Raw genomic sequence first — 142,858 nt, 5'->3', positions numbered from 1 at the left:
CTCACCATGCCCCTCAGCGAATACCTTGGGGTGTCTTCTTTCTAAAATGGGGTCACTTGTGGGGGTCTGTCCTGGCATTTTAGCGTCTCCACAATCATTACATGTATGGCCAGTATTAGGAGTTTCTGCTATACTCCTTATATTGGGCATACGGGTGATGCACTTTTTTCTCCATAAAAGGAAAAATGAACGGCAAAGATTCTCACATTCGCATTGATCAATGTGGATGAAAAAATATCTGCTGAAATATGTGAAAAAAGGGGGGGCATGGCGTTTGCCAGGACATAGGAGCACCGCCCACAAAATTTTCCAAACCCACTTTGCTCCTATGCCCTGGCAAACCAGATTAATCCATTCACATCGATCGATGTGGATGAAAAAAACCTTTGCCAGTTTTGATACAAAGTGCTTGCCAAAGCATAGGAGCTCCAACACCACCCCTCAGCTCATATGCCTTGACAAACGTATCTTACTGCGGAGGAGAAATCTCGTCCTGCAGCGCTGCATGCACCGACTTGTGTGTAATCTGACAGACGCGCAATGCTTCTGTCAGGATGCACCATCAGTGCTGCAGCTGGTTGGTCGATCAGTCGTTCGCTCGGTCCACCTGGAAGGGTAAAGGATGGAAAAAGAGAGAGAAAAAAACATACAAAAAAAAAAACAAGCAAGCAGCAATGCAAGAAATTCATTAACATTAACATTCGTAAACTTTATTAAACCTTTTTAACCAAACAATAACATTTGGAACTTTTGCTTGCCTGTTTTTTTTTTGTTTGTTTTTAACTTACCTTCCGAGGACAAACTTCTCCTTCCCCATGGGACAGTGTGCAAAGCGCAAAGCGCACAGAGATGTAGCGAAGTACACTATGCACTTTGTCCCAAGTGAAAGGAGAGGTTTCTGGCAGCCCTGTGTATTTGGGTCTCTCAAAAGCAGATGTCTGGTTTCACACACAGGAGTCGCGCAGTAGCGTAGGTATGCACTAGCTTTAAGTCAACCACTTCCGGCGTAAGGGGGGACCGCAAAGTGGGACTTTCGCTAGGCAATATACTGCAACACATCGCTCCAGTGTGAAAGAGCCTTGAGAGACTACTACTGTGTCTCATGTTCTCTACTCCAATAGCGAATCTGTTCGTGGAACTTTTCAAAACACTCCCCTATGCATAGGGCAGGCTGGTCAGGACAGTAGGGACAATAAAAAGTGGTGTCACGCCTCATTCCATTCCTCTTACAGACACGACAATGTTTTCTTGGGGTGCGTTGACCTGGGGTACTCGGAAAGACATAAGCATAGTGTCTTTCATGTAGCCGGCTAACTACATCAGGGGGATTGGCCACGGCCCCTACTGGATACAGGAGTTCCGAAATGATCTCTTCCTGAAATTTAAGGAAGGATCCTGTTCTCTCAGCCTTACTGTAGAGAACAAAGCTGTTGTACATTGCCAATTGAATCAAGTAAATAGCCACTTTCTTATACCAGCGGCTAGTCCTTCGGGAAACTAAATAGGGAGCCAACATCTGGTCATTGAAGTCCACCCCTCCCATGTTTAAATTATAGTCGTGGACGGCGAGGGGTTTCTCAACAACCTCAGTTGCTCGCTGAATTTGGACTGTCGTGTCTCCGTGAATGGTCGACAGAAGGTAAACGTCCCTCTTGTCCTTCCATTTCACTGCAAGAAGGTCGTCATTACACAAGGCAGCCCTCTCCCCCCCGTGCAAGTCGGGTAGCAGTGAGATATTGGGGGAAGCCCCGGCGACTAGGCCGCACGGTGCCACAGCAAGGAATTCCGAGTATCTTCAAATGCTGATAGAGGGCCACACTTGTGTAGTAGTTGTCCACATAGAGATGGTACCCCTTGTGGAATAAGGGTGACACCAAGTCCCACACAATCTTGCCACTGCACCCCAGGTAGTCAGGGCATCCGACCGGCTCCAATTTTGTGTCTTTGCCCTCATAGACCCTAAAGCGATATGTATAGCCTGTGGCCCTTTCACAGAGCTTATACAGCTTGACCCCATACCGGGCGCGCTTGGTTGGGATGTACTGCTTAATGCCAAGGCGCCCGGTAAAATGTACGAGGGACTCGTCTATACAGATGTTCTGTTCAGGGGTGTAAGCATCTGCAAATTTGGATGACAGGTGGTCTATGAGGGGCCGAAATTTGTGGAGCCGGTCATAGTCAGCGTGGCCTCTTTCATGACAGGTTGTATCATCATTAAAGTGCAGGAAGCGCAGGATGTCCTCAAAACGTGACCTGGACATGGCAGCAGAGTACATGGGCATGTGATGTATTGGGTGCGTAGACCAATAGGACCGCAATACATTTTTTTTAGTTAGACCCATGTTAAGGAGAAGGCCCAAAAAGATTTTAAATTCGAAAACTGTGACCTGTTTCCACCGAAAAGGCTGGGCATGGGAGCTGTTCGGATTGGCGGTGATAAATTGTGTGGCCTTACGGTTGGTCTCTGCCACGACTAAGTCGTAGAGATCCTCGGTGAAGATCAGATGAAAAGCGTCTAGGGCCGATCCTAGATGATCTGTCTCCACCTGGACTCCAGACTGGGCGGTGAAAGGGGGCACTACGGGTGCGGCGGAATTAGGGAACTTCCAATGAGGGTTTGCCAGCACCTCTGGGAGCCTAGGGGTACTACGGGCCCGTGTTTCTGGTGGCTGCGACTGGGGTCTTACTGCACGTACCACCGAACCAGTTTCAACTGCCATGCTGGTGCTCGCCACTTCACCAGGGTCTACGGCAGTACTGGTTGTGCTGCGCTGTTGGTGCATGCCTCACCATCAAAATCTGGATCAGTGCTAGCACCACTCTGCTGGCCTTGAGGTTGATCCTGCGCAACCTGTGGTCCACTGACATGGGGTCGGGAACGCCTGGCACTAGCAGGGACCACAACCTCGTCATCAGAACTATCGGTCAGAGAGTCACTGTTCTCTACAGGTTCACATTCTGAGCCGGATTCATCGGATGAGAAGTCCCAATCACTCTCACCCGACTCGGCCATAATACTGTAGGCCTCTTGCAGGGAATACATCTTTTTTGCCATTTTGGGCTGCTAAATTTAGGGGGTATTCCTCTGAGACCACCCAGGAAAAAATGCACCTGTCTAGCAAATGGGAGTATTTGTTAAGTAAAGAGCTGCGATCGCTCAGTTTTGATTTAAAAAAAAAAATCAAAACTGATCTTTATAGCGTCGCAGCTATTGTGTTTTTTTGCAGTGATCAGAAAACAAAAATTTCTTTCACTTGGTGGGGAGGGCTGAACGCAAGTGCGGCAGAACGATCAGGCCTGATCGGGCAAACACTGCGTTTTTAGTGGAGCCTACTCTAAGGTGACCCTAACGTACTTATATAGATCTGACTGTGATCAGTACTGATCACTTACAGATACTATATAGTACCAATGCAGATTAGCGACAGTGATGACGCTAATCAGCGACTTATAGTGATTGCGGTGTAGTGGGCTGGGCGCTAACTACCTAACAAAAGGGGCCTAGCTAACTCACTGGCCAAAAAAACAGTGCACAGGCAATAGATGTCACTCAGACCTCGATCAGAGCTGTGACAGGCGACCAGATATCAATCACAGTGCCGCTGTCAGATTCCAACAAATGTAAACAGCAATTGGAATCACAGGGAAATCACAGATGATCAAAAACCAATCACTAATCAATCAATCAGATGTCAAAAATCAGTACACAGACAATAGATGTCACTCAGATCTCACTCAGACCTCGATCAGAGCTGTGACAGGCGACCAGATATCAATCACAGTGCCACTGTCAGATGCCAACCAATGTAAACGGCAATTGAAATCTCAGGCAATCAGATGATCAAATACCAATCACTAATCAATCAATCAATCATCAAAAATCAGTGCACAGACAATAGATGTCACTCAGACCTCGATCAGAGCTGTGACAGGCGACCAGATATCAATCACAGCGCCGCTGTCAGATGCCAACCAATGTAAACAACAATTGAAATCTCAGGCAATCACAGATGATCAAATACCAATCACTAATCAATCAATCAATCAGATGTCAAAAATCAGTGCACAGACAATAGATCTCACTCAGACCTCGATCAGAGCTGTGACAGGCGACCAGATATCGATCACAGTGCCGCTGTCAGATGCCAACCAATGTATACAGCAATTGAAAACACAGGGCAATCACAGATGATCAATAATCACAACGCAATCAATCAATCAATCAGAAGTCAAAAAACTGTGCACAGGCAATGATGTCACTCACATGCCACTCACATGTCACACAGACCTCGATCAGAGCTGTGACAGGCGACCAGATGACACTCAGACCTCAGTCAGACGCCTTGGCAGGGCCAGTGAGGCGGGTAGTGGGGGTGATCAGCGGCGATCGGGTGGGGGATCGAGCGGGGAAACGTGTGTGGCTTACTGAGCAGGGCTGCCGTCCTCTCTCCTGGTGGTCCGGGCGCGCTGTGACCAGGAGAGGAGGAGGCAGCCAGTATAATACACGTTGTTTACATAACAACGTGTATTATACACTTGGGATAGGGCTATTTGAAAGATCGCAGCCCGCCGGCGCTGCTAATTGGCCGGCGGGCTGATGACACAGGGGGGCCGCAAGTCATGCCGGGCGATGTGCGCGCGCATGCGCGCGCGATCGCCCGCATTTCTGTTTGACAGGACCTTCCGCCAATTGGCGTTAGGCGGTCCTGGGGCTGCCGCCGCGGCCACGCCTACTGGCGTGACGCGGGCGGCAGCTGGTTAAAGCATCAGAAAGACAAAAAAGGGCAAGTCTGTGCGACGTTTCGAGAAAGAGAGGAGTCTCCTCTCGAAACGTCGCACAGATTTGCCCTTTTTTGTCTTTCTGATGCTTTAAATAAATAAAAGAGCTTATAATACACTTGAAGACGGTGCTGGGTCTCTTCTCTTGGAGTTTCTGTTAACTGGGTAATGCATGCCTTTACTGAGGCATTGACAGCATGCCCAGATATTGTCTACACTCCAGCATGTCCAGATACTACTCTTGTGTCAGCATGCCCAGAAACTGCCCATGCTCCAGCATACTAAGGTACTGCTTATGTCCTAACATGCAAATCAATGGGGCACAGTGAAGAGAGAGGGGAGTAATGCACAGTGATTGTGCAGCACACTTTGGTTTCAGAAGTGAAATAGCTGCTTACTTACTGCTGCACAGTCACTGTGCACCACACTCCACTCTCATCACTCCAGGTTGCCACTTACCTGCAACAACAGGGAGTCAACTATGCACACACCCATGGCCACCAATACCCTGTTTGTGATACAGAGACTCACTGTTGTGGGGAAAAGGGGGGGGGGGTGTTTGCAGGGGCATACAGGGAACATGGGAACATGAGTTAGTTCTTTGGGTGATTCGGGGTGAGCTCGAAGAATCGGGGAGTAAAATACCGCATTCTGTATTTTACACTTTTTTTTTCAAAATTCACTAAATATTTTCTGCATCAGGTAGAAGTTTGGTAATTTACGGAATAAGCATGCCTCAATTCACTAAGCCCTGCTTGGCAAGTCTCACTTACCAGCTGTGGAGCAGGTCAGCAGGCAGGCAGGAAGCTGTGTGTATGGGCTGGTGCACACCAGAGCAGTTCTGGAGCATTTTTTAAAACGCTTGCAGGGGGAAAACCGCTTGGCTAATGAAAGTGAATGGGCTGGTGCACACCAGAGCGGTTAGTTTTTTCCACAAACGCAAACTCAGGGGCTGCAGCATTTTTGAGATTTCTGAGGTGTTTCTGTCTCAATGTTAAAGTATAGGAAAGTTGAAAAACGCTCTGAAAAACGCTAGATCGGAGCGGTTTTCCAGGTGTTTTTGTTGCAGAAGCTGTTCAGTAACAGCTTTTACTGTAACAATATTTGAAATCTGCTACACAAAAATGCTCCCAAAAACTCTAGGCATGTTTCGAAAACCTCTCTAAACATACCTAGAATCGCTCTGAAACCTGCTTCAAAAACCTCTAGCGTTTTGCGGATCTGCTAGAGGTTTTTGGTGTGCACTGGGCCAAAGCCTCCGGGTTTTCTGCACCATGCATTCCGTACATACCTTTGGATGTGCTGCAGCCACCAGGTGGAGCTCTTCTTTATAAGAGTATATAGATTTTCACATCTGAAGGGATGCAGAAAAGCCTCATATAATGTCTCCTTCCCCTGCTCTGGAGGAGTGGGCCTTCCAGGGTGTTGGGCCAAATCAGGGTGAGAATCAGGTCTACGTGGCTCTCCCTATTGGCTGGCTGTCAATGTTACCGAATGAAGAGAGTGAATGATCAGCTGGTCAGAGCTGGAGAAAAATACACAACACTTTTGCTTTATTTACCGAATGCATTCATCTTTTTGAATTGCAATTTCTTGAGGCATTTACTGCACAAGACGGTAATTTACCTCACTAGTCAGTAATTTTAACTTTCTGTGCTGTAATAGGTTTAGTGAATTGGAATTTGAGAAGGTGATCAATAAAATCAGCTGTTTTCAGAATTACCGAATGCAGTAATGATTAGTAAATTAAGGCTAATGTATCAGTGGCAGTGCTCAGAAATAAAATATCAGTCCTTGTCACTCTAGCTAGCCAGTCTTTATCTAGCGGTACTCTATCCACTTTAGTATGGTCCTGAAGTGGTTAAGAAATCAGGCTTGTTTAGTACCATGAGTGAGATAAGAAAGGTACATTTATTTGCTGAACAATAATTATTGATAGTTTTCTGGATAGCTAATATGACATCAGCCAATGAAATGCCTTTCTATTAATAGTTACAGCTCATGTATCAACAATAATTAGCGCAGGACGCTATTGCGAGCAAGGATACACTTTGCCAGGGCTGCGCAGGCGCAGTGGCCCGCTTACTCTGCGTTGGCGAAAACTAAACTAGTTGGCGGTGAGGGAACGGAGGATTGTTGAGGACCAGCGCGGACACAGGACGGCTGCAGGAGGCTGATAGAAACCCAGGTAAGTGAAACTTTTTTCATACAGGTGAATTAAGTATTCCTGCCTGGCGAGGTCAGCTTCTGTAGCGAAGGACACCGGGAGCCACCGGAGCTGCGGCGAGGGCAAAGAACGGCTACCAGGGGCTGGAGGGAGCACCAGGTAACTGGATTTTGATTTTTCTTTTAGGTTGGACCTCTCCTCTAAGGCTAGGAACATACTTATCAGAAGCGCTAGCGTTGCGGAAAACGCTGCGTTTTTGCCTGCAATGTAATCAATGGGCCATTTTTTCAAAAACGCATCAAAAACGCACATAATGAAAGTCAATGGTGACACAATGTCAACGCATTTTGTTTGCGTTTTTAAAAAAAAAAAATTTACTGATGCATTTCTGCTTCCTATTGTCTTCCTAGTGATTTGCATAAAACGCAATAGAAAAAGCATGGAAAAAGCATACAAACGCATATGCGTTTTGTATATGCGAACCACAAACGCGTTAAAACACAAGAAAAATGCATCTGCAACGCACTAAAAATTTACTAAAAAACACACGTCGGAAAACTTGACCTTTCACACACTGACAAGTGTGCACCCAGCCTCAGTGTAAAAGGACCCTCAGGCCCCGTTCACATCTAAAATCGTAAAACGCTAGTGATTACCGCTAGCGTTTTGCGGAAGTGATTTTTCCACGATTAATGCGTAAAAATCACTGGACACTGTAGCGTTTTAGGAGCGATCACGATTTGCGGTTCTATACATGCTAATCACGATTGCTCAGGAATCGCCGGCAAAACGCTGCATGTAATGCGTTTGAGGTTAATGCTAACCACAAAACGCCATGACCACTGAGAACACTGCCATTGGATTAAATAGCTAGTGGTTTTTGAAAAAACGCTAGTGGTTTGCGGTAAGCGGGAATTGCGTGATTCCCACTCAAGTGTGAATGGACCCTGAGAGGTAAAAAAAATGATAGTAAAATATTAGTATTAAATACTTATAGCTTAATTTGAGAATGCGGCAGCATTTTTGGAGAACTTTGATTTTCCATTTTGCTTGAAAGTTTTTATGGTTGTGTGTTATGTGTTGCTGCAAGTGTAAGCTTTGACTGAGAGAGTTAATATTGATTAATAGGAGATAAATGGGGTAATAGAAAAGCTTTCCTAGATGGAGGAGGCTTTTACAGCAATCCTCAAATTCAGGGAGAACCTCAATAGAGCTATGTAGAGTTCTGAACCAGGGCAATATTGAGGGTACCTCCAGGCAGCAATGAAGAGGAAGTGTAGTTATACAACGGCTTGCTATTCAATGTAGTAGATGAGATCGCTCAACCTCTGTTGCCAAGGCAAGGTGCTGGAAGCCAGTGCGGCAGATCAGGATACAAGAGGAACAGAATCCGCACACCCGCAGGTAAAGTCCAAGGGTTTTTATTCAATGCAATTCACAAAGGCAGTAAAATGGCTGACATGTTTCGGATCATATCCTTACTGATGGTTTTACATTTCAGGGGATTGAGAGGGTTACTGCTCCCTTTAGACGATGTGATCTTTATATGAAATTACGTACACGGGAGGCTTACTGGATCCTACAGATGGGCACTAGGGAACCGAATGGCCTTAACGCTAGGTGGGATATTAATTTTATATACTGATAATGCTTTATCCTTGTCGCTTTGTATTTTTGTATTTTTATACATTTGTATTTTTGCACTACTGTATTATTATATCTTTGTATCTTGTACTGTTTTTCAATTAGTGTATTTGGTGTACATTGGATTCGTGTGAGGGTGGTTTATCCATATATATATATTCCCATTTATATATACACTCCTGTGCAGGTTTAGTCCTGCGGCTTTAAATTTCTTTGGCCATTTGTGTGTACACACCTAGGGGTGGAGCCCGGGTAGTATATATGGACCACCTTGATCTCAGTATGTTTAGGCTATGAGTAAGGATATGATCCGAAACATGTCAGCCATTTTACTGCCTTTGTGAATTGCATTGAATAAAAACCCTTGGACTTTACCTGCGGGTGTGCGGATTCTGTTCCTCTTGTGGCTTGCTATTCAACGGTAGCCTGGGTGGTTCAAAACAGTAGTGTGGACAGGCCCATAGTATTGTATTAGCAGTGAGATGCGCAGCATGCCGAAACATGTAATGACCTTGGAGGCACAGAGCAGGTAGGACACGCCCACGCTGCCGGGAACCCCTGAAGTCCAGGGTACCAGGTTGCTGCTGGCCACAGCGCTGTCTGTCACAGAGGGAGTACTGCAGCGCTGATAGATGCAAATCCAAAGCTGTTTAATGCGGGGTTTAGCTTCATTGACGTAAGTGCATTACTTGTTTAATTTTGGAGGAGAACAGAGGCGCCAAAAGGATAAAAGGAAGCTAAATGAGCTTAAAAACCAAATTCTTGGTAAATAGAGGAGGTAGTGGTGGACTTACCTCCTCCAAGTAGACACACAACGACTTTAGTAAACACAGTCAATATATTTTATTTATGAACTCCAAATATGCAACGCGTTTCGCAGGTTTGATCCCGCTTCATCAGGCAATAACAACGGAGCAATAGCATATGTGGTCAGTAGAAGAGCCAGGCACCTCTGCCTTTACAGTGGTTGCCTAATGGTAACCCTGGTTTGTGAGTATTAATATTTACTCTATCTAGTAACCATTTACCAGTACATATTACACTATTGGGGCTCTTGGTGTTCCTTGTTTTTATTTAATTTTGGACTTCATGCACTCCTCTTCCTTATTAGATACTGTACAGTATCCCTACCAAGGGGCTGCTTAAAGGGGGCATGTGAAGTAATTCCTTTAACTTACTGTAGGGCACTTATCGATTTTGCAGTATTTGTAACCAATGTGATTGCACCCAAAGTCTCTTTCACAGATGACTCTTTCTTACATTATTGAATTGACATGTAATGAAATAAGTGTGAAATAAGATGTGATCTTATCTGTTCACTTGCAACAAAGCATGTGACAGGCAATAAAAATGGGAAGAGTTATCTGTGGGTGAGAGGAATGAGTGGGTGAGAGGAATGAACGCTGGCTCAAGGTCTGACTAGTAATGGGCGCAGCCCTTCCTGCAAGTTCCCCATCCTGGTGATAACAGTACTGCTGAGTGATAAGGCATGAGTCATCTCTCTGACAGACAGCTGAGTTGTTCATTTTAAAAGTGTGGGTCAAAATAACATAACAAGGAATAGAGTCCAGCGACACCAAAACTCATCAGCTTAGGTGAGAATGAAGAGCACATGGGGCACTCTAATCTAGTAATCGATCTTATATCAATTGTGAACTGCCACCTTATCAATGTTTACCACAATTATTTTAAGATTGACAAAAAACACCATTTCTTATCATTCCATTTCAATCCATTTTAGCAGATATCATCAACTAAATGTTGAAAATTCCACTTTGGTTTGGTTAATGATTAACTAGACTGTGTCTTGTCTGAGGGCTGGTGCACACCGAGCGGCTTTTTCAACGTTTCTGCAGCCGCTTGCGGCTGCGGATACGCTTGGTCAATGTATCTCAATGGGGTGGTTCACACCAGAGCGGGGGGCGTTTTGCAGAAACGCATACTCCCGGGGTGAGGCATTTTTTGGATTGCAGATGCGTTTCTGCCTCAATGTTAAGTATAGGAAAAACGCGAACCGCTCTGAAAAACGCCTGTTCAGAGCGGTTTTGCCGACGTCTTTGTTACAGAAGCTGTTCAGTAACAGCTTTACTGTAACAATATATGAAATCTACTACACCAAAACCGCTACACAAAACCGCAAAACGCTAGCTGAAACGCTACAGAAAAAGAAGAAAAAGCGTTTAAAAATCTGCTAGCATTTTGCGGATCTGCTAGCGGTTTTTGGTGTGCACCAGGCCTAATTGATTGTCCATTATGCCAGTTTTGCTAACCCTTATGCTGGGAATACACGAGATTATTCAGCAGTTTACTGTCCGATAGATTTCCATTCACTTCTGTGATAAACAGCGGAAAAGCCGCTGCATGTTCTGGCAGCAAGGCGGCTGATTCCGCGTTTGATGCGGCGGTTTGTCCGCGTTAGCAGGCGTCTGGTTTGTCTGGAGCTGGTGGTGCCCATGGGCAGAGTGGCATGGGGGTCGCCGCATGTTCTGACAGCAAAGCGGCGGATTCCGCGTCCAGTGCGGCGGGTTCCCTGCAACAACATGCGTCTGGGTTAGCTGAACCTAGTAGTGCACACAGATGGAGAGCTACGTGCGCGCCACTAGACAGGCTCTTTATACCAATAGGAGGAAGATCAGCTGATCGGGACGGTCAGCTGATTCCTGTCCGGCTATTGATTGGTTGATGGAAGCTGGGCGGCGCTGTGGGGTGCTTTACTATATATATCTCTTGCTGTTCAGTTGCTGGTTGTCTGGCGTTGCGAATGCTTATGTGTTAGCACTCAGACCTTAGTCAGAACTCCAGTGTGGTGGAATCAGGAGGCCCTGGGAATCCACACTTAGCCAGAAACTGTATATCATCTGTGTTATTCTCTAGCATAGTTCCAGGGTGTTGAGATCACGGCCCTCACACCCCAGACTAGGAATACTGTATATCATCTGTGTTATTCTCTAACATAGTTCCAGGGTGTTGAGATCACGGCCCTCACACCCCAGACTAGGAATACTGTATATCATCTGTGTTATTCTCTATCATAGATCCAGGGTGTTGAGATCACGGCCCTCACACCCCAGACTAGGAATACTGTATATCATCTGTGTTATTCTCTAGCATAGTTCCAGGGTGTTGAGATCACGGCCCTCACACCCCAGACTAGGAATACTGTATATCATCTGTGTTATTCTCTAGCATAGTTCCAGGGTGTTGAGATCACGGCCCTCACACCCCAGACTAGGAATACTGTATATCATCTGTGTTATTCTCTAGCATAGTTCCAGGGTGTTGAGATCACGGCCCTCACACCCCAGACTAGGAATACTGTATATCATCTGTGTTATTCTCTAGCATAGTTCCAGGGTGTTGAGATCACGGCCCTCACACCCCAGACTAGGAATACTGTATACCATCTGTGTTGTTCTCTAGCATAGTTCCAGGGTGTGAGATCACGGACCTCACACCTCAGACTAGGCCTTGTTCTGATATCTGTTATGACCTGTAGCTTTCCTGACTATTCTTCTGATCTCTGATTTTGTACTTTGCATATCTGATACTCTGTTGCCGACCCGGCCTGTCTGACCTTCTGGCTGTCACCCTCCGCAGGGTGTCCAGCCTTTCCGCAGGGGTCCCCTGCTCTTCAGAGGGGACACTGCTCCTTATCAGTCAGGGACTCCCACTCCAGGTGTCCTTGACTGCAGTAGAGTCTTCTCTACTTATTGGACCACCTGCTACCCCGGTGGTCCAAAGGTTACTGTTGCACCAAATCACTTACACACCCAGGTGTCTAGAGGTTAGACATATTTGATTATTGGCGATTCTGCAGATCCCCAATAATCAGGTATATCTGTATTCTTGGGGATACTGCAGATTGCCAAGAATCAGATTCTCTCTCTGGTTGCTGACACCAATCGTTACAGAACGCCAGACCAAAACAATATGGACGCACTTAGCACTCGTCTGGACACACTCACCACCTCGGTGGAAAATCTCATCAGAGTGATGGACGGTCAGCAGGCTCAGATCTCTGCCTTATCTGGGTCACTACAAGTCCTTCAGATGACTGTCAATTCAGTGCGATCCCCTCCAGTCACAGACTTGAGAATGTCTGTACCTGAAAAGTTTTCTGGCCATAGATCTGACTTTCAGAATTTTAAGAATCGTGTAATGTCATATTTTGAATTGAGGCCTAATTTGTCAGGAACAGAGGAACAGAGAATTACTTTTATTAAGACTTTACTCTCAGGGGATGCTCAAACCTGGGCGTATAATTTACCAACAGGGCATGAAGCACTTAGGTCAGTTGAAGAGTTCTTCAAGTCCATGGCCATAATTTATGACGACCCAGACATTGCTTCTACCTCTGAGCGGAAACTAAAAACCTTGCGTCAAGGCAAGGATCCAGTGGAGGTTTATGCGGCTGAGTTCAGGAAGTGGTCAGTGTCGGCTAGGTGGGGGGCTTTTGCACTACTGGATTGTTTCTTATCGGGGTTATCAGACGCCGTTTCTGGACTGATGTTGGGATACCCTGAACCTAAAACACTTGAGGAAGCAATCACTCTAGCAGTACGTGTTGATCGGCGGTTACGATACCAAAAGCAAACCCGTGGTAGGGACAGGGTTAGATATGTCTCTTATGCCACTTCTCCACCTGCCTCACCGCCACCTGAGCCAATGCAGATTGGTCACTCCAAATTAACTCGTTCAGAGAGGAATCGTAGGAAAACTGAGCAGCTTTGTCTATACTGTGCAGAGGAGGGTCATATAGTGCGGAATTGTCCCAAGAAGTCGGGAAACGCTGCCGCCTAGGTGTAGTCAGAGGTAATACCCTAGGTGCGCAGTCTTTACCTCTACATAACGATCGTCTGTTACTCCCTTGTTCGGTTATCTGGGAGGGTCAGACTGCTTCCACGGAAGCCTTTATTGATTCTGGTTCAGCGGCTAATTTTATCGATTACGAGTTTGCAAAGAAATTGGGTATACCCATGCTTCCCTTGAATCAACCTATCTTTTTCACTGCGGTAGATGACTCTCCTCTGCAGAGTAAACGCCCCTTGTCCCGCACCCCTAATGTGCATATCAAGATTGGGGTATTACATGGGGAGAGTCTGCAATTTCTGGTCTTGCATATGGCAACCTCTACTGTCATTCTTGGCATGCCCTGGTTACAAATTCACTCACCTCCGATAGACTGGGGGTCAGGTCAGCTAACGAGCATTACGAATACTTGGTGATGCCCTTCGGGTTGTGTAATGCGCCGGCCGTCTTCCAGGAGTTAATTAATGAGGTATTCAGGGAAGTGTTGGGGAAGTTTGTTCTGGTATACTTGGATGATATACTGATCTTTTCGTCCAATCTTGCTGAACATCGCAGGCATGTCAGATGAGTATTAGAGAGGTTGCGACAGAATCAGCTGTATGCCAAACTAGAGAAATGCCTCTTTGAGGTAGAGTCAGTAGCCTTCCTGGGTTACATCATCTCCACTTCTGGTCTTTCGATGGACCCAGGGAAGGTTTCCGCTGTCCTGGAGTGGCCTCAGCCTGTGGGGCTGAAGGCACTCCAAAGGTTCCTAGGGTTTGCCAATTACTAAAGAAGGTTTATTAAGGGCTACTCTACCATCATCTCCCCTCTCACCAGTCTCACCAAAAAAGGGGCTGATACTCATCATTGGTCACCTGAGGCTCATACGGCCTTCTCGACTTTGAAGAAACTATTTTGTTCTGCCCCAATACTTAGACATGTTGATGTCACCTTTACTTTCATCGTGAAGGTTGATGCCTCGGAGGTGGGGGTAGGAGCAGTGTTGTCACAGAGGTCAGGATTGCAGGGCAAGCTGCACCCATGTGCTTACTTTTCTCGCAGGTTTTCACCTGACGAGAAAAATTATGACATCGGCAACCGGGAGCTCCTGACTATCAAGTTAGCTTTTGAGGAATGGCGACACTGGCTGGAGGGTGCAGAACATGTTATCACGGTTTACACAGACCACAAGAATTTGGAGTATATCGAGGGGGCTAAGAGACTCAGCCCTCGCCAGGCCCGGTAGTCCCTGTTTTTTGCAAGATTTAGATTTATAATCACATATACTCCCGGAAGCAAGAATGTCAAGGCCGATGCGCTCTCTAGGTGTTTTGAACCCGAGTCAGTGCAGTCCGCTGTTCCTGAGACTCTCCTGCCTCCAAAGGTAGTCCTGGCCGCCACTGAGACTTGGAGAGATTGGTCAACCACTTTGAGTCCTTACTAACAGGATGTTCCAGAGGGGAAACCAGAGGGGGTCATGTTTGTGCCACTGCCCTTTCGCTTACAAGTTCTTCAGTTTTTTCATTCTCACAAGAATGCCGGTCATCCTGGAGCCACCAGAACTCAGGATCAACTGGCTAGATGTGCCTGGTGGCCTAGTTTAGCTTCTGATTGTAAGGAATTTGTAAGAGAGTGCACGATCTGTGCGAGGAGTAAGCCCTCTCGCCAGGTGCCCTTGGGCACGTTACAGTCCTTACCAGCCCCCAATGAACCCAGGACTCATATTTCCATGGATTTTGTGGGTGAACTCCCTCGGTCTGAAGGCAAGTCGGTAATTTGGGTGGTAGTACTGTGATAAACAGCGTAAAGGCCGCCGCATGTTCTGGTAGCAAAGCGACTGATTCCGCGTTTGATGCGAAGGTTTGTCCGCGTCAGCAGGAGTCTGGTTTGTCTGGAGCTGGTGGTGCCCATGGGGAGAGTGGCGTGGGGGTCACCACATGTTCTGACGGCAAAGCGGCGGATTCCGCGTCCAGTGCGGCGGGTTCCCTGCAACAACACGCATCTGGGTTAGCTGAACCTAGTAGTGCACACAGATGGAGAGCTACGCGCGCGCCGCTAGACAGGCTCTTTATACCAATAGGAGGAAGATCAGCTGATCGGGACGGTCAGCTGATTCCTGTCCGGCTATTGATTGGTTGATGGGAGCTGGGCGGCGCTGTGGGGTGCTTTACTATATATATCTCTTGCTGTTCAGTTGCTGGTTGTCTGGCGTTGCGAATGCTTATGTGTTAGCACTCAGACCTTAGTCAGAACTCCAGTGTGATGGAACCAGGAGGCCCTGGGAATCCACACTTAGCCAGAAACTGTATATCATCTGTGTTATTCTCTAGCATAGTTCCAGGGTGTTGAGATCACGGCCCTCACACCCCAGACTAGAAATACTGTATATCATCTGTGTTATTCTCTATCATAGTTCCAGGGTGTTGAGATCACGGCCCTCACACCCCAGACTAGGAATACTGTATACCATCTGTGTTGTTCTCTTGCATAGTTCCAGGGTGTGAGATCACGGACCTCACACCTCAGACTAGGCCTTGTTCTGATATCTGTTATGACCTGTAGCTTTCCTGACTATTCTTCTGATCTCTGATTTTGTACTTTGCATATCTGATACTCTGTTGCCGACCCGGCCTGTCTGACCTTCTGGCTGTCACCCTTCGCAGGGTGTCCAGCCTTTCCGCAGGGGTCCCCTGCTCTTCAGAGGGGACACTGCTCCTTATCAGTCAGGGACTCCCACTCCAGGTGTCCTTGACTGCAGTAGAGTCTTCTCTACTTATTGGACCACCTGCTACCCCGGTGGTCCAAAGGTTACTGTTGCACCAAATCACTTACACACCCAGGTGTCTAGAGGTTAGACATATTTGATTATTGACGATTCTGCAGATCCCCATATAATCAGGTATATCTGTATTCTTGGGGATACTGCAGATCGCCAAGAATCAGATTCTCTCTCTGGTTGCTGACACCAATCGTTACAACTTCTATGAGAAATCAATCACAAAAACGATAGAAAATCAGATCGGACATGTCGGAAATTATCTATCGAACCATGTATCTGCCAAAAAATGTCATGGTGTATTCCCTGCATAAGGTTTTTACAAAAATGATTGGAAGTTTGATAAAAAATCTTGTGAACTTGCCAGTGAAAACTTCCCTCATCCCTATTTGTGAGTTGTGATATGGTGCATTATCCTGCTGGAAGGAGCCATCGGAAGACTGGTGCATTGTGGCCATAAAGTGATGGACATGGTCAGCAACAATACTTAGGTAAGCTGTGGTGTTTAAATAATGTTCAGCTGGTACTGAAGGACCCAATGTGTGCCAAGAAAACGTCCCCTATCATTACTTCAGACCAAAGTTTTTCCGATCTTGTATTGACGAATTGCGGCGAGCCTATGCAAATTGTAAATTATAGTTTCCTGTTTTTCACTGGCAGGGTTGGAAACCGGTGTAGTCTTCTACTGCTGTAGCTCATCTATGTTAAGGTTCAACAAGTGTGTTTAGAGATGGTTTTCTGGATATTTCGATTGTAAAAACTGGTTATTTGACCTACTGTTGCTTTTTGATCTTCTCCAGACAGTCTGCACATTCTCCTCGGACCTATGACATCAACAAGTCATTTTCATCCTCACAACTGCTGTTCTCCTTTGCTAATGAGATACCATACTGTTAGAGTTCTCAAATATAGATATAAGTCTCCCATACCTAGAGCGGAGGGCATTATTGCTTCAACATTGCTTCAATACTCTAATTACTGTCCTGGATCTTCATTGTTACTAAATGTGAATAAGGGACTTAGACATTATTCACAAAATTTTTGCATCTAATGCAGCCATTCCAGAGAAATTGCTTTTTGAGAATCTTTTCAGAAGACAGTCAGCCGTCAGAGAAGTGGGTGTTCCCCAGTTAGTGACCAAATCTCCTCAGCAGAAAGCCATCACCTGACTCTGCTCACCTCCTCCATTTGCAGCTGAGAGAAAACCCCATTTGTAGCCAGCTCTGCAGCTACAGCTCTACACAGTATTTTTCATTTGATCTCCACTAACTTCTAGCAAGATAATGTACAAGATTACATGTAAAAAAGGTGCTGAGAATAGCCGCTAGTAGAATGTTGGTAAATTACTGATCTTCTGTTCATTGGCTAATTCCGATAGTAAAATATTGTTAAAAATATAAGGGTAAAAATTACAAATATTCTTCTATTGCCTATCCTCTTCTCATCCGAGCTCTCTCTCTACCGATGCCTATTACTAACCAACCACTCTCCCCAGGGCCGGATTTACAACTCAGGAGCCTGTAGGCACAGGCGTTCTGGCACCCTAAGCTCCGCCCCTGAACACAGGCCACACCCCCAAGTAAAAATATTCTGAACTCTAATCCTTGCATCATGTCACTAACAATGTTTAAAATTTTACACTCTAATCATTGTGTCATGTCACTAAAGATGATTAGAGTGTAAGATCTACTGTTTAGGATCTTAGATGATTAGAGTATCAGCTAGTGACATGATGCAGGGATTCAAATTCAAAATATTTTTTTAAGGATTGGTTTCCACTAGGAGCCACGGCCATATCCGAGTCGGCTCAGCTCCCATTGTGCTGCAAATACGCAGCCTGAATCATTAAGCCGTGCCATAGCAATAGGGTTTCAGGTGCATGCTGCAGCATGCTATCCAGATTCACATAGTTGTGCAATCTGGACGACAATGACATTAAGAAGATAGACAGCGTTTCACCGCCCCTATCTCCTGCGGGGAAACGCTGCAGATTTGTGCCGAATTTGGCACCAATGGAAATGGGCCCTTATGGTGTAAGCACTTGAGATCAGCGAGGTCAGGCAGGAAGAGAGGAAAGAGCAGTGAAGTAGGAGGAGCACGGAGCAGTGAAGTTGAGGACGAGGAGAACAGAGCAGTGAAGTTGAGGACGAGGAGAACAGAGCAGAGAAGCTGGTGGATGAGGAGCACAGAACAGTGAAGCTGAAGGATGAGGCGGACAGAGAAGTAAATGATGAGGAGGACAGATCAGTGAAAGATGAGGAGGACAGATCAGTGAAAGATGAGGAGGACAGATCAGTGAAAGATAAGGAGGACAGAGCAGTGAAGCTGGCGGATGAGGAGGACAGTAGCTGGCAGATGAGGAGGACAGAGAAGTGAAGGATAAGGAGGACAGAGAAGTGAAGGATAAGGAGGACAGAGAAGTGAAGGATAAGGAGGACAGAGAAGTGAAGGATGAGGAGGACAGAGAAGTGAAGGATGAGGAGGACAGAGAAGTGAAGCTTGTGGATGAGGAGGACAAAGAAGTGAAGGATGAGGAGGACGGGTCTGTGAAAGATGAGGAGGACAGAGCAGTGAAGCTGGTGGATGAGGAGCTCAGAGAAGTGAAGGATGAGGAGGACAGATCAGTGAAAGATGAAGAGGACAGAGCAGTGAAGCTGACGGATGAAGAGGAGAGAGCAATGAAGCAGGAAGATGAGGAGGCCAGAGCAATGAAGCAGGAGGATGAAGAGGGCAGAACAGTGAAGGAGGATGAGGAGGACAGAGCAGTGAAGCAAGAGGATGAGGAAGACAGAACAGTGTAGCAGGAGGACAGAGCAGTGAAGGATGATGATGATGATGAGGAAAGAAAGGTGAATCAGGAGGATGAAGGAAATGAGGAGGAAAGAGCAGTGAAGGATGAGGTGCGATGGGAATGAAGGACAGAGCAGCGAAGTAGGACAATGAGCAGGGATCACCTTGAAGTTGTGGCTGTGAGGGTTGTAATCCGACATCCAGAGGGAAAGCAGTAGTTTAGCCAGCTGTTTGGTGACCTCTCTGTTAGGAATGCGGCTGGGCTAGGGGCTGCCCCCCTCCTTGCACTGATTGAGGCAGGGAACACACTTGACTGTTTTCGTACGCGTTTTCTGCACAGAAAAACTGAGAACCCATGTTAATCAATGGGCTAGTGCACACTTACTGTGTTGTTCGCACGCAGAAAAAAAACTGACATTTTGCATCATGACTCTGCACATTTTGGCAGTTTCCTCTATCATTTACATCAGCTGCTGTGAAAAAACGCGCACGTTTTCCTGCATGGAAACACACTTGGTGTGCAGAAAAAGTATGCAGAAAAACGCGCGCGGAAAACTGAAAGTCAAGTGTGTTCCCTGCCTGAAGATCTCTGCTGCGAACACGTCTGGTCACTCCAGCAGCACGTGCAGCCGGGCCAGCGTGTATCAAGCTGTCTGCCGGTGTTAATGTTTCTCTTCTGGCTGGGGCTGTGAGGAGTGCTTCCCTGCAAACATGGAGGTAACGGAGGACAAGTCCAGTTTCCATCACTGTAGGGGGCAAGCCTGTCGGCAGGGGGGCGCTTGGCTTTGTCCTGGGCTGGTGTCTAGGCGGCCTTCTGCTTGCTGCAATAGAATAGCAGCTGGAAGCTGCTAATGAATCTCCCGCACCGCCAGAACAGCTAACTACTTCCTGGTCTTCTTTTCCTCCTTCCGCCCCGGCATCTCTAAACAGCGCACATCCGAGGGGGGTGGCAGCAGAAGCTGAGCGGCGGCTTATTACAGGGAAGGGAGAAAAGCGGGAGAGGAGGAGAGAGTTGTTTGAAGCGGGGAGTGAGCCGCCTGTCCCGCATAAGGCGCCTGTAGGCACGTGCCTAGTGTGCCTTATGGTAAATCCGGCCCTGACTCTCCCTCAAAGTAGTATCCGGTGAGGATTACCACTCAACCAAATCCTATTCTCACACTAACTCTCCCTCTACCAACACTAACCTAGCCCCTGTGCTCAGCTGATATATTTTTTACGCCTACTACAGATATCTATTAGTATTAGGCATTGCAGTTCAGAAAACCCCCTGGGCCCTCGTCACTGCCATAGCTGCAATTATCATTGTGGTCTACGTAGCATCCATTTTGCCAAAGCGCCGCCAGTGCCTAAATTGTCTGCCTTAGAAGTACAAACCAAAGCAATAGGTATTCTTTTGAACCCTACTGGTACTAGTAACTGTTGCTAATTTGGTTCCTGTGCTGTTCACAACACTGATAAATGTTGTGTTTTGATTTTTTTTCTTTTACAGCTTTTATTGTCCAAAATGTATTAAAATATTTTAAAACAAAAATCAAGAGCCTGAACTAGGCTTTAATATCCCCAGTATGTTGCTTCAGGTACATTCACTGAATGCTACATTCTTTGCAGATTTTCTTTGCAGATTCTATGCCTTTCAACTTAGTGAAACGAGAAGGAGGGACACTGATTATTATAAGAACATATGGTTAAATGTCATTCCAGTCACACCATACCAAACCTCCAGTCAAAGCCTTACCACACCTCTCGAAATGTTCCACCCCACCATCCGTCATGGCCATCACACCTGTCATACCTCATCCAACCTCTCGTCCAGCACTACTACACTTACAATCACACCTCCCACATATTCAGTCATGCCACGACACCTTTAGTCATGCCTGTGTTTGCTTCATGTTCAGCCCCACAGCCAGTCCCACTCACCACACCTTCAACCAATTCCCTGCCTTCCATCTAACCTCACCAATCTTGCAGTCACGGCTGCACCACACCTTCGGTAATGCAGGTTACTAAGAATTAATGAGTAAAAGTCAGATTTTTATTTTTTCAATTACACTGGTGTTTTACACAATATTTCAGAATTTAGACAAAATTCAACACAATATCAAAATTTTTAGATGTATTTATTCACTTTTGCACATCAGATAAAGAGAAACAATTTAGGAAAGAGGGACAGAAAGAGCTAGTTCTGAGAAAGGGACATTTGAGAAGCATGATCTGAAAGAAGGGGCTTTATTCACTAAAGCGTACTAACACTTATCACGACAGTGATAGGCCACTATGCACTTGATATCATGCGCGTAAAGGTTTGCGCGCATAAAGGTATGACTTGAATGACTTCGCGCGAACAGCGTTACACTTCGCTCGCAAAGTATCATTATCACGTGAAGTCACTGCAGATCACGCGAACGGTATGTAGATAATGAATTATTACTGTATACAGTAAAATTACGCAATGTGCGTTAAACTTTGCTTGCGCGTATTACATTAACTCACATGTTAATGTAAGCACTATTGCTGATTTCATTGCAAAACTGTATCTTTTGATTGCGTGACGCGCCATTGCTTTCAATGGCATTCCGCACTTAGCGCGTGAAGCGTAACGCCGTTCGCGTGATAAAACTTTACTGAATCTGTTCGCGCGCATAATGCTTGGCAAAGCCTTAGTGAATCAAAACCACAAAAACCTAGAAGGTGGCGCTTCTTACAACTAGCAAATAAAACATTAATAGTCCAATGGGATAATTCCACTTCTGCCAAGGAATCTTGTAATTCACAACCTTTAATCTTGCTATCACCTTCACCAGCACCCAGGTGAACAGACACTCACCAGACAAAAAGACCCTCAATTAGGTCTATCTGCGCCTTGGGACACTTCGGGCCGTCCCCCACCGCACCGAACTGATGTTGCTGCCACTGATGTACCAGACACTCCTTATCCTTGCAGTATGGTTTCCAAACTCCCATATGGTTTTTCCTCAAAGAAAATGCCTCACATAGCATAAAACCAACGACATTTATTTGTAAAAGCATAAAAATACACTCACAGTGTTGTTTCTTTTGGATCAGCACAGAGTAATTTCTATACGGGCTCTCCCCCGTTTTGTTGGGCCCCGGCTGGCACCTGTAGTCCCTCTACTGTGATTGGAATGGGGTGCACCTCCACTTCCCACACAGTTCCGGACGCCGCTCGGGGATTCCACGTGTGTAGCTCTGCTTGTTTCCGTGTCTCACCCCGCCTTACATGTTTCGTCATAAATGACTCATCAGAAGCTGGGGGACACAGTTTCGCACAGAGCTATATACATACCCAATGTTCCCACCCCCCTAATTGTCCATCCCCTCCTCGGCCGTGTCGCTCGCCGTGACGTACTGCACTGGCAAAGTTTTGCCAGTACTGTGGCGCTTCCTGCGTGCTTAGAGCATGCGCCGGTCTCACTCCACCTTCCTCAGCGGCTGAAGTGATGCCGCATCTGCGCATTTACATGCGTTCCATCTACCCCCTATGCCTCACGCATGCGCCGGTGGTCCGCTCACCTCAGCGCCGTTATTGAAGTCGCTTCTGCGCACTTTCGTGCATTCCACCTGCCCCTAGCTTGCAGCCAACGCTACGGTGGCCGAATATCTCCACCCAGGCTAGATAACTATCCCTCCTGCGTGTTACCCATGTAGCGGGCTATGGGTGGAATTGCGCTGTGGGGCCAAAGTGGGGATGCACCTCAAAGAAGTTACTAATAAAATGAAAAGGTTTGATAAATTTAATATTTAATAAAGAGCACTTTCCTAATTATACATATTTAAAGCAGGGCCCAATGTCAACTCGGGAAACTCCGTTTACAGAGGTGATGTAACATCTATAACCATATAGTCAAATCCCTCCTACATCCACCCATATCAGCACAAGTACAGAGTATAATAATTCTACAATCACAGCTGCCCATCTGACCCTATAGGGTAGCATCTTACTGTTCCCCTAAAAAGCATATTATATCAACATCAATATTCAAACCTCCTGGTGCCAGTGTACCAAGGTTGAATATCCACTTCGTTTCTTCCTGTGATAGGGCTCGCAGTTTGTTACACCCCCTCCAGTTTGGGGTCAGTTTGAATATACCACAAAAAGACAACAATTTAGTGTCACATGAGTGGGTTTCCCCAAAATGTGCCGAGAGGCTATGATTTAAAAAGCCCTTTTTCACATTGCGTTTATGTTCCCCCATCCGCTCCTTTAAGGTGCGTGTGGTACGGCCCACATATTGCCATCCGCAGGGGCACCATGCTAAATAGACCACATAGTGGTCATTACATGTAATGAACTGCCTGATCCTAAATGTTTTTCCATTGGCAAAAGACACAAAGCTGTTTGTTTTCTTAGGGGTACATTCTTTACAAGCCACACATGTTCTGCATGGAGTGAACCCTGGTTTTTGCCACTCTCGGGGGACAAGGCTATTTTTAGGTGGCTCCACACAACTTGGGACTATCATATTTCTAAGGTTTTCTGCCCTTCTGTATATAAACCTGGGTTTTTCAGGAATGATACTTCTTAATGTTGGATCTGTTTTCAATACTCCCCAGGGCCTATATATAATATTCTGGAGAGTCCTATACTGATCATTATATTCCGTAACAAATGCACATTCATATGTTTTATCATTACCTCCCCTATTCTTATACTGATGGACTAGGTCTGCTCTGTTCCTATCTCTAACCCCGGCTATCTCCCTCTCTAGTTCTTCCTCCTCATATCCCTTTTCCAAAAATCTTTTCTTGAGTACTAGAGCCTGGGAATCGTAGTCCCTTACGTCCGTGCAGTTTCTGCGTATACGCAGAAACTGCCCCTTAGGGATGTTCTTTTTCCATAGGGGATGGTGGCAGCTGCTGGTAGGGATGTACCCATTCCTATCTGTGGGCTTGAAATAAGTGATAGTGTACAGCTTATTGTTTTTAACAATAAGTTCCAAATCCAAAAATTGGATTTTTTCTGTACTACTAGTGGCCGTCAGTGAGATACCCAGGTTGTTGTCATTTAGTGAATCCAAAAAACTTTTTAAAGGGCTCTCCCCTCCCCTCCAAACAAAAAACAAATCATCAATAAATCTGTACCAGATTTTTATATCTGGATTCTGTACCACTCCCTCTTCCCACTTTCCCATAAACAGGTTAGCCACACTAGGTGCATGACTAGCCCCCATGGCGCAGCCTTTGTGCTGAGTGTAAAAATCCCCATTATGCCAAAAATAATTTGATTTGAGAGCAAAGCCCAAAAGCTTAATAAGATAGCATATTTGCTCATCCTTAAAGCTTCCATCTTTCCTCATGTAATATTCCACTGCCTCCTTTCCTCTCTCATGTCCTATATTCGTATACAGCGAGGCTACATCAGCCGTCACCAAGATGTCCCCCTCCTCCATCTCTATCCCCTCAATGGTACGTAATAAGTGGGTGGTATCTTTTAAAACATTAGGGAGGCCCATCACCAGTGGTTGCAAGAAAAAATCAAGGTATTGGCCCAATCTGTGGGTGACCGACCCTATCCCGCTGATGATGGGCCTGCCCGGAGGCTCCTCCAAATTCTTATGAATCTTGGGGACTTGATATATTATGGGCACCCGTGGTGTATTCGGGATGAGAAATCTAAACTCTGAATCTGTTATTAGCCCGGAGTCTAACCCTTCCTTGAGCACATGTCTAAGTTCTGCCATAAGTTTGGCTGTGGGGTTTCCTCCAAGTGGGCTATAAGTATCCCGGTCTCCAACCAATTTGTTCAGCTCCTTATTATACATTTCCTTGCTTAAAGTCACCACTCCTCCTCCCTTGTCAGCCGGTCGAACGACCAGGTCCTTTTCCTTCAACATATCATGTGCTATTTTCTGTTCATTACCACTTTTCATTACTGGAATTTGTTTCATATCATCAATCACCATGTTCTTAAACACATCAATGGCATTGTACCCACTGTCCTGGGGGAAAAAATTGGATTTGCTACGAAAATCGGTATGCTTATATCTGGAGGATTCCTGGCTGGACACATTTACATTGGTGCGGCCCGCAAAGTACTTTTTCAAATGCAACTGTCTTGTAAACTTATTTATATCCACATACGTTGAGAATTTGTCCAAACCCTTCCTTGGTGCGTATTTTAAACCCTTATCAAGTAATGATATTTCCCTCTGTTCCAACTCCGTGCCACTCAAATTGTATATCCCTGTCCCTATAGGTTTCTCCGCCTTTTTATTCCTCCCTCCTCCTCTTCCACTTCGTCTTGTCCTCTTTTTCCTGGGTATCTTCTGTAGCCCATTCCCCCTTCTGGCCATCCACCCCCCCTCCTCCAATCCCCCCTTCCCCCGTGTCCAAATCCCCCCCCTAAAAAAGGTTCATAAGTGCTGTGTTGTTGGATAGGATCATATCTATTGGAAATGGGGACATTATATTCTCCTCCATAGTCCCCATTAACTCTAGGACTATTAAAACCCCTACCTCTGTTCATTGGGGTACTTCTTGTGTGAATTCTCGGGGCTCCTCTCCCCTCCCTTCCACCCCTAACGTGTCTAGTATCATTCTCACCATATCCTATCCGGGTGTTCCTACCCTCGTATACCCCTCCCCTTCCCTCATATGTCCCCCCCCCTCCCTCCTACCCCCACGTGAGGTGCCCTTGTCGCCAGATACTCACTTTCTCTAATTTCCTCACTGACCTGTTGTATCTCAGCCTGTCTCTTTTCCTCCTTTCTTTTGATTTGCCACTTATATACTTCCTTTTTTCTAGTTGCCTCTGCATCCCTCTGAAATTTTCTCTTTTTTTCATTCATTATTTCCCTCTCATTTTTGGCCATTACCTCACTGAGTCGCTGTGATTTCGTTTTATACTCCTCTGTACTGATAAATGGATCTAAATTTTTCTTTATGTTTTCTATCTCCTTGCCCAATCTGTCCAATCTCCTGTTTTTTCTTTTTAGAAGCACCTTAACCAACCCCTGGCCACATTTATTAAAATACTCCTCCCACTCCTTGTCATTCTCCTCGTTGTCCTCCCCATCATTGGCCATCATATCCCATCTTAATCGCTTTGGTATAATCCCTTCTTTATCATATTTGGTTAAAGTTGCCACTTCCCACCAAGTGTTTTGTTCCTTTGTCATCACATTTTGTAGTTTTTTAAATTCCTGATCCATGTTGCTAATTATTTCCCCATCTACTATAAATACTTCATCCAAGTTAATGAGTCGCCGTGCTCTTTGCTCAAATACATCCATGGTACTCATTTTTTAAAACAATGATATTTAAAAAACAGTAAAAATAACAGTAAAAATAATAATAAAATTGCTGCCCGATAAAGGAAAGGGAGCGCTGCTCCTTACAAGATCACACAAATATATAACCAAGGAGCTCAGCGCTACACCCCAAAATCTGCCTGTGATTTCCCACAATCCACCTTGAGGTCGGAGCTGCCCCTTCTAATCCAGTTCACAGTCACAAAAACCTAGAAGGTGGCGCTTCTTACAACTAGCAAATAAAACATTAATAGTCCAATGGGATAATTCCACTTCTGCCAAGGAATCTTGTAATTCACAACCTTTAATCTTGCTATCACCTTCACCAGCACCCAGGTGAACAGACACTCACCAGACAAAAAGACCCTCAATTAGGTCTATCTGCGCCTTGGGACAGATAGACCTAATTGAGGGTCTTTTTGTCTGGTGAGTGTCTGTTCACCTGGGTGCTGGTGAAGGTGATAGCAAGATTAAAGGTTGTGAATTACAAGATTCCTTGGCAGAAGTGGAATTATCCCATTGGACTATTAATGTTTTATTTGCTAGTTGTAAGAAGCGCCACCTTCTAGGTTTTTGTGACTGTGAACTGGATTAGAAGGGGCAGCTCCGACCTCAAGGTGGATTGTGGGAAATCACAGGCAGATTTTGGGGTGTAGCGCTGAGCTCCTTGGTTATATACCTTAGTAAATCAAGCCCAAGGTGTGAGCTGATGAATCCACCCTTGTATTTTACCAGGTCACAATGGAACCAGTAAGAACTGCTGTAAGAAGTGTAGTGAATATTGATGTGGTCCACATGTAGGCTCTGTTGTGGAAAATTAGTTCACAGTTGGCACCTCCATACCAGACATCAACTAACGAAAGACACCTATAACAAAACAGGGAAGAGTAAAATACAAGAACATTTAGATGGCACTGTTATGGCTTTTTTTTAACAATAAAAAAGTATTAGGAAAATAAAAAAGGTGCTTTCTCTAGTTATATCCATCACTGTATATTGTTAGGAGAAGAAGATCAAAGCTCCTGTTTAGGCGACTCCCTCCAAACATCGGCTCCCTAGGGTTATGGTCTTTCTCAACACATGGTCACCCATGACACTATCTGCTGTAGCACTGACCCCCATTTATTACAGTGAAAAAGGAAGGTTGTGCACAGAAAGGTGTACTGCATTGCAAAAACTAAAATGTAAAAGTAATATCATTTTTTTAATAAAGCTCCAAGATCTGTACCATCCAAAATCTTCTTTATTAAAAACTCATTAAAATCATCAAGGAAAGTCCATTAAAATGCAGTAAAAAGAGTTTCAATGTGTTTGTGGTGCTTTGAATAAGAACCTGTAGTTGGAAACAGCGTGCACCACCATGTCCCAGCACACTCTCTTGACTACATTTAATGGACTTTCTTTGATGCTTTTAATGAGTTGCTAATAAAGAAGATTTTAGACGGTGTGGATCGTGGAGCTTTACTGACGATTCCCTGTGACTCCAGAGGCTGACACTTGCACGTCAATATCTATTGTTGCAGTGACATTCGCTGACAGTCTGATATATACATTTTTTAAGTATTTTCTTACTTGCTGAGGGCTTGAAAAGGCATTTAATTTACTAGATGTGAAAATCTCTCCTGTGAGAAAACTCATAAAAAAAAGTCAATGGAATAGGGTCTTGTGTGCAATTGCCTTCAGATGAGATAATTTAAAGCAGTAGGATCAGCCATACTATTCCAGGAAAAAAACAACATATATAAGTAGATAAATACTTGATCTACTTACATAACACATGTATTGTACTGTCCACGTTTTGATTTCAGTGAATGTTATATAGTAAATGACGAGAATTCTGTTCCTGGTGGGGGCCATGTCTTTTGCCCACAGTTAAGGCTAACTCGTGATGTCATTTCTGCCCTTTACTTTTTTTCTTGTCTCCTCCAATTGCTGAGTCACCTCAGCCTTGCTTGTACACACAAGTGAGTATGGGATCAGGTTTCAGATAAGCAGCAGACAGGGAAATAAAGGGAAGAGAAGGAATATATTAGAGATAAAAAGAACCCCCAGCATGCAATTCTTTGGCACCCGACTACTAAAGAGCCAGTGCTCCTAAGGTATATGATAACTCCAAATCATAACAGCAGAAAAAGTTTTGAAAGTTTTGAATGCAGGATTAGCATCTTTATCACTTAATACACTCAGACCAGTTGCTGTTGAAATTTGATTTTTATGGTGACGATATCGCTTTAACTAAGCAACAACTTTCACTCATTGGCCTCGATTCACTGAAGGGTGCAAGCCAGTGAAAAGGCACTTAGGATGCGAAAACAGGCGCTTCTTGTGCTAACATGAGCGCAAGCATTTGCGCGTGAAAAGCTATTTTACACGTGAACGGTGAGACGTTTCGTGCGCAACGGTGCGACGTTTCGGGTGCACCAACTTAACATGTGATCAGTAACAGCTTTGGACGGGAAAACTACTTAGCACCCTAGTTTGCGTGTCCAAAGCTTTTAGGCGTGCTAACTATGTTAGTACCCTTTTGTGAATCAAGCTCCTTATGAGACTGGCCAATAAGAGCATAGAACTGTCTGCAGGACAGGTTTTCATTTCTTTTTTCCCCATCTTTAGTCAGCAATTAACTAGACACGGACACCACAATACTGAGCCTCCTTTTATGGACAAAATAAAAAAAAATTAGGCCTGGGACCCACTTGCAACTGTAAATCGCAATTGATCAGCTTTTTTGCTAGCGTTTTTGTAAAGCGATTTGAGCAGCGGTACCCAGTGGCGGCTCCAGCAATTTTTTTTAGGGGGTGCTATGCAGGTGCTGGATCCTCTCTAGGGGTGGCTTTGAAGGGTGCGTGTCTATGCACTGGAAAGTGGGCGTGTATAGGTAATAAAGTTGCCCCAGTATAGGTAGTATACTGTAGTTCCCCAGTGCAAGTAGTATAGCTGCCCCAGCATAGGTAGTATAGCTGCCCCAGTGTAGGTAATATAGCTGCCCCAGCATGGGTAGTACAGCTGCCCCAGCGTAGGTAGTCCCAGTGTATGTAGTACAGCTGCCCCAGCATAGGTAGTACAGCTGCCCCAGCATTGGTAGTGTTGATCGGATACCTCATTATCCTATTCGAGTTTGGTCGAATTCGGATAGTAAACTATCCGAATTCACTCGAAGTTTAATATTCGAGTTAATCGAATATCCGATTCGACCTCGGATATCCGACGTCACTATCCAATTCTGTATTTGAGTAAAATATTCGAGATGGCCTTAAATAGCTTTTAAAACTTGTATTGGAGGTCAATGATGCATGAAACCACCTTTTTTTATGAATAAAAACATCAAGTGATTATGTGGTGATGCAGTAGTAATAAAAAAGGTATCAAAAATAGTAAATTAACTTCATGAAAAGTGTTTGCATGAGAAGGTGTGTCCAAAATGGTTGTAAGTTGGAATTCTTCTTCTCCTTCTCCTTCTTCTCCTTCTTTATATTATGTGTCTTGGTTTTCCTTTCTTTTGTAATTTTTTTTTTTACTTCATTTGTGGAAATATTTTATTTTAATAACACCATAGTTATATTTGTGTTGATGGCATAATAGGTACTAGTGGCACATTGCAAGCCACAGCGCCTTTTTCTGTGTACCCTGGCGGTGGTAAAACACAGACATCAGTAGGAGGAGGAAGTAGTTGCAGCTATTGTAGTGTGGCAATAGCTGGTAGGAGAGTGGGTGGCAGCAGAAAGTAGTTCTTCTGTTCTCCCTGGAAGTGGTACTAGCAGCACACAGACAGCAGAAGCTCAATGCAGCTACAGGAGGAGGAGTAGTGTTTGTCAGGCAGTGTGATGTGACGTGACTGACATAATAGGCCCTAGTTCCTAGCGGTGGTTCCAGGGCCGTAAATGAACAGCATGAGGTTCCAGACAGCGGTCGTGAAGCCCACATTGTGTCCAATACACAATTGGGACAGCACAGTTTTCAACCTGGACACCTCTAAATTAATTACAATTTTTTTTTCAAAATAATGCAGCTATTGTTGAGCGTAATAGCTGGTGGTGCATGGGCAGCAGCACCTTGTAATGTGTTCCCTGGCAGTGAAGACACACAGACAGCAGGAGGAAATATAACAGCAGGCAGCGTGAGGAGGATAAGTGTGTGGCAGACTGGCATTTGGCAGCAGGCAGGAGGGCAGGCAGCGAGACATAGTAGGCCCTGGGTCCTAGCGGTGGTTCCAGGGCCGCAAATGAACAGCATGAGGTTCCAGACAGCGGTCGTGAAGCCCACATTGTGTCCAATACACAATTCGGACAGCACAGTTTTCAACCCGGACACCTCTAAATTTTTTTTTTTTAAATAATGCAGCTATTGTTGAGCGTAATAGCTGGTGGCGCATGGGCAGCAGCACCTTGTAATGTGTTCCCTGGCAGTGGAGACACAGACAGCAGGATGAAATACAACAGCAGCAGCAGCAGCAGGTGTATGTGTGTGTGCCAGTCGTCACTTCATGTCCCCCTCTCGCCAACAACAGGGGCCATGAATTCGCCTTCCACCCAAGCCTGGTTCATTTTGAGAAACGTCAGTCTGTCCACAGACTTGTGAGACAGACGAGATCGCTTCTCAGTGATGACTCCACCGGCTGCACTGTAGCAACGCTCTGACAGTACGCTGGAAGGGGGGCAGGAGAGCACTTCCAGAGTGTACTGCGCAAGCTTGCTCCAGATCGGCAGGTGCTTGACCCAATACTCCATGGGATCAACAGGGGCCACGCTGTCAAGCCCGCTGAAGGACCCCATGTAGTCAGCCACCATGCGGGTCAAGCGCTGCCTGTGACTGGAGAAGGATGCTGCTGCAGGCACCTCCTCTCTAGTCCTTGGCAGCTCTACACTCATGTAGAGCTCTTGGGTCAGAGACAGCAGGTCTGTGGTGCGCGTGCGCTTGCTGCTGGTGGATGCAGGCACCTGCTGCTGCCTCTGTGCTGGCTGGACAGTGGGGGTGGATGTCTGAGGGAAGGCTTCCTCCAAGCGCTCAACAAGGGACAGCTGCAAATCCCCCATTTGTTGCGCATGGTCTCCTCCTGCACCCAGTCTCTGTCCTTCACCCTGTCATCCTCCCCCTCCGCAAACATGTCCTGCTGGGATCCGCCAAACTCCCCTTCTGCATGCATGGGCGGATGGACAGTCACCACTGTCTGACTGTCCAAAGCATCATCCCCCAAAGTGCCCATCAGCATTCCTTCCTCCTCCAATTCTGCCGCAACAGCACTCTATAACCCCACTGTGCTTGGGGATAAGAAGGTGCTGAGTGACAGGGTGCTGGTGTCACCCGCTGGGGCTGGAGAACTGCACTCCTCCTCCTCCCCAGGCAGTGCTGGACGGCTGCTGCGGCTCTTGCGAACAGGAGTGGTGGCGGGGGTGGAGGACTCGGTTCCAGAGCTAATGGTGGCCTGCTCATCCACCATCAGTTCCACCACAGCGTCTGCGTCCTTCTCCTCAATAGGACGGCTACGACCTGGTGGTGGGAGGAACATCTGCGCCACACGCTGCTGCTGCTGTGTCTCTGCAGCGTGACTCCCAGCAGTTGGGCGGCCAAGGCGTCCACGGCCAGTGGCTAATGGCGGAATAGCCACTGGTGCAGACGCAGAACTGCGCATGGTGGCGCGGCTGCCACGCCCACGACCTCCTCTCTTGGTGATGCCCTTGCTGCCCCTGCCCAAACCGTGGCTGCCAGTGCCAGACATCGTATATTTTTAATATTATACAAATGAAAAACAAAAAACTTATGTATGTAAAGGCAGGTGGGACAAGTGGGGTACTTTAATGGGGTGGGACTGGTGGTGGTGGGTGTGTGAGGTGACGGACAGGTGTTGTACTCTACAGCAGAGATCGGTGTAGCGCTAACGAGAGAGTGCGCAGTGCGCACACAAAGACCCTAGCTGACGCTGACTGACGGTGTCCCTATACACAGACTACACAGTATAGTCAGCTAATACACAATAGAAGTAATATAAACAATAGGACGGTTGTAGCACTAACGAGAGGGTGCGGACAGCGCAGAGGTGCACTGCGCACACAAAGACCCTAGGTAACGTGGTGTCGGACGGTTCCCTTTACACAGACTAGAGTACACTACAGTACTACTAACTAAACAATATAAGAATCTAGCTAAATAATACAACAGGTGTGACTAGATTACAGAGAGCAGATACAGCAGGACAGGTATAGCAGTAAAGCTGGGCCTTGCTAACTACAAAATACTATAGTACAATAATCTATCTAACACAGAAGTAGTAGTACAGGAGTAGAGTAGGACAGGTGAGAGCACAGGTAAGGTAGAGACTAGAGCACAGAGCAGGGCAGGCTGCCTTGCCTAGGCACAGGGCCTAGCTGCTGGCTGCAGGCCTGCAGCAGCACCAGTGACAGTCTCCCTCCCTAGTCCCTAATCACACAACCTAAACTGCCTAAAATACAATCTATCTACAATACAAAGCAATACAGTTGAATATCAAGTGTTGGAGTGTAAAAACGCTAGGTTTAGAACAATAGAAATGCACTTGCACACAGACAAAAAGCACTGGAGCAGTCTCTCAGTACTATCAGTCAGTAAGTCGCAAGCAGGACGAGTGAGGCAAGATGGCGTCCGGTATTTATAGAGGGGGGCTTGGCCAGGCTCCCCCTCTGTGATTGGCTGCAGTCAGAGGGCTGTCAGAGGGCTGGGAGCCCTCTGATTCGCTTGTGAGGACTCGAGGTGACGTCTGCCGTGACGCTATCCGAGCTCGTGACGCTATCCGAGCTCGGATAGCTATGGGATATCTCCGGATAGCTGCTTGCTATCCGAGTGCGCTCGGATAGCACAGCCCGGATAGCTAATACTATTCGAGCTCGGTATTCGAGCTCGAATAGTGAAAAAAGAGCTAGGATATCTGAGTAACTCGGATATCCTAGCTCAGATGAGCATCACTGGGTAGTACAGCTGCACCAGCATAGGTAGTACAGCTGACCCAGTGTAGGTAGCACAGCTGCCCCAGCGTAGGTAGTACAGCTGTCCCAGTGTAGGTAGTACAGCTGCCCCAGTGTAGGTAGTCCCAGTGTAGGTAGTACTGCTGCCCCAGTGTAGTTAATCCCAGTGTAGGTAGTACAGCTGCCCCAGTGTAGGTAGCACAGCTGCTCCAGTGTAGGTAGCACAGCTGCCCCAGCATAGGTAGTACGCTGCCCCAGCATAGGTAGTACAGCTGCCCCAGTGTGGTAGTACAGCTGCCCCAGTGTAGGTAGTACAGCTGCCCCAGTGTAGGTAGTACAGCTGCCCCAGTGTAGGTAGCACAGCTGCCCCAGTGTAGGTAGCACAGCTGCCCCAGTGTAGGTAGCACAGCTGCCCCAGCGTAGGTAGCACAGCTGCTCCAGCGTAGGTAGTACGCTGCCCCAGTGTAGGTAGTACAGCTGCCCCAGTGTAGGTAGTACAGCTGCCCCAGTGTAGGTAGTACGCTGCCCCAGTGTAGGTAGTACAGCTGCCCCAGTGTAGGTAGTACAGCTGCCCCAGTGTAGGTAGTACAGCTGCCCCAGTGTAGGTAGTACGCTGCCCCAGTGAAGGTAGTACAGCTGCCCCAGTGAAGGTAGTACAGCTGCCCCAGCGTAGGTAGTACAGCTGCCCCAGCGTAGGTAGCACAGCTGCCCCAGCGTAGGTAGTACGCTGCCCCAGCGTAGGTAGTACGCTGCCCCAGCGTAGGTAGTACGCTGCCCCAGTGTAGGTAGTACAGCTGCCCCAGTGTAGGTAGTACATCTGCCCCAGTGTAGGTAGTACAGCTGCCCCAGTGTAGGTAGTACAGCTGCCCCAGTGTAGGTAGTACAGCTGCCCCAGTGTAGGTAGTACAGCTGCCCCAGTGTAGGTAGTACAGCTGCCCCAGTGTAGGTAGTACAGCTGCCCCAGTGTAGGTAGTACAGCTGCCCCAGTGTAGGTAGTACGCTGCCCCAGTGAAGGTAGTACAGCTGCCCCAGTGAAGGTAGTACAGCTGCCCCAGTGAAGGTAGTACAGCTGCCCCAGTGTAGGTAGTACAGCTGCCCCAGTGTAGGTAGTACAGCTGCCCCAGTGTAGGTAGTACAGCTACCCCAGTGTAGGTAGTAATGCAGTAAAGAAAAGATAGCTGGGTCTCCATCTGGATTTGTGCAAATAGCTTAAGTATTTATTTCCACCATAGCATTGAGACACAACGTTTCGGCCTGGCGGCCTTTATCAAGTGTTACAAAACAATTACCAATCCACCATTATATGGAAACATTAAAACACCCTCCAAGAGGCGGGTACAAGCTTAATTGTTTAAGGAGAGACATGCATAAATTAGCACCTAATGGCTTTAATACTTAAGCTATTTGCACAAATCCAGGTAGAGATCCAGCTATCTTTTCTTTACTGTATTACTGTGCCACATCCTTGGTGGATCCGGGCGTATGCTGGTTGACTCCCTGGTAACAAAGATTTTTTTTTGGTTGAGCTTGCAGTCTGCTGCTACTGTACCTCAGTGTAGGTAGTCCCAGTGTAGGTAGCACAGCTGCCCCAGCGTAGGTAGTATGCTGCCCCAGCGTAGGTGGTATGCTTCCCCAGCGTAAGTGGTATGCTTCCCCAGCGTAGGTGGTATGCTGCCCCAGCGTGGGTGGTATGCTGCCCCAGCGTAGGTGGTATGCTGCCCCAGCGTAGGTGGTATGCTGCCCGAGCGTAGGTGGTATGCTGCCCCAGCATAGGTAGTATGCTGCCCCATGGTAGGTAGTATGCTGCCCCAGGGTAGGTAGTATGCTGCCCCTGGGTAGGTAGTATGCTGCCCCAGTGTAGGTAGTATGCTGCCCCAATGTGTGGGTAGTATGATTGCCCCAGAGTAGGTAGTATTCTGCCCCAGCGTAGGTAGTATGCTGCCCCAGTATAGGTAGTATAGCTGCCCCAGCATTGGTAGTACAGCTGCCCCAGCATAGGTAGTACAGCTGCCCCAGCATAGGTAGCGTGCTGCCCCAGCGTAGGTAGCGTGCTGCCCCAGCGTAGGTAGCGTGCTGCCCCAGCGTAGGTAGCGTGCTGCCCCAGCGTAGGTAGCGTGCTGCCCCAGCGTAGGTAGCGTGCTGCCCCAGCGTAGGTAGCGTGCTGCCCCAGCGTAGGTAGCGTGCTGCCCCAGCGTAGGTGGTATGCTGCCCCAGCGTAGGTGGTATACTGCCCCAGCGTAGGTGGTATGCTGCCTGCCCCTGGGTAGGTAGTATGCTGCCCCTGGGTAGGTAGTATGCTGCCCCAGTGTAGGTAGTATGCTGCCCCAGCGTAGGTAGTATGCTGCCCCAATGTGTGGGTAGTATGACTGCCCCAGAGTAGGTAGTATTCTGCCCCAGCGTAGGTAGTATGCTGCCCCAGTATAGGTAGTACAGCTGCCCCAGCATAGGTAGTACAGCTGCCCCAGTGTAGGTAGTACAGCTGTCCCAGTGTAGGTAGTCCCAGTGTAGGTAGCACAGCTGCCCCAGCATAGGTAGTATAGTTGCCCCAGCATAGGTAGTAGATCTGCCCCAGCATAGGTAGTATGCTGCCCCAGCGTAGGTTGTATTCTGCCCCAGCGTAGGTAGCATGCTGCCCCAGTGTAGGTAGCATGCTGCCCCAGCGTAAGTAGCATGCTGCCCCAGCGTAAGTAGCATGCTGCCCCAGCGTAGGTAGCGTGCTGCCCCAGCGTAGGTAGCGTGCTGCCCCAGCGTAGGTAGCGTGCTGCCCCAGCGTAGGTAGCGTGCTGCCCCAGCGTAGGTAGCGTGCTGCCCCAGCGTAGGTAGCGTGCTGCCCCAGCGTAGGTAGCGTGCTGCCCCAGCGTAGGTAGCGTGCTGCCCCAGCGTAGGTGGTATGCTGCCCCAGCGTAGGTGGTATACTGCCCCAGCGTAGGTGGTATGCTGCCTGCCCCTGGGTAGGTAGTATGCTGCCCCTGGGTAGGTAGTATGCTGCCCCAGTGTAGGTAGTATGCTGCCCCAGCGTAGGTAGTATGCTGCCCCAATGTGTGGGTAGTATGACTGCCCCAGAGTAGGTAGTATTCTGCCCCAGCGTAGGTAGTATGCTGCCCCAGTATAGGTAGTACAGCTGCCCCAGCATAGGTAGTACAGCTGCCCCAGCGTAGGTAGTACAGCTGCCCCAGCGTAGGTAGCGTGCTGCCCCAGCGTAGGTAGCGTGCTGCCCCAGCGTAGGTAGCGTGCTGCCCCAGCGTAGGTAGCGTGCTGCCCCAGCGTAGGTAGCGTGCTGCCCCAGCGTAGGTAGCGTGCTGCCCCAGCGTAGGTAGCGTGCTGCCCCAGCGTAGGTAGCGTGCTGCCCCAGCGTAGATAGCGTGCTGCCCCAGCGTAGGTAGCGTGCTGCCCCAGCGTAGGCAGCGTGCTGCCCCAGCGTAGGTAGCGTGCTGCCCCAGCGTAGGCAGCGTGCTGCCCCAGCGTAGGCAGCGTGCTGCCCCAGCGTAGGTAGCGTGCTGCCCCAGCATAGGTAGCGTGCTGCCCCAAGTTAGGTAGTGTGCTGCCCCAGCGTAGTTTGTATGCTGCCCCAGCGTAGTTTGTATGCTGCCCCAGCGTAGTTTGCATGCTGCCCCAGCGTAGGTAGCGTGCTGCCCCAGCATAGGTAGCGTGCTGCCCCAGCGTAGGTAGCGTGCTGCCCCAGCGTAGGTAGCGTGCTGCCCCAGCGTAGGTAGCGTGCTGCCCCAGCGTAGGCAGCGTGCTGCCCCAGCGTAGGCAGCGTGCTGCCCCAGCGTACGTAGCGTGCTGCCCCAAGTTAGGTAGTGTGCTGCCCCAGCGTAGTTTGTATGCTGCCCCAGCGTAGTTTGTATGCTGCCCCAGCGTAGGTAGCGTGCTGCCCCAGCGTAGGTAGCGTGCTGCCCCAGCGTAGGTAGCGTGCTGCCCCAGCGTAGGGAGCGTGCTGCCCCAGCGTAGGGAGCGTGCTGCCCCAGCGTAGGCAGCGTGCTGCCCCAGCGTAGGCAGCGTGCTGCCCCAGCGTAGGCAGCGTGCTGCCCCAGCGTAGGTAGCGTGCTGCCCCAAGTTAGGTAGCGTGCTGCCCCAAGTTAGGTAGCGTGCTGCCCCAAGTTAGGTAGTGTGCTGCCCCAAGTTAGGTAGTGTGCTGTCCCAGCGTAGGTAGTATGCTGCCCCAGCGTAGGTAGAATGCTGCCCCAGCGTAGGTAGAATGCTGCCCCAGAGTAGGTAGAATGCTGCCCCAGCATAGGTAGAATGCTGCCCCAGCATAGGTAGCATGCTGCCCCAGCGTAGTTTGTATGCTGCCCCAGCGTAGGTAGCATGCTGCCCCAGCGTAGTTTGTATGCTGCCCCAGCGTAGGTAGCATGCTGCCCCAGCGTAGGTAGTATGCTGCGCTGCCCCAGCGTAGGTAGTATGCTGCCCCAGCGTAGGTAGTATGCTGCCCCAGCGTAGGTAGTATGCTGCCCCAGCGTAGGTAGTATGCTGCCCCAGCGTAGGTAGTATGCTGCCTCAGGCTAGGTAGTATGCTGCCCCAGGCGAGGTAGTATGCTGGCCCAGCATAGGTAGTATGCTGTCCCAGCATAGGTAGTATGCTGTCCCAGCATAGGTAGTATGCTGTCCCAGCGTAGGTAGAATGCTTCCCCAGCGTAGGTAGAATGCTTCCCCAGCGTAGGTAGAATGCTTCCCCAGCGTAGGTAGAATGCTGCCCCAGCGTAGGTAGTATGCTGCCCCAGCGTAGGTAGTATGCTGCCCCAGCGTAGGTAGTATGCTGCCCCAGCGAAGGTAGTATGCTGCCCCAGCGAAGGTAGTATGCTGCTCCAATGTGTGGTTAGTATGGCTGCCCCAGAGTAGGTAGTATGCTGCCCCAGCATAGGTATTATGCTGCCCAAACATAGGTAGTATGCTGCCCCAGCGTAGGTAGTATGCTGCCCCAGCGTAGGTAGTATGCTGCCCCAGCGAAGGTAGTATGCTGCCTCAGCGAAGGTAGTATGCTGCTCCAATGTGTGGTTAGTATGGCTGCCCCAGAGTAGGTAGTATGCTGCCCCAGCGTAGGTAGTATGCTGCCCCAGCATAGGTAGTATGCTGCCCCAGCATAGGTAGTATGCTGCCCCAGCAAAGGTAGTATGCTGCTCCGCCCTTCCCGCATCCTTGTGAGCTGGCAGCCGCTACCTCTGTGCCTGTTCTCACCTGCTGCCTCCTCTCCTACGTCAGGCGTCTCCCCGCCTCCTCTCCCTCTCTAGTGCACAAAGAAAATGGCTGCCAATATCCACATTTGTGGACATCGTTGGCCATTTCTTTGTAGCAATACAGAAGGGAGAGAGAGCGTGGCAGCGAGCAGCTGGGGTTGCTCAGGGGGTGCTTGGAGAATATGGGCACCCCCTGGCACCACCCATGGTGGTGCCCATAGTTTTTCAGTTACTTTATTTGTAGTGATTGCGGGTTTTTTTTGGGTGGTTACAATTTTTTTTACAGCGCTTTCAAAGTGCTCTTGCAGCAAGCCTATACTTGGTATCTGAGCACAAACTCTCAATTTGGCCCCAGTGTAGGTAGCCCCAGTGTAGGTAGTACAGCTGCCCAAGCATAGGTAGTACAGCTGCCCCAGCATAGGTAGTACAACTGCCCCAGCATAGGTAGTACAGCTGCCCCAGCATAGGTAGTACAGCTGCCCCAGTATAGGTAGTACAGCTGCCGCAGCATAGGTAGTACAGCTGCCCCAGTATAGGTAGTACAGCTGCCGCAGCATAGGTAGTACAGCTGCCCCAGCATAGGTAGTACAGCTGCCCCAGCATAGGTAGTACAGCTGCACCAGTGTAGGTAGCACAGCTGCCCCAGTGTAGGTAGTACAGCTGTCCCAGTGTAGGTAGTCCCAGTGTAGGTAGCACAGCTGCCCCAGCATAGGTAGTATAGTTGCCCCAGCATAGGTAGTAGATCTGCCCCAGCATAGGTAGTATGCTGCCCCAGCGTAGGTTGTATTCTGCCCCAGCGTAGGTAGCATGCTGCCCCAGTGTAGGTAGCATGCTGCCCCAGCGTAAGTAGCATGCTGCCCCAGCGTAAGTAGCATGCTGCCCCAGCGTAGGTAGCATGCTGCCCCAGCGTAGGTAGCATGCTGCCCCAGCGTAGGTAGCATGCTGCCCCAGCATAGGTAGTATGCTGCCCCAGTGTGTGGATAGTATGGCTGCCCCAAGGGTAGGTAGTATGCTGCCCCAACGTAGGTGGTATGCTGCCCCAGCGTAGGTGGTATGCTGCCCCAGCTTTGGTAGTATGCTGCCCCAGCATAGGTAGTATGCTGCCCCAGGGTAGGTAGTATGCTGCACCAGGGTAGGTAGTATGCTGCCCCAGGGTAGGTAGTATGCTGCCCCAGGGTAGGTAGTATGCTGTCCCTGGGTAGGTAGTATGCTGCCCCAGCGTAGGTAGTATGCTGCCCCAATGTGTGGGTAGTATGGCTACCCCAGGGTAGGTGGTATGCTTCTCCAGCGTAGGTAGTATGCTGCCCCAGAGTAGGTAGTATGCTGCCCCAGCGTAGGTAGTATGCTGCCCCAGCATAGGTAGTATGCTGTCTCAGCCCGCTCCCCCGCCCCTCCCGCTCCCTTGTGAGCTGGCAGCCGCTACCTCTGTGCCTGTTTCCACCTGCCGCCTACTATCCTACATCAGGTGTCTCCCCGCCTCCTCTCCCTCTGCGGTGCTACAAGAAAATGGCCGCCGGTATCCGCATTTGTGGACATCATCGGCCATTTTCTTGTAGCAATACAGAAGGGAGAGAGAGCAGGGCAGCGAGCGGCTGGGGGTGCTCAGGGGGTGCTTGGAGAATATGAGCACCCCCCTGGCGCCACCCATGGCGGTGCCCATAGTTTTTCAGTTATTTTATTTGTAGTGATTGCAGGTTTTTTTGGGTGGTTACAAAACCAATTTTATACAGCAATTTCAAAGTGCTTTTGCAGCAAGCCTATACTTGGTATTCAAGCACAAACTCTCAAGAAATGCTGCAGGCCAAGCAATTGCAATTTGGCCCAATTCCCAATTGCTCTAGTGGGTTTCTTTCAAACGCTCATTAGCAACATGCTTATTGGACTAGCTGGTGATTCTCTGCGATCCGGAAGTGCTGCCAAAAGCTCCCAAGTCTTAGATGGATGCCATTATTTGCCACCCTCAATTGTTTCCGTGCTCCAGCTTAGTACGGACATGGAACATATTAATCAGAATTTCTTCAAAACATACTGTATATGTTTTAATTTATTACCACTGCGGTACCTATATTACATTTCTACAGTTTTCAACTCTTAATTGTCATTTATTGATAAAGCACCAACATATTTATAGTCTGTGAGCATATTCAGTGCTTTCAATTAGATCTTTAGTTACAGTCATAGAATAGCTTTGTTGTTTTCCACCTGGCAAGCAGGCTAAGATCCAATGAGCTATTTTCACTAGAATTTGTTTTCATTATGCCCTGGAATTGTGGTGCACAAATGAGTGTCCTCTTTCTACCTGCCTCCACATTAAGGTGCTCTATTGGTATGGGCAGATTAAACAACAACCAGATCTCGCTCTAAACGAATATGATCAGAGAGAGATCTGTTGGCTGCCCATACACAGCAGCCCGATTACCGATCAAATTCAGCATAAAATATTTTGGGAATCGGCCTGGTGACTCTGCTGTTCATGTGTCCCTTATGCCCATGCATTAAAATATCCCACCTGCCCGGCCGTCGAGTGTCCAGCTGCTTCTTTTTAAGCATTCTTTTCCCACGTGGCTGCCGTGGATAGCACTGGGACGCGTGTGATTTCACACGAGCCACATGCTATACACTAGCTGTCAAGCTGACCACGATTATTGAAAAAGGAGCAGCTGGACACTGGCAGCAGTGGAACAGATGAGATATTTTGATGCAAGAGCATATGAACATTTGAGGGGGGGGAGGGGGGCAGTGGCTGTAGCGTTTTTTCCAATATCACATGCCATTACTGCCGCATACCCAATTGACCACATTGGCTTGAGATCTCCCTGGATGCCTGATCGATAAACTGATTTTGGCCCGAAATTAGTTGAACTGGCCATTGGACATGCTTATTGAGTCAGATGTCCCCTAAGTGGGGGTGAACTAGTGTTCCCCACTAGCCCATTCAGTGGCTTCTGGTTGGCATCTGACATATATTATACTGCTTGACTGACTGCACTATGTTTAGGTTCTCAGTCTTCCCTTCAAGTATCTACTCCAGGACACTACTCTCAAACTAGCCAATTCCAATGATATTTGCATCATTGTTTACATTTGTTCATGGGGGAGAGATGCAGATATAAAAGCAGATATAAATGTAGATTACAACACCCAGTATGATGACCTATTTATGAGAGTATGTGAACAAACCTATATCGGTTTGCAGATTTCTAAATAGAATACCTGCACACTTCCATCTGGTTTTCTACAACACATGTGCCACCATTGTAACAAATGGTTTGGCTGCAACGGACTGATGTAGGGAAAGTGGTCTGGTTGGCTGATTTGGATGTAGACCTCAGTGATGGCGATTGGTTTGATGAACTTGATGAAGAAGTAGAAGTGGTCGTGGATGGCAATGGCTGTGATGTCCTGAGACTGGATATATCTGCGGAACATTGTAGAACAGCAAACATTGTAATCTGAATATTTTTTTTAACAATACATTTTAATAATAGTCAGGATAACAAAATAGACAATGTGCACTCTGAATACCAATAAGTATAAAATACAGGATTGATGCTGAATGTCATACAATTGGAGAAAATAAACAACAGAGGCTTACATCACTTGGGGTATAATATGACATACTGTAGGTAAGTAAAACGCACTGATACATATCAGTGGCATTCAAATTTAGTGCCTGAGGGCACTAAGAGGATAAGATGCAACAAAGGACTTAGAGTTATAAGGCTTGATTCACAAAAGCATGATAACTCAGTTATCACACCTAAAAGCTTTGCATGTGCAAACTAGGGTGCTAAGTAGTTTGCATGTGCTAACTAGGGTGCTAAGTAGTTTGCACGTGCTAACTACTGTGCTAAGTTGTTTGCACGTGCTAACTACTTAGCACTCTAGTTAGCTCATGCAAAGCATGTTAGCACGTGCAAATTGGCTTTTCACTGGCGTGCTAACACTTTGCACGCTTTAGTGAATCAAGCCCATAGTGTGCGCACAGGATAGAACCCAGAATAGGCGACACATTGAAGAAAAACCAAGAATAAGGAGAAACCCCCAATGGGGTATTTAACTAACATAGTGAAATATGCCATAGAAAGCACAGAGCGGAGCCTAGTTTATGTCCCAAAAGCCCAAAACCTAGACTCAGCAGATATGTAGAATCATAAATAGGCATAGGGGCTGAAGAAAAAGGGCAAATAGTCAAAGGAAAAGAAGGAAAAGAAAGAGGAAAAAATAAATCGGTGGTGGTGGTGGTGAGGGGGGGGGGGGGGGATTGGGAGAGATCAGCCAGTCTTGTCCCACCACCCAAGGATCTTATGAGAAATACAAAAGTTGCTCTTAGTCATCTCACATACTCTGTCGGTTTAACCAGACAGTCCAGGGTAAACACTTCAATCCAATCATTGATTCCATATCTTATTGAACTTAGTGGGGCAATTCCTATTTTTTAAATATAATGCAACAGAGGAGAAGGGCTCTATTGACCGATTGTATCCATGCCTTGCCAGTTGGTGCCTGAGGTCTATCCCAGACCAGCGCAATCTCCTTAGCATAATGACATGAAGAATCTGTTTAATAACATCTGTATAAAAGTTTCAACAGCACAATCTTTTTGTGCACCAAAATCAGGAAGGCAGTCAGGACACAGAGATAGTTAAACCTCTACTCTTGTATGGTGTTCAAAATGTATGAATAGATGGATCCAGCACTAGACTTACATCACAGGAGACTATAGGCACAGATGTCCTTGCACCTTAGACTTCACCCTCCATCAGGGCCGGATTTGTACCTTTTACCGCCCAAGGCCCACCTTCACAAGCCGCCTCCTACCCCCACCACCACCACCAACATCTCACCTCCAAACTTAAACACACTTTTTCCCCAAGCAAAAAGTCTTAAAGTGAACATTACACAAAAAATACCTTAAAGGACAACTGTAACTAGAGGGATAGGGTGGCTGCCATATTTATTTCCTTTTATACAATACCAGTTGCCTGGCTATCCTGCTGATCCTCTGTCTCTAATACCTTTAGCCATAGCCCCTGAACAAGCATGCAGCAAATTAGGTGTTTCTGACAGTATTGTCAGATCTGTGTAAGATTGGCTACATGCTTGTTTCTGGTGTGATTCAGACACTACTGCAGCCAAAAAGATCAGCAGGGCTGCCAGGCAACTGGTATTGTTTTAAAGGGAATAAATAGGACAGCCTCCGCATCCCTTTCTTTACAGTTGTTCTTTAAATCGTTCTGGTGTCCACTGTTCCTGCACTGGGACCTTCTGAGCATATTCAGACCCCTCACTGCTGCCTGGGACCCTTTTCTTCCTTGCGGCTGCACTCCCGTCTGTGTACAATCATACTGGGTTTATGCAAGTATCATCCGCACATGCCCAGTAATACAAAGCCTTTCGTGCATGTCTGTTTTTGTGCTAACGGGAATGTGAGGACCATACTTGTGCATGCCCAGTACAGTTGCATTGGGATCGCAGGCGCGAGAAAATATTAGGTCCCAGGCAGCAATGGGGGGCTGAATATGTTCATGACCCCTCAGTATAGGTAGCTGGATTCTGTCCACGCCTTTAGTAAAGGTAGACAGATGCTTCCACCCCCCTTAGTATTGGTAGTCAGATACTGTCCCCCCTTTAGTATAGGTAGCCAGATGCTGTCCCCCTTGCTCCCCCAGCCCCCCTTAGTATAGGCAGGCAGATGCTGTCCCCCTTGCTCCCCCAGCCCCCCTTAGTATAGGCAGCCAGATGCTGTCAACCCCCCGTTTTAGCACTGGCAGTCAAATGCTGTCCCCCTGTAACCCCCCTCTCCCTTAGTATAGGCAGCAAGATGCTTTCTCCCCCATCTTTAGTATAGGCAGCCATATGCTGTCCCGATCGACCTCCCCCCCCCCCCCTTTAGTAAAGGTAGTCAGATGCTGTCCCCCCTTTAGCACAGGATGCCAAATGCTGCCCCCCTACCCCCGTATAGGCAGCCAGATGCTGTCACCCCCCTCCCTTTAGCATAAGAAGACAGATGCTGTCCCTCCTTGCCCCCCATTCTCAGTATAGGCAGCCAGACGCTGTCCCTCTGTCACCCTATCTCCTCCTTTAGTATAGATAGCCAACTGCCCAAATGTTGTGTTCCTCCCCCCTCTTACTATACGTAACCAGATGCTGTCCCCCTTTTATTATAGGCAGCCAGATGCTGCCCCCTTATTATAGGCAGCCAGATGCTGCCCCCCCCCCCTTAGTATAGGTAGCCAGATGCTATCAGCCCTTAACTCTTTTCCCCTTACTATAGGCACAGCCAGATACTGCTCCCTCCCCTCAGTATAGGCAGCCAGATGCTTGCTGTCCCTATCACCCCTTACCCTTTTAGCAAAGGTAGTCAGATGCCCCCCCCCCCCTTTAGTATAGATAGCCAAATTATGTATCCCCCACCCCCCAGTATAGGCAGCCAGATTCTGTCACCTCAACCCCCCCACCCCCCCCAAATTTTGCATAGGTAGCCTGATGCTGTCCCCACCCCCTCAGTACAGACACCCCTTCCCTCCTTTACTATAGGTAGCCAAATGCTGTGTCTGCCCCCCCCCCCCCCCAGTACAGGTAGCCAGATGCTGTTCCCACCTTATACCCCCCCCCCCCCCCCCCCAACCTCAGTATAGGTAGCCAGATGATGTCCCACCCTTACCCCCCTTAGTATAGGTGGCCAGATGCTGTCCCCCCTTCCTTACTATAAGCAGCCAAATCCTGTCTACCTGTAACCCCCTCCCCCTTACTGTAGGAAGCCCGATGCTGTCCCCATCACTTCTGCCCCATCCCCCAGCAGAGCAGGAGCCAGTGTGGATGTCCTCCTCATTCTCTCTTCCTCCCTCCATCACTCACAGAATGGTAGCAGAGTCACTCACCGAACTTTCAGCGCTGAGGATTCCTCTGTCCCACTGTCAGCCTCTGCAGTGCATCTCTCAAGCCAGTCGGCGTCTCTCACATGTGACTCACCGACACTTTACCGGGGAGTCACATGATGGGAATCACCAGAAGGAGAGAGGGATGCACAGGGCTGGCCTTAGGTTTCACAGCGCCCTGAGCGAAACCTGATTTTTGTGCCCCCCTTCATCCTCTTTGCGCATGCGCACACACAGGCCCATATGCAATTATTTTTCTCCTGAGATATCTCCTAGGACAGTGGCTCCCAACCTTTTTTGACGTTGTTACACATCACGCCAAATGCTCAGATCTCTGTGACACGTCACATATGTATAATAGGAAAAATACTATTAATAACCACAAATGGATAGAAAGAGTGCATTATCTTAAATATACATAAAAATGAAGGCTAGAACCTTTCAGGAATATTAATAAAAACAATAAGTGGGACAGTTAGCTCCCCCCCCCCATTTAGAATGACAAAGAAAGACAATTTGCACCACACGTTATAGCCGCACTGCCACCCCCCCCCCCCCCCAAAATAAATGCCCTCACACTCAGTATAGGTAGGTAGCCAAGTATAGGTGCCGTATAGGATCTCATGTGTAGGTGCCCTCAATATAGGTTGCCAAGCATGGGTGCCCCCAGTACAGGAAGTCCGTTGAAGGTCTCCATCCCCCCCCATAGGTAGCCAGGCGTAGGTGCCTCCAGTATAGGTAGCAAGGTGTTGGTGCTCTCAGTAAAGGTAGCCAGCTATAGGTGCCCCCAGTATAAGAAATCAGGTGTAGGTGCCCTCAGTATAGGTAACCAGCTATAGGCGCCCCCTTGGAAGCCGGCGCCCTGAGCGACCGCTCCGGTCGCTCATATCAAAGGCCGGCTATGGGGATGCACTGCAAAGGCTGACACTGACAGTGAGGCAGAGGAATCTTCAGTGCTGAAAGTTCGGTGAGTGACTCTGCTACCACTCTGCGAGGGGACGGAGGGGGGAAGAGAGGATGAGGACAATGGATATCCGCACCGGCACCTACTCTCCGGGAAGGGGCGGCTGCCGGCTGAGCAAAGGTATGCGGCTGTCCGTCCCTAACAGGAAATAGTATAGCGCTGTAACAGGAAGCGCTGTGTAGCAGGGGTATAGTGGAGGCTGCGGACTTGGGGAGCGGATTTCAGGGCTGGTGACAGGTGAAGTCAACCTGTCACCACCCGCCCCTCGCCTTCTGCTGGACTCTGGCGCCCTAGGCACCAGCCTTGGGTGCCTTTCCCCAAATCCGGCCCTGCCCTCCATGAACCTACAAGTCCCAGCTGAAATGACAGCTGGGACTGCCAGCACACTTACCCGCTGGTAAGTGTGCTGGCTGTCCCAGCTGTCACTTCTCCCTTCCTTCTTTTGCCCATCATAGGTAGCTACAGGTGCCCCCAGGCAAATGAAAAAAACAAGAATCCACTTACCTGGGGCTTCCTCCAGCCCCTGGCAGCCATCCTATGCCCTCACCGCAGCTCTGGAGGCTCCCGGTCTCCTCCGCTGAAGATGCCAACCTCGCCGGGTCAGCATCTTCTGCGCTCCACTGTGCGGCTCACATGGTCACGCTGACATCATCAGGACTGTACTGCACAAGCACAAGGGAGCAACATTAAGAGAGGTGCATAGATGTGCCCACGCATGTGCAGAAGTCCAGGGCCACAGCTGTGACCATTGATCTTATGGAGGGGATAGAAGCCTCTGGTAAGTAATGATTAACTTTTCCTTTTCAGCTTGGGTAGCCTTTAAATGTTCAACCAAGAACTTCACTGGTACTTTACTGCTAAATATTCAAATCATCCCTTTGTATAGATTGTATTCTTGTCAGTGCTTTCCCGCAATTGAAATATCCCCCCAAAAGTAGTAAAATTCTACCCCAACTCTCTCTGTTGAGTACATCCATCCCCAGGTGCTCCTTCCAGTGGTGTAGCTAAAGAGTTCCGGGTGCAGTGTAAGTTTTCCACTGTCCCCTTCCTTCCAAAGCACTCCATACACAACAATTGATAAGGCACACCAAAACCTCCCAAGGACCATCACAGTATTAGAGGTGCAAGCGGAGGATGGAAAACAGTTTGTTAATGATTACCACTATTCAAAGCATCTATAGAAGTGATTATCACCAGCACAGGACCAATAAGGAGCCAATACTGCCTTTAAAGAGACACTGAAGGGAAAAAAAAGTTATGATATAATGAATTGGTTGTGTAATACTGATAATTACTAGAATTTTAGTAGCAAAGAAAATATTCTAATATTTTTATTTTCAGTTATATAGTGTTTTTATAGCATTGTATCATTCTCTAATATTTGCAGTTTAGACACTACTCAGCACTCTAAATGGGTTCAAAAGTTCACTAGCCTGCTCTGGAAAATCTTCCCTGCAGAGGGAAAAAAGATACATTGTCTTTTAAAGCTTATTATCTCAAGTGTCTGGCAGAGTTCTCTGCGACTTTGAAAGTGGTGGAGCTCAATGGCTAATTTGCATAGATAACAACTGGAGTTTCTTAGCTCTTCCTTTACTGGAAACAATATTAGACTGGTGTCTATGCTGCTAATGTTTTTTTTCTTAGCTGTACTACACATACAAATCATTATTTTTTTTTTCGCTTCAGTGTCTCTTTAAAGGAGGGCCCCTCTGGCCCAAGGGCCCTCATGCAGTCGCAACCTCTATATGCCCTATTGCTACGGCACTTGCTCCTTCCAGAATAACCCTTGCAATCAACCTCCCCATCGTCCACCCAAGCATTGAGCCCTGCCCCCTGCATTGCAAATAGGGCAATGGTGTCAGTGAGGATGTCAAATACATAAATGACTCCCACTTGTTGCAGTGCACATCTTCATTCACAGCCTTGTGCATCAGCAGCAATCTGCAATGATTAGAGCGAAGAGTGCTGTGCAGAGATTGCACAGTACACTCAAATGCAATAAATGAGCAGTGACTATACTTAAAGAGACTCCGTACCAAAAATTGCATCCTGTTTTTTATCATCCTACAAGTTCCAAAAGCTATTCTAATGTGTTCTGGCTAACTGCAGCACTTTCTACTATGACAGTCTCTGTAATAAATCAACTTATCTCTCTCTTGTCAGACTTGTCAGCCTGTGTCTGGAAGGCTGCCAAGTTCTTCAGTGTTGTGGTTCTGCTATGCACTCCCCCCTCAGGGGGGAAAGAAACACACAAATGATCTCTTGAGATTCAAAAGGAAGGCTGTATACAGCCTGCTTATGTATGGATGTATTTTCTATGTGTGGACATACTGTACACCAACCTACTTCCTGTTTTGGTGGCCATTTTGTTTGTTTATAAACAAACTTTTTAAAACTGTTTTTAACCACTTTTAATGCGGCGGGGAGCGGCGAAATTGTGACAGAGGGTAATAGGAGATGTCCCCTAACGCACTGGTATGTTTACTTTTGTGCGATTTTAACAATACAGATTCTCTTTAAGAGTGTGTCGCACAATCACTGGATCTCTCATAATTTAGGGTCACTGGTGACTTACAGGTCTATGTATGCAGGCGAGCAAGGGGATTGTTGTGAAGGTAATATGGCTCCCACTGCACGTGTCATATCTGCCATACCATACATAAGCCTCTCTCCATGCGACTGTGCTATGGTTATTTGTACATGCACAAAAGATGATAGTACTATTAATAATAATTATAGTTGGGTACATAGAAACCAAAGACTTTACTGCATATGTCTGTAGTGGTTACTGAAATGAGAGTGGAGTTTTATAGCTTGTTGTTATATTATATTAGATTACAGCGATAATAGGGACACCTACCCTCCATTGATACAAGGATAAAGGCATCTCCCCCTTTCAGGAAATCTCTTCTGTACAGCCAGTCTGCAGATGAAAACAGATAGACTCCTCTTCCATCAGTTGAATTGTAAATGGTTCCATTAGGGAACGTCTTGAGCCATCCAATTAAAGCAGGTTTATCCCAAAAGTAGTTGGTGCTGTCTAAAAGTGGAAAGCAAAAACAACACAAAAGAAGACTTTTTTTTTTTTTTTTGAAATATGCATAACAATAATGTAGTTTAAGTTATTTGCTGCCTTCAATAAAATGTAAATAAATGTACAATTACTGTATATGAATTAATATGCATGGATAGCGCACTGGTGTTGTCTTTGGTATAGGATTCGAATCTTGGCTGCAGCCAGCAAGTAAAAAAGTAAGTCTTTGGGCAAGGTTCCCTAATGGTTCTGGTCACTTGTGGATAGCACCCTTAAAGAGGACCTCCATCCTAAAAGAAAAAATCCTGCAGCACGCTCTCGTCACACGAAGCCATCCCGAAGTCCCCGAATCACTCCAGAAAAACCGCTTGGCTATTTACTGCAGTAAATAGCCGGGCGTTTCTTCTCGGAGGAGAGAGAAGAGGTGGGGCTAAGCAGTGGAGGTGAAGTGATGCGGGATCTTCGGGACGGCTTCGTGGGACGAGACTCTAGAGGTAAATTTATCTTTTCATTACCGCAGCGCTGCAGGATTTTTTCATTTGGAGTGGAGGCCCTCATTAAGGTGCTCATTAATGGTACAATGTATTCCTCAGATGCAATGACCAGATCACATTGGCGTGATTGTAGGTAATCGGACGGTAATTTTAAACAGATTGATTAGGGTATGTTCTCTCTTCAAATGTGTTAGTAAAAACCAAAATTCCCATCTACAAAATTCTGTATTCCAATCGACCATAGAATCCTTTCACATCCAGTTTCTCCACATACTGCGTGATTTTCTATACAATTCAAATCATTCAAATCTGATTAAATGATTGCATCTAAAGAAAAAATTGTACCGTTAATGGGCACCTTAAGTGGCTGCAACTCTGAAACCCTACGAGTCTGGCAGGAAAAAAGAGCAATATAAATGTTATTTGTCTTGTCTACATTATGACGCTCTTGTTCTCTAACTTCAATATTTTCTATATTTTATGGGGACCGGCTGCCTAACCCCCCTTAAGGACCAGGCCATTTTACATGCCGGGGGGGCGCATTTTGGGGGGGGGGAATCAGGCAGCCGGATCCACAGTATAGTTAGTTAGGCATGGTTCCCCCAGTGTAGCCAGGTGTCCCCCATTTTGCCAGCAGCCTTTATTTACCTCCCAGCTCTAGCCCCCTCCGCTCTGGCCGGCAATTCCCCACTCGCACTGCCGTCAAGTTCCGGGTCGACGTCATCAAGCCTGGACCAGCCATCGCAGGTGTCAGGAAGGCGAGTCCCTGTCCTCTTCTTCCCCTCAGAACCCCGCCAGTGATCATAGTGGTCACGTGATCAGGAGCCAAATCCTACGCCGCATCTGAGTTAGGCGTAGGTGGCGTAGGATTTACGCTGCACGGTCCCCAGTGGATTAAAGTATGACTTGGGCTGGTTACTACAGCTTTTCAGTTGAATTACTGGCCCTCCAGATGAATTCCCTTATGGGACCACTATTGTGAAATTTACCAAGAAATAAAACTAAAAAATATTCATAAAAAAATCTTCAAGAAGTTTTTGTTGTATGTAAAGTTATTGCTGTATCTTACTGTGGACATTCTTATTCTTAAAATATTTATGCTGACGAGAAAGCTAGTAGAAGTGGTAGTAAAGGGTTAATAATTAGTAAAACATAAATCACACTGTTGTTTACACATTCAGGGCAGCCTGCATCTGGCAGGTCTTACTGGCTGGTTATAGGAGGGCTTTACTGCGGGCTGCGGGATGGAGGGAGCAACAAATCATCCTTGTGAAGCAAAATATAAAAACCCCATTCCCCTTTCCTAGATATTACCATCCTCTTTTTTTCAAAATGTTAGATACAGTCAGGGGCGCCTTTACCTGCTGTCACTACAAGCAGGTGCTTAAGGCGGCATGAAGGGAGGGGGCGCGCTGCTGCGGAGGGGGGTTAGCCTGCGTGCGGCTGATCGCCGCTCTTAAAATCAGCTGCGCTTGTCGGCGGCGGCAATCGTGGTTTATTTACACACCACGAGACACCACTCTGCCTCTGCCGCTTCTATGACGCCCCCCCGCCCAGGTCCAGCCAATAGAGTTTCGGTGGAGAGTCCCGACTCCCGCCCACTCCACCTGCTGCGGAGGGGGGTTAGCCTGCGTGCGGCTGATCGCCGCTCTTAAAATCAGCTGCGCTTGTCGGCGGCGGCGATCGCGGTTTATTTACACACCACGAGACACCACTCTGCCTCTGCCGCTTCTATGACGCCCCCCCGCCCAGGTCCAGCCAATAGAGTCTCGGTGGAGAGTCCCGACTCCCGCCCACTCCACCTCCTCCAAATCTCCTTGCCCGCCCATCACCCCTCTTCCTAGCAGCAGCCGCCGCAGTTTGTTTACTGCGTGTGCGACGTCGCCTCTAACTCCGCCCCCCACCTGAAGCCAGCGTGACTCTCCTGGCTGCCGCCGGCGCCGCATGCCTGCCTGAGGGGACAGGGAGATTGCAGCCACCACGAGCACGACTACTGTGATGTGGGGGCAGGGTCGCAGCCAAAGCCTAATGACGGCAAGGAGGAGGCAGGGACTTCACAGGAAGTTGCTGCCGGCGGGGTCGGGTCGGGGAAGTGACTCTGGACGTCTGGTCCCGCCTCCTCCTCCGTCCTCCAATGCAGCATCCGCTCTCCCTCCACCGCCTCCTCCCTCTTCCAATGCGGCATCCGCTTTCAATCATCCTCCTCCGATTCACCCAGAAGTTGGACCGCATGGCTGGCCGCCCCTGATCCCAGCGTGAGGACCTGGAAGCAGATCCCCAGCTCTAGCTGCTATCTAGTAAGCTACTTCACCCTCCTCTCCCCCCACTGTCACCACCCTTCTCTCCCCTGCACTGTCACCCTCCTCTCCTCCCCCCACTGGCACTCTTCTCTCCCCCCCCCCCTCCACTGTCACCCTCCTCTCCTCCCCGCATTGTCAACCTCCTCTCCTCCCCGCATTGACAACCTCCTCTCCTCCCCGCATTGTCACCTTCCTCTCCTCCCCCCACTGTCACCCTCCTGTCCTCCCCCCACTGTCACCCTCCTCTCCTCCCCCCCACTGTCACTCTTCTTTCCTCCCCCCCACTGTCACTCTTCTCTCCTCCCCCCACTGTCACTCTTCTCTCCCCCCCCCTCCACTGTCAACCTCCTCTCCTCCCCACATTGTCAACCTCCTCTCCTCCCTGCATTGTCACCCTCCTCTCCTCCGCACTGTCACCCTTCTCTCCCCACCCACTGTCACCCTCCTCCTCCTCACTGTCACCTTTCTCTCCACCAAGTTTCACCTCCTCTGTCCCTCTACTTTTCCTCCCCACTGTAACCCTCCTCTCCATCCAGTTTCAACTCCACTGTCACTCTCCTTCTCCCTACTGTCACCCTCTTCTCCACCCCACTGTCACCCTCCTCCTCACTGTCACTCTCCTCCCCACCCAGTTTCACCTCCACTGTCACCCTCCTTCTCCCTACTGTCACCCTCTTCTCCACCCCACTGTCACTCTCTTCCCCATACAGTTTCACCTCCACTGTCACCCTCCTTCTCCCCACTATCACCTTCCTCCTCACCCAGTGTTAGGCCCAGTGCACACCAAAACCTCTGGCAGATCTGCAAAACGCTAGAGGTTTTGGGAGCAGATTTCAGAGCGATTCTAGGCATGTTTAGAGCGGATTTCTAAACATGTCTAGCGGTTTTGGCTGTGTTTTTGGGTAGCAGATTACACAAATTGTTACAGTAAAAGCTGTACTGAACAGCTTTTGTAACAAACGCCTGACAAACCGCTCTGAAGCAGCGTTTTTCAGAGCGGTTTGCTTTTTTCCTATACTTTACATTGAGGCAAAAACGCATCAATCCTCAAACCACTGGTGTGCACCATCTCATTGAGATAAGTTAACCGAGCGGTTTGACAGGCAGATGCGGCCGGCGGATCGCATGAAAAACCGCTCGGTGTGCACTGGGCCTTACCCTCCCATCCCACTAAGCAGCTCCATCCCACCCCACCAGCACCCAGTGGGAGGGGGGACATTTCATGCATTTATGTCTGAGGTGTGCTGCATTTAATATATGTGGGGTAACGTGTTTTTCACAGGAGTCAGAGGTACCATTTGCTGCATTTAATGTTTACTGCATTTTAATGTGTGTGGGTTGTAACATTTACTGCATTTTAATGTGTGTGGGGTAATGTTTATTGCTTTCCTGTTTGCTGCATTTCAAGTGTTGGCGGTAGCGGTTGTTGCATTTCAAGTGTCGGCGGTAATGGGCGTTGCATTTCAAGTGTCGGAAAGATCGGTGGCTGCGTTACAAGTGTCGGAGGTAACGGTTGTTGCATTACAAGTGTTGGAGATAATGGTGGGTGCATTACAAGTGTTGGAGGTAGTGATGGCTGCATTACAAGTGTCTGAGGTAGCGGTTGTTGCATTACAAGTGTCGGAGATAATGGTGGGTGCGTTTCAAAAGTCAGAGGTTGTGAGTTGGTTTGAGCTGTCACTAGGTGTAGGTGGGCAAGCTGTGTGCTGGGCAGAGTTTTGAGGCTAAGTTTGAGTGACGCAGCTGCTGCAGCACCACTGATGATGATGATATCAGCAGCAAGCAATCATGCTGTCTGAGGTGATGCTGCAGCATTGCTGCTGCTGAATCTTTTAAGCTGGCCACTAATGGTCTAATTTCTAGCGAAAAATCGTTCGAGCGATCAGAAATTCTAATCGGATTGGTTGTAAATAATCTCCATTGGTGGACACAATCGATTATGAACGAGTGAAAATTTGGATTTTCTTGGTGGTCGTGATAGATAGGAAGCAAATACTGGTTAGTTGATGGTGTAGTGAACGATTTTTCGTCCGATCAGAATTTCTGATCGCTCGAACAATTTTTCGCTAGAAATTGGACAGTTAGTGGCCACCTTTAGCCTTAGTCAGAAAGAGACGACGCACTACAACATCTTTTTACTTAACCGGGGCTTCCTCCTGCCCCAAAGCATGGATGCGTCCCTGGCAGTCATCCCATTGTCCTCTGTTTGTCCGCAATCATCCCCGGTAACTAGCTCAGTTAGGTCCAGTCTGAGTCAGCCAGGGTCTTCTGCGCATGCAAGGGCTGGCGCTATGTGGGGTGGGCAGGACCGGGAGGGGGGGGGGGGGGCGCCACAGATTTTCTTGCCTGGAGTGACAAAATGGCTAGAAATGCCCCTGGATACAGTGGCGTAGCTAAGGAGCTCTGGGCCCCGGTGCAAGATTTACATGGGGCCCCAATCACTCTATACATAACAATTGATACGGCGCACCAAAACCTGCCAAGGACAACCCCAGTGTCAGAGTTGCAAGAAGGGGATGGGTAACAGTTTGTTAATGATTATCACTATTCAAAGCATCTATAGACGTGTTTATTATGAGCACAGGACCAATAGAGAGCTAATACTGTGATAGAGGGTGGACCCTTCGGGACCCCTCTTGCCCAAAGGCCCCGATGCGGTCACTACCTATGCACCCCCTATTGCTACGCCACTGGTTAGATAGACAGAGAGAGGCAGACAGACAGGCCAATAAGGCAGTGTTTCTACTTGAGCTGAGAACAGACATTTTTGGTCCATTCTCCGCTAATCGCTTAACTGACCGTGAATGGCTCCTATTTTATAAATAGAAGCCACTCACACTTGAGAGTGCTATCCACTAGTCCATCTAACATGCAGCGTGCAGTGAATCAACATTATATATTGGATAAAAAAATAATGTTAAAGAGACTGATAAATTCTGAAATCTGTTACATTTGGAGTAACACCCTGGTACACAAAAATGTATGGTAAAATAAAAAAAACCATCCTTGTTATCAACTTACACAGAGAGTCGTCGGTTGTAATACTCTTCATGTTGGATGTTCGCTGCTGAGCATCAGGATTCTGGTCCAGGAACTCCACAGTAGCCTGTTTCCAGAGGCAAGGCCATTTGAGGCTGTTGTCATTGGCCCCTGATATCAGATAGAGATATGTGGCGAGGTTGTATGGAGAGTCTGCTGTGGCGTAGCTGTATAGTGAAATCTGATAAGCATAGCCATCTTGAGAATAGAAAGGAGGACTGTAAAGTTCTTGTGCAGTGATGTTCTCTGTGAAATTTCTGATATGCCAAATATTTTGAGGACATTTGGTTTGAGACAGGTTAATGTCATCTATTGAGATGCCACCACTGGAATTTCCATGTCCTTTGATCCCTTGAAATACAAATCTGAACTTATGTGTGGCATTAAATGAGGAATAATGGAGCTGCCAGTAATCAGCGGGTTTGCCTGCAAAATACAATATGTTGAAAGCCGTTATAATGCTAAAGTTAAAATGATTTACATAGTTATGTAGTTAGTTTGGTTGAAAAAGACATCTGCCCATCAAGTTCAACCAGGAAAAAAAACAACAACAAAAAACACACCATCCTGAAACCGCACATACCTTAGTTGAACTATGGAAATGCAAAAACCTTACAAGGCCTGTGCCAAATTATTTTCTGACTCCAGATGGCAGATAAATCCCTGGATCAACTCTCCCAGGAATTACCTAGTAAATATTGCTGTGGATGCTTTTCCATGCAAGATAAGCACCCAAGCCCTCTTTAAATGCAGATATAGAGTTTGTCATAACCACTTCCTTTAACTTGTTTCAAATTAGGGTTAAAAGTTCTTAAACAGCGGTGAATAACCTGAAAGCCTGGAATAAAGATATACCGGATCCGGATTTGTTAAGGCAAATTATAGAAGGAAATAATCTTTATAGACAGGTAATAAGTAATGAAAATTGGAGAGACTCACACTTTAGATTGATTCATAGGGCAAAATACGCCTTTGATATCAAATATAAAAATCTGCTACTTCCAGTTGTGTTCAAAATTATTCCACCCCCACTGAAATTGAGTGTTTTGGCCAGTTTGACATTGATTTTGATCATTTCAGTCATCTTGTTTACAATTAAATCAAAGAGGCACTTGTAAGTCAGACAAATATAACATAACATTTATAATGAAATAACCACAAATGTCTTTTCTGTGCTCATATCATTATCAGTTTTATTTAACCCCCAAGTGACATTCATTCTTAGTACTTAGTACAACATCCTTTTCCAGTTATAACAGCTTTTAAACGTGAAGCATAGCTTGACACAAGTGTCTTGCGGCGATCTACGGGTATCTTAGCCCATTCTTCATGGGCAAAAGGCTCCTGTTCAGTCACATTCTTAGGCTTGCGCGCTGCAACTGCTTTCTTTAAGTCCCACCAGAGCTTCTCAATCAGATTTAAGTCTGGTGACTGCGATGGCCACTCCAAAATTAGAGTTGGGCCGAACGGTTCGCCTGCGAACGGTTCCATGCGAACTTCCGTGGTTCGCGTTCGCGTCCCGCAGGCGAACCTTTGCGGAAGTTCGGTTTGCCCCATAATGCACATGGAGGGTCAACTTTGACCCTCTACATCACAGTCAGCAGGCCCAGTGTAGCCAATTAGGCTACACTAGCCCCTGGAGCCCCACCCCCCTTATATAAGGCAGGCAGCGGCGGCCATTACGGTCACTCGTGTGCCTGCATTAGTGAAAGTAGGGCGAGCTGCTGCAGACTGTCTCTCATAGGGAAAGATTAGTTAGGCTTAGCTTGTTCCTGGCTGCATACCTGTTCTGTGAACGCACCACTGCATACCTGTACTGTAAACCCACCACTGCATACCTGTTCAGTGAACCCACCACTGCATACCTGTTCAGTGAACCCACCACTGCATACCTGTTCTGTGAACCCACCACTGCATACCTGTACTGTGAACCCACCACTGCATACCTGTTCAGTGAACCCACCACTGCATACCTGTTCAGTGAATCCACCACTGCATACCTGTTCAGTAAACCTGCCACTGCATACCTGTTCTGTGAACCCACCACTGCATACCTGTTCTGTGAACCCACCACTGCATACCTGTTCAGTGAACCCACCACTGCATACCTGTTCAGTGAACCCACCACTGCATACCTGTTGTGTTCAGTGAACCTGCCACTGCATACCTGTTCTGTTCAGTGGACCCGCCACTGTATACCTGTTCAGTGAACCCGCCACTGCATACCTGTTGTGTTCAGTGAACCTGCCACTGCATACCTGTTCTGTGAACCCACCACTGCATACCTGTTCAGTGAACCCACCACTGCATACCTGTTGTGTTCAGTGAACCTGCCACTGCATACCTGTTCTGTTCAGTGGACCCGCCACTGTATACCTGTTCAGTGAACCCGCCACTGCATACCTGTTGTGTTCAGTGAACCTGCCACTGCATACCTGTTCTGTGAACCCGCCACTGCATACCTGTTCTGTTCAGTGGACCCGCCACTGTATACCTGTTCTGTTCAGTGAACCCGCCACTGTATACCTGTTCTTTTCAGTGAACCCGCCACTGTATACCTGTTCAGTGAACCCGCCACTGCATACCTGTTCTGTTCAGTGAACCTGCCACTGCATACCTGTTCTGTGAACCCGCCACTGCATACCTGTTCTGTTCAGTGGACCCACCACTGCATACCTGTTCTGTTCAGTGGACCCGCTACTGTATACCTGTTCTGTTCAGTGGACCCGCTACTGTATACCTGTTCTGTTCAGTGGACCCGCCACTGTATACCTGTACTGTTCAGTGAACCCGCCACTGCATACCTGTTGTGTTCACTGAACCTGCCACTGCATACCTGTTCTGTGAACCCGCCACTGCATACCTGTTCTGTTCAGTGGACCCGCCACTGTATACCTGTTCTGTTCAGTGAACCCGCCACTGTATACCTGTTCAGTGAACCCGCCACTGCATACCTGTTCTGTTCAGTGAACCTGCCACTGCATACCTGTTCTGTGAACCCGCCACTGTATACCTGTACTGTTCAGTGAACCCGCCACTGCATACCTGTTCTGTTCAGTGGACCCGCTACTGTATACCTGTTCTGTTCAGTGAACCCGCCACTGTATACCTGTACTGTTCAGTGAACCCGCCACTGCATACCTGTTCTGTTCAGTGGACCCGCTACTGTATACCTGTTCTGTTAAGTGAACCCGCCACTGCATACCTGTTCTGTTCAGTGAACCTGCCACTGTATACCTGTACTGTTCAGTGGACCCGCTACTGTATACCTGTTCTGTTCAGTGAACCCGCCACTGCATACCTGTTGTGTTCAGTGAACCCGCCACTGTATACCTGTACTGTTCAGTGAACCCGCCACTGCATACCTGTTCTGTTCAGTGAACCTGCCACTGCATACCTGTTGTGTTCAGTGAACCTGCCACTGCATACCTGTTCTGTTCAGTGGACCCGCCACTGTATACCTGTTCAGTGAACCCGCCACTGCATACCTGTTGTGTTCAGTAAACCTGCCACTGCATACCTGTTCTGTGAACCCGCCACTGCATACCTGTTCTGTTCAGTGGACCCGCCACTGTATACCTGTACTGTTCAGTGAACCCGTCACTGTATACCTGTTCAGTGAACCCGCCACTGCATACCTGTTGTGTTCAGTGAACCCGCCACTGTATACCTGTTCTGTTCATTGGACCCGCTACTGTATACCTGTTCTGTTCAGTGAACCCGCCACTGCATACCTGTTGTGTTCAGTGAACCTGCCACTGCATACCTGTTCTGTGAACCCGCCACTGTATACCTGTTCTGTGAACCCGCCACTGTATACCTGTTCTGTTCAGTGAACCCACCGCATCAGTGCGCATACCTGTGCAGTTAAGTGAACCCACCTACCTACGTGAGTGCACGCAGTGTGATATACCACTCCGTGCATACCCGATATGGACAAAACAGGTAGAGGAAGAGGTAGTGCCAGAGCCAGAGGAAGGCCACCCGGCAGGTCTGCGCGAGGTCGTGTAAATGTAATTTCGTGTGGACCTGGCCCACAGTACAGTGCTCGGAAGAAGGCACGTCCCATCACCTCCCAAGATTGTCAGGACGTGGTTGAGTATTTAGCGACACAGAACACCTCATCTTGCTCAGCCACCAGCGTTACTACTAGCACCACTTCCACTGCATTTGACACTTCGCAAGAATTATTTAGTGTTGAAATCACTGATGCACAGCCATTGTTGTTACAGCCAGATGAATTTTCATCAGCTCATATGTCTGAGTTATGCGGCAACACTATGGATGTAACGTGTAAGGAGGATGAAGGACCTACTGATGGTGCATGTTTGGATTTGTCTGAGGCAAGCGAAGCTGGGCAGGATGATTACGATGATGACGATGATAGGGATCCTCTGTATGTTCCCAATAGAGGAGATGAAGAGGGGGACAGTTCAGAGGGGGAGTCAGAGAGTAGTAGGAGGAGAGAAGTTGCTGAAAGAAGCTGGGGCAGCTCTTCGTCAGAAACAGCTGGTGGCAGTGTCCGGCACCATGTATCGCCACCTATGTACAGCCAGCCAACTTGCCCTTCAGCATCAGCTGCTGAGGTCCCCATAGTGCCCACATCCCAGGGTGGCTCAGCGGTGTGGAAACTTTTAAATGTGTGTGCCTCAGATCGGACCAAAGCCATCTGTTCGCTCTGCCAACAAAAATTGAGCCGTGGAAAGGCCAACACTCACGTAGGGACAAGTGCCTTACGAAGGCACCTGGAGAAAAGGCACAAACAGCAATGGGATGGCCACCTGAGCAAAAGCAGCAGCAGCACACAAAAGAAAAGTCACCCTCCTTCTCCTCTTCCTCCTTCAGGTGCATCATCTGCTTCTGCCGCTTTCTCCCTTCCACCTTCACAGGCACCCTCCTCCACTCCGCCTCTGCCCTTGAGCGCTTCCTGCTCCTCTGCCCACAGCAGCAGTCAGGTGTCCGTGAAGGAAATGTTTGAGCGGAAGAAGCCAATTTCGGCCAGTCACCCCCTTGCCCGGCGTCTGACAGCTGGCATGGCGGAACTGTTAGCTTGCCAGCTGTTACCATACCGGCTGGTGGACCATGAGGCCTTCCGTAAATTTGTGGCCATCGGAACACCGCAGTGGAAGATGCCAGGCCGCACTTATTTTTCGAGAAAGGCCATACCCCAACTGCACCGTGAAGTTGAGAGGCAAGTGGTGTCATCTCTTGCGAAGAGCGTTGGGTCAAGGGTACACCTGACCACGGATGCCTGGTCTGCCAAGCACGGGCAGGGCCGCTACATTACGTACACAGCCCATTGGACCAAAATGTTCCAGCCTTTAATCTGCAACCATGCTCTAGTGGACTTGGAGGTATGCTTGGGATTATTGTCCTGTTGAAAGGTCCAACGTCTCCCAAGCCTGAGGTTTGTGACGGACTGCATCACATTTTCATCCAATATCTCCTGGTACTAAAGAGAATTCATGGTACCTTGCGCACACTGAAGCTTCCCTGTACCTGCAGAAGCAAAACATCCCCAAAGCATGGTTGACCCCCCCCCCCCCTCCCTCTATGCTTCACAGTAGGCAAGGTGTTCTTTTCTTCATAGGCCTTGTTCTTTCTCCTCCAAACATGGCGTTGATCCATGGGCCCAAACAGTTCTAATTTTGTTTCATCAGTCCACAGAACACTATCCCAAAACTTTTGTGGTTTGTCCACATGACTTTTGGCATACTGCAGTTGACTCTTCTTATTCTTTGGAGACAGCAAGGGGGTGCGCCTGGGAGTTCTGGCATGTAGGCCTTCATTACGCAGTGTGCGCCTTATTGTCTGAGCTGAAACTTCAGTACCCACATCTGACAAATCTTTTTTCAGTTTCTCAGCAGTCATTCGGGGACTTTTCTCCACTTTGCGCTTCAGGTAGCGCACAGCAGTCAAAGTCAGCATCTTCTTTCTGCCACAACCAGGTAGCGTTTCAACAGTGCCCTTTGCCTTGAATTTGCGAATGATGCCTCCTATGGTGTATCTTGGTATGTTTAACATCTTTCTAATCTTCTTATAGCCATTGCCTGTCCTGTGAAGAGAAATCATCTCTTCTCTTGTCTCCTTGGACCATTCTCTTGACTTCACAATGTTTGTAAACACACCAGTAAATGTCTAGAAGGAGCTGAGTATCACAGTCATTTTAAATCTGCCTAATTGGTGTTTATTATGCTTGATTGCTGCTCGTTAAGATCCACAGGTGTTTTCAAAACCTGATCGAAAACACTTGAGTGAACCTCTGTTCTTAAGAGTGGTACTCTTTAATGGGTTGGATAATTGTGTCAATAAAGAAATCACACAAAAAAAACAACCATTTAATACTGTATTACAAAAACAAGTGATGTCATTTTAGTTGCATTTGGTTCTTTAAAAAGTCCTTGTAAGATTTCATTCTGAACACAATTACGAATGTACACTAAATTCCCTAAAACTCTTTACAGCATTGGGGGTTGAATAATTTTGAACACAACTGTAACTATACAGCATTCTGAACTAAATGTCAGTTGCCACAAGCAACTCTTTACCATTGCATGTGTGACTGCAACTCCATCAGATCGTACTGGCAACAAGTAAAAAATTACATTAAACAAGTATGCAACAGAGACATAGAGATTTCACCACAACACAGTTTCTTTTTCATTACGAAAATCATCAGCCAACAACAGAAGAGCGAGGATCTAAGACAAACCAAAAGACTCCATTATTGGGACATTTAAACCTAGCAGCAAGTAAAAAGGTAATTTACAATAAATGGATCTACCCTAGTAACCCAACCAGTGGCGTAGCTATAGAGCTATGCGCCCCAGTGCGTGTTTTACATTGGGGCCCCCCAGCACTCTATATATAACACTTGATACGGCGCAACAAAACCTGCCAAGGTCATCCACAGTATTAGAGGTGCAAGTAGGGGATGGAAAACAGTTTGTTAATGATTATTACTATTCAAAGCTTCTATAGAAGTGATTATTACCACCACAGGATGAATAAACAGCTAATGCTTTGGTTGAGGAAGGGCCCCATGGGGCCCCTCTGGCCCAAGGGCTCCGATGCGGTCGCTACCTCTGCAACCCCTATTGCTACGCCCCTGAACCCAACTACTTGGGACATTACACAGGATCGGATACAAATATTTACTCTTGACAGATTGGATGCTTTAACACATAAAGAGAAAACAGCTAAAGCCTTCTTTAAAAAATGGGCCAAGTTCATAGAACATACTTATTCCAATGAGGACATACAAAATATAGTAACACCATTTCAATACACAGAATGGTACGCCACAATGGACTTATTAGGGAAATTGGGTAAACAAAGGTATCCTAGATGAGCTGGAAACTTTATATTATTGTTTAAAGGTAAAGTATATCTTTTTTTTCGCAAGAAATGAGGTCAGATTGTAACCAAATATAATTTTCATAGTTATTCAAATCGGAAACTGGAACAGCAGACAATTAGGGAAGTGGGGGAGGGGTAGGTTTTGGGGGTTAATTTGGGTGAAAATTATGAAAGTACTGAGGTATAACAATGTCATGGTCAATAAGTTGGATGTTATGCACAATTGTAAAATGAGGTCCCGTTTGGGAGGTTTGGAAACCTTTTGACCTAAGTGTACAAGTGACATTGGTTATTGATTGTATTTGAATACCGGCTGTTACCTAATAAAATATGTTTAAAAAAAAAAAAGTTCTTAAACCGCACCAAAAAAACTTCTAACAAGTTTTGGACTTTGCTTTTCTCTCCATAAAGTTACATGTGACACTGACTCCAGCTTCCAAAAGTAGACAATACTGGAGAGTTGTGCATACAGGTAAGTTTTACATTAGATCCATATTTCGATATTTCCCATCTACGTGTTGCTAGGATTATAAAATCATTAAGGATCATTAATGAGTGTATTGTTCTCGAACTCTCCTGAGAAGATGTTCTGTTGTGCACTATAGCCCATATGCAATTAACTTTTTTCCTGAGTTTTCTCCTAGGAGATTTTTTTTATTTTCTCTTTAAATTAACTTTTCAACATTTTACAATTGAAAAAGTACTGAAAAGTTGGTGAAAAACAACTATCAAAATTATTTTAAGTATTTTCTTGCTTGTTGGTGGCTTAAGGCCTCTTTCGCAGTGCGACGTTAAAGTCGCACATTCGAAAATGTTTCAATGCATACTAACGCACAGCAATACTAAGTCTGTGTGACATTCACAGTACAAGTACATGTTGCGTTTGTGTGTAATGTGTAGCGTTATTAGAAAGTGCTGCATGCTGTGCATTTAGGAATGAATCTGCTGTGTTATGTGTTGTGCATGCTCAGTAATTTTTTTTTTAAAATTTAACGCATGCACCGTTTGCGTTCCATCACTGTGCGATGAAAAAGACGCATAAAGAAAACGTCCAAGTTAAAGTCTATATGTGTTGCGTTAGGGCCACATTGTGCGACCTTAAAGGGACACCAAGCTCAAAATACTAATGAAAATGGTACTCACCTGGGGCTTTCTGCAGCCCACCGTAGGTCGGGAGGTCCCACGACGTCCATCTGGCTTTTCTCCCAGGCCTTCGCCAGATATGGCTCCCCGGCAGCTTTCCGGCGACACTGGTCCGAGTGTCGGGCTCTTTCTTCTGCATACGCAACCACTGTCGTCACGCGCCGGCCGCCTCGCATCATCACGGCGACCGGCGTGACAGTATGGCGCATGCGCGGTTTAACGTCACATTGAAAAGCAACGACCTACTGTGAAAGAGGCCTAACAGGCATTTTATGTCTAGTTGTCTAGTTGTGAAAATATTACCAAGGAGAAAACTCAGGAGAAAAAAAGTAAATTGCATAGGGGCCCATGTGTCATTCCACCTTCCCGCTTCATAGTAATAGATGCATTGTTAGCCTCTAGGCTAGTGAAGTGCCTGTACACAATTCACCACTGGATTGGCAGTCATGATAACCTCCTGCTAGGAATTAAATTGTAGCCTATGGCTCGCTCTACTTTTAAACTGGAGAATACAATTTGTCAATCCATAAAATGGTGAATACCTGATCATTAGCTTTATAAACGGGCCCTGTACAGTTTTAACAGATCAAGCTGTGCACTTATTTAGAGATGAGGAAATGATACAGGTATATAGTGTGCACAGCAAGGTTCAAAAAGAGCGTGTGATTTTTTTTTCTTGTCATTAAAACTGAACTGGTCATAAAATAAAACAAAAAATTAAAATCTCTACTAAATCTGAAAAGAAAGCAAAAAGAGGAAAATTACATATGTTGCATAATGTGGATGCAAAATAGTCTGTGTAACTGGTATTAGGGATAGAAATAAGGTCAAAATTAAAAAGCATAAGAACTAGTTTTCTTACCTTGTATGGCGTCTATAGATCTCAGTGTGCCATTGGTGGAATTAGTTGTGTACTCTTTGATCCAGATGTTCAGCTGGTCATCATCACTACCGCTGTGATAGTAAAAGAACTCCAGACACTGATATCCTCTAGTTGGGTAAAATAATCTACTTTCAAGCACAGCATCGTCCCCAGCATTTCCAGTGCTGGTGCTAAAGAGGGCAAAGTAGCCTGCAAAAGTGGTTTTGAAAACTGATAAAACTGCAAGAACATCCCAGTAACTTCACTGGCTCCAATACCGTAGTAGTACTGAAGTTTTATAAACCAGTCTACAAAAGTTGGTTATATTAATATCTGATTATATAAATAGTTTTTAGAGACCACAGACAACTCAGGATTGGGACCTAATAATAAATGTAACGTGTATTACCTTTGCCACTTTGCATGATGGAATGGTCTGAATAGGGTCCACTAGACGCCAGGGTCACTCGCTCCCAGTTCCTTTTGTCATCTGACCTCTGCACCATGGCACACATTTCATCAGACTCAAAATTACATGAATCCAGGAAAGTTATGGAAGAAGCTGGGAAACATACAATTCATACATTATGTATCAAACTAAGGATTTTGATTCTCCAAAAGCAATAAAATACAATTTGTATGGTCTATTTAATTGTGCCTAAAGGTATATGTTACATTTTTATTATTATAGAAAAAAGCAGCAATGCAAGACTTTATCAGTGTCTTAAAAATTATTTATAGTGTAATCGGATAAGGAAATATTGCCTGTAAAGCAATACGTCAGACTTTTTATGATGAAGTGGCATAGTGGTTAGCGCTCTTGCCTTACAGCGATGGGTCCCCGGTTCAAATCCCAGCCAGAGCACTATCTGCAAGGAGTTTGTATGTTCTCCCCAGTGTCTGCGTAGGTTTCCTCGGGCACTCTGGTTTCCTCCCACATCCCAAAAACATACAGATAAGTTAACTGGCTTCCCCTAAAAATTGTCCCTAGACTATGATACATGCACTACACGATACATAGACATATGACTATGGTAGGGACTACATTGTGAGCTCCTCAGAGGGACAGTTAGTGACAAGACAATAGATACTCCGTACAGCGCTGATGAAGATGTTGGCGCTATATAAATACTAAATAATAATAATAAAAAGGACAATAATGTGGATCCTCTATTTAACTTTTGAATAATGATAGAGATGAGACGCTGCGGCACACTGAAGAAAGGTGAGTCATGCACGCAAATAGTCTGCATGTGGGGAGACTGACTACCTTATACTGGGGGCGCATCTGGCTATCTATACTGGGAAGGGGGCTACCTAATACTGGGGGCACATCCAGCTATCAATACTAGGGAGAAGGGCTTCCTTACACAGAAGACACATCCTGCTATCTACTGTATATTTGGGAGGGCTACAGAATACTGGGGGCACATCCTGCTAACTGGGGAGAGGGGCTACCTAATATCAGGGTTACATCTGGTATTCTAACCTGGGAAGAGAGGCTGCCTAATGCTTGGGGCACATCCAGCTATCTAAACTAGGAAAGGTGGATGTCTAATATTGAGGGCACATCTGCCATCTATACAGGGCCGGATTTCTGGCAAGGCCACATAGGCCATGGCCTAGGGCACCAGAAATGTAGGGGCGGCTCAGTGAGGGGCAGTAAAGCTATTCTATGCAGCCATCCATATCTACAAGAACAGATTTAACCTTCAAACTCTCTGTCCTGTACTTGTGTCGTCCCTGCAAGACCTGTAAGCTCTATCCTACAGGTACACTTCAGCCTAGCTCTCATGGTGACACAATGGTTCCATCATTAATGAGATAACAAACATAACATAAAAGTTCTTAAGGAAAACATAATTTATAATCTATACGCATATTACTAAAATAGTCATCTGTGACAACTGACATCCAATGAGGGAAAGTAAGTAGAATTCTCATTGGGGCACACAGAGATAACAATCAAACAGACGGTATAGTTGGCCTTGGGCGGTGAAAAGTACAAATCCGGCCCTGCATCTATACTGAGGAGATGGACTACCTAATACTGGGGGAACATCTGGCTACCTATACTGGGGAGAGGGGCTACCTAATACTAAAGGCATGACTACCTATACTGGGGAGGGGGAAGAGATGGTTCAATATGTAATGGATTAAGATGTAATAGCTGATGGGGCCCTAGGCAAGGTAGTAGATGTTGTGCCCCCTTGTGATCTTTTTGTTTAGCTGAAGTGGAGAGAGGTCAGAGAAAGTGGCTGGTGGGACCTTGGTACCCACTAGGCCCCAGGCACCTGCCTAGGTTTCCTGGTGGATGATCCTGCTTTGGAAAGAGGCTACCTAATACTGGGAGCACATCTGCTATCTATACTATAGGGTTTGTAACTAACACTGGGGGCACATCAGGCTATCTAAAATGGGCAGGAGGTCTTCCCAATACTGGGGCCCATCTGGATATCTGAACTGGGGAGTGGGTCTATCTAATACTGGGGGCACATATGGCCATCTATACTGGGGGGGCAACCTACTTAATACTGGGTTACTGAATGAACATTTGCTATCTATTATGCATAATTTGTGGTGGAAGGGGCATGGGGGGAGCACTTTGTAATCTCTGCCTCTAGTGTTGAAGAACTTTATCCCAGCCCTGCCAAGATCCATGCCTTTAAAGTAAACTTTCCACTAGATATTAGAAACTCTATAATAACTAAGTTGGTCGGACGAGGACATGAAGGATGTTGATGTGCAGAAAACTCCTCACAACGGTAATTTTCACACCAAATCTATCATCCATAGACTGTACATCAGCCAGAGAGAGTGCAGTTGGGGTCTGGTAAACAATATGGAGTTTTATTTACCAGTACTTGATTTTCTTCCCGTCTCTGTAAACTACTAAGCTATACATTTGTTTTTTTTGTTTTTTTTTAGCTGAGCAGGAAGTCCAGTTCAAAGTTGAGCCCGTTCACAAAACTTTACACAGTCATACTTTGCACATCAGACTTACTGCAGTTGTAGAGTCGATTCAGTTTTAGGACATCTTTGTCACTAAAATCCATTTGCCTTCCAATGATGTTGGTGAACTGAGCATATTTTGGTACAATGGTATCATATCCAGTGGAGAAAGCACTTTTCCCATAATGCATGACAGATGTATAATCATATGGAACGTTTAGAGAGCTTACCACTGAATCATCATAAAAATAAAAATTTGAAGCAGAACCTGCAAAAGATAAAGACATAATTGATTTATGTAGTCTGTAGAATGAGCTTACAAAGAAATGAAAGACGCATGATAAAAATGTAATGTTTACAATGCATATATTTTTTCCTTTATCCTTTTCTGCTTCTTGAAATTTTCAATGGAATCCTCATGAGGTGAGAGGAATATGGAGGCACCTTTGCAAACTTTATTTTTTAGTTACTTTACCGGTCTTTCAGGCACACTTCCAAAAAGTGTACATTGTTGCTCCCAAAAGTGTCAAACAACCTTAAAGGAAACATCCGAACACCAAAAAAATGAGTTCTACTTACCCGGGGCTTCCTCCAGCCCCTGGCAGACGCTATGTCCCTCGCCGCAGTACAGGAGTCACGGGATCCACTCCGTTTCAGAAGGCAACCCCGCCAGGTCGGCCTTTACTGCTCCTGCGCAGAACACTCCAGACCATGTGAACTTGATTGACAGTGGGGCTCGCGCAGGTGCAGTAGAGGCCGACCTGATGAGGCCGCCTTCTGAAACAGAGTGGATCCTCGGGCCCTGGAGCTTCGGCCGAGGACATAGCAGCTGCCGGGGGCTGGAGGAAGGGCCGGGTAAGTAGAGCTCATTTTTTAGGTGCTCATATGCTTCCTTTAAAGGATACCCAAGTCGTAATAAAAGAATCCCCTTTACTTACCTGGGGCTTCTTCCAGCCCCCATAGTCTTTTAGATCCCTCACTGTCCTTCCAGTTCCCTTCTTCCGCTGTGCGGCCTGGTAATGTCTGTGACAGCCTTCTATATCGTGCTCCCGTAGCCAATAGCATTCTCCACGTTTGCGGTTTCGATACTTAATGAAGTGAGCATGCATATAACCCTCCTGGCCAGGAGAGCACGATCAAGGAGGCACGCAGCGGGGTAAGAGCATGTGAAGTAGTGTACAACTGAGCTAAGCTGTGGACTTTACTCGGCCACACAGCAGTTCTAGGAGAGGGACCAGGAGAACAACAAGTGACCTACAAGACTATGGAGGCTGGAAACACCCCCAGGTAAGTAAAATGGGACACTTTTATTACAACGCACGTCTTTAACCTCCTTAGCGGTAACCCCGTGCTGGACACGGGGTAAGCCGCCGGAGGATGCCGCTCAGGCCCTGCTGGGCCGATTTTCATAATTTTTTTTTTGCTGGACGCAGCTAGCACTTTGCTAGCTGCGCCAGCACTCTGATCGCCGCCGGCCCCCGCCCGATCGCCGCTATTTGCTGCGGCGCGCGGCCCCCCCCCCCCAGACCCCAGCGCTGCCTGGCCAATCAGTGCCAGGCAGCGCCGAGGGGTGGCCCGGGACTCCCAATGACGTCCCGACGTCAGTGACGTCGGTGACGTCATCCCGCCCCGTCGCCATGGCGACGGGGGAAGCCCTCCAGGAAATCCCGTTCTATGAACGGGATTTCCTGATCGGAGATCGCCGAAGGCGATCGAAGCGGGCGGGGGGATGCCGCTCAGCAGCGGCTATCATGTAGCGAGCCCTCGGCTCGCTACATGATTAAAAAAAAATTTTTTTTTTTAAAAACTGCTGCGCTCCCTCCTGGCGGTATTTTTCATACCGCCAAGGAGGTTAAAGTACGCCTGAAGTGAGGTACATGGTGGCTGCAATATTTATTACCTATTAAAACAATGATGATCAGAATGAGCAAATTCCATTTCGCCAGAATTTCATAATTCCGCCAGCGCTAAATTCCGTCGCCATTACATTTTCACGGAATTTTGCGAATTTCCGCGGAAATCCGCATTCCGGCGGAAAAATTAAAGTAATCGCAAATGAAACCTTGTTTATGCTAAATGGTGGCCCATGGGACCTAATGGCTGTTCCCCCGGTCATTTTTTTTTTTTGTGTGTGAAATGTATTTATTTATTTGCATCAGGAGGTGTCGCTTAAGCCATGGGACCTAGCGGTGGTACCATGGCGGTCATTTTGGTGCTACAGGAGGTGTCGCTTAAGTCATTGGACCTAGCGGTGGTCCCATGGCGGTCATTTTGGCGCCGCAGGAGGTGTTGCTTAAGCCATGGGACCTTGCGGTGGTCCCATGGTGGTCATTTTGGCACCGCAGTAGGTGTCGCTTAAGCTATGGGACCTGGTGGTGGTCCCATGGTGGTCATTTTGGCGCTGCAGGAGGTGTCACGTAAGCTATGGGACCTGGCAGTGGTTCCATGGCGGTCATTTTGGCCCTGCGGTGGTCCCATGGCGGTCGTTTTGGCACCGCAGGAGGTGTCGCGTAAGCTATGGGACCTGGCGGTGGTCCCATGGCGGTCATTTTGGCACCGCAGGAGGTGTCGCGTAAGCTATGGGACCTGGCGGTGGTTCCATGGCAGTCATTTTGGTGCCGCAGGTGTCGCATAAGCTATGGGACCTGGCGGTGGTCCCATGGCAGTGGTTTTGGCGCCGCAGGTGTCGCGTAAGCTTTGGGACCTGTCGGTGGTTCCATGGCGGTGGTTTTTGTGCCACAGGAGATGTCACGCATGCTTTGGGACCTATACAAAATGGTTGGGATAGGTGAGATAGCTAGGGAGCTGGTTGTTAACATAAGATTGATTGGTTTTTGGCTCTGATTAGTGCAGAAATTCCTATTTTCATGAAGAAATCCTGTTTTCACTTTAAACCGCGTTCCGCCGGAATTACGCATCATTCCGCGGAATTTCCGCTATAGCGCTATAGCAATTACGTTCCGATGCGACGGAATGGAATCACCAAATTCTGGCCGAAATCGTGGGAAAATTAATTCTGCGGAACGCGGTGAGCATCCCTACCAATTGCCTGGCAGTCCTGTTTAGGGATATCCACTTTAGGTTAATTAGAGGGGGTAGTGGGTACTTAGAAGGAAATATTTCCTGTAATGTAATACTCCTGGAGTTTAATTTGGTGGAGACGTTTTCAGCACTCTTACCAGCGATAATATTTTCCCAATCAATCGTAACATAGTCATCACGATCTGATCGAGATTGCTCATGAAAAAATCCAAGTGCATGGAGGAACTCATGCTGAACAATTTCCACTGTATCACATCCATTCCCAATAGACAGCTGCTGTTTTCCTCCCCGAAGGTTACCAATATATGAATAGCATCTAAAATAAAAGAAAAAAAGACCAACTGTGACCATTTTTTTAATTGATGCAAGGTTGTAATAGTAGCCACATGCTTCCTGAACAATGTAAGTGGCAGTAGAAGGGTAGGCATAATGGGCAGGAATTACATCTAAAGCATTCTGGAAGTCATGGACATCGTCTAGTACATATTGCAAGAGTTGGATCTGGATTGGCCAGGGGTAGTTTGAAAAATGCGTTTCCAACACACAGTATAACAAGCATTAAACCGGACATGAGCTAAACTAACAATCCAATCGCTGCAATGTTCTGCATACCTAAATAGCATTGCTAGAGAAGATGTGAATTAAAGTTCAAATACGCTTTTAAGTAGAATTACAATGCCAATAACCTTTATTCCCTCTTGAACATATAAAGGAAACCAGGTCCAGATTTATCACACAGGAGCCTATAGGCACAGATGTCCTGGCATCTTAAGGTGGCCACTAACAGTCCAATTACTAGCGAAAAATCGTTAGAACGATCAGAAATTCTGATCGGAAGAAAAATCGTTCACTACACCATCAATGAACCAATCTATCACAACCAACAAGAGAATGCAAATTTTGGTGTGACAAAAATCTAATCGAATGACTATTTTTATAATCATTCTAATCAATTGTGCCCATCAATGGAGATTATTTACAACCAGTCCGATCAGGATTTCTGATCGCTCGAACGATTTTTCGCTAGAAATTGGACAGTTAATGGCCACCTTTGGACTTTGCCCTCCATAAACCTACAAACCCCCACCAATCGCATCTCAAGTGTGCTGGCTGTTCCAACTGTCACTTCTCCCGGAATTCCCTTGCCCGTCATAAGTAGCTACAGGTGCCCTTTAGTATTAGGTAGCCAGAAGTTTCCCAGTATTAGTTGGCTTCAGGTTCCCCTTAGCAGGGATGCTCATCACAGATTAATCACAAGTAACCACGGTGGTTACTCGTGATTCAAATTAGCTTTAATTGCCGCAGCTGAGCGGCTAGATGCGGCGGGGTTAATTACCCATAATGCCGATCTCCGCCCAGCGTTTCAACAAGCTTGCAAGTGACCTAATGGACGCATTGCAAGCCTTACTATGGAGCACTTCCTCCTTCCGGCTTGAGGGAGGAAGTGCTTCACAGTGAGGCTGGCAACGCGTCCAATAGACGCTTGCAAGCTCCTTGGGCAGAGAGCAGCATTGTGGCTAATTAATCCCGCTGCATCTAGCCGCTCAGCTGGGGCAATTAAAGCTAATTTGAATCACTAATAACCACCGTGGTTCCTTGTGATTAATCCGTGATGAGCATCCCTACCCCTCAGTATTAGGTAGCAAGAAGTACCCTCAATATTAAGTAGCTAGAGGTGCCCCTGACAAAAGGGAGATCTGGTCAGTGGAATGCCGAGAGCCAGGTAAGTAACTTCATTTACACTCTCCGCAGGACTCTGCATAGGGAAGGAGGGAGGACAGCATTAGGGAAGGTGAGTGAGACACTTTTCCATCATCAGGCGCCTGTAGGCATGTGCCTTATGGTAAATCCGACCCTGAAGGAAACACAATTTAAAGTTGAATTCAAGAATTCTGTAGTATTTCCACCTTCTCCAATCATTAGATAAATAATGAAAACATCCTTGGCTTGGGCTATTCTGGTTATATGGACATGCCGTAATTACTAGTAGTCTGAGCTACACCTTTCTGTACAGAACTTTGTGAAGGGAATGTGTGAGATAGCCTTGGCCATGATACTTCCCACATGGTTGTGCAAGTGGCTAGGGGGAAACTGTGATGGCACGATGCCCAGCCTTCATCAAGGAGGGACAAAGGGAACAGTCATGTGATCTCTACAGAAAAAAAGGGCATTCAAACGTTTTTATATAACTCGCAGTGGTTTATGTTATGTTCAATGAGTGATGGGAAGCACAGTTGAAATACAAGGAAATCCTGAAGATACACTTTGAAGAGGAACCTTAACCAAGGATTGATCTTCATTCTAGCAGTCAGTAGCTGATTATTATTATTGATTTATAAAGCACCAACATATTCTGTGGCACTGTACAAAGTAAGAAACGAACATGGGGTACATAATACAGACAAATGGAATACACCAATATACAAAATACAAAATTGGTGACAAAATACAGAATTAATACAAAATACAGAATTGGTAATGACAGTGACAAAAGTAAAATGATGAATAAAATGTATAATGAATTCCAAGACACAAAAGGGGGAGAGAGCTTACAATGTAAAAGAATGGTGGGAAACAAGAAGTGGGTAGTATACAATAAACATTCCCAGAGCCCCATGCCCGCTCAACAGCAGTCTTTTATGCAGCACAATTATCAAACAACTTTTATTTTGAAACAAGTTGAACAACCAAAAAAGTTGCTTGCTATTGTTCACACAACTGATAAGACTGATAAGACGTCAATCCATCTGTTGGATTGACTTATCAGTTGTGTGAACAATAGCAAGCAACCTTTTTTTGATTGTTCAACTTGTTTCACTACAAAAGTTGTTTGATAATTGTGCTGCATAGAAGACCGCTGTTGAGCGTGTGTATGGGGCTTTAGGATATCTAGCAGGAGTGTAACTTGGTTTTAGGATAAAGGACTTTATCTGTATCTGAGCTTTAAATTATCCAGATGACCTTTGTAAACCAAAACACTGTCTAATATGTGTTGCTCTTTCTAAAAGTAGCATGCTATTAGGGAAATCCAATGAGCTTGTATTTCGCTGTAGTGCCCCTGTAAGCATTCTTAAAAGCATACTCAGCTTTTAATGTGTATTGTAGATATCCATAACTTCCAATGATTATAATGTTATTCCACGAATAAACCATAAATTAAAGTAAAGTAAATAGATTGCTTGAATGTATGGTTATTAGACAATATGCATGGACAATAACAATATCTCCACTGGCTGTTCACAATTGCAAATAAACTCAACCCTTTCTGCCTTTTTTCTTGTAGGTTTTATCCAGTCTTTTAAATGAATGGCAAATAAAAACTATTTGCCATGATATAATGTTTCCCAATATTAGCTTGAACACCACAGCAGTGTCTGCAGCTCTAATTGATATTAATTATCAAGTGTATCGCAAACCCATGTTGCTACCAATCGCTCAAGCTATTTATGGTATCTGAAGTTGTAAGCTAATACTACAGTTAGCATATTGTCTTCAAGTCAAAAGTACAGAGAGCGTGCTCCCGCCATATTTCTCAGTCTTTGGGAAACCTGCTTTGGCCAGCTAGCAGGTCATACATTTACTCATGCAGTCTTTTTTTTTTTTAGTAATTATACATAAATTTGATAGACTGTATCAGGAATATCTGGAATAGGGATGGTCGCTGGATTCCGCGGAATTAAGAATTCCGTGATTCCGGCCAGAATTTGGTGATTCCGTTCCGTTGTGACGGAACAGAATTGCTAGATCACTATGGCGGAATTTCCGCGGAAAAAATATGAAATTCCGAGCAATTTTACGGAATGTAATTTTTTTTTCCATCTGAACTGATTTCTGCAGAATAAGAAGAATTCCTGCTCGACAGACTTCCTTATTTCCTCCCTCCTTCCCTCCTCCTCCTCCTCTGGAGGAGTGTCTTGTCTTTCAGGTAATTGTAGGATTTCAAAAGCCAGTTTACATACATTGGCCGGGAATCGAACCCAGGTCTAGAGCTTGGTAGGCAGCTCTCCTCACCACTATACCACCACCAACACTACATGCTGAAGCCAGCCTAGCATGTACCATTATGATTTATCCAAGAGAAAAATGAGCTTGCTTAGGGATCTGTAGGCTGTCAAAAGCCAACTCACATACATTGGCCAGGAATCGAACCCAGGCCTACAGCTCTGTAGGCTGCTATCCTAACCATTATACCACCAACACAACACTCTACAACGCTACATACTGAAGCCAGCCTAGGAGGTACCATTGTGATATATCCAAGAGAAAAATGAGCTTGCTTAAGGAATTGTAGGATTTCAAAAGCCAGCTTACATTCATGAGAGAGAGAGAGAGAGAGAGAGAGAGAGAGAGAGAGAGAGAGAGAGAGAGAGAGAGAGAGAGAGAGAGAGAGAGAGAGAGCTAGGCTGGCTTCAGAATTCCGTCTATTTTCGTGCCGAGAGCCGCTACTGCGCCTGCGCTGGAGATGGGAACTTGGGAAGGTAAATATTTACATGACCACCATTTGGAGAGGCATTGCAAGACCACCGTGGGACAAAGGAGGACGGGGGAAGCCTTGATAGGATCCAGAGGCTTCCCCTTCTCGATGTGAGTACCCCCCAGTGGCATTTTTTTCACACAGATTCTCTTTAATGGATATTTGATTCCATCTCCTTTGGTCCAAAAGGTGTGCAGCTTATGCAGAGCTGAATCATCTACAAGGCAAACCTAGGCAGTTTCCTAAGGCCTGTAGAGAGTCTAGAGTTCTGTTGGATGCAAGCCCCCACTAAATCTTACTAAAAAACCAGGTCATCATCACCACAAACTGCTATTATAACCCCATTTAATATCCGTTTCTGGGGTTATCAGTTTCTGGGCTTATCAGCAGGGCTGGATTTATCATAAGGCACACTAGGGATGTGCCTAAAGGCGCCTTATGTGGGACAGGCGGCTCACTCCCCTCTTCTCTCCCTTCCCTGTAATAACTAGAAGCCGCCACTCCGCTCAGCTTCTGCCGCCACCCCTCTCGGGTGTGCGCTGTTTAGAGAAGCCAGGGCGGAAGGAGAAGAAGAAGAAGACCAGGAAGTAGTAGCTGTTCTGGCGGTGCGGGAGATTCATTAGCAGCTTCCAGCTGCTATTCTATTGCAGCAAACAGAAGGCCGCCTAGACACCAGCCCAGGACAAAGCACCCCCCTGCCGACAGGCTTGCCCCCTACAGTGATGGCAACTGGACTTATCCTCCGTTAACTCTATGTTTGCAGGGAAACACTCCTCACAGCCCCATCCAGAAGAGAAACATTAACACCGGCAGACCGCGTGATACACGCTGGCCCTGCATGTGCTGCTGGAGTGACCAGACCTGTTCGCCGAGATCCTCAATCAGTGCAAGGAGGGGGGCAGCCCCTAACCCAGCTGCATTCCTAACAGAGAGGTCACCAAACAGCTGGCTAAACTACTGCTTTCCCTCTGGATGTCGGAGTACAACCCTCACAGCCACAACAAGGTGATCCCTGCTCATTGTCCTACTTCGCTGCTCTGTCCTTCATTCCCATCATCCTCATCCTTCACTGCTCTTTCCTCATTTCCTTCATCCTCCTGATTCACCTCTCTTTCCTCATCATCATCCTTTCACTGCTCTGTCCTCCTGCTACACTGTTTTGTCTTCCTCATCCTCTTGCTTCACTGGTCTGTCCTCCTCATACTCCTTCACTGTTGTGCCCTCATCCTCCTGCTTCATTGCTCTGGCCTCCTCATCTTTCTGCTTCATTGCTCTGTCCTCTTCATCCACCAGCTTCACTGCTCTGTCCTCTTGATCTTCCTGCTTCATTGCCCTCTCCTCTTCATCTGCCAGCTTCACTGCTCTGTCCTCCTCATCTTTCACTGATCTGTCCTCATCCTACGCTTCTCTGTCTTCCTCATCCTACGCTTCTCTGTCCTCCTCATCCTTCACTTCTCTGTCCTCCTCATCCTTCACTGATCTGTCCTCCTCATCCTTCACTGATCTGTCCTCCTCATCCTTCACTGATCTGTCCTCCTCCTTCACTGATTTGTCCTCCTCATCCTTCACTGATTTGTCCTCCTCATCCTTCACTGATCTGTCCTCCTCATCCTTCACTGATCTGTCCTCCTCATCCTTCACTGATCTGTCCTCCTCATCCTTCACTGATCTGTCCTCCTCATCCTTCACTGATCTGTCCTCCTCATCCTTCACTGATCTGTCCTCCTCATCCTTCACTGATCTGTCCTCCTCATCCTTCACTGATCTGTCCTCCTCATCCTTCACTGATCTGTCCTCCTCATCCTTCACTGATCTGTCCTCCTCATCCTTCACTGATCTGTCCTCCTCATCCTTCACTGATCTGTCCTCCTCATCCTTCACTGATCTGTCCTCCTCATCCTTCACTGATCTGTCCTCCTCATCCTTCACTGATCTGTCCTCCTCATCCTTCACTGATCTGTCCTCCTCATCCTTCACTGATCTGTCCTCCTCATCCTTCACTGATCTGTCCTCCTCATCGTCCTTCACCTTTGTCTTTCTCATCCTTCACTTCTATGTCCTCCTCATCTGCCAGCTTCACTGAACTGTCCTCATCTTTCACTGCTCTGTCCTCATCATCCTTCACTGCTCTGTCATCATCCTTCACTGCTCTGTCATCATCCTTCACTGCTCTGTCATCATCCTTCACTGCTCTGTCATCATCCTTCACTGCTCTGTCTGCCTCATCCTTCACTGCTCTGTCCGCCTCATCCTTCACTGCTCTGCTCTGTGCTCCTCATCCACCAGCTTCCCTGCTCTGTGCTCCTCGTCCTCAACTTCACTGCTCCGTGCTCCTTCTACTTCACTGCTCTGTCCTCTATCTCACATCGCTGATCTCAAGCGCTTACACCATGAGGGTCCGTTCTCACCTGAGTGGGAATCTCGCGATTCCCGCTCATGGCAAACCGCTAGCGGTTCTGCAAAAACCGGTACACAATGTAGCGAGTGGCAGTGTTCTCACTGCCGCAGTTGCGGGTAGCGATAACCGCAACCGCGCTGCATGCAGCGGTTTGCCGGCGACGAGCGTTCCGCGATTAGCGATCGTGATTAGCGTGCACAGCACGCTAATCGCGATCGTCCCAAAACCGCCGCAGTGTCCAGTGATTTTTCCGCGCGAATCGCAGGAAAATTACTCCCGCAAAACTGCGATTGCAAGTGTGAACGGGCCCTAAGGGCCCATTTCCATTGGTGCCAAATTCGGCACAAATCTGCAGAATTTCCCCACAGGTGAGAGGGGCAGCGTAACGCTATCTTCTCAATGCCATTGTTGTCCAGATTGCACAACTATGCGAATCTGGATAGCATGCTGCAGCATGCACCTGAAACCCTATTGCCATGGCACGGCTTAGTGATTCAGGCTGCATATTTGCAGCACAATGGGAGCGGAGCTGACTCGGATTTGGCCGTGGCTCCTAGTGGAAACCAATCCTTATCCTTAAAAAAATATTCTGAATTTGAATCCCTGCATCATGTCACTAACTGTTCTTAGAATCTTACACTCTAGACTCTAATCATCCTTAGTGACATGACACAATGATTAGAGTGTAAAATTCTAAACAATGTTAGTGACATAAGGATTAGAGCTCAGAATATTTTTACTTGGGGGTGTGGCCTGTGTTCAGGGGCGGAGCATAGGGCGCCAGAACACCTGTGCCTACAGGCTCCTGAGTTGTAAATCCGGCCCTGCTTATCAGGCTATTAACTTGATAAAGTGTGCAGTGAACATTATACATTTGTTGATTAAATATTCTTTCTAAGCCAAATATGCATTCAGTTAACATTTTATGTGTTTTGACAGTGTCATGAATTTAGGTAGTTCTCACAAGTGTTTACACCTACTTGTGAAGTAAAATTTGAAAGAAATATAGAAAGTTTGAAAGAAATATAGAAAATATAGAAAGTTTAGGATCACTTACCCAAGGCCATTAAACACAGAAACATAATTTGTTTCACCACTCCAGGGTTTAAAATCAATGCATGTCTTTAGTCTAAAGCGCTCAAATGCTTTCAGGATTACACCTTTAGCATTTATTCCTGTAAAGAGAGACATCAGGAAAAAAATAGAATAACTGTAAGATTATATGCTACTTAACCCATTACACTTTATTAAAATTATGCTAATCAAGGTGTTATACTGTTGTACTCTTTTTGAGTAGAATTTGTGCTCATCCCTCTTTGATTCCTTAAAATTAAAATAAGTCATGTTAAAGGAATACTATCGATACCCAAGTGTTCTAACATGACAGTGTGCAAATAATGTCTAAGTAGCTGTGTAAACATTTTCCTACTTTTCATGTTAAATATCAGAGGCAAAAGCTGTAATTGGGTAGGATTTAGCTATATTGGGAAAAATCAATTGCAGAAGGGGTGTCTGCTTCAATGCACAGCCAGAGTTGCATATCAGACTACAGAAAGAGAATATCAAACTGAAAGCAAAAACAGTATGAAAAGCTGTGACAATTAGTTACATTTCCTCTGCTCTCTTCAGACACCTCAGTTAGAAACACAGGACACAGAAGCTGCAGCTTTCTCTCTGTCACACTCAGAGTTACACATAGAGTTAACTGATCAAGTATGAGGGGAATTTCCCCTCTCCTCATGGTTCAGTCAGCAGTCAGTTTTGGCGTCAGTAAAGTTTGAAAGTATTTTGGTAACAGTAAACAATGAAGTTGCTACTAAAATGTATACACCAGTACTTAGCAGCACTTCCCAAACAATTCCTGTCAATTGAAAAAAATATGAGGATCAATAGTATTCCTTTAAGCTGATGGCATGAGGGCTGCATGTGGCATGGTCACTTTCAGAATCCCTTGTATCCGTTGGCCCCATATCATTTAGGTTTTACGGGTCTTTTTAGACTCCTCATACAAGGTCAATATTGTGGCCTGTACTGCCCAAGTCCCCTTACTGGTGTACCTCCTCTGCCTATGGTGGTTGCCTTAATATTTGATCATCCTTAGCTTCCTTCATAACCATGGAAAAAAAAATAAGTCTAACAAAGAAATGTCTTTTTTTGCCTTGATGTTATGTTTACTATGCAGCTTACATTGCTCTGACATCTGCTTCCCACTCTGCTGTCTGGTGAGTAGAGATGTCCCAAACGGTTCGCCGGCGAACTTCGGTGGTTCGCGTTTGCCTACCAATGGCGAACTTTCCCGGAAGTTCGATTCACCCCATAATGCTCTATTGAGCAAAACTTTGACCCTCTACATCACAGTCAGCAGGCACATTGTTGCCAATCAAACTGCACTCACGCCTGGAACTCCCCCCCCCCCCCTTATACAAGTCAAGGTCCTTGAGCCATTTGACTCACTTATCTGCCTATACTAATTAATGGATAGCTGCTACACACTCTGCTAAGGAAATTTTAATTAGCCTCTTGCATCCTCCACCCTCCTACCCATCTGCCCTTCTACCCTTCTACCTAATCAGTTCCAGTATTTCAAAAACCAGCTTACATACCGTGACTGGGATTTGAACCAAGGTCTCAGTGTATGGTAGGTAGCTAACATAGCCATAGCCACTAACATAGCTGAAAGTAGCTGAAAGTAGCTGAAAGTAGCCTAGCATGTACCATTTATGCTCAATGCAAGAGAAAAATTAGACAAGACAAATAACATTTATATCACACTTTTCTCCTGGCAGACTCAAAGCACCAGAGCTGCAGCCACTAGGGCACACTCTATAGGCAGTAGCAGTGTTAGGAAGACTTGCCTAAGGTCTCCTACTGAATAGGTGCTGACTTAGTGAACAGACAGAGACAAGATTCGAACCCTGGTCTCCTGTGTCAGAGGCAGAGCCCTTAACCATTACACCATGCAGCAGGGGCGCCTCTAGGCATAGGCAGTACAGGCCATTGCCTGGAGTGCCATTGGTCCTGGGGGCGCCATGTTGCTGGATTAAGCTACGCCCCCTGTATGAAGCCACGCCCCCTGACAAAGACCCACCTCCACGGGTGTTCTATTACTTGTTTCTGCTGCATCTGCTTAGCGTAAGTTGCTGGCAGCTGCCACTGTGTTCCTCTGTGCCTTGTACATCCTCCCCCCCCCCTTTGTGCCTCCTTCTGTCCCTTTTGTGCCTCCTTCAGTCCCTTGTGCCATGTTTGACCCCCTGTTTGTCCTGTCTCTTTTTATGCCTCCTGTCTCCCTTTTTGCCTCCATGTGCCTCTTTCAGTCCCCCTGTGCCACCTGTGCCTCCTTCTGTCCACCTGTGCCTCCTTCTGTCCACCTGTGCCTCCTTCTGCCCCCCTGTGCCTCCTTATGTCCCCTTGTGCCTTTCTTTGTTCCCTTGTGCTATCTATGCCCCCCTGTTCCTCCTTCAGTCCCACTCTGCCTCCTTCTGTACTCATGTGCCTCCTTCTGTCACCATGTGCCTCCTCTGTCCCCTGCGTCTTCCTCTGTCCCCCTGTGCCTCCTTCTGTGCCCCTTTGTGCCTTATTCTGTCTCCCTGTGGCTCTGTCTGTCCCCCTCTGCCTCCTGTCTCCCCGTGCCTCCTTACATCCCCCTCTGCCTTCTTCTGTCACCCTTTTGTAGCTCCTTCTGTTCCCCATTGTGCATGCTTCTGTTTCCCTTTGTGCCTCCTACTGTTTCCCTGTGCCTCCTTCTGCCCCTTGTGCTTTTTTCTGTCACCCATCGTGCCTCCTCCTTTCCCCTGTGTGCCTCCTTTAGCCCCCCTGTGTCTTTCTTTCCTCCTGTGCCTCAATCTGTCCCCCTTTGTGCCTCAATCTGTCCCCTATTGTGCCTCCTGTCCCCCTGTGTGCCTCCTTAAGTCCCCCTGTGCCTCCTTCTGGCCCTCATGTCATTTGTTGTGCCTCCTTCTGGCCCTCATGCCTTCTTCTGTCCCCTTGTACCGCCCACTGCCCCTTTGTGTACCTCCTTCCGTCCTCCTGTGCCTCCTTCTTTCCTCCTTTGTGTCTCATTCTGTCCCCCATTGTGCCTCCTTTTGTTGCCCATTGTGCCTTCTTTTGTCCCCTTTGTGCCTCCTTCTGTACTCCTTTGTGACTTCTTCTGACCCTTCTTATGTCGCTCTGTGTGCCTTATTCAATCCCACTGTGCCTCCTTCTGTCCCCCTTTTTGCCTCATGAAAGTGGAGCCCTGCCTATGTGTATTTTCTGTTGAAACACTGCTGCAATACGTGTCATTTCTGATGAAACGCTGCCGCATTATGATTATTTTTCTGGTGAAACATTGCCGCATTGCGATTATATTCTGGTGAAACGCTGCTGCAATACGATTATTTTCTGGTGAAACACTTCCGCAGTACGTGTATTTGCTGGTGAAACACTGCCGCATTACGATTATTTTCATGGGGGAGGGGGGGGTTGGGGGAGGCGCCATAGGTTTTCTCGCCTGGAGTGACAAACTGGCTAGAGGCGCCCCTGCCATGCAGCCACTGCTTACAGATATGTAGCCAGACATGGCCTTGTCTTTTGTGTTCAAAAGTTGTCAAGAGAAAAATTAGACAAGATAGCAGTGTTAGGAAGACTTGCCTAAGGTCTCCTACTGAATAGGTGCTGGCTTACTGAGCAGACAGAGCCAAGACTCGAACCCTGGTCTCCTGTGTCAGAGGCAGAGCCCTTAACCATTACACCATGCAGCCACTGCTTACAGATATGTGGCCAGACATGGCCTTGTCTTTTGTGTTGATGAGGGAGAAGGGTAGAGGGAGGAGGTTGGAGGATGGAGGGAGGAGGGAGGAGGGTGGAGGGAAGAGGGAGGAGGGTGGAGAAAGGAGGGTGGAGGGAGGAGGGTGGAGGGAGGAGGGTGGAGGGAGCAGGGAGGAGGGAGGAGGGTGGAGGGTGGAGGGAAGGGGGTGGAGGGAGGAGGGTGGAGTTAGATGTCTTGAAACATGCTTTCCATCAAGATTTCAGCCAGTAAAAATGTTTATAAATTTTAAAGTTCGCCTCCCCATTGAAGTGAATTGCGGAACCGAACTTTCCGCGAAGGTCTCATCTCTACTGGTGAGACGCTTTTCTTCCCCCTCCTATTCACACGCCGCAGTTCTCCATCAAGTCCATCCATTATTTTCGGTTCTACTGATTGGTTGTTTTGTGGCTAACTCCTGTATATTCTGTATGTGTCAGGGTGCAGTTGTGGCAACAGGCTGTGTGACGTGAACAAGGGTGAGGACCCGAAACGGGGGACAATAGCCACACTGCAACAACGTATTGTTGCCTCCATTTGTTATTTTAACTTTATTTAAATAAAGTGGATGTTTTATTCAAGTGGTGCCAGATATCATTTGCTAGAGCTTCAAAACTGTCCCGTTGGTACACAGGAGCTTTCCACTGCACGCTTTATCCAGTCATTTGAGTGCTTCTCTCTCTGGTTTCATATTCTCCAGGGAGACAGAGAGTAGAGAGGATAGTGACACCTAGTGGCTGCAGAGGGGACAGCGGAGAGACACAATGAAGGGAGAGGTAAGCTCTGTCTTTGCTGCTGGGCTGATCTGTAGGTCTGGATGAAAAGACACAACCAGGGGAGCACAGAAAGGGGAACCTGGTGGAGGAGGGGGAAGGAATTAGTCTAAGCTCCTCCAAGGCAGAGACCAGAGAGGACAGTGACACCTAGTGGCTGCAGCGGGTGCTCGGCAGAGACCCGATTGGGGAAGAGGTAAGCTCGCTGCCACCACGCTGACCTGTAGGTCTAGATCAGTGGTCCTCAAACTAAGGCCCGCGGGCCGAATGTGGCCCCCTGAGGCTTTTTTACCGGCACCCCACACACAAAATGTATTACTTATACATGTGGTCAGCTACACCTTTAAACATTGGTGGTCCGCATATAGAATAGCAGTGCTGGCACCACCAATCCACATGGAAGCCAGAAAGCAGTAATTCGCTGTTTCCAATTAAATTCCACATCAGGTGACACTGCTGTCCAATTGGACTGCAGGTTGTCAAATGGGTATGCTTTACTGTCTGGCCCGCAAAGACTTCTACATCATTTTATGTATACTCCGGCCCCCCAGCAGTCTGAAGTATGTTGACCTGACCCTCAACCCAAAACGTTTGGGGACCCCTGGTCTAGATGAAAGGACACATCCAGTGGAGCACAGGAGGAGAGCCTGGTGGAGAAGGAAGGAAGGCCTCCGAAGCAGAGACCATAGAGGACAGTGACACCTAGTGGCTTTAGCGGTAGCTCTGGAAAGACCAGATGAGGGAAGAGGAATGCTCTGACACTCACTGCCGCTGTGCTGACCTGTAGGACTGGATGAAAGCAGGGGTGCACGGATACCCCTTTTCAAAATCCGGATTGACCCGGATCCGGATACCCAGATATCCGGATTTGACCATTTTGGTATCCGACCCGGATCGGATATCCAACCCCATTTTCCGGGATATCCGGACAAATTCGGATATCTTGATAGAAAACTCGGAAGTGGCATTTAAATTGCATTAAAACGTTTTTTTAGGGTAAATGAGGCATGTAGCATCATTATTTTTTAAAGGGGAACACTAATTGATAATGTGGGGACTTAAAATCCCCCCCCCCCCCCAAAAGGCTGTCAGTTAACATCAGGCCTAGGTTCCAGACAGCGGTCGTGCTGCCCACATTGTGTCCAAAGTCCAACAACTGGGACATGACAGTTGTCAGCCAAGACACCTCCAAAAAATTACACAGCAATTGTGTTTTGGGTTAAATATAGGTGGTATCAGCACAGCAGCAGTGACCTGTGGCACCCTGGCGGTGTGAGCAGCACAGGCAGCAGGAGCAGGGCAATGCAGCAGCAGCAGGTGTAACGTGTGCCAGGAGCATGCCGGACGTGGCACTTGGCACGTGGCACTTGCCAAGTGCCACGTTACACGTGCCACTGCCAAGTGACACGTGCCAAGTGCTACGTGCCAAGTGACGAGTGACAGTAAGACAGCTGAGGAGAAGACACTAGTGCACTCTAACTGTCACACTGGCACTGCTTACTACAGTTCTGTAGAAAGCTAACACAGTAGTACTACTACTACTCTAAAAACTACTAGCACTGACTGCAGTACTACAGTACTAATAATAATAACTAATCCCCTAATCCCTAACCTAAGCTATACTGTAGCTAGCTAAGGCTAATAGCTGGCCTGCAGGCAACAGCTGGCCTGGTCTGTGCACAGCACACACACAGACACATAGCAGCTGCCTGCAGTTCTGCATCACAGCACAAACTCTGACTATAGTAGAAAGTTTGGAACACCGCTCAACGGCACTACGTGGAGCAGTGCTGGACCCAAGGCAGCCAGGCCCAAATGCTATAGCAAATATGAAAAACACAGCTCCATTCTCTTGATTTAAAAGGAGGGGAATATGTGACACACCCAAGTGTGGCAGGTGCCAGCCCTCACATGGGAGGGACCAGCATAACAGATACAAACTGCCACTCACAAGGTGTGATCACTTCCCCTGTATATACAATAACACAACATATAATCATTATAAATGCTGTGTTTTGTGAGCTATGATTAACGGCCCGAAACATGTCAGCCCATGTACTTTTTTATCTGGTGTGAGGATACGTCCTGAATAAATTATAGTCCTTTGCGGAGAGACTTTGTTGCGGACCACATCTTTTTCATACACACTCTGACTGTCACACAATGACATCAAGCTAATTCAGGGGCGTTTCTGGCCATTTTGTCACTCCAGGCAAGAAAACCTGTGGCGCCCCCACCCCTCTGTGCCGCCCCCCCCCCCCCCCCGCACACACACATAGCGCAAATCCTTATTCAACCCCCACCACCATGCCTCCCACCATGCACACACAAGCCAGTTACCGAATCTGATTGTGGACAAACGGAAGGCAATGGGATGACGGCGAGGGACTGGAGGAAGCTCCGGTTAAGTAAAAAAAAGTTGTAGTGTACCGTCTCTGGGTCTGCGTCTCTCTGTCTCTGACTGAGGCCAAGATTCAGCAGCAGCAATGCTGCAGCATCACCTCAGACAGCATGATTGCTCGCTGCTGATATCATCATCAGTGGTGCTGCAGCAGCTGCTGCGTCACTCAAACTTAAAGGGAACCTAAACTGAGATGCATATAGATGTTTCCTTTTAAACCATACCAGTTGCCTGGTAGTCCTGCTGATCTCTTTGGCTGCAGTAGTGGCTGAATCACACACCTGAGACAAGCATGCAGCTAATCCAGTCTGACTTCAGTCAGAGCACCTGATCTGCATGCTTGTTCAGGGGCTGTGGCTAAAAGTATTAGAGACACAGGATCAGCAGGCGATTCAGGCAACTGGTATTATTTTAAAAGGAAAAATCCATATCCTTCTCAGTTTAGGTTCCCTTTAGGACCCTTTTCCACTAGCAAATGCAGGTGATTTGCGCTTGCAATCTTGCAAGCTCCATCTTCCACTATCCGCGTTCCGCTTTACCATTGTCGGGAATAACAATCGCTGGCCGGCAATCGCATTTCAGCAAAAACCGAGCCAAGATTGAAGCGTTGTAGTGGAAAATGAGCACCACAATTTACATGCAGTGCTCTAGCGACTACAAAAATGGCTGCGATCCGCTTTTTGAATTGGATCACAGCCAGTGGAAAAGGGCCCTAACTACTCTGTCCATAGTGGCCAGCATAGCTTGCTTCGCCCACCTAGTGACAGCCCAACTCAACAACCCCCCACACACTGAAATCTATGCACAGTGTCAGTGTACTGAATAGATCAAGGCTTACTTTGGAGATTCCCAGCATTACACAGTTTGCATAAAATACATACACATAATGCTTACATTACTTGTTTAACATGTATTGCTATTTGTGTAGTGCATTACACAAGCAATGTGCGCAGTGCGTAGGTAACATTTACATGCACTTCGTACGCACATACTGTACATTTTTACCATCCAATAATGAATATACAGAACAGTTAAAGTAAACCTGAGCCGAAGCTCTGGTTTAGAAAGATACTAACCTAGAGAGAGGGAAGCCTCTGGAACCTGTTGAGGCTTCCCTCGCTGTCCAATAGTCCCCTGCCGCTGAGTGCGGACCCACTTCCTGCACATTGGGGCTGTGCTCTTCTTTGTTACCAGCACAGTCATTCTGCTAGCTGCACAGGTACAGCTGCACTTGGTGACAAAAGAGGACTGTGACCCCAATTAGATGACCAACTAGCCCTTGTCAGCAATCGTCCGGGGGTCTGGGCTCAGCTACAAGGGACCAGAGGATCCAGAGGCTTCCCTTTCTTTAGGTAAGTATCTTTGGCTCAGGAGTACTGTAGGGGGGGGGGGGTCGGGGGAAAAGGAGTTGAACTTACCCAGGGCTTCTAATGGTCCCCCGCAGACATCCTGTGCCCGCGCAGCCACTCACCGATGCTCCGGCCCCGCCTCCGGTTCACTTCTGGAATTTCTGACTTTAAAGTCGGAAAACCACTGCGCCTGCGTTGCCATGTCCTCACTCCCACTGATGTCACCAGGAGTGTATTGTGCAGGTCCAGTATGGTCTGTGCCTGCGCAGTACGCTCCTGGTGACGTCAGCAAGAGTGAGGACACGGCCGTGCAGGCACAGTGGTTTTCCGACATTAAAGTCAGAAATTCCAGAAGTGAACCGGAGCATCGATGAGTGGCTGCGCGTGCACAGGACGTCTGCGGGTGATCACTAGAAGCCCCAGGTAAGTCTGTTCCCCCCCCCCCCCTACAGTAGTCATTTAAAATGGGCTCCTGACATGCCCAGTTATTAGGGTGCTGCCACAGGCTGCAATGCAGCATGCCGATATGGAGGCACTGAGTGCGTAATTTAGGTGCCAGCATTCTGCCATTGTATTGCCAATCTCAGGCTAGTTGTATGGGGATTCCAGAGCGGCACATTAAAGATTTTATCTGTAATAAGCCCTCTTCTATATTATAGCCAAACAATGTTCGCCGGTGTCAGTTTGGCAATCAGGAATGGGTGCTCAGCTATACTATAAATGAGCGCCAGGGGTTAGTTTGGGTTGGGAATGTGTGATAGGCTATAGTATAGCCAAGCACTTTTTGGCTGCATCGGTTTGGAGATCAGGGATTAGCATACTCAGATAAAAAGCTTGGTGTGCATGTGTGTGTATGTACTCTGTGCATGTGTGTGTATGTACTCTGTGCATGTGTGTGTATGTACTCTGTGCATGTGTGTGTATGTACTCTGTGCACGTGTGTGTATGTACTCTGTGCACGTGTGTGTATGTACTCTGTGCACGTGTGTGTATGTACTCTGTGCACGTGTGTGTATGTACTCTGTGCACGTGTGTGTATGTACTCTGTGCACGTGTGTGTATGTACTCTGTGCACGTGTGTGTATGTACTCTGTGCACGTGTGTGTATGTACTCTGTGCACGTGTGTGTATGTACTCTGTGCACGTGTGTGTATGTACTCTGTGCACGTGTGTGTATGTACTCTGTGCACGTGTGTGTATGTACTCTGTGCACGTGTGTGTATGTACTCTGTGCACGTGTGTGTATGTACTCTGTGCACGTGTGTGTATGTACTCTGTGCACGTGTGTGTGTGTGTATGTACTCTGTGCATGTGTGTGTATATGTACTCTCTGCATGTGGGTGTATGTACTCTGTGCATGTGGGTGTATGTACTCTGTGCATGTATGTGTATATGTACTCTGTGCATGTGTGTGTATGTACTCTGTGCATGTGGGTGTATGTACTCTGTGCATGTGGGTGTATGTACTCTGTGCATGTGGGTGTATGTACTCTGTGCATGTGTGTGTATGTACTCTGTGCATGTGTGTGTGTATGTACTCTGTGCATGTGTGTGTATGTACTCTGTGCATGTGTGTGTATGTACTCTGTGCATGTGTGTGTATGTACTCTGTGCATGTGTGTGTATGTACTCTGTGCATGTGTGTATATGTACTCTGTGCATGTGTGTGTATATGTACTCTGTGCATGTGTGTGTATATGTACTCTGTGCATGTGTGTGTATATGTACTCTGTGCATGTGTGTGTATGTACTCTGTGCATGTGTGTGTATGTACTCTGTGCATGTGTGTGTATGTACTCTGTGCATGTGTGTGTATGTACTCTGTGCATGTGTGTGTATGTACTCTGTGCATGTGTGTGTATGTACTCTGTGCATGTGTGTGTATGTACTCTGTGCATGTGTGTGTATGTACTCTGTGCATGTGTGTGTATATGTACTCTCTGCATGTGTGTGTATGTACTCTGTGCATGTGTGTGTATGTACTCTGTGCATGTGTGTGTATATGTACTCTCTGCATGTGTGTGTATGTACTCTGTGCATGTGTGTGTATGTTCTCTGTGCATGTGTGTGTATGTACTCTCTGCATGTGTGTGTATGTACTCTCTGCACGTGTGTGTGTCTGTATACTATGCAAATGTGTTTGTATGTGTGCATCCCATACAATGCCCTGCATACCTCTAAACTGTCTGCTTCTGAATGATCTCTGAGGCTGTTGGTGGACTGTCCTACAGACAGTAATCAGATGAAAGGCTTTTCATTTGTCTTCTGCCATCCCCAGACCTGGCATATCACATCTGGCTTCCCTTTAGTAGCAATACTTCTGTAGTGGGGGGAGTAAGCTCAGGACAGGCACACACAGGGGTCAATAGTTCAGGTAGAGCAGAGACACGGACAGCAGTATGTGTGTCTTCTGCATTCATGCTGTTTCCTGTGGCAGTGTTTAGGACAGGGCAGGTGACCCACGGAGGAGGGAGGGCGGTGGGGGGTGCTGGAGACTACAGCTATTTCATGAACTAGTGCCAGGCAGGCAGGGCCGGGCCGAGGCATAGGCTGGAGAGGCTCCAGCCTCAGGGCGCAGTGTAGGAGGGGACGCACAATTCATTCAGCTGTCATTCCTAATTGTTTATTAAGCAGAAAGAAATAAGAAAAGGGGATACATAGCAGTGACTGCAAGCCAGATAAATAGATATTAAGGTGTTGGGGAGATTGTGGGCCCTGTGGCCCTCTTAGTCTAATAGCAATCAGTGTGTGATGGCTGGGGTGGCAGGGATGGAGGGGCGCACTTTGGTGTCTCAGCCTTGGGTGCTGGAGGACCTTGTCCCGGCTCTGCAGGCAGGCAGCCGTGCAGTGAGTGGAGGCATGTGAGCAGCGCCCCCCCAGATGCTGTACCTGAGGACAGATGGAATCTCCCCCACCTTATGCCTCTGCGTGCCTGGCAGCAGCAGCAGATCTCCTTCTGTAGGTTTAAACCTCGCGCCGGGCTGAGCAATGAGAAAGAGGCTGTGAGTGTGTGTGTGACACAGCCGGGGAGAGACAGTAGGCGGGGCAGCCAAGTGCCGAGCTCTGCAGCTGCTGATACATAGCAGAGACTCTGGCTAGTAAATTAAAGCATTGGCTTCACTGCCAAAGCGTTCCCCAAGATGCTGTACCTGCAGACAGATGTCCCACCCTCCCTATGCTTCTGTCGCTCTGAGTGGAGAGGGAATGGGGCGGTCCAGTAGGCGGCACAGCTGAGCTGAGCTGCCTGTCATAGAGGCGGCCAGCATGAAGGAAGAAAAACCACACACTGGCTGCATGAGCAACCGCGGGGAGTGGCCTCCCTGCTTTGCGCCCTTCCCCCACCCATGCCGCTCTAGGCAAATATTTATAGTAGAGATGGGACGATGAATCCGGCGAATCCACGAATCCCTCGAATATTGGGAAATATTCGAGATTCGTGGATTCGAATCCCGACGCCATTTTCCACTTTACGAATCCGCCGAATCCCGCCGCTGCATCGCCGCGCATCCGCCGCTCGCACTCGTCCTCCTCCGACCCGCGCCTCCTCCGCCTGCCCCGCGCCTCCTCCGCCCGCCCGCCTGCATACTTTGTATCAACTCACCTGTCCAGTGGAGCGCAGAGCGGCAGACCTCTCGCTGACTTCCTGGTTCCCTCTAGTGACAGCTTTTACAATGACGTCATCAGTAAAAGCCGGTCCGGCCACTAGAGGGAACCGAGAAGTAATGACGAGGTCTGCCGCTCTGCGCTCCACTGGACATGTGAGTTGATACTTATGCAGGGGTGAGCGAGGAGGCACGGGGGACGGAGGAGGCCATGGGGGTGAGTGGAGGAGGCATGGGGGGAGCCACACCTACCTACCTACCCACCTACCACTTTACCTACCTACCGGGCACTATACCTACCTACCTACAGGCCCCTATACCTACCTAAAGGCCCCCTATACTACCTACCTACCTACCTACCGGCCACTATACCTACCTACCTACAGGCCCCTATACCTACCTAAAGGCCCCCTATATGTACCTACCTACCTACCTAAAGGCCCCTATACCTACCTACAGGCCTCTATACCTACCTACCTACCTACCTACCTACCTAAAGGCCCCCTATACGTGCCTACCTACCTAAAGGCCCCTATACCTACCTACCTAAAGGCCCCTATACCTACCTACATACCTACCTATACTTAAGGCCCTATACCCTGCTACCTATACTGAAGGTCCCTTTAACTACCTACCTACCTACAGGACACTATACCTACCTACCTACCGGCCACTATACCTACCTACCTACAGGCCACTATACCTACCTAAAGGCCCCCTATACGTACCTACCTACCTACCTACCTAAAGGCCCCTATACCTACCTACCTACCTAAAGGCCCCTATACGTACCTACCTACCTACCTACCTACTGAAGGCCCATATACCCTGCTACCTATACTGAAGGCCCATATACCTTTCTACCTATACTGCAGGCCCCTATACCTTGCTACCTATACTGAAAGCTACCAATATTGAAGGCACCCATACCTAGCTAGCTATACTGAAGGCACCTTTACCTCGCTACCTATACTGCGGGCAACTATACCACGGATCGCACAATTCGTATGTGCAGGATTCGTTAGATTCGGGATTCGAAAGGTTCGAGATATTTGAGAACCTTTTTAGATTCGGATCCGGATTCGGATTCGAAGACATTGTGGATTCGTCCCATCCCTAATTTATAGTTGCCTGATGACTGAGACGGCTCTGAGCTAATTAACGATTTAACAATAGTGTAGTGATAGTGAAGGGGTTAATCACTGAACAGCTTTAGGTTTATAACTGTGTACAGCCCTTGCTAGGCCACCAGCACTGGAGCATGTCTCTCAGTGAGCATTCAGCAAGACGATACGTCTCATCATGGCAGACCTCATTATACAGGGGGGCTGGCCAGTGTTCCTTTCTGTGATTGGGTGCCAGGGATTAGGCTGGGAGCCCTCTGATTGGCTCAATGAGGTCAGGTGGGGCTGGTCAGGGTTCCCCTCTGTGATTGGTTGCTAGGGCCTCTGCTTAGTTAGAGTATTTCGGATCCGGATATCCGCAATATCCGCGGATATCCGTGTTATGTGCCCAGATATCCGCAGATAGCTATCCGGATTTCTACAGAAATTCAGAATCCGAATCGGATAGCTGAAAAAGTTTGGATATCCGGGTTACCCGGATATCCGGAATCCGGATGAGCACCGCTGGATGAAAGGACTCAACCAGGTGAGGTAAGCACAGGAGAATGGTCTGGTGGTGGAGGAAAAAGAAGACTGAACACTTCCTCCCTACCGTGCTCCCCAACCCCCCCCCCCCCCCCCCCCACACACACACACACACACACACACACACACACCCCCGATTGCCTCCTAAGGATAGAAATATCTGGAGGAAGGCGTGGTTTCCAGACAGGAGGGAGGAGTACAGGGATACCAAGAGATAAAGATAAGCAGTGGAGTGAAAAACTTGAAATTATTAAGTTATTTTAAAGAGATTCACCATGAGGAAAACACTCGGAGGAGTACGTGCTCATTTACATCAAGTGATTGATTTGTAAGCAGAGCTGGATTAGCCATAAGGTAAACCTAGGCAGTTGTCTAGGTCCTGCAGAGAGCCTAGTGGATGCTAGCCCCCACCACAACTTATTACAAAAGTCAGGTAATCATAAGCGGTGGGCAAAAACTGCTATCTTGCCTGGGGCTCCAATTCATCTTATCCTTTTCTGTTTGTAAGCCTCTGATTGGTTGTGGTAATCATGTGGTAGGCTAAAACAAGAAGCTGATGTGAGACAGTTTATGAGCGGCCAGAAGATTACAAACTAAAATTCACCTTTATTTGACTTTAAATCAATAAATACAGACTAATATGTCCTTTTTAAATATTACTGCTTAAAAACATACCCAGACTATCTTCCATGTAATAAGGAACTGTCAGAGGCCATCTGTACTGTGCTCCAATTATTGTGTTTCTTGCCATCTAAAGTGTTAAGTAAAAAAAAAATAGAGAAGAAAATTATGAAATACAAATTTTATACACAGACTGGACCTGTTTAATAGAGACTTTTTGTAGGGCTGCAGAATACTAAAAACAGGCCTAAGATTGATGGCTATGTTTGGAAGGTGCCGGGAACTGATTAAAGGGTGACTGCAAACCATTGGTGCCCGGAACCATTGTTTTCTCTTGTGCACTTTGGTCTACCTTCGTCTGGAGGCACATTGGTGTTGCACCCAAAGCTCCCGACCTGCCGGTCTAAGCATCTGGTGCCGGTTGTTCAATCTCTTCTGATACACAACAGAATACTAAAAACCCCAAATACTGGTAATTCAAAAATGTGAATTTATTATAAAAATGTGCCATAAAGGAGAAAAAGTTTGCAATCATTCATTTTAAATGGGAAAATGTAAACTGCAGCCATTCTTACACTGTTAATGGCAGGTGTTCTCAAACTTGGCACAGTTTGTAACTGGTATTAATATTCAGGAAAGTGAGTGGAGCCTACAACAGCTAATCAAAATTCACCAACTGATTTTTGACAGGAATATTTAAATTGCTGCCATTCTTACACTGTTAATGGCAGAGCCTGCAAACCTGTTACAGTCTGTCATTGGGTGACTGGAGTTCAAATTCAGAAAAAGGGGTGGAGCCACAAACAGCCAATCAGATTTGTTTCATTTCAATGGGAAACTTTACATTATTGATGCCAAGGACCCCAAAGCTCATAAACTTGGTCATTGAGTGGCTGTATGCCAAAGTTAGAAAAAGTGGACACAGCCAACAGCAACCAAATACATACCCAGGCAACACCGGGTCATCAGTTAGTATGGTCATAAAGCAGCACCGCCTGTTTGCCGATGGATGAGTGCGCTCATCACATGGGTTATAGCAGACCATGCCGGTGGCTGGCAAATGCTTAGAGAATGCGGGCACATGTATAGGAACATGTTGGAAAACATGGTGGTCATTTGTTTGGCAGGACCAGTGACGATCCTTCGATTGTCATCATCTCATAGGACTATAATAAATCAGGCCCTATAGGTACACAACTATGGATGGATGAGATCTTACTACTGGTTTCAGTAACATTATTACAATTTATTGTCAAATTAATATACTCACTGGATTTCCCAAAATGTCACCTTCAAAGAGGTCCAAACCGGAAGCTGAAAAATGGTTACAGATATATTACATAAATGAATGTCAGGTATTTCATAGAGTGTAGAAATATCACAAGCAGGTAGAGCAGATTGAGGCCTAGTTCACACTACAAAATCGCAAGCGATAAGCGCTTTTGTGAACAATTTTGTTATGTGATTCCTGTCATTTTCAGAGTGATTCGCGTTTATTGAAAGCAATTTTGTATGAGTTTTGTTTTTTTGTGATTCTGTGTGTGCAAACAGGAAGTGCACTTTTTGATCCGGAACTGAATGTCTTTTAATGCAAATTTCACAGTTTTGACTGTGGGCATTACTATGAGGACTGTGTCCAGCACATCCGGCATACAGAACCAATCTTCACTGCTGTAATACTGCGACTGTAATCTCTTCAGAATGATAGAAAACACAAATATAGCTTCAAATATGCGTAAATAATTAATCAGCTACAGCTCTATGTGTTCTCTCTATCTGCCTCGTAGTCTAAAGTAAGCAGTTTACAGCCATGAACAGCTCATTCTGAATGGGTGGGGAGCATCCAAGAACAGGAAAAAGTACAGATCCTTCTCTTCAGATCCGTCTCTGTAGCTAAAAAATACCCCAGCTGTTCTCATATGATGTGTGAAAAAGCAGTGTGTGTGTGTGTGTAAGCAGGGCAGAAACAAACAGTAAATCATTCCTCTGAATTGTGACAGAGAAGTGGAACCTATCTATATGGCACAGCTCTAGCGCCACTGACACTGACACAAACTTTTACAAAAGCTTATAAACAAAGCATTTTTTCCACACAGGCTGTAAACAGAAACTTCTGAAAAGCTTTCTATTCTTGCTGGCTAAAAGCTCTATAGATATGTGGGGTTTACAGGACAGTTTCTTTGATTGTTAGTTGATATGTGTTACCTAACATTCAATTCTTTATTTTTCAGTTCTTCTGTTCGCCAACAAAGCACTGAACTCTGCTATAAAGACTTCCATCACTCAGAAGAAAGAAAGATGGTCGATATCTGATTTCTTTGGCTTTAGTGCATTTTATCAGTTTTTACCTTAAGTAAGAGAAAAGATTGATACAGTAATTTACATACCTTTATTGATTTCAGTGATATCCATCTGTTTTGCCAGAAAATTGTCATTTGCTATAGCAAAAAATATAAAAAGATAAAATCAGGTACAGGAATTTCATGGTAATTTTTTTCTGAAATACATAGATAAATGAACCACATTGCTACAGGGGAATCAGTTGAAAAGGGTGCCTGAGCCATCTGTATTAAAAGGGCGCCTCCATAGACTTCAATGTTATTTCTGCAAATATGGGCTACAAGGTGGTGAAAAGGGCGCCGGAGTTTTTTTCAGCTACAAGGTTTTCAATTCGGCTACAAAAGGGCACCCCTTTGTAGCCCACATTTTTCCTTCGGCTACAAGGTTTTTGATTCTGCTACAAAAGGGCACCCCTTTGTAGCCCATATTTTTTATTCGGCTACAAGGTTTTCAGCTACAAGGTTTTTGATTCTGTTACAAAAGGCTTCCCCTTTGCAGCCCATATTTTTGATTCGGCTACAAGGTTTTCGGCTACAAGGGTTTTGATTACTCTAGAAAAGGGCGCCTTTTTGTAGCCCATAGTTTTGATTCTGCTACAAGGTTTTTGATTCTGCTACAAAAGGGTGCCCTTTTATAGCTGAGATTTTTGAATCAGGGGTGCAGGGGGGTTAGGATTAGGCAATACAAGTGGGGGGGGCTTAGTGTTAGGCACCACTAGGGGGGGTCTTTGGGTAAGGCACCACCAGGGGAGTGTTCTGTGTGAGAGTAGGGAGAATTTAGGTCATAGTAATCACCGGGGGGGGGGGGGGGGTCTTAGGGTCAGGCACCACCAGGGAGGGGTTAGGCACCACCAGGAAGGGGATAGGGTTAGGTACCACCAGGGTGGTCTTAGGGTTAGGCACCACCAGGGGAGATTCCCAGTTTTAGGCACCACCGGGGGGGGGGGGGGGGGGGGGTAGGGTTCGGCACCACCAGGAAGGTTAGGGTCAGGCACCACCAGGGGGGTCTTAGGGTTAGGTACCACTAAGAAGGGGTTAGGTAACACCAGGGAGGTCTTAGGGTTAGGCACCACCAAGGAGGGGTTAGAGGGGGTTTTATGTGGCAGTAGGAAGAAATTAGGTCATAGTAATCACCAGGGGGGGTCTTAGGGTTAAGCACTACCAGGGGGGGGGTTAGGGTTAGGCAGCACCAGGGGAGTTAGGCACCACCAGGGGGTCTTGAGTTTAGGCACCATCAGGGGAGGGTTTTTGTGAGAGTAGGGAGAATTTAGGTTATAGTAATCACTTGTTTTGAGCTATATCCAGAGCCCTTTTATAGCCCAACAAATTTTGCCTACAACAGCATCCTTTTTATAAACTAAAACTAGCTTTTCAGCTACACCAGGCACAATAATGTGCCTTCAATCCAGGCCTGGTCAATCTTGAGGAATGTGAGTCTGTCCACGAACTCTGGGGACAGACGAGAGCGCTTTTCTTGACCACGCCACCGGCCGCACTGAAGCACCTCTCGGACAGCACGCTGGACGGGGGGCAAGATAGGACTTCCAGGGTGTACTGCGACAGCTCACTCCAGATATGCAAGCGCTCTACCCAGTACTCCAAGGTGTTCACAGGCTCCTTGCCGCCGGTGTCAAGCCCACTGAAGGACCCCATGTAGTCGGCCACCATCCGGGTCAGGCGCTGGCTGTGACTTTGAGAGTAGGATGCTGCTTCATGCACCTCCTCTCTCGGCTGCTCTACCGTCATGTAGAGTGCCTTTGTCAAGGACAGCAGGTCTCCTGGGCGCCTGATGCTGCTGCTGGCTGCAGGCACCGGCTGCTGCGCTGGCTGGACATGGACAGAGGGGGTGGAAGGCTGGGGGAAGGCTTCCTCCAATCGCCGAACAAGGAGCTCCTGCAACTCCCTTGTTCGCTGCTCACGGTCTCCAGCAGGCAGGAACTGAGCCACCTTCCCTCTCAGCCGTGGGTCCAGGATCATGCTGATGGAGGCGTCCTCCCGAGCTTGCATCTGCTTAACCCTAGGGTCTCTGCGCAGGCACCGCAACTTGTGTGCTGCCATAGGGAACAGGGTGGTCCATCCAGCAGAGACATCAGGGTCAGTGGCCACAACGCTGTCCTCCTCCTCTGGCCCCCAAGCCCCTTCCTTCTCTCTCCACACTTGCACCACTGCAGCTGCGCTCTGCTGTTCCCCCTCCACAGCAACATCCAGCACCTCCATCTCCTCTTCATCCTCCTCCAACAACTCAAATTCCTGCGCAGAAGTGGACTGCGCAGGAGGCTGCTGTTCCAACTGGTTCAGGGCCTCCTCTCCCAAATCGCACAGTGCCTTCTCCAGCAGACAAAGGGTACCCACTGGCAGAGGGATGTCCATTCCTCGCTGACCAGGTTGGATCCCTGCAGGAAGGGAGCCAACACCAAGCAGACCTGCTGCATCTGCCCCCACTGTGCGTTGGGAGAGGAGCTGGAGTTTGGTGGTGCCGGTGAGAGTGCCCTCAACAATGTGGCGGTTGACAGCCCTCCTCTGCTCAACCAGCCGCTCCAACATTGCCAGGGTGGAGTTCCAGCGAGTTGGCACATTGATGATTAGCCTGGTGTCGTTGCAGGCCCTCACATTGCCGCATGTCAGCCAGGTTTGCTGCGGCAGCAGCTAAGCGGTGAAAAGTGCGCACAATTTTCCGAGCTGCTTCCAAAAGATTGTCCATACCCTGGTAGGTGCGCATGAGCTTCTGCACCACCAGGTTGAGGACATGGGCCAAGCAGGGGTCGTGGGTCGTGTCCCCTGGTGATGGCAGCCACTAGGTTGGCCGCATTGTCGGACACCACCAATCCAACTCTGAGGCCTCTAGGGGTCAGCCACGTCTTCTCCTGCTCCCTCAGGTAACGGAGCACGTTGGGTGCAGTCAAGCTGTTTTTCCCCAGGCTGACCATCTCCAGCAGCGCTTGGCAATGACGGGCCTTCACGCTGCTGTTGAGGCGGGGTCGCATGGCGGCGAAGCTGCTGCTTCTCCCCTGACCCCGCGTTGTGGCACCGCATAGTGGACTACTGGTGCTGCTGCTGCGCCCGAGGATGGACCTGCTGGCTGCTGCTTCCTCGCTGGCGCATTCCACCAGACTGACCCAGTGAGCCATGAAGGACAGGTAGCGGTCTGTCCCGAAATGGCTGCTCCAGGAGTCTATTGTGATGTGGATCCGCTCATTCATGGCATGATCAAGCGAGCGGCCCACGTTTGCTATAGCAAACCGGTGCAGTGCTGGGTTCGCCTTGCGGGAGAAGTAGTGGGGGCTGGGGATTTGACACTCTGGGTTCCCATACTGCAGGATCGCTCTCATCTCACTCCCCTCCTACACAAAGGAGTATGGCAGGAGCTGGAAGCACATGGCCCGGGCAAGCAACCCATTCAGCACCTGGATGCACGAGTTGGTGGGAGGCAGCACCTTGGTCACACCGGGAAATGACTCGCTGAGAAGGGTCTGGCGGCGTTTACCTGCACGGAAGGAAGAGGAGGCCACTGTGGAGGGAGCAGATAAGGCCACTGAGGACTGGCTGTCCGGGGGGGGGGGGGTGGAGCAGTGAGTTTCTGTGCTCCTGCTGCTGCTGAAGGCTGTGCAGTAGCTGTCTGGCTCTGACCACTGCCTGCACCACTGTCCTTCAGCTTCGGAAACTCACTGTAATCCTGCAAAGGTTTGGAAACTGGGGCTGCAGGCACGATGTACCAAACTTGTTGAGATCGCGACCTCTGCTCAGACTGGCACCGCAACTGTGGCAAATGGCACGGGTCTTGTCATCAACGCACACAGTGAAGTACCACCCTTTACCACCACAGCCTCCTGGCTCCGTCTTGACTAACAAGCCTGGTTCACAATTTTTTTTACAACCGTGGTCCCAACACTAGGTGCCATGTTGAACTATGTATGCTGCCTGCCAGCCACACGTTACACTTCTTCTCCTCCTCTTGTCTCCTGCTACCTGTGCTGCTCCCACCGCCAGAGTGCCACAGGCCACTGCAGCTGCTACCACCCTATATTTTGTTAAAAGCACTTTTGCTGTGTAATTTGTTAGAGGTGTCTGGGCTGATAACTGTGCTGTCTGAGTTGTGGGGAGGCCCCAACTGCGACAGTACGACCGCTTCCTGGAACCTCTCGTTTTTAATGTTTTAACTGTGCCATGGTGAACTATCTAAACAATTGCTGTGTAATTTTTTGGAGGTGTCTGGGCTGAAACCTGTAATGTCCTAGTTGTGCGTTGGACTTTGGACACAATGTGGGTTGCACGACCATTGTCTGGACTCTAGTCCTGATGTTAATTTACAGCTAATTTTTTTTTGTATTTTAACTCCCCACATAATCAATTAGTGTTTCTCTTTAAAAAAAAAACATGATGCTTCACGCATCATTTACTTTAAAAAAACATTTTGGAAGCAATTTAAAGGCCACTTCCGGTTTTCTATCCAGATATCCGAATTAATTCGGATTTACCCAGATAATGGGTTCAGATATCCGATTCTATTCGGATACCGGAACGTTCGGATTTGGATATCCGATTCAGATCTGGATTTCTAGCTATCCGGATCTGAATTCATTCCGATTCCGAGGTATCCGAGCACCCCTGTGAACGAGTGAAGGGGAGCTCTTTTACCACAACCCTATGCTGACAGAAGGATGATTCAGGTGGTTCCCTGCCAGTGCTTCTCCTGTCTGTGGAGAATTGGCCTGACTTATTATATTTTGTAGTTTTTAAAAAAAATGTCTTATATTACTGGCACTTTGGGGTGTGATAATGAAGATGAAGAATTACAATATGTCAGATGGGCTGCCACACGTCAATTAAAGTCTGTTTAGCATAGGAAATCCACTAGCCAGGGCTCAGGAAAGCAGACCATAAAGGAGACACAGACTGGTCACTACAGTGCAATTTGTGATTGTTCTGGATGCGTTTAATTACACTACAGGCTCCCAGAGACCAAAATAAAGTTGGGGAAGAGGGGGCTGGTGGGATGTCAGGCGAACTTGAGAGCCCCTAATGTGCTTTGGGGTGGGGGTCTGTTAGGGGGCCCCAGGTCAATTTTGCCTGGGGGGCCCATTATACCTAGAACCGGCCCTGATCACAAGGCCAATTTCTAATTCAGGTCAATTCAATAAAAAAAAAAAAAGAGATTTGAGCTTCTCTGAGGGACAGTTATGATGAATTTTGTGCTGCAGATTTAAGATGGGCAGGATGCACAATCCAGTATGATACACAAGGAGGGAGGGCCCTGCCAAAGGCTTACCATCTAAATGGATGGGATGGTGACATGATTTGGGGGGCTGAAAGGAAATAACCTCGGTGTGATGTCAAATTTTGGAGAATTGCTGGTGAAATCTGGTAAATTTGTTTGCTTGACCCTTAAAATGCTACCCTTTAAAAGCTAACTACAGTCCTCCCTTATGTACACAGCCAAAGCAAATTTCTATTTAGGATGGCCTACTCAGCTGAGTTAGAATATTAAGCAGTGAGGGGTAGTTTACAAGGCTCATGTTCATGCATATCAATCAGGGTGTAAAGAGACAGATCTCTCTAATCGAATCTGATCAGAGAGATGTGTTGGTTGCCCAGTGCCCACACACAGCAAGCTGATTCCTGATCGATTTCAACAGGAAATCTCTCGGGAATCGGCGTTTTGACGCCACTGCCCCTCAATGTAAACGTGCTCCCTGCCCATGCAATTGTACTTTACCTGTCTGCTGTTGCCTGCCACGGTGCCCATCCATCTTTTGCTTCTGCATTTGTACCTTACTCGCTGCTGGCATATAGCACATGGCACATGTGTGACGTCACACGTGTCACGTGCTATATACCGGTTGCAAGTGGGGCACCAATATGGTAGTAGAAGATGGATGGGCACTGCGGCAGGTGAAAGCAGACAGGTAAAGTATAATTGTATGGGCATGAGGGCACATTTACATTTAGGGGAACAGTGGATGGGGGTTCCGGTGCGTTTGACACTCGTCCCAATATCACATGCCATTACTGCCAAGCACCCAATCGAGCACATCAGCCCGAGATTTCCCAGCATGTCCAATCTATACATGTGACCATTTTCATGCAAAAATTAGTTGAATTGTTGATTGGCACACTCTTGGCATCATCAGTTTTCATCCAATTTGATAATTATTGAAACGAATAATCGATCGACTGCCAAGTTGCCTCATGTATGGCAACCTTAAGGCTAACTCTGTTAGAAGTTACATATAAGCCATTAAAGGACTTAGGATCAGGAATCAGGAATTCTTTATTTCGCCAAGCATGACTGGGTCATGCCTGGAATTGGGTTTCCTGCTCTCTTGTTTTCCACCTTCATTCATATATTCTTTTCTGGTGTGCTGTTACTAAATCACATTGAAAGTGATTTTTATTGATTTTAATGTATATGTATTTGTTTAATTTATAGATAATTCTCTATGCTTTGTAAAGGCCTGACGAAGGGTCAATAACCCGAAACGGACTAGTGTCGTCGCCTGAACTAAAATTACCTTTATTCATCAAACAAAGCACACTGTGTCTATGATCTGCTTTTTGTATTGCTTTTTATGTCTGTACCACAAATTTTTCTGCTGCTTTACAACGAATTTTTCTACCTTTTTGAAGAAGAAAAATAATTTTTTGTGAATATAATAAAGTGTGAAACAAAAATTTGGGAAACAGATCGCTATTTTGTGGCTTCACTTGATTTAAATAGATCCTCCTATAAAGAAACCTGGAATTGGGTTTGGCACAGTACATATAGCTCAAGGAGACATGATATACAAGCATAGAACAGCAGGAGCGGAAGTTAACACCTATATACAGCGGACAAGCAGTTGCATTTACATCCCATTGCAGTTACATTCAGTTACATTTGCTGATTACATCCTAGAGCAGCAATTTACATTACCCCGTTACAGTTCCGAAAAGTCATAGAAATGGCCAATCATCACTTAGTTTTTGTGTGCTGATGGGAATATGTGGAGGGAATTAAGGAGGCTGACGACCGAGGGGAAGAAAGAGTTACTGTGTCTGGCAGTCCTTGTGGAGATGGCTCGAAGCCTCCATCCCAGTGGAAGCTGACAGAAGTAACAGTGGCCTGGGTGAGAAGGATCAGTAGCTATCCTCAGTGCCCTCAATCTCAGCCTTCTCTTGTGTAAGAGGTCAAGTGAGGGGAGAGGTCTTCCAATGACCCTCTCCGCTGCCCTGATGACCCTCTGAAGTGTGAGCCTGTCGCTGGTGGTTGTGCCGGTGTACCAGACCAGGATGGAAGAGCAGAGGATCGATTCAATTGTGGCGGAGTAGAAGCTGGTCAGAATCTCTGGGGCCATGCTGGGCTTTCCTTTGGATGGCAGTGATGTTGGGCCTCCAGCTGAGGTCACTGGAGATGCTAGTGCCCAGGAGACGGGCGCAAGGCACTCTTACCACTTCTGTACCATCAATGTGAATTGGAGGTGGGGTGGGAACGGATTTGCTGAAGTCAACTATTGGCTCAACAGTTTTTGCAGTGTTGAGCACCAGATTGGTCTCCTTGCACCATTGGGAGATTCTCTCCATCTGCTGACAGTACTCCTGGATGTTGTCCTTGGTGACGAGACAGACAATGGTGGTGTTGTCAGCAAACTTGATGACCTTGACTGAGTCTGCCTTGGATCTGCAGTTATTAGTGTAGAGGGAGAACAGCAGTGGAGACAAGATGCAGCCTTGAGGGGGCACCTATGTTCATGGTCATAATTTGTGAGTGGATGTCACCCAGCCTGACAGTTTGGGTCCTGTTGGTGAGAAAGTCTGTGATCCAGAGGCGCAGGCTTGGGTGCACACCAAGTGTGGCTAGTTATTTCTGTAGGATGCGTGGACAGATAGTGATGAACGCCAAACTAAAGTCCAGGAGTAGTATTCTGGCGTGCGTGTCTGGTCTGTCAAGGTGGTCATAGATGAACTCCAGGCAGATGTTAATTGCATCATCAGTGGAGCTGTTAGCCCTATACGCGAACTGATGGGGGTCTAGAAGGGGAAGGTGGAGAGCTTGAGGTTGGATAGCACCACTCGCTCCATAGTTTTCATTATGATGGATGTAAGGGCTACCGTCCTAAAGTTGTTCAGGTCAGAAACTCCCTGTTTCTTAGGGACAGGTATGATGGTTGACCTCTTGAAGCATCTGGGGACTATGCCTTCACTTAGTGATTTGGTGAAGATGGCGGATAGGATGGGAGCGAGTTGCCTGGAGCAGATTTTCAGGCAGGCTGGGGACACACCGTCCTGTCCAGGGGCTTTCCTGGTGTTTAACCTTGACAGGAGTTGCAGGACATCAGCCTCATTCACCACTAGAGAAGGAGGTGGGCTCATGATGTTCTCCTTGGGGAGAGGAGGGGGAGTGAGCGGTTCCAGGTGTACCCTCGGTTCTTCCTGCCTCTCGAACCTGCAGTAGAACTTGCCGAGTTCTTCAGCTAGTTCTGGACTGGGTGATGCATGTTGGGGGGGCGGCTTATAGTTGGTGGCAGCCCTAAGCCCTTTCTACACAGCTCGAGTGTCATTTGAGCGCAGGTTTTGTTTCATTCTCTCAGCGTAGTCCCTTTTGGCAGCCCTAAGTTCTCGGTTAAGGTCGTTCCTCGCCCTCCTGTAGTCCTCCTGGTTGCCAGTCTTGTGTGTGACTTCCTTTCGCCACCGCAGTTGTCGTAGCTTGTTAGTGAAACATGGCTTGTTGTTCGGGTAGACCTAAAAGTATTTAGTTGGTATGCAAGAGTCTTCACAGGATCTGATGTATGAGGCAACGTTGTCTGCCCACTCGTCTATGTTTGGTGCTTCCAGTGCAGGCAAGACAGGCTTGGAGTTGGAACTTGGCCTCGTCTGACCATGCTTTGGCCCCAGCAAGGAAACAGGTAATTAGATAATGACCCCCTCTTTTGTCCTGCATCCTGGAAAGGTGTTGCATTGCTTTGAACTTTTTATTCATGTAAACAGCTACCTGTTGACCAAATATACAATCTGGACTAACTGAGTCTGGACAGTTGGAAGCTAAAATAGGAACCTTTAAAGTTTGCATATCACAGCTAGAGTTGGGCGAACTGTTAGCGCAACTGCAGCCGAACTGTTTGGCTGCCCAACCTGTCATGTGGCTGTGGCTCTTACTACTTACTGTGGCTCTTACTACTTACTGTGTGACGTCACTCATGACGTCACACACATGCGCAGAGAGTGCCCGGCAACGGGAGCGCGATCTAGGACACGCGCCGCCGGGCCAGCGCAGACGTACTACTCCGGGTCATTGCGACCCGGAAGTAGTAAGAGCCACAGCCACATGACAGGTTGGGCAGCCGAACAGTTCGGCTGCAGTTGCGCTAACAGTTTGCCCAACTCTAATCACAGCCAGAAAGGATATGACAAGCGTTCGGTGCAAACCTTCTGAGGAAGTTAAAGTATATTTGGACTTGTACCCCTGGGCCACAAATCTGGCTATAAAACCTCGGCTAGGAAGATTTAGAGTTGTAGTTCCCTGGAGATAGCAAAGATGCTAGGACTGCCCTGACTACTGGTCAGACTGCGCTCTCCCGCAAACAGCGTTCAACCATCATGCTGGTAACGTTATTCCCATTTTATTTTTATGCAAATGGTCGTGTGTATATTTGTTTCTTGTACTTCGTAATTTTTACTTTGTTTTGTAAATCTTTTGTATATATTCTTGTCTGCACTGTTCCACTTTTTGGAATATTAAATATTTATTTAATAAGTTTGACTTCTGCTGTGCTAAGCCAACGCTCATAGCCTAGAGAGAGTCTGCAGTGTAACTTGCATTACAAGTTCAGTGCGTGTGTGTGTGCGTGCGTGCTTGCGTGTGTGGCATTCTCGTATTTGGCCTAAAGCGTAAAGCTGACCCAAATACGAAAACGCAGACTGCGTGCAGGTCACTCGACAGCAGAGTGGGAATTGTTAAAGTGTCTAGCAGCAGCTAGTGGTGGCAGTGAGAAGTGTTTTGAGGGGTTACAGCCTTGTGGTAGCTCGAATAAGGCTGCTTCCCCTCTAGATATGGTCAAACCTGCAGTCGGCATCTGCAGGTGTGCCGCGGGGCCGTTTCCTGTCAAAATAGTGAAAAAAGTTTAATACCTTTTCAGATTCTTGATCTACGGAGGACGCCATCCACGCCCTCCCATGAATTCCGCCTTGCCCCACTGTAATACCAGCCCCAGTCAGGTCTCGACCCCGTTATCATTCCCTCTTCAATATGGCGCAAAATATTGCCACTGCTGCGCAGTCGGCATAGACGCGATTGCGGCTGCGCAACTCTAGGGCCTCCTCCCGATGTATGACATGGAGACAGTGAGGATTGATGATGCGGCAGGAGGAGGCCCTAGAGCTGCACACCCACAATAGAGTCTGTGCAGACTGCGCAGCACGGCAATATTTGGCAGCCATATTGAGGGGGGAATGATAACCCGACCTGTTTGGAGGGGTTAGCCGGCAATACAGCAGGAGGCAAGGCGGAATGAATGGGAGGGCGTGGGATGGCGTCCTCCGTAGATCAAGAATCTTAAAATGTATTTAACTTTTTTTCACTATTTTGACACTGTAAGTCCTTTAAAGAGGAGCTGTTAGATATAGGGTCTCAGGGGGAAAAAACACATATATCAGCAGCTAAATATTGGCTCTACTTACATTACATATGCATTTCACTGTCCACGTTTGGATTTCACAGAATTTTTATATAGTATTTGCAGAGAATGATGCTCCTGACAGCTCATGACAGGTTCCATGTTTGTCTGTCTCGTATGGAGCCAATTGTGATGTCATATCCTCCCTGCTTCCTGATGATTCGACTCACAAAAAAGATCCTAATGGACAACACTACTGTGCAGTGAATATTAATTAGCCATGTGGCTAGGAACAATAGCGGACTCATGCAGTATACTCTAACGGAACATGTGCCCTGTGATTTTTCAGTGCTATCAGTTTAGGCTGCTGTTAGAAGCTGCTGTAACATGAGCCTGTAACTTCTCACTGTGAAAGCAGCCTTAGGGCGTGATAGGGAAATAAAGGGGATGACCCAAGGTAGTGCAGTGGGGAGAAGCGGCAGCCCCAGAATGCTTTGCAGTATCTGTTATGCGTCCTGCCAGCCACCTTACGAGCTTGAGAATAACAGCCTTGCTGTTCAGCACACATCACAGTAAAGGTGGCCACACACGACACAATAAAATGATCCGATTTTACAGCAATTCGATAAAAACGATCGTATCACCCGAAAAAATCGAAAGCTTTTTTTCATTCGACTGAAAAATCCGTTCGGATTTCCCGTTTTTTTTCGATTTTTATCTATCCGGAATGCCAGATATTTTTCTTCAATTTCTCTAAAGATTGTATGGTGTGTGTTAGATTGTCAATTTATTAATATACACACCCAAGCAATTTTTTTCTGAGTTTCCAATCATTTTTATCATAATTGGGGAAAAATTGAACACATGTGTGTGGTACATTGGTCATATTTTTTGAAATGTTACAATCAGTCAGAAAAATTGATTGCAATTCTTAAATTGAACAGATATTTAAAAAATTGTATGGTGTGTGGCCACCTTAAGAGAGATTTTTAACTTCAGTATTGCCTTTTTGGCTTCCTTCTAAACTGTTTAACACAGGAGAATAGAGGTTTAAATTAGCTTTTGCAGTCTGACAGTTACTCTTTAAGTAAAAAGTGTAAAGCAAGTGAAGGCCAGAAATACAAATAGTTCAGTTAGTAGTGAAAATCACTATATGCAACTCAGCAATTGATAAATATGGGCTGATCATAACAGACAGAATGGGACAGGCAATAACTGTAAGGTAACTTTTACTAAACAATATTAACCGTGTTATAATAAATACTCAGCCATTCGCTCCTACCACAAAAAAATTTACACCTGGATCCTGCAATTGAAAGCAAACCTGAACTGAATATGAACTTGTGACCTCAGACAGGTCTTTGGAAGGACTAGTGTTATACTGTATGTACTCAAGCTTATCTCATCATGTTACTCACTGTCAAGGAACAGCCGTGAGAAACGTGGGCGAATTGGAAGGATCCACGAGTCAGATTTCTGATCGATTTCTGGCTAAATTTGTGCAGTCATTACAGGAATCAGAACTGACATTCCTGGGGCTTCCACCAAAAGGCACGAGCCTGCTGCAGAGTGTCCCTGGATTCAAGCTGTGCTGATGGCCCATCCATCAGATATAATTAATAAGCAGGATGGCAGAAACCATTTAGTTGGGAAGAAGTCAGACATTCTGGCTCCACTCCGAGCAGGGGAGCTGACACGTAGCTTGCTGTCGCAAGCTTCAAAAGAAAAGTCACCTAGGAATGACCTGCTGTAAATCCCAGATGTACATCATATTCCATAAACTGCTATATGTATCATATTTTCTGTATTGCCAGGCTGGCAGGCCCTCCAAACTAACAGAGCATGTGGGGCCCTATCTGGCGCTGATTCTGAGGAAGTTTCAGAACATTCTGAGGTAAAGACTACCAGTTAGGCAGTTCGAAAGTGCCCTGATGATACCACAGGGGTCCCACCCCTCATGTTTGGTATCAGACTGCTGGGTAAATCGAGGCAGACCTGAAAATGGTAGTAAATCTGCCCTGACCTGTACGGTTCTGTGAGATAGAGCCCATATATGGTTAGATATGATTTCTGGTCCCCAGGACAAGGGGAGGGCTCATCTCATATTCTAAGGTGGTGTGTGGCTCCCGCCCTCACTCCCTCCTACTGGATCAGGGGCATAAGAATGGCAGAGGAGCCAAACTCAGTGTCCTCCACCATGAAACACCATCTTGATCTCATCTGTGCCAGCTTGAGGAAATGCTGGCATCCACCTGGTCTGAACTCTGAACTTTGATCTGAAACGAAGGACTTTACCAAGGACTTTATGATTCTTCCCACAAAAAGGACATCTTTCCATGAAACTAAGTATTTTTTCTCCCTTTCTTTTATTTTTCATACTGGCTATTACTGTTTGAATAATTGTTGATTTTAATAATTGTCTGTATATATTAATTATTTATATTGCCCGTGAATAAAAGACTTTATTAAAGTCATTCACTGTTCCGTTACCCTATTATTCAGCATACACAGAAACTGAACTCAGGTCTCTGAAGAGATGCTACTATTGTTGATATCTAGACAGAATAGAGTGTGTTTAACCGTTTTTATTCGCAGGACCAGTCAGTCGGGTCCACTGGCCCATACCAGTGGTGGTGGGAAATACCCTGAAATAGTGTGTAAAGTTGTAATTACCGTACATCACAGGCTCCCTTCTGGTCGGGCTGCTGCCCAAATTTCTGTCTGTTTCTGCGCAAAGATCGCGACCAAAGCTTGCATGGTCTGTGTGCTGAAACCGATTGGAAGGCAATTTGCGGCCTGACCACTAGGGCTCCTGTGACACTCACCAGTTAAAATACACTCCAAAATGTTGCTGCTATAGTACAGTCACATTCTATTCCACTTGCTTTCATGTCACCATTACTAAAGCGGCTTCTCTCTTTTTTACTTAAGCAATAAAACAATATAGCAAATGATATATATTGTTGTCACAAAAGTAATGTGCTGCCAAAAATAGGCCCAAAAGACAACTAAATAATATTGTAAATGGTGACCTTATCAGAAAGAAAAGCTGTACATCTTACCCTTCCCTTTCTGAAAATACATTTTGAAAACATGATGCATAAAAATGGCATGATTGAAAAAGATTTTATTGCTTTCCATCACAGTAAGTTCCTCCATTTCAACATAGCAAATCAGTACATTAGAAATTTGCTGGTGAACATCAGATTTTGGGGATCAACACCCAGCTTTCAGTATTAGAACATCTATTAAAATCATCATGCCTCCAAATCGACAAGACACGGCAAATAACATTTATATTGTGCTTTTCTCCTGGCGGACTCAAAGTGCAGAGCTGCAGCCACTAGGGTAAGCTCAGTAGGCAGCAGCAGTGTTAGGGGGTCTTAACCAAGGTTTCCTCACTGAATAGGTGTGAGCTTACTGAACAGGAAGAGAAGAGATTTAAGGTCTCTTGTAACAGAGGCAGAGCCCTTAACCGTTACACTATCCAGCCACTGCTGGATAGTGTAGAGAACATAGATTGGAATTTCTTCCGACAAATGTGTTCACTATCCAACTGCGCAAACTATAACACATGGTCAGTGAGATGCAAATAATCCCAGCTTCAAGGCAGATTTAATCCTGTTCATATGCAGCTTGGAATTGGGCCAATCAAATTAACTTCCTGTCAATTTTTATTGGTTCAGTTATAACCAGCATAAATATGTCACAATATTTACATGTACGCCAATATTAGTGGATGTATTTGCACCTTATGAACCATCTGTACAAAATGTTCATTCCCAATATGGAGGAAGGAAAGGTGTCATCTTACGCCTGTCTGGGCACCAAACATGGAGAGCCTCTCATGGAGTTTTGTGTATAGAGAGCAGGACTGGGACCTTTTGGCCTGGGGGGAAAAACAAAGTAGAGGCCCGTTATGGTAGCCCCAGCCCAAATGACGTCACACACGCACCCCATGTTGTATATGCCAGTAGTCACGTGGAGCGCCAATGCGGAAATACAGCAAGGACACTCCAGGGACAGTGTGATGTGTAAAGTACAGGCACATGATACATTTTGAGGGACAACGGCCGGTGTTTACGTCGTGTCTAACATTCGTGGTTATCGCACGCTGTGATTATCATACCTGACAACCACATTGGCCCAAAATTTCCCAACATTTCAGATCGATACATTCAACCAATTTCCACTCACATTTTATATCCGATTCGATAATATCAAACAGTTGATTGTCTGTCAAGTTAACAGATGTATGGCCACTTTAATTTCCCAAGGCTCATTCCCCCCCCCCCTCCCCCCCCACTTATGTCCTTCCTTTCGCCACCATCTCTACTAATCCCTCAAACAAGCCCCTCTTCCATATCGGATGTCCCCTCCCCCTTTACCAGACCACCATCTCCCTCAGTCAGGTAACATCTTTACTGACCTCCCTCCTGGCACCATGGTCCCTGCCTCGCTAATGCTAATTTTCAAAGTTTAAGTACCCCTCCTTCCATGATTTTTTTCACTCACCCCCTCCCCCCAACACTCATGCCTTGCTTACCTGCTTTTTATTGGTGGTCAGTGGCAGTGCATCTCTGCCTGCCCACGACCCACTTTACTATAGTTTAAAACCCCACTGGCCACATCCATACTCAGTACTGACAGGTGGAAAAGCCATTATGATTCGATCATAGTGAAAGAATCTGTCAGTAACAATTGATGTATGTATGGCTAGCTTTAGGTTATGGTTTCTAATAAGAATAGAAAGAGAAGGCAAAGCAGGTGGTTTTGGTGCACGGCGCTCAGCACCGGTTACCCAAACCAGGAGCCCCATAGCAGCAATAATAAGCTGCCCGGAGCACTGTTATAATTTAAGTATTATATGTAGGCCTCAGTTATCAGAACTGAGTAAGTTAAAAAGGCTTGTTGCGCAGAATGGCCCTTCAAGGTGATTTTCTCTTAGAAGAGATGATGGCAGGCAGCTACCAGGAATATGGTTCTGGTTGTTACTGATAGAAGGCCATCGGTATACGATGCCCCAACCGGGAGGTGGCAGAAAGGTAAACATAGCCCATGTTTATCAAAATAGTAGATTCCATGTATGTAGTACAAGGGGCTCATAGAATATTAATGAAGTAGGTGTGTATCATGACACCATAGGGGGTCCGAGCCAATTGTAGGCTTGGGGGGAAGGCTCAGATGATGTTCCAGTTAACTCTTTTCTTGTCCGTATGAAACCCACCGCCGGCGTCAGGAGAGGCACTTCTCTGCTTCCTGTCCCTGATGGCTATAATAATCTTTAGTTATGGTTTGACATCTTGTATGCTCTATCTGTATCTGTATATACTTAGTTTAGATGTAACTTAGTATAGAAAGAAGGTAACCTGATTACCCTTCCTTAGGAAGGTAATCAAGAAGCTGTAACGCAAAGGACTTACTACAGAAGAATCTGCTTTGCTAAGATGTAATTGTCTGTATCTGTATATTTGTTCACTGAATAAACTCCTAATTTGGAAGAAGCCTAAAGAAGTTCTATCTCCTATGCTGTGTGCTGTGATGAGAGTCGTGTTTGCAGCTCTTACTAATGAGTTGCTGGTGCCGGAATAAAGGTGTGAAACGTATAGTTTCTTACAGGCACATAAGGGTAATTCGGGTCTAAGGTGATCGCCGTAATCCAAATTACACCTCCTTCCGAGTTACAACGACTCAGATGGGGAATAGTATTTAACACCACCAGGGAGTTTAGTGGCAACAGGAAGAGCAGTCATTCGGTGCTCCCGGTGCCCAACTCACCCGCAGCTTACAAATACTAAGGGCTCAAATACACTATACAGGGAGTGCAGAATTATTAGGCAAGTTGTATTTTTGAGGAATAATTGTATTATTGAACAACAACCATGTTCTGAATGAACCCAAAAAACGAATTAATATCAAAGCTGAATATTTTTGAAAGTAGTTTTTAGTTTGTTTTTAGTTTTAGCTATTTTAGGGGGATATCTGTGTGTGCAGGTGACTATTACTGTGCATAATTATTAGGCAACTTAACAAAAAACAAATATATACCCATTTTAATTATTTATTTTTACCAGTGAAACCAATATAACATCTCAACATTCACAAATATACATTTCTGACATTCAAAAACAAAACAAAAACAAATCAGTGACCAATATAGCCACCTTTCTTTGCAAGGACACTCAAAAGCCTGCCATCCATGGATTCTGTCAGTGTTTTGATCTGTTCACCATCAACATCGCGTGCAGCAGCAACCACAGCCTCCCAGACACTGTTCAGAGAGGTGTACTGTTTTCCCTCCTTGTAAATCTCACATTTTATGATGGACCACAGGTTCTCAATGGGGTTCAGATCAGGTGAACAAGGAGGCCATGTCATTAGTTTTTCTTCTTTTATACCCTTTCTTGCCAGCCACCCTGTGGAGTACTTGGACGCGTGTGATGGAGCATTGTCCTGCATGAAAATCATGTTTTTCTTGAAGGATGCAGACTTCTTCCTGTACCACTGCTTGAAGAAGGTGTCTTCCAGAAACTGGCAGTAGGACTGGGAGTTGAGCTTGACTCTATCCTCAACCTGAAATGACCCCACAAGCTCATCTTTGATGATACCAGCCCAAACCAGTACTCCACCTCCACCTTGCTGGCGTCTGAGTCGGACTGGAGCTCTCTGCCCTTTACCAATCCAGCCACGGGTCCATCCATCTGGCTCATCAAGACTCACTCTCATTTCATCAGTCCATAAAACCTTAGAAAAATCAGTCTTGAGATATTTCTTGGCCCAGTCTTGACGTTTCAGCTTGTGTGTCTTGTTCAGTGGTGGTCGTCTTTCAGCCTTTCTTACCTTGGTCGTGTCTCTGAGTATTGTACACCTTGTGCTTTTGGGCACTCCAGTGATGTTGCAGCTCTGAAATATGGCCAAACTGGTGGCAAGTGGCATCTTGGCAGCTGCATGCTTGACTTTTCTCAGTTCATGGGCAGTTATTTTGCGCCTTGGCTTTTCCACACGCTTCTTGCGACCCTGTTGACTATTTTGAATGAAACACTTGATTGTTCGATGATCATGCTTCAGAAGCTTTGCAATTTTAAGAGTGCTGCATCCCTCTGCTAGATATCTCACTATTTTTGACTTTTCTGAGCATGTCAAGTCCTTCTTTTGACCCATTTTGCCAAAGGAAAGGAAGTTTCCTAATACTTATGCACACCTGATATAGGGTGTTGATGTCATTAGACCACACCCCTTCTCATTACAGAGATGCACATCACCTAATATGCTTAATTGGTAGTAGGCTTTCGAGCCTATACAGCTTGGAGTAAGACAACATGCATAAAGAGGATGATGTGGTCAAAATACTCATTTGCCTAATAATTCTGCACTCCCTGTACGTGCTTTCTGAGCACTTTTAGCCATCAGAGCTTTCTGAGAGCTTTTTTAAAAACGCTCCCATTGATTTATATTAAAATCATGGTAAAATTGCAATTGCGGTAAAATCACTCAGAAATATAGTGCGTCTGAGTCCTTATGTAGAGAAGGGGAGAAACAGTGAGAGAAATGCTGAAAGAGAGGGAAGAAGATATTTGCCTCACCAGGATTGCACTTTTATTTAGCTTTCCTGTATGACAAGAAGACACAGGCACCAAGCACTAGGGGAAGAGGGAAACAAAGGTGAATAAGGGAGGGCTGGTGCACCCCAAGAGAGATTTGAAAAGCGCTTGGCTACTGTTACTTTATGAGGGTGTTCTCACAGCAGCATTGTGATTTTTTCAGAATCGCAAACACGCTGCATGAAGCATTTTTCAGAGCAATTCATTCAAAAATCTCTCTGAAAATCGCTTCACAAAATCGCACTCGCAAATTGCTAGCGTTTGCTATTGCGATTTTGGCGTGTACTAGCCCAGAGAGAGGAGGAGTGGAGAGAAATTGAGAATAGCCTGAGATGGAACAGAGAGCTTACCTGTATTGCAGTCCCACATCAGACAGAGACTACCTGCCTGTAATCGGACTCACAGTCCCACACACAAGTCAGAAAGCAGCCCTCCTGGAGTCTAGGGACTGTCAAAAACTTTTCAACTTGTTTAACACCTTATCCACACCTGCAGTCATTATAACAATGGGGAGAGACCAGACAGATTTTTGACCACGGACCCTCCAGTCAAGCTCTGCATCATGCTGTGTATATTTACCAGCTTGCCTGCCCTCTAATTGCACTTTTATCAGCTAGTCTACTGTTTCACTTTGCCTTACAACAACAAACCTGAATACACCAGGCAGTGGACAGGCCCTAAATAACTGAATGAAAGGCGGTCTGGGGGGCAATCAACCCCCCCCCCTTCCCTTCTGGCCAGCCCGCGCCTGATAGAGAGAGGGGGCTCTGGATGGAATAAGCCAGGCGTGTTGCACCTGACACTGTGCAAAGAAGCAGAAGGGTGCGAGGGGAAAAAAGAAGAAACGGGAGTACCAACACAGTATGATGTTTGTTTTATTCCATCCAAAAACAAAGTTTGCAACCATACTGCAGGCTCGAGACAACCAGACAAGTCAGTGACTGGGGCAGTAGGTGGCAAACAGATGTTTCACGCTTATGTGCACTTGTTCATAGCTGACAAGCAGGGCCGGTTAAAGCTCCGATGGTGCCCCGGGGTAAAGGCAACCGTGGGTCCCCCCTACCTCCCCCACCGCAGCAAGGTTAACACCGGTGCCTTCCTACTCTGCCCCCCACACAGACCAAATTCAGCCCTTGAGTGTTGCCGTCCCCCTCAACACTACTGTGCTCCCCAGGTTCCTGCATGATCAGCCTGCAGCTCACCAGTCCGGGCGCGAGGCTCCATCTTCATCCTGCTGGCTGCCTCTTTTCAGTGACCCGCCACATGTTATTGCATAATGAACATACATTAAAGAGGCTGCCAGCAAGATGTAGACGTTAACACAGACGGAGTAGCTCGCCGGGATAGGTGAGTTGCAATGCTGATCAGGCACGGACGTGGGGAGCACCTGGGAGGGTAAAGGCAACCGGGAAAGGGAGGTCCAGCAGCATGTAGAGCATGGAAGTGCTCGGTGGCCCTGGGGCAATTGCCCCCTTTGCCCCAATGGTAGCTCTGGGAAGGAGAAGTATTTATTCCCCCTCGGCCCTAATCCTTCTGAAATTCACCCTCTTTTCATCCGTTCTCAGTACCTATCCAGTATTGGGACACACATATCTATGCATCTTCCGTTATCAAGACCTTCCTCATGCTCCTCTGTTTTCCAGCTCAGGACTACATTAGTAAATCAAACTCTATATTTTCAAAGTGACTTCATTTTACAAATGAAGGCTTTAAAGCATAGCTCTTAACTGTCACTTTTTCAGAGGGACAGGCCCCTCTTAGCTAAATCCCGCTGTCCCTCTTTTTTCTTAATTTGTCCCTCTTTTAGGACTGATGAACTGATCTGTGTAAATATATGTATATTTTTACTGAAGAATGTTTTCAATTGACTCCAAAACCTTATTTCTATAATTTAAATGTATGTATGTATGTATGTATTTATTATTTTCAAATGTTAAAATGAAGGAGAACTAATGATCATAGAGAGGACCAGTGTGGTCTGAATTATAAAACTGCACGGTTCAGAATTCTTTCTGGTATCAGTGATTAGGGGTGTGGTGGGGCCTGATTAGGGGTGCGGCAGGGGTGTGTCTTAAAGCGTCCCTATTTCTTATCTCAACCCACGATATTTTGTAAGTTGAGAATTTACTCTCAGACCCAGAAAAAAATGACATTATTAAGGGGCCCATACACTCAGCCGATTTGATTGCCCGATCGATCGATTTGCGGCAGATTTCAATCGATTTCAATCGATCTGACATGCTGAAAAATCAAAATCGATCTGTTGAGATTGCTTATCAGTTTGCCTTGACCCTAAAGCAAATCTGATGGCAAAAAAATGCTGTCAGGCCTAGTGCACACCAGAGCGGTTCGACAGCGTTTTTCGATCCGCTTGCGGATGTGGAAACGTTTGGGTAATGTATTTCAATGGGCTGGTGCACACCAGAGCGGTAGGCGTTTTGCAGAAACGCATACTCCCGGGCAGCTGCAGATTTTGGATTGCGGAGGCATTTCTGCCTCCAATGTAAAGTATAGGAAAAACGCAAACCGCTCTGAAAAACGGCAGTTCAGAGCGGTTTTGCAGGCATTTTTGTTACAGAAGCTGTTCAGTAACAGCTTTACTGTAACAATATATGAAATCTACTACACCAAAAACGCTTCCCAAAACCGCAAAATGCTAGGTGAAACGCTTCAGAAAAATAAGAAAAAGCGTTTCAAAATCTGCTAGCATTTTGCGGATCTGCTAGCGGTTTTTGGTGTGCACCAGGCCTATGATCGATTTTCAATAGATTTCACACTGAAATCTATTGGAAATCTGTTCCTAGTAAAAAATGTTCCTAAACACATCCGCAGAGGTGCCTTAACCAACAGACCACCCAGGCAGTGGCTTGGAGCGCTTTGATGGGGAAAGGCGCAATAAATTACTGTCAGCCCAAGGGGGAAAAAATCCTGTCCTGAAAGACCGTTTTTAAGGGACTGGAGAGAAATAGCCTTCTGCTAAGTCCCTAATAAAGAATCATTCAGTTCAGATTTATAGACACTCCCTAAGAAGAAGATGTCTGGTTTATAGCAGTTCTCCACCCCTCCACCCTGAGCCTGAGTGACTGACAATTAAGGGTATGTAGAAAAAGTTTTCTACTCTCACAAGTGTTCTAAAAGAATGCATGTGATAAGGATTCATAGAAAAACAAAAGTTTGCTTGGTACTTATCCGTTAGCCGGGTGCATCCAGCAGGTGGCGCTAATTACTATTCCCCCTCCAGGCCGCCATGAATAGTAGGGAAAGATGTAACTCTGGTGGAGTTTTGTCGCCACCTGCCAGATGCGCCCGGCTAACGGATAAGTACTATTTGCTTTCTTAACCTATTTTAGTTCCTGGACGGAGAAACTACGTCCAGGAACCATGCGCGCTCCCGCGCGCTCATAGCCCGCGGTTCGTTAGCCAGGCAATCAGTGAATCGGGCTATGGTGCCCGATCACTGATTCCTCTCACCCGCTGAAAAAGCGACAGCTTCTCTCGGAAGCTGCGCTTTTTCTGGCTGTTACCTCCCCCATGCGTCTCTCTAAGTGTATGTTACGCTTAGAGTGACATCATGTAAACAAACTCATGGCCGCCATCTTGTGGCCAAAAAGTAAAACTACAACTAAAACTAAAAAAAAATAAAACTCAAGACACATTTACATTATAAAACTATTGTTTACATCCCACCCTCCCAAAAATATCCAAATAAAATGTTTAACCACTTCACCACTGAGGGGTTTTACCCCTTGAACACCAGAGCAATTTTCACCTTTCAGCGCTCCTTCCATTAATTCGTCTATAACTTTATTATTACTTATCCCAATGAAATGAACTCTATCTTGTTTTTTTCGCCACCAATTAGGCTTTCTTTAGGTGGGACATTATGCCAAGAATTATTTTATTCTAAATGTGTTTTAATGGGAAAATAGGAAAAAATGTGGGAAAAATTATTACTTTTCAGTTTTCGGCCATTATCGTTTTTAAATAAAGCATGCTACTGTAATTAAAACCCATGAAATGTATTTAACCATTTGTCCCGGTTATAAAACCATTTAAATTATGTCCCTATCACAATGTTTGGCTACAATATTTTATTTGGAAATAAAGGTGCATTTTTTTCAGTTTTGCATCCATCCCTAATTACAAGCCCGCAGTTTATAAAGTAACAGTGTTATACCCTCTTGACATAAATATTTAAAAAGTTCAGTCCCTAAGGTAACTATTTATGTTTGTTTTTTTTATTGTATTTTTTTTTTTAATTACAAAAAAAAAATAAAAAAATTGGGGAGTGTGGGAGGTAATAAGTTAATTTATTGTGTAAATGTAATGCACAATAAGGGAAAGAGGCGCCCTGATTTGAATAAAAGCTTTTAAAACCAGTTTAAAAACGAAAAAGAAAAATGAGGTATCTTACCTCAATGACGAAATCTCTGTAAACTTACAAAAGATTTTTGAGCACAGGCAATGCGTTTCGCGGGTCTGAGCCCGCTTCCTCAGGCCAATACAGTGCCAAATGACAGAAATCATGTAGCATACAGAGGCTCCCTATGCTACATGATTTCTGTCATTTGGCACTGTATTGGCCTGAGGAAGCGGGCTCAGACCCGCGAAACGCATTGCCTGTGCTCAAATAAAAATCTTTTGTAAGTTTACAGAGATTTCGTCATTGAGGTAAGATACCTCATTTTTCTTTTTCGTTTTTAAACTGGTTTTAAAAGCTTTTATTCAAATCAGGGCGCCTCTTTCCCTTATTGTGCATAGTTATACCCCCGTACATGTTTGTCTGAGGGGTGGTGACAGAACACCCGTTGTTTTACCACGGTTAATGTTTTGTGCATCCTTTTTCATCTAAGAGAGCGACCGCAACCAGGTCCATCCAGGACCACCCCGAGTGGAGTCGGGTTTATGGTCTCCACCTGCTTCCTGTGGTCGGTTGCCCCTTGCAACCCTCCTTTGTGAGTAGCCCTTTCAATCAATTGATTTCTCCACACACCTACTATTGACATACTGCACTATCGGGCTCCCTTTTTGTCTCCTGTATCTTTTTTTTTCCCATAGGGTGCCAAGACACCCCAACCACGAGTGTAAATGTAATGTTTGTTTATGTAAAACACAGTGTGTTTGTTTACATGCGAAGGAAGCAGTAGGAGGCTGGAGAATCACAATGATCGCGCTGTTTCTAATAGAAGCAGCGCGATCATTGCGGGGGCTTAGATCAACGAACGGGAATGGATTTTCCCGTTCATTGATCTCCGTGTGAGCAGGCGGCGGCGTGCACGAGCGGCGGGAGCGCGGACAGCGGCGGTAGCGCGGAAGGTACGGATTTCTCCGTCCCTGGTTTTTTAGGGGGGAAAAAAGGGACGGAGAAATTCGTACCGCGGGGGTTTAAGTGGTTAATGTAAAAAAAAACAAAAAACATTACAATAAAAAAACCATGTAAATATTTACCTAAGGGTCTACACTTTTTAAATATTGGATGATTCAAAGGAAGGGGTACACCGCTACACTGCAGGCTGACAGAGACAGTGCTGGACCCTGGATTGCTCAGTCCACACAAAGTAACAAGTAGGAAGGGAAGGTCCGCAACAGTGTCCCTTGAAACGCTCAAATTCTTTATTTAGGACGTATCCTCATATCAGTAAAGGCACAGCTGACATGTTTCGGGCCAGATATTGCCCTTAATCATAGCTTAAAATCACAAAAGGTCTCATCTATTTTATATAGGTGGTAACAAACCAGGGTGGGGCACATGCCTCTCCCACTAAAGGAGGAGTTAAAACAAATGTCAATCTCCATATATACTACAGTCACGACTTATACATACATGAATTTATATTAAAAAAAACCATGCAAGGTAAGACATAAAATCAAAACAAACAAAAAGGAACAACAATATGAAAAGCAAAAAACAACAACAATTGTAGTGGTAATTAATGAAATATTTATGATGTCACCAAGGCCAGATCCCATCTTGCATTCAAACCTTTGGGGACTCTAGTTCCAAGACGGAACATCCATTAAATATCAATGTAAAGATGAAATATTTCTATATTTTTTTATATTAAACTTGTAAATAGTGATAGATGCAAAACGGAAAAAATGCACCTTTATTTCCAAATAAAATATTGTCACCATACATTGTGATAGGGACATAATTTTAATGGTGTAATAACCGGGACATATGGGCAAATACAATACGCGAGTTTTAATTATGGAGGCATGTATTATTTTAAATCTATAATAGCTGAAAACTGAGAAAAAATTATTTTTTTCCGTTTTTTTCTTATTCTTCCTGTTAAAATGCATTTATAGTAAAGTGGCTCTCAGCAAAATGTACCCCCCCCCCCCCCCCCCCCAAGAAAGCCTAATTAGTGGCGGAAAAAACAAGATATAGATCAGTTCATTGTGATAAGTAGTGATAAAGTTATAGGCTAATGAATGGGAGGTGAACATTTCTCAAGTGAAAACGACGGAACGTGAATGGGTTAAAACAGAAAGAATTTGATAATTCAGGTTGGAGTGAGCTTGAGATGTCTCCCAGTGCATCACTGCTGAATATATGCAAATTAACCATTGTTAGGATTTATAGAAAGATTTGAGACAGTCCCTCACTATTCAGTGTACAGAGGCAACAGCGCCCTACCCCCAAATGTTGAGACAAACAAACAGTAAACCTTGCAGACAGCTCTGTGCTCTGCTAGAATGTCTGGCATGTCTAGATGTCAGGACAATAGCTATGTCAAGCCAAGTAGGGTCATCTGATCCTCTCCTCTCTCTGGGACAGAAAGGCTGCACTTCTCTCTGAATTCACAAGGACAGTATTTTGAAGTGTGTAATGGACACAGTGGGGGATGCAGGTTTTGTCTTTCATTGTGAGTGAGTGTCATAAATAGGAGGGCAGCATCTAAAGCTCAAACAGTGCTAGTGGACATGTAAGCAATATCACTACTTATAATTGAGGCTGGGCTGGCATAATAATGTATTTCCATTAATGCTGTCTGTTTGCTCTCTCTCTAATGTCTACCTCACGATTTTTCCAACGATTTTCCTGATGTCCATCAATTTATTTATTTTTTTGAGCGACGACTAGTCATTTACACAATCCCGTAAACATTGTTTAGTGTTGCGTTTTGTTAAATGACCATCACTGAGGATCGGATACTGCTGTCGCTTGACTTCTCGTTCGCACTCGTCGTGTAATATCACGTGATGTCACGCATACCCGCTGGCAAGAAGATGAATCGCTGGACGCTTGTCATGAGGGACACCTCACTGGATCCATCTTCCTGGGTCGTTGCAGTCACTGTGGTGAGGATGTAGCTTATCTTTGCTCGCCCTCACCCTCTGCTTATGCTCCCTCTCCCACTGTCTCTCTGACCAACGCTGCTACTTGGGGAACAATGTGCACAACTATGTACTCTACTCTGAGCACTCTTCAGGGGGAGCCAGTAGCATTTGGAACTATAATTGTGTAGCACGGACATCTTCAGCACTTTACAGAGTACATAGTCATGTCACTGACTGCTCACTGGAGCTTACACTTGAATCCTACCATAGTCAAAGTGTAATGTCCTACCATATTATTTATTTATACAGCACTGACATCTCCTGCAGCACTTTACAGAGTACATAGTCATGTCACTGACTGTCCTCAGAAGAGCTCACAATCTAATCCCTACCACAGTTATAGTCTAATATTTTCAATATAGGATTGTTTTGGGGTAAACCAGTTCGACTTAGTATGTTTTGTAGGATGTAGGAGATGTCTATCCCAGCCAGGTCAACATCTGCAAGGAGTTTGTATGTTCTCCCCGTGTCTATGTGGGTTTCCTCCGGGCACTCCGGTTTCCTCCCGCATCCCCAAAACATACAGATAAGTTAATTGACTTCACCCTAAAATTGGCCCTAGACTACAACACATACACTACATGATACATACACATAGGACATATGACTATGGTAGGGACTAGATTGTGAGCTCCTCTGAGGGACAGTTAGTGACAAGACAATATATACTATGTACAGCGCTGCGGAAGATGTCAGCGCTATATAAATACTAAATAATAATAATGGAAAACTACTACAGTTCTCTTTTAAAATTAAAAGGTATATTTTATTGTGCAAAATGGCCGGTTAAATCAGATAGAAATTGGGTTTACAGTTATAAAAATAGCAATAACACTCCTTCATGCACACTTCACAACACTCTCCCATATATTCAATCAATTATGGGTAGTCTGGTTCCCCTTTAAAAAATTATTATTATTTTCTTAATACCAAAAAAGGGTTGCGCATATATTTATTTAAAAAAGATCAGATTGAGCCTGTTCTACAAGGATATTGCATATATGGCTATGTCTAAAACACCATACTCATGGCAATATTTATAGGGCAAGTGATCTTATACTGTCTGGCCTGGTTACAGAGTCCAAGGCAGCACTTACTGCCACTCCAGTCCGTTCTCCAGTAAATCTTCAATCAGTATGGCTGTGCATGTTATAATTTAAGTAGGCCTCAGTTATTTGGACTGAGTTAGTCAAAAAGGCTTGATGAGCAGACCTGCCCTTTAAGGGGATTTTCTATTAGAGAGAAAATCTGCAGTTCTGTCAGCAGAACTAGAACATACCAAGAAGCTGTTCTCTGAACAAGGCCGCAGGTCTCCCTGACCTGGGCATAGAACAATAAACATCAGCCATGTTTTGTAAACATCCACATTCCTGCATATAGGTCAAATGCCTCATTGATTATTAATCAAGTAGGTGTGTATGATGACACCACGAGTGGGTCCACCAATAGTCTGATCTAGGGGGTGGCGAAGATGATGTCATATTTAACTCTTTCCTAGTCGGTATTAAACCTGGAGTGAGCGATGGAGAGGGCATTCTGCTCTTTACTTTCACACTAGCTCGCAAGGCTGACTGGGACCTCTAAGCATGTTCTTCCTTTCTGTAATCTGATATAATGTATGCTGTACATAGGTAGTTTAGTGGAACGTAGGTTAGCAAGAAGTGCCTGATTGACTTCAGAAGGAAGTCTAATCAAGAGCTTGTAACGCAACGTGAAGATTGGCATGGCTAGGATATGATGACTGTATCCATCTGTCTTTCTGTTACTTGAATAAATAACGTAAACATTGAAGAAGCCTGAGAAAGTCTATCTCCTGTTTGCTGTGTGGAGAGTCAAGTGATCTCACAGTCTGTGAGACGGTGGTGTCGAAGCAAGGTGATAAGAACAGTTTATAACAGTGGTGCTGAAACCCCTAGCTAAACACGCAGACAGGGGTCAGGGGCCGAAGTTTTCAAGATATTCCACAGCAAAACAAGCGGAATAGATGGACACGGACTGTAAAGCTTATCAAGCTGATACTGATAAGTGGTGTGGGAGTGTGCGGGAGCCAAGCACACGGGCTGCAATTCGAGAAAATCAGCGGCGAAACTCTTGGACGTTACACTGTGACTGCATTGTGCACTGCAGTTACCAGCCTAAATATGGGTCAGACGGAATCCTCTGTGGCCAGCTGGCAACGTGCTGCGAGAGGTGGATCCGCTGTGGGGGGAGGGAGAGCCCCCACAGAAAATTCCGGTGTCCATTCAGTTTCGTGGGAGAACCGTTGCGGAATGCTGATGAATTGCGAAGAATCTGCAGATCAGGCACGTAAGATTTACGTTGTTATATGGCGTTATCTGTGTTGTATTTGGTGTTATAACAAGGAGAGGATAATGTGTTAAAATGTACATTCTGTGTTAATTGCAGTATGGAGGCTGCGGGCTTCTCATCTCTCCCGTGCGTGGTGGGAGGGGTGAGGATAAGAGCAGCTCCGTTGTAAATACGTATTGCTGTTTTCAGAGTTTAAGTGCTTTGATTTTTCTTAGGATTCAATGTTCCTGTGTGGCAGATGTTTTTTTTCTCTCTCTCTTCTCTCTGGCTTGTTAACAAGAGTATGTTACGGTCTGACCAGCGTACTGATTCTGGGAAATGGGCCAGAGGTGTGTAGGTGGGGGGGTCCCCCGCCGCAGGAGATAAGCCAGCAGTGTCCAGTCTGTTAGTACTGGATGGGAGGGAGAGGGGATAGAGAGGAGCGTAGTGGAAAAGTGTAGTGAGAGGTGCGAGCTTATCTAGTTCCAGTCAGGGCCGCTAAAAGTTCTAAATGTATATATAGGTTTAATGTTGTAGTCATGTCAGACTGATAAATGTGCGTCTCAGAAGTACTAGCTGTTAATATGGTTTAGAGTTACGCTGCGCGCTTGAGTAGTTCTGAGTTATGGCGGAGATATGCTGCAGATGATTTGTGAGGAGAGAGAGTTTTCTACGTCCCTGGGTGATGCTACGATGTAAAATATTTAGCATTGCAGCTGTGACGCGGTTTGTCTCAAGTTTGGCAAGCATCCCAGAGAGTATAGGTAGCGGAAGGCTGACTCTCGGTAAAATGTATCGATGCTGTGTGTAACTATGCATAAAAAATGTATGTTCTGTGTGAGTTTGTTTTCTCTCCTAAAGTTTATAGGATCGAGAGGCTGCTATGGGAGCAGCCATCTTAGCTGGCAGTCCAGGACTCAAAATGGCAGCAGTGGAGAGGGCCCACCCCCAAGAGTCATGGCTCCCACACGTCATGGCAGGGGGGAGGAGGGGCTGGGGGATCCACGTCACGTCAGGCTGTGCTCGCGGCTCCGGGCAGAGCAGCTGAAAGGAAGGGGGGTAGAAATACAGAGACATTCTACTGTGTGTCTCGGATTTCAAAATATTTCCCCAGGGCCTGAGTCCAGGGAAAGGAATGCCAGAATACGTGCGCCAAGCTATTACTGTAAGACTAGCATGGTCACGGATAGGAAATGTTTCTCAGCTAGGGGCAGGGAGACAAGGAACAGCGCAGATCACGAAAGGGTCTGTACTGAGTTGCTTATGGGATTATTCCTGTAAGTGGGGCACCTTGATGGGTGTTGCATGAGTTCCCAACAGTGCAGCAAGGGGGTGCCGGAGTTGGAAAAAAGGGAGTTGACCAATCCGGGTTTCCGTCGCCGCTGCTGCAGAGCGGTAACGTTTTTTTCCGGTTTTTTGTCGTGGACAGGGCCAGAGCTGGACTAAGAAGTCTATGCTGGGCTGGGGCTGTTTTTTGTGCGTTTTTTTTTTTCGTCCACTGATTGGTCAAATATGTTTTTTCCAGCTCCTATCAATTGTAGCACATAGAACAAGAACTGACAGCAGTTCATGGGGCAATTATACAGATGATAGAATTGCCGTTTACAGAGTGACAGTGTATCAGTACGGTGTTTGCCATGTGACTACCTACCACATGGGCATTCAGGGATCTGCATACAGGCATGTGACGCTGGTATGCTTAGCCCTGCACCCTGTGTAGTTTAAGGGTTAAGTGCTCCTTCCTACAGGGAGGCAGGCATTTTTTTTTTTGTGTGTGTAGTTTAGGTAGTGGCACGGCAAACATCGATCAGAGGGTACAACACACAGAACTTCTAGCAGAGCTGGTATCGCGATGAAGTTCTAGATAAGTTAATGCGAAAATGAGTAAGAGCATTGCAGGCTCACCTGCAAAGCAGCAACAGGTGTGGCATCCGTAATCTGTGCATGCGACGGCCACGCATGGACAGATAGGGGGGGATGTGGAAGGAGCTGCAATGAGGTGAGAGCTTCCAAAGGTGAAGTCCGCGGGAGCATATTTTAAACAGGTAAGTACTGAGGATAGTACTGAGGTAGGGGGGTGAAGTTTAACTCCAATCTACCAATAAGAGTAAACAGAGTTCATGAGAACCATAAAGCAACGAGATCAATTACGATATATATTGATCAATTTAAAGTGTACAGAGTACAAGCCGCAGGGCGAATCCCAAATCATTAATAAGAATTGATTTGTTTGTATTTTGATTTCAGGAGTTGGGCAATATGGAATCGAGACAGCTGCAGTGCTGGCAGCAAAGATGGAGATGTCAGTCGGATAAGCGAAAGGTTCCAGATGCCAATCTAAGTTTGGAGAAACACGAGATTCCTGAAATTGGAAAGAGACTAAAACACGAGATTCCTGAGATCGGAAAACGTCTGAAAAAACTGACTGAGCAAAGCATAGTGCCAATTGCTAATGTTTTTCTTTCCCAAGGTGGTGCTTTTATAATGAAGAGTACCGTGCTGATGGTGATCCTAGGTTGCCATTTCGTCCTAGGAGAACGAAGAGAGGACATTCTCATGTATAATAAGGGGTTAATGAGAATGCAAGGCCCAAGCATGTTAATGTTGGGTGACAAAGGTACTAATCCTTTCACACCTCCCTCTGCTTGGCACAGATGGACCATGCAGAGATGGAGGAAAAGAGCACTTGTGCCAGGAGAAAACAAATTTCATGGCACAAGGTGGGGAAAGGTCTGAAGGGTCAGGTGTGCGGGCAGGGGGAATTGAATGGCAGTGTAAATCTGCTATTGGATGCCACCCTCCCAGAATCGATGCACCGATCCAAAGAGTTGTTAAAAGGTACATTGCAGTACAATGGGTACATGCAAAAGGTGGAGTGTGTGATTCAGGGGTACCTTGTCTTGGTTATGCAGAGTGAGATGGTTCCAGATTGGAGAGGAACGAGCAGGAGGCGTCAATTCTCCTGCCGGAGAGACGCGGGGGACAACATCACACTCTGGAACTACCAACAGAGAGTGCCTCTGAAACAACTATACACACGTAAAGGCTGGAAAGCCGAGGGGTGGTGGTTCTCGAAACAAGAAGGAAAAATCGAGATCAAGCCACATTTCCAGGTGACAAAGAGGGTGGGGAGAGCGGTCCCGGGGGAGGGAAAGCCAACACAGGGAACCCCATTCACACCACACGGGTCACCACAGGGGACGATATTACACAGTCCATATGCAGCCACTTATCCTCATGCTAGTTGGGTAAGTGAAGAGGTACTCTTAATTGAAAGATTGCAGAGAGTACAGTCTTCCCGACCTCAGGTACATATTGTGCCTCAGGACGTAAGGGGGGAAGAGGTCCAATCAGGACAGTTGGGGGCATATTTTGTCAGGGAGATGCTTAAAGATCCTGTCCAACTGAGATTGGACAAGGGGAGGTATATCGATTTTTCTGAAGAAGGATCTTTTGCTTGGCAGCTTCGAGATGTTTGGGTGAACAAAGGGAAACGGTGCAACATTTCTTTAGGCACCGCCACTTCCTTAGTTCCCACCTCAACCCGTGTCTCACACCAGGACCTGAGAGGTCAACCTTTTTTGGTGCTAGACGGGAAGGTGAAACAAGTAGAGTTGTCCTCAGGCGGGCAATTCTCGCAGAAGTACCTGCGTTGGCCGGGGCAAGTCAAATTTAGTGAAGAAGCCTGCGGGCTCAATAACGCAGAATGCGAGGCTACTATTCAAAAGATCCACCCTGAAGCCCAACCGATAGTTCCGGTGGCTGAAGGAAAGGTTTGTTTTTTTAACATAGTGTCTAAGGATACATTCAAGGTATATTCTCATAATTGTTCCGATAAGGGGGAGTTTCCAAGGGGAACATATTGGGTGAGCGGAGATCCCATATGGATCCAGTCATCCAGGTTGGATGACGTTATTTCTCAAAGTGTTAAGAGAACTCTAAAGTGCAAAGTTTCACGGGTAGTTCCCATCCTGAAAGAGAACATGACATGGGACGAAGGGGAACAGGTTTTGATCCAAGACAACCACATTTTGTTACAAAGGTTAAACAAACAGTACACTAAGTAAGATTTCACCATGATCCAGGTGATCTTAACGAGGTAGAACACACAAATAAGCAGGTGAGTTCCAGTCTGACCTGGTGGAAAAGGTTCCCGGTGATGTTCCAGGGACACTCGGACTGGGCCTCTGCAGTTCCAAAGTTCTTTCTACACCCACTGGTCGTCTGGATGGGGATGACAACTTTAGGCATCATTATCCAGGTGAGGTTGCGTGTTAAAATTACGTGAAACAAATTAACCTGGTCCAGAGATTGGTGCCTCATAAACAATCTCATGAACCGATATTTTCAAATTAAGGGATATACAGGGTTACGGGTATAGGTTTAGTAGTACCTGTGATGGAGCTGATTGTATAAAGGCGCTCTTTTAGAAGGCACCTGGCACTGCTCCCTTGAGTAACAAACATATGAGTTTCACTTTTCTGTGGTCATGCAAGTTTGTGAGTGATACGCAAGTGACGCAAATGCTGAGCATGTGGTATAGAGGGACTTAGAAGTAGGGCCTCCCCAGAGAGCCTGGTTACAGGAAGACCAAGAGGTCGTGCTCTCTCTCTTCAAGGGGTAACCACCGAGAGCAGAGAAGGTGTGGGAGCACGAACATCGAAAAGTGAAACATAAAGAAAAGAAACCAGGTACGGGTGGGTTCAGAAGCTGGTATCTGCGGGTCAAGCCTTTTTAGGGGGGATTGTTATAATTTAAGTAGGCCTCAGTTATTTGGACTGAGTTAGACTGAGTTAGTCAAAAAGGCTTTAAGGGGATTTTCTATTAGAGAGAAAATCTGCAGTTCTGTCAGCAGAACTAGAACATACCAAGAAGCTGTTCTCTGAACAAGGCCGCAGGTCTCCCTGACCTGGGCATAGAACAATAAACATCAGCCATGTTTTGTAAACATCCACATTCCTGCATATAGGTCAAATGCCTCATTGATTATTAATCAAGTAGGTGTGTATGATGACACCACGAGTGGGTCCACCAATAGTCTGATCTAGGGGGTGGCGAAGATGATGTCATATTTAACTCTTTCCTAGTCGGTATTAAACCCGGAGTGAGCGATGGAGAGGGCATTCTGCTCTTTACTTTCACACTAGCTCGCAAGGCTGACTGGGACCTCTAAGCATGTTCTTCCTTTCTGTAATCTGATATAATGTATGCTGTACATAGGTAGTTTAGTGGAACGTAGGTTAGCAAGAAGTGCCTGATTGACTTCAGAAGGAAGTCTAATCAAGAGCTTGTAACGCAATGTGAAGATTGGCATGGCTAGGATATGATGACTGTATCTATCTGTCTTTCTGTTACTTGAATAAATAACGTAAACATTGAAGAAGCCTGAGAAAGTCTATCTCCTGTTTGCTGTGTGGAGAGTCAAGTGGTCTCACAGTCTGTGAGACGGTGGTGTCGAAGCAAGGTGATAAGAACAGTTTATAACAGTGCATACAATGCGTATTGATCAATTGTATAAGAATAATATATGCTCACCTAGCGCACCTTATAATTTATACAGATTGTTTACCCGGAGGTGGTGTAGGTTGCCGCAGGAGGAAGTGTGATAGCATCGTTCCGGCAGGATCGGAACAGAGGGGTAACAATACTTCAGAGTGCTGAAGTCCCTAGTTAAAATACAACCCTTGATTGAGAGCAGCACCCTCTTATTTGATATATAAACTAAATAATAATAATGTCTTAAGTGTCTGAAGACAGAAACTCCATGCAGATTTTGCCCTGGCCAATGTTCAAACCTAGGGACTCAGCACTAAAATGCAATAGTGCTATCCACTGTGCCTCTATTCTACTCATAGAGATCTGCTCATCCATGTCATCAATTCTGACCCTCTACTACCTTTCCTCCCTGGATTCTACTTCTCTTCTCTTGTATCACTTACACTACAAACACACTATGCTTATCTCCAGAATGGATTATGAATCAAACTATTAAACCACCTTACCATATCAGCCCTTCAATATCATGATATACCCACTCCAGTCCTATCCTAACAGGTAGAGATGTCACGAACCTCCGATTTTCGGTTTGCGAACTTCCGCGAAAGGTTCGGTTCGCGAAAAAGTTAGCGAACCGCAATAGACTTCAATGGGGAGGGAACTTTGAAAATTTTAAAAAATTCTACTGGCTAGAAAAATGATAGAAAACATGTTTCAAGACCTCTAATACCTGGAGGCACACCTGATTGAGTGAAATACACATCACTCCTGGAGGACCCACCCTCCCTCCCTCCCTTCTCGAAGCAAGGTCCTTTATACCATTTGACTCAGTTGTCTGCCTACACCAATTAGCCTCCTCCTCCTCAAACCAGTATACATCATACCATGGCTGGGAATCGAACCCAGCTCTCACTGTGTGGTGGCCAAGCCACCCTAACCACTGTACCACTACAGTAGTAAGTGAAGCTGGCCTAAAATTTTCGATTTATGCTCAATGCAATAGAAACATGTTGCTTACAGGGAACCTTAACTGAGAGTTATATGGATGTTTCCTGTAAACAATACCAGTTGCCTGGCAGTCCAGCTGATCTTTGTGACTGCAATAGTGGCTGAATCACACCCTGAAACAAGCATGCAGCTAATCCAGTCTGACTTCAGTCAGAGCACCTGATCTGCATGCTTGTTCAGGGGCTGTGGCTAAAAGTATTAGAGACACAGGATCAGCAGGCGATTCAGGCAACTGGTATCATTTTAAAAGGAAAAATCCATATCCTTCTCCGTTTAGGTTCCCTTTAAGGATTTGTAGCATAAAAGCCAACTCACATTGGCTGGGATTTGAACCTGGGTCTCACTGTGTGGTGGGCATGCACCCTAACCACTGTACCAACTGAAGCTGGCCTAAAAATTACCATTTATGCTCAATACAAGAGAAAAAGTAGACAAGACAAATAACATTTATATCACACTTTTCTCCTGGCGGACTCAAAGCACCAGAGCTGCAGCCACTAGGGCATGCTCTATAGGCAGTAGCAGTGTTAGGAAGAGAGAGAGATATGAATCTACCTGGCTATCTGGGGTTCTCTTTGGACAACTGTTGAACACAAAAGATAAGGCCATGTCTGGCTACATATCTGTAAGCAGTGGCTGCATGGTGTAATGGTTAAGAGCTCTGCCTCTGACACAGGAGACCAGAGTTCAAATCTCAGCTCTGTCTGTTCAGTAAGCCAGCACCTATTCAGTAGGAGACCTTAGGCAAGCCTTCCTAACACTGCTACTGCCTATAGAGCATGCCCTAGTGATTTTTCAAAAAAATTTATTGGGGGGGGGGGGGGGTGCGCCACAGGATTTCTTGCCTGGAGGGACAAAAAGGCTAGAGGCGCCCCTGCACATCCGATAGGTCAGAGAGATATCTGATGATCTATCTGCTGCTGATGTAACTAGTATATGGCCACCTTTACTGTGAGAAATCCACCCCACTGGTGATTCAACTTACACAAAACAACAAACCTGCCAAACCTTGATGTCAAGTGAGATAACATTCCTGCCCATATAGGTGTGGGCTGAAGTTTACGGGAAACTACAAGAGTAGCAGCCAGAAGTGCATTTCTGAATAGTGACAACATTACAGACTAACTAACGTGTAACTGGGGATAGGACTCACAAAAGTGACTGAATAGGAAATGTTTAACCCTTTCGCTGCCAAACTTACTCCCAAATTGCACTTCTGGCAGCCAATCCAGTTTCACTGGACAACAAATAAAAAAAATAAATGAGCGATTAGGATAGACCCCCTTCAAAATGAATAATACAATTTTCAACTGAATGCATCACCTAGGAGCTTTGATATATATAACTCAATACACCATATTTTTTTGCACTATAAGAAGCACCCTATAAGAAGCACCTGGGTTTAAAGCGATACAAGAAAAAAAAAACTCTGAACCAAATCCTAGGTTCCTTGGTGGCCAAATGGTCCCCTTTCTCCCCTCTATTGCATCCCTGGTGAGCTAGTTGTCCCACCTCACCTATATAGCTTACTTGATGATCTAGTGGGCTCTTTCCCCTATATAGCTTCCCTGGTGGTCTAGTGGTGGCCTTCCCTCCATCCCCTATATAGCTTCCCTGGTGGTCTAGTGGTGCCCTTCCCTCCATCCCCTACATAGCTTCCCTGATGGTCTAGTGGTGCCCTTCCCATCATCCCCTATATAGCTTCCCTGGTGGTCTAGTGGTGCCCTTCCCTACATCCCCTATATAGCTTCCCTGGTGAGCTAGTGGTCCCGCCTCACCTATATAGCTTACTTGATGATCTAGTGGGCTCTTTCCCCTATATAGCTTAGCTTCCCTGGTGGTCTAGTGGTGGCCTTCCCTCCATCCCCTATATAGCTTCCCTGGTGGTCTAGTGGTGCCCTTCCCTCCATCCCCTACATAGCTTCCCTGATGGTCTAGTGGTGCCCTTCCCATCATCCCCTATATAGCTTCCCTGAAGGTCTAGTAGTGCTCCCTTCCCTCTCCTATATAGCTTCCTGGTGCTCTAGATCAGTGTTTCTCAACATTTTATCGGTATGTACCCGTTTTAAAACCCTATGCTCACCAAGTACCCCCTAAAATTGTAAACATTATCACAAGTACCCCTTGACAAATATATATTTAATCGTAGTACATGATAATTGGTTCTAAACACGTTCCAAGCATTTACTCTTGCTTTTAATTATTATTAAAATACTAATTTGGTGTTTAAATAAGATTATCATTTTCTAAAACTCTTAATTTGTTATATCAGGGGCCCCAACCGCCCCGATTTCGGCGGGACGGTCCCGATTTTAGGGGGCCGTCCCGCTGTCCCGCGCTGCCCCTCCCCCTCCCCTGGTCCCGGCCGGTGGGGAGTGAGTGGGAAAAAAAATGATCGAGGCACCAGCCCGATATGCGGCATGGATGGCCGCCACCCGCCGCCATTACACTTCTCCCTCCCTCCCTCCTAATATGGCCCCAGTGTCCCCTTCTCCCCCGCAGAGTAAAATGGGCAGTGGAGCGGGCAGTAAGTCTTATCACTGCCTCTCCGCTGCGTACGGGGATCTCCTCTGATCTTCCTGCTTCCTGTGACGTCACAGGAAGCAGGAAGATCAGAGGAGATCCCCGTATGCAGCGGAGAGGCAGTGATAAGACTTACTGCCCGCTCCGACCGCTGCCCATTTTACCCTGCGGGGGAGAAGGGGACACTGGGGGCATATTAGGAGGGAGGGAGGGAGAAGTGTAATGGCGGCAGCTATCCATGCCGCATACCGGGCTGGTGCCTAGATCTCTCTCTGCCCGCCCACAGCCACCCTCACCCTCCTCCCCCCCACCCACTGGCACCCTCACAGCGCCTCCCCTTTCGGAGTAATTAATAATTGGAAAAAAAAAACTTTTTTGTGGGGTGGGCGTGACTAGGGTGTTGGGGGTGTGGCCAGGGGTGTGGCCTAAATGTCCCGTTTTTCAAAATCAAAATGTTGGGAGGTATGTTATATTGATTAAGTATATCAAGCCCAAGTACCCCCTGGAACCATCAAGTACCCCCTCGTACCACACGTTGAGAACCTAGGCTCTAGAGTTCCCATTCACTCCACTATATTGCTTCCCTAGTGGTCTAGAGGTTCCTTTCACTATATAGCTTTTCTGGTGGTCTAGAGGTCCCATTCCTTTCACTATATAGCTTTCCTGGTCTAGTAGTCACCCGATAAAGCTTCCCTGGTGGGCTAGTAGTTCCCCCTCCCCCCTATATAGCTTCCCTGATGGTCTACTGACCCGGCTCCCTTCCCACTTCACCTAATAGTAGAGTAGTGGCAGCAGAGATGCTTCAAGAACTCACCTGAAACAGGACCAGACACATTAAATCAAAATGTTTTAATGCTTCTTAATCTTACTTTTTATGTGATGGATATATATATATATATATATATATATACACACATACATACATACATACATACATACATACTGTACATATGCTAAAAATTGACATTAGCATATGCATCCACCTCCTGTGCCAGGATGCTTATAAGACATTCCTGTGCAACCAATTACCTTCATTTCACCTTAGTGAAATGAAGTCACACCATGAAGACCAATGATGAGCTCTCTAAACAAGTCATCAGGGACAACGTTGTTGTGAAGAAGTACAAGTCAAGGTTGGGTTACCAAAAAAATCCAAAGCTTTCAATATCCCCTGGAGCTGGAACAGGCAAAAATGGCGCACAGCGCCAACAGTATAAAAAGGGCGCAGGAGTACTTAACATAAAACGATATTTATCGTTTTATATCTTTAAAAACTTTAGGCAGCGGGGTCGGGGGAGAGGCAGTGGGACAGGCAGCGGGGTGCAGGGAGTAGGATTAGGTGGAGGATGTGTGCCGAGGGACAGGGGCGTTCCTAGGGTCCTTGAAGATCAGGGGCACCTGTGGGCACCAGGTGGGGCATACATGTGGCGCGTGCAGCGCGCCGCGGCAAAAATGGGTGTGGCCATTCTGTGAGTGGGCGTGGTCATGGGTGGGGCCAAATGTACATGAACTTAGCAGCGGTGTAAGCTACAGATAACGGGCCTGCCCATCAAAATATTGGATGGAGCTCCCTGTCCTTTATTTAGATAATTTACAATCAGTATAGGCATAGATTAAAGATGTATACACACATACAATTTTGATTGGTCAATCACTGACCAATTTTACCACCCCCATGTAGTAAGTGGGCCAACAGACAATGAATATGAACAGAGCTAAAATTGGCTAATCAAAATTGTATGTGTGTACCAGGCTTTACAGCTAATACTGTACATACTGAAGGTAGCAGGGATCAGCATACAATACAGCTGGTTTACAAGCAGTAAAGGCACAGAGTAACACCTTATACTGTACACACTGGAGGTAGATCAGCACACACAGTGCAGGCACCAGAGGAAAGCTTATACTGTACATTCTGTAGGTAGCAGAGATCAGCACACTGCAGCTAGTTTACTATCAGTACAGGCACAGAGTAACAGCTTATACTGGAGGTAGCAGAGATCAGCACACACTGCGGCTAGTTTACTATCAGGACAGGGACATAGTAATAGCTTGTATTCTACATACTGGAGGTAGCAGAGAAAAGCACACACTGCAGCTAGTTTACTATCAGTACAGGCACAGAGTAACAGTTTATATAGTACATACTGAAGGCATCAGAGATCAGCACACACTGCAGCTAGTTTACTATCAGTACAGGCACAGAGTAACAGCTTATACTGTACATACTGGGGGTAGCAGGAGATCAGCAAACACTGCAGCTAGTTTACTATCAATACAGGCACAGAGTAACAGCTTATACTGTACATACTGGGGGTAGCAGAGATCAGCACACACTGCAGCTAGTTTACTATCAGTACAAACAAAGTAACAGCTTTTACTGTACATACTGGAGGTAGCATAGATCAGCACACACTGCAGCTAGTTTACCATCAGTGCAGGCACAGAAAACAGCTCATACTGTACATTTTGGAGGTAGCAGAGATAAGTACACAGAAAGCACAGCACACAGGCCCAGCCAGTCCCAGGTGCTGTTTGGCTAGTGGCTGCTACTACTACTGGGCTGGCTGCAGGCTGGCTGGCTGTGTGGCTAGCTGACTCTGCCTGCACTCTCTCCCCTCCTCCACCCCAACCCCCCACCTGGCTAGTGGCTACTGCTGGCTGCAGGCTGGCTGGCTGTGTGTGGCTAGCTGGCTCTGGCTGCAGACAGTGCTGCACTCTCCTCACCCCCTCACCCACCAAACCCCCGCCACTTGCAATTGCTGGGCCAGGGTGCCACTTACTGTTTGAATGACAAATGCTCTTGGCTGCAGGCTGCCTGGTGGGTGGCCTCTGGCATCTGGCTGCAGGCAGTGGCACCTTGCTTGCTTCCTTCCTTGTCCAGGACCAGTCAGTGTCCATGAGGTGGTCTGGGGCATCTGGCAGCGGCAGGCCAGGGAGAGGGACGGGGGTGTACTGACTGACTAAGTCAGCCACTCTGGCAGCCAGTGGCACAGTCACCAGTCCAAACTTGCTTGAGAGAGCAGTGGGGGGCGCTGGTCGAGCGGTGGTGAGGCGGCGAGGCCAGAGGCCAGACGGTGGTGGAGGCATGGAGCAATCTGTGGCTGGTGTGCCTGATGGTCTGGCGGCAGGCTAAAGTTTTGCCAGGTGCGGACAGTGCCGCCAATATGACGCCATGTGCTCGCCTGGTGGCCTGGGTCACACGCTGTGCAGGGAGCAGAGCCACTCACGCTCCACGGCTCCAGCCCCCTGCCGTTCAATGCAACTCCACGCCCCCTGCCAGGTGCTCCTCCACTTCTGATTGGAGCAGGTAGGGGCAGGGGGGGCGGATTAAGGCAGCGCATGCTGTCAGTTTTTAAGTGTGATGTCGGGAGCCGGAAATGTATGCGGCCGCCGTATGTGAGCGAACGGCGGCCGCTTTTGCTGATAACTTGTGCCCATACATTCGAGGCACTTCTGCTGGGCACCCCATTTCATAGATCAGGGGCACCCTAAGGCCAGGTTCGTGGCACGTGCCACGATCGAATAGCGCTAGCGATGCGCCTGCCGAGGGATACATTACCTAGTCCCAGCCGGCGATCGCTCCTTCACTTCTTCTGTTAGTTTTCAGGAGTCCTGCACCCAGCCAATCACCATGCAGCTTCAGTTTCCGCATGCTGATTGGCTGGATGAGGACTCCTGCAAGCTAACTATGAAGTGAAGGAGCGATTGCCGGCCGGAACACGGTAATGTATACCAATGCTACCTAATCCTTCCTCCACCTAATCCTACTCCCTTCACCCCGCTGCCTAGTGTCCCGCTTTTGAAATGTAGATGTTGCATGTAATTTTAGAGAAGAACCAAGCACATTAATTTGTCTACAGGTATATATGTGTGTAAATTGAAATATAGAATATAAAATATGGAATAACAACTTACCCAACGTATCTGGGGTAGGTGGGAAGGGCTAGGATAAAACAAAATGGCAGAAATAAAATTATAGATTAGATGTAACACTAGCAGCCATCAGCAATTTCAGTAAGTCAGCAGTAATCATCAGTACGTCAATCACTTTTGTTATCTTCTATGGTGAAAAAAAGCTAAAATCGTGATGTGATTATGCCTACAGGATAATGCCTATCAAGATGCATGCTGGGAGATCTACATTTACCAACCTCTGCTTCTCTACAACAAATTTTATTTCCAAAAAATCTTATCTTTTTGGAGCAAACTTAAAAAAAAGAAAGCACGAGCTGAGAGAAATGGAGAAATATGGATGGTAGTATTGCAGACTGCCTTTGTAAAATACAGCCTTCTGATTCACTAAATACGGTCAAATATATAGAAACACGGACTCCACTCTAAAAGCCCATGACTCCACTCTAAGATCCTATGCAGACAAAAGTGTTTATTATTCAAAATACTGTAATTGTCCGTGTTTGTTTTGGCTGTTGGACTACCATATTCAGGGCCGGTTCAAGTAACAATTGGGCTCTAGGGCAAAATTAGCCTGGGGGCCCCCCAACAGACACCCCCTGACCAAAAAGCATCATTAGAGGCCCTTTGTTGCAGCCAAACTTCCCTCCTGGGTCCCTGAGCTGGCTGCTGACCCTCCCCTAATCACCTCCCAACAGTTAAGATGGGAGAGGGACAACTTGGTGGCCCTACAGCCTCTGGGGCCCTGGGGCAATTGCCCATTTTTTTCCTATGGTAGCTCCGGCCCTGACCATAATCCTGTGACATACTGTACTGTCTAGAGATGATCAATTTATTCTGTATTTGTGATCAGACTGTTATGTGACTGATGTGTAAACATCTGAATGGATGGTTGCAATTGTATGATCTTGACTCCAGTTTTAGCTGAAGACAGGGAATGGCTGTACAAGTGTGAGACTGTTGGCCAGCCCCAGTTAAACCCACAGATGTTCCAGGCAGTGGCTTGAAGCGAAGTGCTGGAAAAGGTGCAGTAAATTACTGTCAGTCCAGGGAAAAAATATTCTCCCTGTCTTGAGAGACAGTGGTAAGGATCCGGAGAGAAAAAGCTTTCTGCTCTCTTCACAATTGTTCTGACTGCATCTGCACAGCCACTGATAAGGAATCATTCAGAGTTTGGATTTATATACTCTCCCTACTCAGTCTTGTTTATAACTGCCCTGTCCCCAGCCTCTTCACCCCCTCCCAAGTACTGTGTACTGTAGTGATGCTGGAGGAGTTTGGCTGAGAACTGCTCCATCAGAGGAGGACAGAGTCAGTGATAGAACAGTGGCTGGAAGCATACTTGTCTCACTTTTCTGTGTGCATTTCTGTATGCGTTTTCCGCACACCATGTGTGTCTGTATATGTATGTGAAAACTCCCAGGTTTATCACAGAAGCACATGTAATTGATAGAGAAAATGTATGCAGTGCTTCACTGCTGGCCTTTTTTCTGCATAGGAAAAATGCATTCAAGTGTGCACTATAATACAATAGTGCTATCCACTATGCCTCTATTTTGCTCAAATCTATCCGCTTATCCATGTCATCAATTCTGACCCTCTACTACTTTACCTCCACCCATTCCAATTCTATTACCTGGTCTCACTTAGACTGCCAACACTGGCCCATATGCAATTAACTTTTTCTCCTTAGTTTTCTGCCAGGTGATATTTTCAAAACTGAAATGCCCTTTAAACCAACAGCAAGCAAGAAAAAAAATGTCACCTACAATTTTGTACTTTTTCAGTTGCAATGTGCAGAAGAGTTACTGTATTTTAAATAGAAGGTGAAAAATTATCTCCTAGGAGAAAACTCAGGAGAAAAAGTTAATTACATATGGGTCCCTGCTGATGGGATACCTGCTGATACTTTATAGCTGCTGTTTTTATTTGAGGTGTATGGTGGCAGCACATAGTATATGGCACATGGTTTATATCATATGGGATGTATTCTATTGTGTCTGTAAATCTTTTGGGGTTTTTTTTAGGGGGGGGGGGGGATTTCTTGCCTTGAGTGACAAAATGGCTAGAAACGGCCCTGCTGTTGCCCACAATGAACAGGATCAACACAATTCTGTTGGTCGTTAAATGTCTAAGGGCTGTGCAGCACATACCTCTAAAGATGGCAATTCAGTGGGGCAAAGTTAACCTAAACTTGGGTCAGGATTTGCAGGTCTGCAACCCCCTTAATGTTTGATACGAGGTTCACCATGTAGCCACCAAACCACACAAAGTTCATGTCTTTCTGTCTTTCAACATTGCGATCCCTTGTTAAAACCTCTCCCCCAGTCTTACCAAACTTCCACCTATCCTATCTTCTGATCTCACACTTCTTTCACTGCTAGGAGTGCAGGATGGTAAGAAGAAAGAATGGGGAAAGCTGTGACGTAGGCCAGCAGCCAACACTGGTGTGGTTCTCAGGGCTAATCTGCGTTCAATTCAGATGTTGCTGGTTTGTAAATGCCCAAAATTATGAAAGCAGGTTTGCAGGTTTGCTAGTTACATAGTCTGGTTAAAAAAAAGATATGTGCCCATCAAGTTCAACCTGGTTGGCTATATGCAAATAGTTTGCACCATCATGTTTTTTTTTCAAAACTACTTACTGGCTACATGCTTATTACTGAGGCCAAAACATTAACATGACAAACAAGCATGAGATATATATACATAAAAAAAGAAAACTTATCTAAAGGTGCTTTATTGTACAGGAGTATTTAGGACACTATTGCGGACTGAAACACATGTAAGGATACGCGTGGCAAGGGCTGTGCAGGCGCAGTGGCCCACCGACTCAGAGTCGGCAAAAATGAAACCAAACCGACGGTGGGGGAATCGGAGAATCGGTGAGTGGCTGTGTGGGCACAGGACGGCTGCAGGGGGCTGGTAGAAGCCCCAGGTAAGTGAGAAACCCTTTTTTTAGGTCACTTGAAAGATCCCTTTAACCATTTTTGGAAGAGGAAATGAGTGAAGAAATGTTCCAAAGACAGTTTACATAATCAAAGTCATCAATTTGCATCTTCCCTGTCTAATTATCATAAGGGATACTCAGATCCACCCGCAAGGGTGATACAATCTAGATTGTAAAATTGAATGATGATACAATGATGTAATGATACAATCTAGGTTGTGAAATTTTACCACTCTATGTAGTAGAAGGTTAACAGAGTGAATATACTTTGAATGGATACTTTAGGTAGTCCCTCATATTACATACATGTGGCTGGATAGCATACTGGTCTGACACAGGTAACCAGGAGGGTTTGAATCCTAGATGAAGCAAATACCTATTCAGCAAGCAGTCCTTAGGCTACACAAATTAAATATTAGCATATTATAATTGTATTAGGCATTACAAATGTGGTAAGATGTGCAATCAAGATTGTATAATTACTAGGCCCCTATAGTTTTATATGCTATAGAAAAATAGCAGAAAAAATCAGCACTGGATCAGGAATTACAATACGGGTATGTATTAGCCTCTGAAGAAGCGTATCTGCGCGAAACAGTCAGGCTTTCTTCATCCCCACTGCATACCATGTTGTCTGTACCCATAGATCCACAATAAAGGTACTGTATTTTCTGATCCAGTGCTGCTTTTTCAGCTATTTTTCTATTGAATGGATGTATGGTTCAGCAGACATACCTCAGTAGTACCAGTGGTGTGGTGCCCTACCACCAGCGCATCTATTGCCAGTGTCTGTTGCTCCATTGACTTTCAATAGTTTTATATGCACGTTTTCTCTGTTTAAGAGTACATATTACAGTTGCAGGCTGTAACAATATTCAAAATAGATAATATTATGAGGGATAGCTTTAGGTGAAAACCAATATTTTCATGTATCCCATTGCGGACAATAAATGAATCGGTGTATTACCATAAATATTAATATAATATATATATATATATATATATATATATATATATATATATATGCACACACATATACGTAGGTTGCATACTTACCAGACCCTGGCAAATGTGAAGGGCGATTAGAAGGGACAGAGGAATCTTCATTGTGACTTTATGATAAAGCAAAGGAAAAGAAGTAATGGCTGTAGTTTAAAATTCGCCTTCTAAATACTGTAGAGAATTTCCATACAGTATTATGATCTTTAGCAAGAAAAAACAATGTTGAGAATGGTATGCAAAACTAAAGAGCACAAAGATTGTTGCTCTCCAACTGATCGGTTATATATACAGTTCCTGTTCCTCTAAATATGGGTATGGGTGGATAGCAAGAATAAGCAATACATTTGTTGAGCTTGAAAACCTTCAGGCAGGGGAAACACTTGTCTTTGTTTTCTACGTTTTTCAGAAAACTGAAAGACAAGTGTAACCTCTGCCTTACAGCAGCTAATGTAATTTATAGAGAAAACTGACAAAATGTGCATTAGGTCAGTTTTTTCTGTGTGCAAAATCAGCATTCAAGTGTGACCTAGCCAATTGGTTAGCATGAGTTCTCAACTGAAATCAGTTTTTCTGTGCAGAAAACACGTGCTGGCAAACTGAGTTTCATCCTGCAAGGGAAGTTTATTACAAGTTTTTACTATGGTCATTATTCCTTTTTCGGGGTCATAAAGAAGACATTACAATACTTGACACAGAAGTATAGAGACAGAGACATGCTTTCCAATGCAATTGTTATATTGTAGCAGAATTTTACACTTTGTAAACCATGAATTTGCTTTCCAAGGGCAACTCTCAGGGATGGTTTTAACTAAAATGGGACTTAAAGTGGACCGGAACTCTTGCACAGGACAGAAGGAAAACAGAGAAATGCACACTGTATGTACTTCGAGAGTTTAGCTTGTCAAATTCCCCATCTGTGACTATTCCCAACTATAATTTGGTCTCTCAGCGGTGTCAGCTGGCTGCCTCAGCAGAGCATTGTATTGAAATTTGTATCAGCTATAACAAAGAAATGTTTTTCTTGAAATTCTTTTGCTTATCTTTTAGACCTCTTTCACAGTAGGAAGTTGTGTTTTGATGCAACGTTAAAGTCGCAATGCAAATTACAACTCAAATCCCCCAAAAAGTCGCAACGCAACTTAATGCCCTGTTATCGTTGCATTCAGTAGAGCATACAGGCAATGAAAAGTATGGTTCTTAGGAATTTATTCACAAAGCGGTGCTAACCTAGTTAGCACGCCTAAAGACTTTTGGGCGTGATAAGCATTGCACTAAGTAGGTTAGCACCGCTTTGAGGGAAAAACTTGCGCGCAAAGTCCGGTGCGCGCAAAACATCGCGTAGGGTTTAATGGTATTGCGCACAGAACTTTATGCGCATAAACTTTTACGCGAGAGTTTATTGTATCACGCCTAAACTAAGTTTAGGCGTGATAAAGGGCTTTTCACCAGCGTGCTAACAGTTAGGGCTTAATTCACAAAGCCAGCCATACTAAGTTATTACTGAGCATGTGCAAACAGTCCAACGCAGCTACTAACGTGTATAACGCATTGCATGCAGTACTTTCACTTAATGTGCAGCGTTAGTCACTAACGCAACGTGTGCACTGTGAATGGGGCATTGATTTTTCAAAGCAGTGAGTTATTTTGCGTTAAATGTTTTAACGTGCGACTTTAAAATCGCACTGTGAAAGAGGAAGTTCTAAATTCAGGTCTGCTTTAAGGCAAAAAATGAGAGTGGAGCCCCTTGTACTGTACGGATTGTAAAATTCTTGTGATCACTGCATTCCCTGACTTGGGGGCCCAAAGGAGCATCAAGGCCTGGGTCCAGATTATCTCCACAGAACCGCTGGCTCTGACAGTTCACAATCAAAAGAAAGACTCAAATGACTAAGGCCTCAATTCACGGAGCATTATCAAACGTTTATCAAACACTTTATCAAACGTTTGATAATTTACCTCATGTGTAAGATCTAATTTTGAATTCACTAAGGTGTTATAGATTTATCAAATGTTTTATTGATAAAATGTTCAATAAATCTAGAACACCTTAGTGAATTCAACATTAGATTTTACTCATGAGGTAAATTTTCAAACGCTCGATAAAGCTTAGTGAATTTAGGCCTATGGTAATCATTACCACTATAAATCAGTGAAGAATGGATGCAATGGTGATGATCACTGGTGAGCCCTAGGAACTAGAGGTCTGGCTGCAGTATTTCTTTGTCCAATCTTACCAATTTGTATGTGATATAAGTGACTACTTAAAACATCCATGCATATCATATGTTCATTCAGTTTACCCTTCAACTACATAGTTTGGTAAAATTGAACAACATATATTGTATCATTAGTGTACACTGTTACACCACTAGTTTCTTGAATTCCATATGAAACTGTAGTGAGTTGCTGCACTATCATTTACTTGGAGGGTACATCATGTCACACTATTTTATTCAAAGCTTGCTCCATAGTTACAATGTAACTGCACAAAGCCAAGTCATTGTCTCCCCCTTATTGATATACATTTTTATGTTACTAGCTGATGTCCCAGGTTTGTATTTGGTTGTTTGCTCCACCCACTTTTTCTAACCTTAACACGCAGTCACTCAATGACAAAGTTTGTGACCTTTGGTGTCCTTAGCTTCAATAATTTAACCACTTCACCACAAAGGAATTTTCCCCTTATGGACAAGAGCAATTTTCCCATATCAGCACTCCTTCCATTGATTCACCAATAACTTTATCTCTATGTATTGCAACAAAGTGATTTCTATCTTGAATTTTTATCACCAATTAGGCTTTCTTTGGGTGGTTCATTTTATAAGATATAATTTTCTAACTGAATTTTAAAATGGAAATAAGAAAAAAATATTTCTCTGTTTTTCGCAATTATAGTTTTAACCTCCTTAGCGTTCTGGACGAGCTGAGCTTGTCCATTGGTCTCATTTATTACAGTGTTAGATAGAGAGATACACAAAGCTATGGTAAAGTGGGGGAGGCATCTGGTTAATTTTAATGGGGGAATTTATTTTTGATTTTAATTGTTAGGGTGTCCTTTTACTATTAGGCTACCAGCTGGATTTTCACCAATAAGAAGTGTGTGCATATATTTACTTTCATTTTATCAGTGACCATTGAAATCTCATTAATGCCAGTGATCATTGATCACAGGCACTTTGATCGGTGAATGGGAACTGTGTTCACTTCAGCGTACTAAAAGTTGTTGAGAACACGTGCAATAGGCAATCACAGGGAGTTACATATATCTATGCCCCTAGAGCCATTAATAACCACCAGTGAGGCATAGATATACTGCTTCTGCTCCAGTAAATGGTTAAATTATCCCATAGAAAAGAAT

The 142,858-nt window shown here is 46.4% G+C and overlaps 1 protein-coding gene across 1 annotated transcript; it reads right to left on the bottom strand.

Annotated features, from left to right (window-relative positions):
• Nucleotides 1-26,942: 26,942 nt before the first annotated feature.
• Nucleotides 26,943-94,876, bottom strand: LOC137517717 (meprin A subunit beta-like). Its single transcript, XM_068234735.1, has 12 exons — nt 94,835-94,876; nt 93,718-93,761; nt 92,502-92,577; nt 78,327-78,444; nt 70,535-70,713; nt 67,408-67,623; nt 64,813-64,965; nt 64,404-64,613; nt 55,022-55,465; nt 49,033-49,212; nt 41,541-41,745; nt 26,943-27,085 (listed from the first exon to the last, which is right to left on the bottom strand). Exons 1-12 carry the CDS (start codon nt 94,857-94,859, stop codon nt 26,947-26,949), a joined length of 1,989 nt encoding a protein of 662 aa, XP_068090836.1. The 5' UTR covers nt 94,860-94,876; the 3' UTR covers nt 26,943-26,946.
• Between the last annotated feature and the right edge of the window lie 47,982 nt (nt 94,877-142,858).

Source organism: Hyperolius riggenbachi, chromosome 5 (assembly GCF_040937935.1).
Source record: "Hyperolius riggenbachi isolate aHypRig1 chromosome 5, aHypRig1.pri, whole genome shotgun sequence".
Taxonomy (NCBI): domain Eukaryota; kingdom Metazoa; phylum Chordata; class Amphibia; order Anura; family Hyperoliidae; genus Hyperolius; species Hyperolius riggenbachi.
Note: the sequence above shows the minus strand (reverse complement) of the source record. Positions and strands in the feature narration are given on the sequence as shown.

What these genes read in the sequence shown, in the direction of transcription:
- LOC137517717 (XM_068234735.1), bottom strand. Translation starts at nt 94,859, where the DNA reads ATGGATATCACTGAAATCAATAAAG. An exon ending in GAATCGACTCTACAACTGCA is followed by an intron (nt 64,966 to 67,407) that starts GTAAGTCTGATG and finishes TATGTTTCCCAG; the next exon opens with CTTCTTCCATAACTTTCCTG. An exon ending in TACAACCGACGACTCTCTGT is followed by an intron (nt 49,213 to 55,021) that starts GTAAGTTGATAA and finishes TTCCACTTTTAG; the next exon opens with ACAGCACCAACTACTTTTGG.